Here is a 144,179-nt window from a genome sequence, read left to right as displayed (position 1 = left end):
ATGTGAAAATCTTTATTTATTAAAGACTACGTTACTTAATCATACGTCGAGTCGAAAAACGTTCAAAAGATTCGTTTTTTGTGCACAACATCAGGAAATTTCTCCAGCTACGTTTGCCATGCATTTTGTTTCTATCTTTCTTGGATTATTGCAGCTCTGTTGTATGATACCCAAATCACAAGGTTAGTTTCAGTATAGTTTCTATAGGACTGGCCATACATGTAGCAAGGAACAAGACTGTAACATTACACTTTCTTCTGCATTATAACAACGTGAACAAATTATTTATTCTCTATGGTTCAGAAAATGTGTTCAGACTTGCAATAATTTCCAGGAGAAAAAGAGCTGAAAATGGTTGTAGATCAATGAACATAATGTTCGTCACCTTCTTTGCGTGTGAATACAGTATGAGCAGCTGTTTGGCACGAGATGACAGGAAACCGACCTCAGAGTTTCCCTTTAAAAACTGCTGCTTAGAATTGTCTCCGCGAAAGATACAAACGTTTTAAACAACGACTATTCGGCTTTTTACTTAACGCCACAAAAGCACTAATGTTACCGGCCCCTTTCGTGGATTTCTCTACGCGAAGCAATTCGTAGAAATTTAAAAATACCTTAAGATTATGAACGATAATCGTAGATCTCCTTCACTTAAATTCTACTCGGCAACGCTATTTTATTTCCATCGTATTTAATTCTCCGCTTCTCGCCTAAAGACGATTCCTACTCTGACTGAGTTTTTCATTGGAAGGCGGATTTCTTGATTTGTGCCTATCGATTGCTTGCTTCTTTGCTACAACCATTGCTACACCTTTCATCAAACAAGTGAGTCCTACAGGAAATCGCCATGAGCTCTCATCCATTATTTTGCCAGTCTTTGTCAGAATTGTCATTACTATTCGTTAATTACCGCTATTCAATATCACAGTGCACCTTTAAATTCTTTGGGTCACTTTTGCTTCGTGGTGAATTGCCTCCAGAGAGAGTTAAAGAAACCTTTCAATTATTGTTTAAAAAAAAAAAGGGTGAAACTTATGAAGAAGGATGTTGGTGAAGGATGGCGAGGATTCACATGGAAATTTAAATAACGTTAATGATAATTCGTTATCGTTTTGAAAAAAGAAAAAACAAGACAACACAAAAAAAAAAAGAAGGAAGAAAAGAGTCTACGTCACATTTCAAAATCTCAAGTAGTTTTTCTCTGAGATAACATCCTGTCCTGACCTGTTGTTGATTTTCAAAACGTGGGAATCTCCCAACTGTTTTATCTCAGCAGGAGTATCTTATTTCTACTGTAGACTGAGCCTAACCCGTTCAGATACTTAAAAATGGTTTTATCGAGTAATCGTCATAATTATTCCTCTCCAGAGGTAATATTCATAATGAGTATTAGGATATCTCACTTGAGGAGCATAGAAATGCTTAAAAGAAGTCGAATTCACAAGAGTTTTCACAAGAAAAAAATACTCTAAGCAATTTAGAGCGATGTTTGCAAAACGCCGATCGCAATATGCATAAATTTGTTAAACTTTGCAGAGCACTAGATAATATGCGTCAAAGTAGATCATTAGGTATGCAGGTCAGGGTTCTCATAATACAGATCTCGCCTGCCTTGAACTAGGGCTTTTTCGACCAATTTCTTCCTTACAGAATAGTTCATAGATAAAAATACCATGTCACCCAGAAGAAAGTACACTCGAGGTTTTTCGCATGACTTATCAATGGTGATAGTCCTTATGCTAACAGCTGAAATACTAGGTAAACCATGATTAATAAAAACCGCAACCATCATTCTATTTGATGAAGATGACATATCAGTGGCAGAGATAATTAATAAGCTTCAACTGTATTTTCCGTTAAGTTGAAGTAAATGAATCGTATAAGTGTTGAACGATTCGGCCATGTACAATGTTTTTGTTTGCGTTCTTTTGATGAAACTTTGTGTCAAAACTCAGGGTTGTCGGATCACAAGGTTAATATCGGGGAAAATCATATCAACGTCTTAACAACAGTAATCGTTTTCTTGTTTTTGGCACTTTGACTTAAGGTATAGCTTTGACTTTAATTTGTGTTTGTTTACAGTTTGTTTCTTTACTTATTACGCTAGATGTTTATGTCTGTTTCCTCTGAAATAATTTGCTTCTGTGATGGTGCACAGGCTATGGAAATGATGTTTGCAGCTGTCGGGATCGATCTCATATACTATCGGCAACAATCCATACCTTTTTTATTCCGGTTTGAAAGGAAAGGCGTGGAAAGGAAACATATTAAAATTTTGTCGGTAAAAACGACGACATTCCTACTTTTTGTGCTGTCACAAACATTCCTTACTCGAAATCAGGCCAGCTAGTTTTGAAACTTTTGTGATAACGATTTCTCCTTCTTTAGACCCAATAAAAATGCTGAAATCCTAAAGAGATAGTAAGATCAGTGCTAGAACCGACTATAGGAAACGCTTTTAACTGTTAGAACGCTTTAGCAAATGGGTAACATTTTGAGCAAACTCACAGGTAAAATTTTCAGTTTGCCGAAAAAAAATATTTACCAGTACATCGTTAAGTCTAGAATGGCTGCCAATCAGCTACTCAGTTTACACCATGACGCTGCATATTCTTCGATGTCAACTCCACAAAACTTACCTTTCCCGTAATATTTAATTGATTTTTGATTGTGTGCAGCGCAGGTTCTGTTATTCCAGCGATTAGGTTGCGGCATTTCCAAAATGGCGTGAAAAAGCAATATGCCAAAAAAGCGCATTAGAGTTTTATTTCGCAGTTAAGTATTTCAACGAGTGCGGAAAACATTCATCCGTCTTCAGTGCCGAAATGAACTTTACCTTTGGTTAATACTGTATAAGGGCGTCTCTAAATTTAACCTGCGCAGCGGGAGCAGAGCCCAAAACAATAATGCGAAGAATAAGGATGTTGTGAGAGGTGATTTCTATTGAGATAGACTTCTTATCCTTTTAAATGCATACTTTATCGTTGTTCATCTAAAACGCGTTACTGAAACCCCAGGAACTTCCTTACCCCTGCCCCCACTCCGGCTGACAAATAACGATGCTTGAGATTAATTATTGACAACCCATCAATTTCTGAGGTTTCATAACAATTTCCGAGAATCATGCTAACTTGTTAACTCAGAAGCCAAGAAGTTATCTGCTGAACCTTTATCAATGGAGGATGAAAACCTGAATTAATTTGGCTCTCAAAGAGTCTTTGTGACAGCCGACAAAAATTTTTTGAATCCACGCTGTTATTACTTTTTGCAAAATTTCTTACAGGTACCTCGTAGGTATAATGTAATACCCTTAGTCAACTAGCTCTGAAGGCGCCTGACAACTATGACACTGTCATCGACATCTTATGAGACAACTGCAATAAGTTGATATTATGAAAAGGATGAAAACTAATTACTTCTTTGCCGCATCTTGAAAAAAAATATAACGACAATATGAAAAAAAACATCCACATCGAAGACGAAGATACTTGCTCTCTAGGGTAATAATTAAGCAATAATGTATATTGATGCTTTCAATGAAATAAGACGCTGAGTTAGTGGGGGTAGTACTTGAAAATCATTTTGCAATACTATGTATCTTGGGCCCTGCGCTCTTTAAGAAGAAACTGAGGGTTATGAGGGCAAGAGACGCTACTGCCATCATTATACAAAACCTGGTGTTAATTAGTTATTTCATTGCAGCTGCATCTTATTCGAAAAAAGGTTTATTCAAAATTGCGTTATAGGTGATGTTCTTTCTAAAATTTCCTTTGAGGCAGACAATTTACGAGCACTTGTCGTGGATAAAATTATCAGTTTTATTAAAGCGAGAAACTTATTTGAAAACGTTTGTAAATATCATTCCGCAAATACAGCTAAGGAGGAAGTCGGAGAATTGTAGAAAAATCTTGAGGAAAACTGCCAAAAAAAAAAAACAATCCATCGGTTGAATTAGCAGGGAAAATGAAACCATCATATTTGCTTTCTTGATACGGCCTCTGATGATTGCACTTAATTAAGCACGAACACGACGTAAGGGAAAACTAAAGAAATATAATATATCTATGAATACATCCTGTAAATAGTTTAATAATCGAACTGTTTCATCCAAAATTTGGGTGGAGAAAAGAGAGAGAGAGATAAAAAAAAGTTAAAACGGAAAACAGATAAATAATAAAGAAATAAGAAAAGAAATAAAAAACAATGAAAGTTGTTGACAGTCAGGTTTAATAGCTTTTATTGGCTGATGAGAAATTGGGTATCGATGACAAACAAGACACTACTAGACCTCAATTACTTGTAAAGTTCAGCATAATTTAAATGAGTCATGACTTTCGCTATTGCATAAATAGCGCTCTCTACTGCGAGGATCGTGCATCATACGTATCTAATACCGCAGTTCTAAATATATGAGCCTCATATATTCATTGTATCTGATTTATCATCACGGTTTTATTACAAATCAACTTAACAGCCTGCTCCCAGATGGGTTGTTAGCTCAGTTGGTAGAGCGCTGCACTAGTATCGCAGAGGTCAGTGGTTCGAATCCCGTACAGGCCTGATTTTTTTTTTTAGGTCTGATTTTTGTATTGCATAAATAGCGCTCTCTACTGCGAGGATCGTGCATCATACGTATAGTGCTTTTCTTGTTGTTAGCATATTGACCTTAGCTATGGCTCTGGCTTTAATTTGTGCATGGTTGCTCCTTGGCGTTCGCTTGTTATGCTAGAAGTTTATATCTGTTGCTTTTAAGACAATTTGGTTCTATGATGGTGCTCGGGCTATGGAATTTATGTTTGCAGCTCTCTGTCTGCATCGATCTAACGAACTTCCGGCTATCAATCCATGCCATTTTTAAGCGTGTACGAATGCGAGTGTACCAGTGAGGATCACGATCAATAAATGTAACCTTATTCCAAAGCGGTTGACAGACCAATGCAAGACAGAATAAAGTAGCACGACCGAGATATCCGACTAGCCCGTACCCAGACCTTCGCCGTTTTAGAGCACGCCCACAACACTGGACACCAACCTAGGTTCCTAGAGGTGGATTGAAAAGTTATCGTTATTCATGTTTTTACAGCGAACGGAATAAAGAGTTAACGAGTAGCTTATTGACAGTAGATAAATTATCCTTATGTGAAAATCATTATTTATGGAAGACTACGTTAATCATACGTCGGGTCGAAAAACGCTTAAAAGCTTGGTTTCTCGTGTACAACACCAGGGAATTTCTCCAGCTACGTTTGCCATGTATTTTGTGATTATCTTTCTTCCTTTATTGCAGCTCTGCTGTGTGATACCCAAAATCGCAAGGCTAGTTTCAATATAGTTTCTATTGGACTGGTCAGACATGTAGCAAGGAATTAACAACACTGTAACATTACAGTCCTGACACTTTCTTCTGCATTAGAACAAAGTGAAAAGATTATTTATTCTCTATGGCTTAGAAAATGTATTCAGACTTACAATAATTTCCAGGTGAAAAAGCGCTTAAAATGGTTATTGATCAATAAACATCTGTCTGCACTTTGAAAACTTCAGAGATGGATTCTGTGTTCGTCACCTTCTTTGCGTGTGATAATAGCATAAGCAGCTGTTTGGGACGAGATGACAGGAAATCGACCTCAGAGTTTCCCTTTTAAAACCGCGGCTTAAATTTGTCTCCACGAAAGGTACAAACGTATTAAAAAACGACAATTCGGCTTTTTAATTAAAGCCAGAAAAGCATTAATGTTACTTACCGGTCTCTTTCGTGGATTTCTCTACACGAAGCAGTTCCCAGAGAAAGTTAAAAATATCTCTAGATTATGAACGATAATTGTAGAATTCCTTCAGTTACATTCTACTCTGCAATGTTATTTATTTTCCATCATATTTAAGTCTTCGTTTCCCGGCTAAAGACGATCCTATTCTGATTGACTTTTTGATTGGAAGGCGGGATTTTTAATTTGTGCCTATCGATTGCTTGCTTCTTCGCTACAACCATTGCTACACCTCTCATCAGACAAGTGAGTCTTACAAGAAATTGTTATGAGCTCTCACTCGTTATTTTGCCATTCTTTGTCACAATTTCCATTAATATTCGTAAGTTACTGTTGTTCAATATCACAGAGCACCTTTAAGTTATTTGGGTCACTTTTGTTTCGTGGTGAATTGCCTGCAGAGAGAATTAAAGAAACCTCACAATGATTGTTTAAAAAAAAAAGAAAAAGAAAAAGAAAAACAAGAAACACAAAACAAAACAAAAAGAAAGAAGAAAAGAATCTACGTCACATTTCAAACTCTAAATTAGTTCATCGCTGAGAGAACATCAGCAGTGACCTATTGTTGATTTAATGAAAACAAGGGAATCATCCAACTGTTTCATCTCAGCAGGAGTATCATATATTTCTAATGTAGACTGAACCTAACCCACCAGGCTTATATGAATAAACCGTTCAGATATTAAAAAATAATTTTATCGAGTAATCATCATATCTGCTCTTCTCCAGAGGTAATATTCATAAGGATTATTATGATATCTCAATTGAGGAGCTTACAAATGCTTAAAAGAAATCGAATTCACAAATTATTTCAACAGAAAAAAATACTCCGAGCAATTTAGAACGATGTTTACGAAACGCAGATCGCAATATGCATACATTTATTAAACTTGGTAGAGCACCTGATAATATGCGTCAAAATAAATCATTATTTATGCAGGTCAGGGTTTAATAAGCTTTAATTGTATTAAGTTGAAGTAAATGAATTAAATAAGTGTTGAACGATGCGGTAATGTACACTGTTTTTTATTTGCGTTCTTTTGATGGAACTTTGCTCCATGAAATTCAGGGTTGTCGGATCACAAGGTTAGTATCGGCGAAAATCATATCAACGTCTTAACAACAGTAACGCTTTTACTGTTGTAGCATTTTGACTTAAGCGTTGCCTCTGGCTTTAATTTGTGTTTGTTTGTCATTTGTTTTTTTTACTTACTATGCTAGATGTTTATGTCCGTTGCTTCTGAGATAGTTTGGTTCTATGATGGTGCACAATATTATTCATATGTACTGAAGATTATTACTAAAGCCTAACTCGCCAGGCTTTTGAAAATTAACCATTCAGATATCTAAAAGTGAGTTAATCAAATATGCACATATCTCACGTTATATTTAATATTCTCCAAAGGTAATATTCATGATATTAGTATCATGATATCTCACTTAAAGGGCATAGAAATGCCTACAAGGAATCGAATTCACTAAATTTTCAAAAGAAAAAAACACTCTGTATTTGACAAAACTCTATTGAGCAATTTAGACCAATGTTTACGAAACGCTGATCGCGATGTGCATTCATTTATTGAACTAGGCAGAGCACCAGATAATATGTGTCAAATAGATCATTATGTAAACTATGAAGGTCAGGTTTTCCATTATACATGTCTTGCCTACCTTGAACCAAAGCCGTTTCCGACCAATTTCTCCCGTGTGAAACAGTACATAGATAAAAGTATCATGTCATCCAGAAGAAACTGCAATCGAAGCCCTTTGCATGGTGATAGTCCTTACGCTAACGGCTAAAACACTAATTAAACCATGATTAATACAAACTATCATACCGGAAGAATCACTCACCCGTTAAAAGTGACATATCAGTGAAAGGGATAATTAACTAAGCTTTCTCGGTATTTTCTGTCGAACACAAGTAAATGAATCGAACAAGTGTTCAATGATTTGACCATGTATACTGTTTGTACCTGCGCTCTTTTGATGGAACTTTGCGTCGTAAAACTAAAGGCTGACGGATCACAGGGTTAGTGTTGGCAAGAATCTTAACAGCTACATCTTAACAAAAAAGCGCTTTCCCTGTTATTGGCATATCAACTTAAGCTATGGCTCTGGCTTTATTTTCTGCTTGTTTGGTTTTTGGTTTTTTACTAATCATGCCAGATCTTTAAGTCTGTTGCCTTTGAAATACGTTGGTTTTATGATCGTGTAGAGGCTATGGAATGTTTGCAGCCAACTCTCTGCATTGATCTCACAAATTTCTGTCACTTCCATCCCTGGGTCGACTTCACTACGAATCCATCCAAACTATTTTAAATTCGGTTTGAAAGGAGAGGCTGTCTTTAAAAACGACATCTCTGCTTTTGGTTCTGTTACCAAGATTACCCAATCGATATTCATCCCGTTAGTTTTCATTTTTTAAGGATTTCTCATTATTTAAGTCCAAAGAAAATCCTGAGTGATATTTAGATCAGTGTTAGAAATGACTACAGCAAAGGCTTTTAAGCATTAAACGCTTCATTTTGAGAAAACTCACGGATAAACTCCCTGGTTTTTTATTTGGTCATCAAGACTCCCCAATCGACATTCATCCAATGAGTTTTAATTTTATTTAAGGATTTTTCCTTAGTTAGGTCCAATTAAAATCCTGAAATCTTTGAAAGAAATTAGGATCAGTATTAGAAATAACTATAGCAAACCCTTTTAAGCGTTAAACGCTGCAGCAAATGGGTCGCATTTTGAGAAAACTCACAGATAAACTTCCCAGTTTGCCAGAAAAAAAATATTTACCGTTAGCTCGTTAAGTCTAGAATGGTTGCCCAACAACTGCTTAAAATCATGAAGCTGAATTTTCTTCGATTTCAACTCCAAGGAACTTACCTTTCCATAATATTAAAATAGTATTGGATTTTATGCAGTGTAGGTCCTGTTATCCCACCGAGTGCGTTCCAACATGTCCAAGATGACGTGAAAAAGTAAAATGCTCAAAGAGCGCATCCAGGTTTTTCTCTCGCTGTTAAGGATTTCAATATGGGCGGAAAACATCTAACCTCACGTTTGGTTAGGAGTGAAAAAGGAAATTCATATTTAACCTACGCAGTGAGGACAGAGTCCCTAAGCGATAATAAAGCAGTCAATGATAGACAGCCAAGACAGGTGGACATTGGTTACAGGAAAATAATTGCCTGTAGATAGCGAACCACTATTTTATCATGCCTAAATGAATGGTCTGACAACTGTGTGAAATGATCCCAAACTAAATGACGTATAGCGATTTATGTCGGCCAGGAAACTCATCAGAGGACCCTTAAAGGATAATAAGACAACGCACGAGACATAGCCTTCCAAATTCCAATGAGCTGTTTAATATGTTAGCACCCTAACCCTCTAAAGAGTAAAAATATGCACAGTTCGCATTAGAGAAGGTAGGGGAAATTATTAGAGATATTATTTTTACACTATCTACGAAAAAATTGAAATGTTTACACTGAAAGCAGATGTGTGTAAGAAATTGCGCTTCCTAATAGTCTGAAAAGTCTACTTCGCATAAATGTTGCTTCCCAACTATTGAAATAAAAATTATTTTCCCTATTCCCTGCGCAAAAGAAAGGCATTATTCGGGAAGCAATGGCAGCAGACGCTGGGAAATTTGAGGAAAAATATGCAAAGGGCCAACGTTCGAAGCGGCAGCTTTATGGTGGCCAATTTACATTATCAACTCTGTTGATAAAAACCAAATTATCTTGTAATAGCCCCTACTGATGCAACATCGCAAGGTTAGCATTAATCCATTTATATGCATATGATAAATCATGTTATCGATCCTTAGCATTATAAGGGAAAATATGTGATTCAGAATATGGTCGCACTCAATGAACTGCAAATGTAATGAAGAAATAGATAATTTTGTAAAAGGGCTTCTATTTATATATTCCTTTAAATTCACAATTGGAATGGTGTGTTGTTCACTCGACCAGCAGGAACTGACACTCGGACGCACCAGGCCACGGACATAAGAAGTGGTTTGTTTTCTGTTGACGAGTCTCATTATTTGAATGTGCCTCGGGCTGGAATATTCTCGGTTTACGACGACATTGAGTGTACTTTTAAATGCCTTCAAAATCCTTCTTGTCTTTCTGTGAATCTGGCCCTGGGGATAAGATTATGGTGCGAGCTTCTGTCATCTGATAAATACAGCGTCCCCGAGGAATTCCGAAAGAATAAAAGTTCACATCACTTTTACATTGTGGTAAGGAAAGTGCTTTTCATGTCGTTAGATAGCTACATGCAATGGTCACGATTAAACAATAATTCAGGACAAGTAAAGTAAAAGATATTAGATACGAAAAATTATAGTTTTTTTTAGCCCTTAATTTGATAGTTTTCCTGCTTTTAGACTCAGGACAAGCCTGTGAACCTAGCCGAGTAGAGTTGTTTTTCCAATATAGTGTTCTTTTATTTCTGCATTCATGCCATTCACCTATACTCTCCTTAAATAATTTATTTCTATGTTTCATTATATATACTTCCTCTTGTTATTTCGCTTGTCAACCATGGTTTAGCTGTATAAAGAAACGCGGTCTTTGGAAACGCTAAAAAACCGTCAAAAGTGTCAAAAAATTTATATCGCAAAAAAAGTGAAGTGCCACCTTGAGATAAACTCGGCTTTGTAGGCTGTGAAGAGGTCAATTGTGTCATCTTTAAAATCATTGCTTTCTATTTCCCCTTTTGAAGAATAAATGTGCTGAGAATCCGTGCAAGAACAGCGCCACTTGTCAAAGTGGTTTCACTGACAAAGGATATCACTGTCTGTGCCTAGTTGGATTCAAGGGTGAGAGGTGCGAAACAGGTAATCAAGAAACGCCTTTGTCATTTCATGGTACCCTTCATTCCTCAACTCTATATAGGGTTATAAAGGTAATGACTCCTTGAGAGGTGTTTGTGTCCGTTACACCATCTTTTCTAGCCGGTATTAACATAATTGAGTGTGTTGAAGGGATATGCACGAGTAGTCTTGATGCCTTTTGCAACAATACTATACAAGGGTTTAATAACTGTACAGGTGAACATACATTAATTGGAAATGGGCGAGAATGCAAAGGTTAACATTAACTTTAGGCAAAATGTAGTTTAAATCTGATAATTAGCTTATAGAAGGAAAAGACTAGTTATTTTAATTAGTAGTTTTTGATTGTGAACAAGTCCTTTTTTGATAGATTACTTTTCTTCCTTTCCCGTCAGCTATTGCCAAGGGTTGATTCATACATGAGCGTATAGACCTAGATGTCAGGAAGATTGATGACCTTGCTAATTCTGAATTTGGCACGCCCTGTTCCTTTTTTAATTTTTTTCATAACTCCCATTTTTCCCCTCCCCCACCCTCTCTCTCTTTCTCCCTTTTTAATGTTGCTTTCTATTGTAGTTGGTGGTGTTGGTGTTGTAAAAGTTATAAAAATGGTCACTACCTGGACACCCTGTTTGGGGGAAGATTGGGAACTTTCCGGAAATGTTTTCGTCAAGAGTTACAAATATCTGTTTGACATGTTGAGTAGAGGTTTATGGACCACTTACTAAGGGAAGGGATGTCAACCACCTTTGCCACTCATTGTAGATGTAAATAAAACTGCTTGGCTGCTTAGCTAAACAACAGATGTATATTTGCATGATATACACTGTGTAATGGATACTTTGGCACGAGTCCACAGAACTTGCAATAAACAAACTGATCTTCACACTGTGTTGAAGCTCTAAATTCATTTTCAGATATTGACGAGTGCAGTGAGGCTACACACAATTGTAAGCCCACTCACGAGTGCAAAAATAGCAAGGGATCTTACCAATGCATTTGTAGCCCTGGATATTATGGGGAGGATTGCCATATACCAGCGGGTAAGGTGGTGGAGGATTTTACAGGCATCACATGCTTTTCAGGGGCAACGGAAGGGGATCAGTCGTTACAAACAGGGTTGGATATTTTCCGAAGAAGTAGGGTATTATGGTATTAGCGTGGCCCATTTTTTTTCCAAATTATGCTCAAAGTTATGCTCGTATTTGAAAAATATGTTTTTAAAAAACTGAACACAAACGAAGTCTAAATATTTTAGCAGTGCTACTTTTATAAAGATTTCCCAAAATTTTTGCTCGTTTCTCCAGGGGTGTCAAGAGAATATAATAGAGCCTGATGGGAGGATCAGGTGAATACTATCATGACAAACCAAAATCTTCCAGCCCCGCCCCCGCCCCTGCCCCCTCTCTTATCCCGGCGAAAAATAATGACAAGTCCTTAATTGCTGATGGGAAGTTAGTTCATCATAGGCATCAGAGAAATTTATTTTAAAGAGCAGTATAACATGAAGGAAACAAACAGAGGAATTGCAACACGCTTCCCACACTGATAACAAGGGATTGCCCTACATCCATATGGGACTGAAGCTGCATCTGTCATGCAGTCCATTATTCAAACTACCAAAATGGTTCATTTGCCATGTTTACAGCTCTAAATCATAAAAAAGTAGATTATAATCATCGAAAACTTTTCAATCTGTTTCCATACTTTTCTTCTTGCAGCTTTGAGTTGCAAGGAGGCTTATGAAAAGAACATGTAAGTCAAAGGAAAAGAGAGGAAAATAGACTTAATCGTAAAAGTATGAACATAATAAAAAAGCCGAACATAAATACAAATATGAATGAGAATAATGATATCAAAACATATTGGTGACAAAGCGTTAACCGCGAATGCTCACCCAAAGGTTCGAAAAAAATAAAAATATAAAAATATGGGGACACAAGGGCAGAAAAACAAATTGAGCTTAAATACTTTTTTGCAAGGTAAAGTTTGAAAATGAGATGATTATTCAGAGATGAGATAATCTCAATGATAAGTATTATGTTGCCTTGTCCTTTTTTGGAAAGCGAAAGGGCAGTGTATTCTTATCTAATTGCTATTAGATGGCCTAATTAAAAAAAAAAAATAAGCCATTCACTATACTAACATTTGTATTCAAGTTGATGGCGTAACTTACAGCTGTCTCTGCAGTTATTTAAAGACACAAACAACACACACAAAAAATATATATAAATGAAAACAGGGATATAGCAGTTCCCTTGGACAATCAAATTATATAAATCCCCTCTCGCCAGTGTAGTTAAATATTTCAGGTAAGAAAGGTGCGGAAAAAATTGTTTTATTCTGTTGTCACCTACGTTTTCACGAGCTGTGCAGAATTAATTATTTCATAATCAGATTCAACAGCTTCATCTATTTTGGAAGAACTTTCAATTTCATGACTCTACGTAATTACTCAACGGGTTTTTGAGAAACGGCCTTTCTAGGGTTTAGGTTAGTGTTTTAATCTGTTACTTTTAAACGGTAATGAGCGACGAGTATTTTCAGAGTAATCAATCACTCTTTGCAGGTCAAATAGTCGCTCTTTCATTGCAGAGATTTTGATTTCTTTGTTGGAGGGTGTTGATGAGCTGGACATTATTTAAATCAGCTTCTCGTGGTTTCTCGATGGAGCCAATTTTTTCATGGACCATTGTAATCTGCGACCATATTTTGCCAGTTTCTCTTTTAAAATCAGGTGCCGAGACCTCTTGATCGCCGGGTGATATTTCCCGAACAGAACCTTCGCTCCGTTTAGAATCCGGGCAGGAAATTGGAGGTTCTTCGTCATTAGCAGTGAAGTCGCCCGCCTCGCCATTAGACACATTAGGGACCTTAAGATACTGGACGCGGCTGCCTTAAAGAACGCGGTCACGTCCGAGAGGGCATGAGTCGTGACCGCCACCTTTGGGCGGGAAATACGAGCCTTAAGATTTGAGTGGTGGAAGCGGTCGCCGAAACACGTAACAACAAACACATTCAGTCAGAGAATAACTGCTGGAATCAGGCGGTTTTGCTGCTATAACATCGTTTAAGAAGACCCGAGAGCTTTTAACAGGCTCTTATTTGGCCGACATCATTTCCGAAGAAGAATTCGTGCTCCTCTATGACTGCAGCTTTTCAAAAAACTTAGAATTACCGTATGAAGAGTACGAAAGATTTGACCTCGAAGAAAGATGGCGCAAAATAATATATATAACGCAAAATCATTTTCTAAAGCGGTCCTAAATTGCCACTGATTAATTTTACACGATAAAAATGAAGGTTAAATTGAAAAATAAAGCAATACTGTCTGAGGAAATTACCCAGATTTACCTGCTTTTGGAATTCCTTTCTGAAGACTTGACGCTCACACAAAAACCCTCTATATGCTTGGTAAATCTGAATTATGAAAACAAAAATGAACCAGACAGTTTAGGAAACTATCTCTTTTATAGTAATGTTTGAAAATTTTATGCAGAACTTGTTAATTTAAGGGAAGAATTCGGAAAAATGACTCATCTTTCTGAGAGGCCGCCAAAATAAACTTCGTCACCGCCTCAACTGAGGTGGTGGCCGTCAAGTGGCGTGACATTTATGCAAATTAAAATTGAGACCTTACGAATTTACTTCCGGTTAACGTCGTCCTAGGCTGCGTCTAGGGTATCTTAAGTTCCCTATTGTTAGCTTTAGTAGCCTTTAAAATAGACTGCAGTTGAGTCTTTACATTTTGGTCATCAGATCCCTGGACTTGAAGTGTACTAGTCTTATATAGTTCAGAACCAAAGAGCTCGTCTTAATCTTCTGTGCTCTCTCGTTCCTGGTAATCGAGCACGCAGCCGAGACGATAATCAAATATTTAAAACTGAAAGACTGAAGCTCCTCAAATGATCATGACCACGTAAAAGTAGACTTCTTCGGATTATAGTCAAGTTTCTCTATCAAAAAGGGCTGAAAGTCCGGATTTACCTCCTGCTCTGCAAGAATTTCGGCGGAGAGAGAATTATCCAGACCGCACTCCATCGTTGTCAGTAGTGATTGTTACTTTTAATACCAGTTTCTAATTTTGAACAACTGTTTTTTTTGTTTTGTTATCCTTTTTCGTCAAGTTTTGCAGAGGGTATGTTCATCAAACAAGATTATTTTTTCCTTATCAATCCCCTGTCACTAGTGTAGTTTGATATTACAGGTAAGAAAGTTGCCGAGAAAGATTGTTTTATTTTTTGTCACCCTCGTTTTCAAGAGCTGTGAAGAATTAAATTTTCCATAATCAGAATCAAGAGTTTCGTCTATTTTGGCAGAACTTTAAAATTCATGACTGTGCGTAATTAGTACACGGGATTTCGAGAAACGGCCTTTCTTGGGTTTAGTTTAGTGTTTAAATCTTTTACTTTGAGAGGTAATGAGCGAGGAGTACTTTCAGAGTAATCAATCACTCTTTGCAGGTCAACCATGAGTAATCTGGTGACATTAAACATCGATTCAAAACCAGTGACCGTTCGTTGTCACAAAGAGATCAGTGGATGCGGTGATGGGGGATGGACGCCGGTCATGAAAATCGATGGCAACAAGGTTTCATTTTCTTATTTTTTAATGCCTGTTACTGTCTTACATAACGTCTTGTTGGTTATTACGTACAACAGCCTTTTCATCATATAAATCAATTCCCGATACCATCCAAAGTCAGAAGTAAACAGCATACAGCTTATGGATCAAGTATGTCTGTTCTATTTGATTAGAATATTTGTAAGTTTATTTACTTATTCCTTTATGAATTCATTTATTTATTTATTTGCCCATGCAATTATTCTTTTTCAGAATACCTTTCATTATGACTCACATCATTGGACTGATAAGAACGAATACAACTCTCCCAACGGACAAACTGGGTTTGACAACAAAGAAACTAAGCTACCGACTTACTGGAACACGCCTTTCTCTAAGATATGCCTTGGTATGAAAATTGGCCACCACACCAACTTCATTGCCATCAACAAGCAGGCCGACTCTCTGCACTCACTGATCGCTGATGGGAAATATCGCAACACGTCACTGGGTCGAGACACTTGGAAGGCACTTATTGGTTCAAGGGGCTCCCTGCAGCCCCAATGTAACAGGGAAGGCTTTAATACTGTGTCTGAAAGAAGTGATCATTCTAGAGCAAGAATCGGAATACTTAGTAACAATGAAAATGAGTGCAGAAGTTGTGATTCCAGAATTGGGTTCGGTACTGGAGGATATCCTCAGGAAGACAACACTTGCGGCAACGTTGTCAGACATAACGGAAATCGCGGAAATAGAAACACTAAGGCTATGGGATATGTATTTGTGCAGTAGCAAGAAAAAGGAATTCAAGAGGAGTAAAATGTATATAACCTCAACAGTCGACACTACAGCCCAATGCATAAATGGTTGAAAAGAAAAATCTAACAAACAGGAAGAAATCAATAATAATAATAATAATGATACTACTACTACTACTACTACTACTACTACTACTACTACTACTACTACAACTACTACTACTACTACTAATAATAATAATAATAATAATAATAATAATAATAATAATAATAATTATAAAACATGGAGAGTGACAAAAAGAAAAAAACACCAGCAAAAGAACAAACGAACAAACAAACAAAAAGGGACACTGTGGTTTTGCCTGCTACTGTGAATTAATGGAATGATGGTGTTTTTAGGTTACGGGCTCATGATATCAATTGCAACATGTAAGAGCAGTGAGAACACTATACACTAGAGATAGAAAACAAAAAAAAACAGTAGCAGCTTCAAAGACAAGAATGACATTGAAAATCGGAAATATGGCTAGCTTTACCAAATCGGTGATAAACAGTTATTTTTTATGTTTTCGTTTACGCCATTAAGTTAATCAGGTATTCTGCGTTGCATAACCTGGCATTTTGTCAACAACTGATATGAGTTTGTAACTGAGCCTGTTTGGCACACTTACTTGAAATGAAGTGCATGTATTTTGAACTCCCTCGCTGCACAGTCGCTTTTCTTAAATAAACACTTTTTTGCTATTAAATTAAGTTTCTACGTGCAGAGAAGTTTAAGAGAGGAAAGCGTGAGTTAACTTCTAATCTAATATAACATATATTTCGACATCAGTATGAAATCTGATAATTAGCTTATGATTGTAAACCACTCGTTTTTTGGGAGTTTACTTTTATTCCTTGTTCCGTCAGCTATTGCAAAGGACATTTTCTTTTTTTAAATATTAAAAATTTTCGTTTTAAATTCGCTGTCAATTGTGTAGTTTGATATATCAGGTGTGAACGGTGCCTAAAACGATTTCTATCGCTTGTTTTCACCGAGGTTACGACGAGGTATGCGGAAGTCATAATCAGCTTCGAGTACTTCGTCCATTAATGGAAAAACTTTAAAATTCAAATCTCAGCGCTATTATCACTTATCGTATGAATATCTAAGGTACAAATACATTTATTCTTAGAGGATCGGCTGTGGATAAAGTGGTGATACTGTTACTTATTATGTATAGGATATGCGAATAAATATAAAAATGGCAGGTATCTAAAATTAAGATATTGCTTCTTTGATGGTGGAAAAATGACTCTAACATACTCTGCATCGCCATTGCAGGCAAAGTTTGATCTTCCTTTGTAGCCACTTCAGAGATTGAGACACTGTGTTTTTTTTTTTTTTGTTTTTTTTTTTCATTTCAATTCCAAACATTGCTACACCTCTCATCAAACAAGTGAGGTTAACAGGGAATCGACTTGGGCTCTCACCTGTTTTTCTGCCAGTCTTTGTCAAAATTGCCATTAATATTTCGTAAGTTACCGCTATTCAATATCACGGAGCACCTGTTCAGTTATTTGGGTCATTTTTGCTTCGTGAGACGATCCTATGAACATTGATCTATTGCTGTTTTAATGAAAGCGTGGGAATCTTCCAACGGTTTTATATCAGCAGGAGTATTATTTATTTCTACCATAGACTAAGCTGGAACCACCTAGCAAAAGTAAATGAATCGAATAAATATTGAACGATTCGGGTACCGTTTTTACCTACGTTCTTTGGAACATCAACGGAATGAGAACTCGGAAATGTAAAAAAATAAAGCAAGAAAAACCACCCTAGAAAACAATCTAAACTGTGTTCGTATATGCAAAAAAACTACTTTAAAGGGAAACTGACAATCTCTATTCACTAGGTGTTTAATTTTAAGGGCGTAGGGACGGTCGTAAGACGCGAATGAATATAAATGAGAACAGCTCGAATATATAGCCTAACAATGTTAAGTTCAATCCGCGAATCATTACTTGCAGAGATTTTGCTAAGTACGACCCTAAGCTTCTTTGCAAAGAGCTAAGTTCTGCGAATTTTGAAGAAGTTTATTCATCTATCTGCGTAAATAAGGCGAGGGCCTTATTGCGAGACCTTCTCCAAATATGCTCCCAAATATCGGCCAAGTATCGGTCATGTATCCGTCAAGTGTTGGTCAAGTATCGGTCAAGTATCGACATATGTCGACAGATATGTAGCGGCAAATGTCACTGCAATTTTCGTCAGTTCTCGTCGTTTCTTTAATGCTCAATATCTTTCCTGAAAATGGGGGAAGGGAGTTATTACTGTAGTCACTCTGATGACTTTGTCAGTCGAGGTACACGATGGAGACATCTCAAAAAAATTGCAGAGAGAACGGAAATTGCCTCTAAAAGTAACAATCGCGCTAGCGACGTCGAGAGAGCTTCTGAAGTACACTGCTTGGAATCCCACGATAGTTTTGAGGATCACGAGGAATGCCTCAGTGCAGATTTAGCCCTGTCCCTATCCCTTGTTCTATCTTTTTTATTTGCTTTTAACGCAATGACATTTCTCTTCTTTTCGGCAGTCTAATGTGGGACATTGGCTTGGGTTTTTACTAATGAAATACGAACAGTACCACAGAAGTTAACAGTCAGTTCATGCAACTGTATGCCTTGCTTGGCTTCTTCTTTTTCCCACTTCTTAGATCAGATAACGCATAAAAAGCAACTGATTGCGACGGGCTACGAGACAACCCATGTTAATAGGAATTACGCCACTTGCGCTTTATTAACGAAAGCTTTACTTGTTTTGTGAAATATATGGTTTATCACAACCTTTAGGAAAAATCTAAAACAGCATTAATATGTCTAGGCAAATAGTTGCTAGCTTCACAACAACTCTTATTTCAGTCTAGTAAAGCTTAGCTTTACGCAACTTTACGTTGAACGTAAATCTGCCTCTTCAGCTTTACGATACCTTCACGAGAGCTTTACGTCCGACTACGTAAATCTACCTTTAAGCGACTTAACGAACATTATAAAACTAGCGTAAAGTTACTAAACGAACTTTACGTAGATTTACTCAACTTTCATTTTTCGTTATCTCCTTTTTCATGCTGTGTTTGAATAAGACGACAAACGAGTTCAAATAACATTTCATATTGTACGATAAGTGCCACGTTCATTCCGCAATAATTAAAATTTTCGTTACGTCTCTAAAATTTAAAAAAATAAGATAATTTGGACACACATTTTGGGTTATATGACAAATAGCTTGGCTTAGAATAAGAAACAGCCTACAAAATAACACTAGTACTCAGAATACTGATGCTAAAACAAAACACAAAGAAAGGCTAATTATGTAACATAAATGCAAATAAATGTAATGGCAGGTGTCTAAAATTAAGATGTTGTCTCTTTGATGGTGGAAAAATGATTCTAACATACTCTGCATCGCAATCTCAGGAAAAATTTGCTCTTCCTTTGTACCTAGCAGAGTTTAAGACACCGCCACTTTTTTATTTGAATTCCAAGCACTGCTACCCCTCTCATCAAACAAGGCGAACAGGATATGGTGATGCGCTCTCGCTTGTTATTTTACCAGTCTTTGTCACAATTTCAATTATCACGCGTAAGTTACCGCTATTAGATACCACAGAACACCTATTCAGTTGTTAGGTCATTTTTGCTTAATTCGGGGTGTATTGCCTCTAAAGAGGATTAAAGAAACCTTACAAGGATTGTTCTTTAAAAAATTGGTAAAACTATTGAAGATCGACGTTGGTTAGGAACAGCGGAGACGCACATGGATAAAAGATAATTCGTTACCTACCAACCACAATTAATAATTTTTACTGAATGAAGACGGCATATCAGTGACATGGATAATTCCTAAGCTTGAAGGATATTTTTCGTTAAGCAGAAGTAAATGAATCGATCGGAATAAGTGTTGAACGATTCGGCCATGTTTACCGTTTTTACTTCCGTTCTTTTGATGAAAGGTTGCGTCATGAAACTCAGGGTTAGCATCGATGAAAGTCATATTACGTCTTAACCATAGAGCGCTTTTCATGTTGTCAGCATATTGACTTAAGCTTTGGCTCTGGCTTTATTTTGTGCATGTTTACTCTTTGGCTTTTCACTTATGAGGCTAGAAGTTTATATCTGTTGCTTTTGAGATAATTTGGTTCTATGATGGTGCTTACGCTATGGAATTCATGTTTGCAGCTATTTGTTTGCATCGATCAAATAAACTTCCGGCTACCAATCCATACTATTTTTAAGAGTGTACGAATGCCAGTGTACCAATGAGGATCACGATCAATAAACTTAACCTCGTTCCAAAGCGATTGACAGACCAATGCAAGACATAATAAAGGAGCACGACTGAGACATCCGACTAGCCTGTACCCTGATCTCCGCCGTTTTAAAACACACCCACAATACCGGACACCAACCTAGGTTCCTAGAGGTGGATTGAAAAGTTGTCTTCATTCATGTTTTTACGGCGGACGGAATAAAGAGCTAACGAGTAGCTCCTTGATATTCTCTTGTTTTTAAATAAATGAGATAAGAATTGTCTTCTGAAAAATGTTCCATTAGCTACAATTAATTCAAGTACAAAACAGCCATTTTATCAAAGGGTACGGGAATTTGATTAAATTGTTTATCATAATGACCAAGAATAAAGCATTCTTAGTTTACTTCCTAGGGGTTTACATATCAGACGGCTAAGGTATTTCCATTATCTCTGAGTTTTTAAATAACTCGTCAGAATTGACATGCAGGATAAGGCAGCTTTATTTCATTCAAAAAAAAAAAACATATATAGCTCTTGGATAAACATTGCAGAATAGAAACAACTCGGCCAATCAGAGAGTCAGAAGTGCTGGGTAAATAAGAAAACTTTGACAGTCATGGTTGACAATAAATAAAATTCTTCCGGCTGACGTAGTAAGGATGACATCTGAGTTTCTGTTGCTTTATAAATTATTATTATGTGAAAATCATTATTTATTAAAGACTACGTTACTTAATCATACGTCGAGTCGAAAAACGTTCAAAAGATTCGTTTTTTGTGCACAACATCAAGAAATTTCTCCAGCTACGTTTGCCATGCATTTTGTTTCTATCCTTCTTGGATTATTGCAGCTCTGTTGTATGATACCCAAATCGCAAGGTTAGTTTCAGTATAGTTTCTATAGGACTGGCCATACATGTAGCAAGGAACAAGACTGTAACATTTCACTTTCTTCTGCATTATAACAACGTGAACAAATTATTTATTCTCCATGGTTCAGAAAATGTGTTCAGACTTGCAATAATTTCCAGGAGAAAAAGAGCTGAAAATGGTTGTAGATCAATGAACATCATGTTCGTCACCTTCTTTGCGTGTGAATACAGTATGAGCAGCTGTTTGGCACGAGATGACAGGAAACCGACCTCAGAGTTTCCCTTTAAAAACTGCTGCTTGGACTTGTCTCCGCGAAAGATACAAACGTTTTAAACAACGACTATTCGGCTTTTTACTTAACGCCACAAAAGCACTAATGTTACCGGCCCCTTTCGTGGATTTCTCTACGCGAAGCAATTCGTAGAGATTTAAAAAATACCTTAAGATTATGAACGATAATCGTAGATCTCCTTCACTTAAATTCTACTCAGCAACGCTATTTTATTTCCATCGTATTCAATTCTCCGCTTCTCGCCTAAAGACGATTCTGACTGACTTTTTCATTGGAAGGCGGGGTTTTTGATGTCTGCCTATCGATTGCTTGCTTCTTTGCTACAACCATTGCTACACCTTTCATCAAACAAGTGAGTCCTACAGGAAATCGCCATGAGCTCTGATCCATTATTTTGCCAGTCTTTGTCAGAATTGTCATTGCTATTCGTTAATTACCGCTATTCAATATCACAGTGCACCTTTAAATTCTTTGGGTCACTTTTGCTTCGTGGTGAATTGCCTCCAGAGAGAGTTAAAGAAACCTTTCAATTATTGTTTAAAAAAAAAAAAGGGTGAAACTTATGAAGAAGGATGTTGGTGAGGGATGGCGAGGATTCACATGGAAATTTAAATAACGTTAATGATAATTCGTTATCGTTTTGAAAAAAGAAAAAACAAGACAACACAAAAAAAAAAAGAAGGAAGAAAAGAGTCTACGTCACATTTCAAAATCTCAATTAGTTTTTTACTGAGATAACATCCTGTCCTGACCTGTTGTTGATTTTCAAAGCGTAGGAATCTCCCAACTGTTTTATCTCGGCAGGAGTATCATATTTCTTTGAGCCTAACCCGTTCAGATACTTAAAAATGGTTTTATCGAGTAATCGTCATATTTACTCCTCTCCAGAGGTAATATTCATAATGAGTATTAGGATATCTCACTTGATGAGCATAGAAATGCTTGAAAGAAGTCGAATTCACAAGATTTTTCACAAGAAAAAAATACTCTAAGCAATTTAGAACGATGTTTGCAAAACGCCGATCTGAATATGCATAAATTTGTTAAACTTTGCAGAGCACTAGATAATATGCGTCAAAGTAGATCATTAGGTATGCAGGTCAGGGTTTTCATAATACAGGTCTCGCCTGCCTTGAACTAGGGCTTTTTCGACCAATTTCTTTCTTACAGAATAGTTCATAGATAAAAATACCATGTCACCCAGAAGAAACTACAGTCGAGGTTTTTCGCATGACTTATCAACGATGATAGTCCTTATGCTAACAGCTGAAATACTAGGTAAACCATGATTAATAAAAACCGAAACCATCATTCTATTTGATGAAGATGACATATCAGTGACAGAGATAATTAATAAGCTTCAACTGTATTTTCCGTTAAGTTGAAGGAAATGAATCGTATAAGTGTTGAACGATTCGGCCATGTACAATGTTTTCGTTTGCGTTCTTTTGATGAAACTTTGTGTAATAAAACTCAGGGTTGTCGGATCACAAGGTTAATATCGGCGAAAATCATATCAACGTCTCAACAACAGTAATCGTTTTCTTGTTTTTGGCATTTTGACTTAAGCTATAGCTTTGACTTTAGTTTGTGTTTGTTTACAGTTTGTTTCTTTACTTATTACGCTAGATGTTTTTGTCTGTTTCCTCTGAAATAATTTGCTACTGTGATGGTGCACAGGCTATGGAAATGATGTTTGCAGCTGTCGGGATCGATCTGATATACTACCGGCAACAATCCATACCTTTTTTATTCCGGTTTAAAAGGAAAGGCGTGGAAAGGAAACACATTAAAATTTTGTTGGTAAAAACGACGACATTCCTACTTTTTGTGCTGTCACAAAAATTCCTTACTCGAAATCAGGCCAGCTAGTTTTGAAACTTTTGTAATAACGATTTCTCCTTCTTTAGACCCAATAAAAATGCTGAAATCCTAAAGAGATAGTAAGATCAGTGCTAGAACCAACTATAGGAAACGCTTTTAACTGTTAGAACGCTTTAGCAAATGGGTCACATTTTGAGCAAACTCACAGGTAAAATTTTCAGTTTGCCGAAAAATTATATTTACCAGTACATTGTTACGTCTAGAATGGCTGCCAATCAGCTACTCAGTTTACACCATGACGCTGTATATTCTTCGATTTCAACTCCACAAAACTTAGCTTTCCCGTAATATTTAATTGATTTTTGATTGTGTGCAGCGCAGGTTCTGTTATTCCAGCGATTAGGTTGCGGCATTTCCAAAATGGCGTGAATAAGCAATATGCCAAAAAAGCGCATTAGAGTTTTATTTCGCAGTTAAGTATTTCAACGAGTGCAGAAAACATTTATCCGTCTTCAGTGCCGAAATGAAGTTTACCTTTGGTTAATAGTGTATAAGGGCGTCTCTAAATTTAACCTGCGCAGCGGGAGCAGAGCCTAAAACAATAATGCGAAGAATGAGGATGTTGTGAGAGGTGATTTCTATTGAGATAGACTTCTTATCCTTTAAAATGCATACTTTATCGTTGTTCATCTAAAACGCGTTACTGAAACCCCAGGAACTTCCTTACCCCTGCCCCCACCCCGGCTGGCAAATAACGATGCTTGAGATTAATTATTGACAACCCATCAATTTCTGAGGTTTCATAACAATTTCCGAGAATCATGCTAACTTGTTAACTCAGAAGCCAAGAAGTTATCTGCTGAACCTTTATCAATGGAGGATGAAAACCTGAATTAATTTGGCTCTCAAAGAGTCTTTGTGACAGCCGACAAAAATTTTTTGAATCCACGCTGTTATTACTTTTTGCAAAATTTCTTACAGGTACCTCGTAGGTATAATGTAATACCCTTAGTCAACTAGCTCTGAAGGCGCCTGACAACTATGACACTGTCATCGACATCTTATGAGACAACTGCAATAAGTTGATATTATGAAAAGGATGAAAACTAATTACTTCTTTGCCGCATCTTGAAAAAAAATATAACAACAATATGATAAAAAACATCCACATCGAAGACGAAGATACTTGCTCTCTAGGGTAATAATTAAGCAATAATGTATATTGATGCTCTCAATGAAATAAGACGCTGAGTTAGTGGGGGTAGTACTTGAAAATCATTTTGCAATACTATGTATCTTGGGCCCTGCGCTCTTTAAGAAGAAACTGAGGGTTATGAGGGCAAGAGACGCTACTGCCATCATTATACAAAACCTGGTGTTAATTAGTTATTTCATTGCAGCTGCATCTTATTCGAAAAAAGGTTTATTCAAAATTGCGTTATAGGTGATGTTCTATCTAAAATTTCCTTTGTGGCAGACAATTTATGAGCACTTCTCGAGGATAAAATTATAATTTTTATTAAAGCGAGAAACTTATTTGAAAACGTTTGTAAAGATCATTCCGCAAATACAGCTAAGGAGGAACTCGGAGAATCGAAGAAAAATCTTGAGGAAAACTGCCAAAAAAAAAAAAAAAAATCCATCGGTAGAATTAGCAGGGAAAATGAAACCATCATATTTGCTTTCTTGATACGGCATCTGATGATTGCACCTAGTTAAGCACGAACACGACGTAAGAGAAAGCTAAAGAAATATAATATATCTATGAATACATCCTGTAAATAGTTTAATAATCGAACTGTTTTATCCAAAATTTGGGTGGACAAAAGAGAGATAGAGATAAAAAAAAAAGTTAAAACGGAAAACAGATCAATAATAAAGAAATAAGAAAAGAAATAAAAACAATGAAAGTTGTTGACAATCAGGTTTAATAGCTCTTATTGGCTGATGAGAAATTGGGTATCGATGACAAACAAGACACTACTAGACCTCAATTACTTGTAAAGTTCAGCATAATTTAAATGAGTCATGATTTTCGCTACTGCATAAATGGCGCTCTCTACTGAGAGGATCGTGCATCATACGTATCTAATACCGCAGTTGTAAATATATGAGCTTCATATATTCATTGTATCTGATTTATCATCACGGGTTTATTACAAACCAACTTAACGGCCTGCTCCCAGTTGGCTTGTTAGCTCAATTGGTAGAGCGCTGCACTAGTATCGCAGAGGTCAGTGGTTCGAATCCCGTACAGGGATTTTTTTTTCAGGTCTGATTTTCGCTATTGCATAAATAGCGCTCTCTACTGCGAGGATCGTGCATCATACGTATAGTGCTTTTCTTGTTGTTAGCATATTGACCTTAGCTATGGCTCTAGCTTTAATTTGTGCATGGTTGCTCCTTGGCTTTTCGCTTGTTATGCTAGAAGTTTATATCTGTTGCTTTTGAGACAATTTCGTTCTATGATGGTGGTCGGGATATGGAATTCATGTTTGCAGCTTTCTGTCTGCATCGATCTAACGAACTTTCAGCAATCAGTCCATGCCATTTTTAAGCGTGTACGAATGCGAGTGTACCAGTGAGGATCACGATCAATAAACTTAACCTTATTCCAAAGTGGTTGACAGACCAATGCAAGACAGAATAAAGTAGCACGACCGAGATATCCGACTAGCCCGTATCCAGACCTTCGCCGTTTCAGAGCACGCCCACAACACCGGACACCAACCTAGGTTCCTAGAGGTGGATTGAAAAGTTATCGTTATTCATGTTTTTACTGCGAACGGAATAAAGAGCTAACGAGTAGCTTATTGACAGTAGATAAATTATTTTTATGTGAAAATCATTATTTATTGAAGACTACGTTAATCATACGTCGGGTCGAAAAACGCTTAAAAGCTTGGTTTCTCGTGTACAACACCAGGGAATTTCTCCAGCTACGTTTGCCATGTATTTTGTTATTATCTTTCTTCCTTAATTGCAGCTCTGCTGTGTGATACCCAAATCGCAAGGTTAGTTTCAATATAGTTTCTATTGGACTGGTCATACATGTAGCAAGGAATTAACAACACTGTAACATTACAGTCCTGACACTTTTTTCTGCATTATAACAAAGTGAAAAATTATTTATTCTCTATGGTTTAGAAAATGTATTCACACTTACAATAATTTCCAGGGGAAAAAGCGCTTAAAATGGTTATTGATCAATGAACATCTGTCTGCACTTTAAAAACTTCAGAGATGGATTCTGTGTTCGTCACCTTCTTTGCGTGTGATTACAGCATGAACAGCTGTTTGGGACGAGATGACAGGAAATCGACCTCAGAGTTTCCCCTTTAAAACCGCAGCTTAAATTTGTCTCCACGAATGGTACAAACGTATTAAAGAACGACAATTCGGCTTTTTAATTAAAGCCAGAAAAGCATTTATGTTACTTACCGGTCCCTTTCGTGGATTTCTCTACACGAAGCAGTTCCCAGAGAGAGTTAAAAAATATCTCTAGATTATGAACGATAATTGTAGAATTCCTTCAGTTAAATTCTACTCTGCAATGTTATTTATTTTCCATCATATTTAGTTCTTCGCTTCCCGCCTAAATAGGATCCTACTCTGACTGACTTTTTCATTGGAAGGCGGGATTTTTAATTTCTGCCTATCGATTGCTTGCTTCTTCGCTACAACCATTGCTACACCTCTCAGCAGACAAGTGAGTCTTACAGGAAATTGTTATGAGCTCTCACTCGTTATTTTGCCAGTCTTTGTCACAATTCCCATTAATATTCGTAAGTTACTGTTGTTCAATATCACAGAGCACCTTTAAGTTATTTGGGTCACTTTTGTTTCGTGGTGAATTGCCTGCAGAGAGAGTTAAAGAAACCTCACAATGATTGTTAAAAAAAAAAGAAAAAGAAAAAGAAAAACAAGAGGACAGAAAACAAAACAAAAAGAAAGAAGAAAAGAATCTGCGTCACATTTCAAACTCTAAAGTAGTTCTTCTCTGTGAGAACATCAGCAGTGACCTATTGTTGATTTAATGAAAACGAGGGAATCATCCAACTGTTTCATCTCAGCAGGAGTATCATATATTTCAATTGCAGACTGAACCATACCCGCCAGGCTTATATGAATAAACCGTTCAGATATTAAAAAATAATTTTATCGAGTAATCATCATATCTGCTCTTCTCCAGAGGTAATGTTCATAAGGAATAAGGAGTATTAGGATATCTCAATTGAGGAGCATAGAAATGCTTAAAAGAAATCGAATTCACAAAATATTTCAACAGAAAAAAATTCTCCGAGCAATTTAGAGCGATGTTTACGAAACGCAGATCGCAATATGGATACATTTATTAAACTTGGTAGAGCACGTGATAATATGCGTCAAAATAAATCATTATTTATGCAGGTCAGGGTTTAATAAGCTTTAATTGTATGAAGTTGAAGTAAATGAATTAAATAAGTGTTGAACGATGCGGTCATGTACACTGTTTTTTATTTGTGTTCTTTTGATGGAACGTTGCTCTATGAAATTCAGGGTTGTCGGATCACAAGGTTAGTATCAGCGAAAATCATATCAACGTCTTAACAAAAGTAACGCTTTTCCTGTTGTAGCATTTTGACTTAAGCTTTGCCTCTGGCTTTAATTTGTGTTTGTTTGTCATTTGTTTTGTTTTACTTACTATGCTAGATGTTTATGTCCGTTGCCACTGAGATAGTTTGGTTCTATGATGGTGCGCAGGCTATAAAACCAAAAGTAATAATAATTTTATTGAATCTGTTATAAAAATCAAGGGGCTGTGAGAGATGATTTCCGTGTAGATAGACGGAAGATAAGACGTTAAGATAATCAAGTCTGCTAATTAACACTGGACCATTTCCTTTGTCCGGTTTCGTGATGATTTTGCTCTCATGATTGCGTAAATCAATTAAGGTTTTCCATTCGTCTTGGCTTAGAATGTTCGTATGCTTTGAAAAGTCATAGAGTAAATGTAGCTATAGGATATATTCTTTAATTCAGTTTTGAGTTGATCGTGGTTTTCGTCAGTTAAAGGAAGATCGAGCTTAACTAAATCACGATAAAGCAATTAAAAGGAGTATTTAACATCAAATTTTTCAACAGTGATTGTTGTTAAAAAGTTGGTGAAACTTATGAAGAACGACGTTGGTTGGGGACGGCAAGGATTCACATGGATTGCACTTGAAAAACTATAATAATGTTATCGTTTTACAAAAAAGCGAAAACAAAAAAAAAAAAAAAAACCTAAGATAAAGCAAAACAAAGAGGAAATCAAAAAGAAAAAAAAACAAAAAAACAAAAAAGAAACAAAAGGAAAAAGAAAATATACTGAGTGGCGCGTTTTTCTAAGAACTTGTATTCCGATATCTGCAACAGCTGCAAAAGCCTCTTTTCAAAAGGCAATATAAGCGAAAAAACATTCTAATTCAACATTCAAGCTTTCTTGTTGTTTTCTTTTTTTCTTCTGAGAGAGACTAAGCTGCAACTACCAGGCTTATATCAATAAACCATTCAGATATTCAAAAATTATTTAAGTGAAAACGCATATATTTCACCTTACATCCAATCTCCTACAAAGGTGATATTTATAGTAAGCATCTATAATATCTCACTTGAGGGGCATAGAAATGCTCCAAAGAAATCGAATTTACAAAATTTTTCCGCAGAAAATAATACTCTGAGCAATTTAGAGCAATGTTTACGAAATGCCCATCGCAATATGCACTCACTTATTGAACTTGGCAGAGCACCAGATAGTACGCGTCAAAATAGATCAAAATGTATACTGTTTTCACCTTTGTTCTTTTGATGGAACTTTGCGTCATGAAACTACAGACTGTCGATTCACAGGGTTAGTAGCGACGAAAATCCTTTGAGTTTGTTTTTTTTACTTAATTATGCTAGATGTTTATGTATGTTTTCCATTTAAATATATCGGTTTTAACGAATTGGCTATGGAGTTGATGATTGCAGCTATCTGTAGGGATCGATCTAATATCTTTCCGACTATAATCCATGCCATTTTTAATTCGGTTTGAAATGAAAGGCGCGGAAAGGAAACATTTTGATATATTCATCAGTAAAAACGATGACACTGCTACTTTTTGTGTCGCCACAAACATTTCTTAGTCGATATCAGGCCCACTAGTTTTGAAACTTTTTCAATATCGAATTCTCCTTCTTTACACCGAATTCAAATTATCGAATCCAAAAGAGATAGCAAGATCAGTGTCAGAATCGACTGTAGGAAACGCTTTTAAGTGTTAGAACGCTTTAAGATTTGTATCACATTTTCAGGAAATTCACAGGTAAACTTCTCAGTTTGCCAGTACATAATTACATCGTTAAGTCTGGAATGACTGCCGAACAGCTGCTTTTACACCATGATGCTGCATAATCTTCGATTTCAACCAAACGGCACTTACCTTACCCGTAAGACCTAATTAATTTTGGGTGATGTGCAGTGTAGTTTGTGCTATTCCAACGACTATGTTCCAACATGGCCAAGATGGCGTGAAAAAGCAACATGCTAAAAAAGCGTCTCCAATTTTTTAAAATTAATTTAATTAATTTTGGATTGCGTGCAGCGCAGGTCCTGTTATTCCATCGATTAGGCTGCAATTTGCCAAAATAGTGTGAAAAAGCAACTTGCTCAAAAAGCACATCCGAGTTGTTGTTGTTTTTTTTTTCGCTGTTAAGCATTTCAGCGTCCGCGGTGCGGAAAGCATTAATCCGTCTTCAGTGCCGAAATGAACTTTACGTTTGGTTAAGAGTGAATAAGGACGTTTCCAAATTTAACCTGCGCAGTGAGAACAGAGCCCTAAACGTTACTACGGAAATAGGGAGTTGTAAGGGATGATTTCCATTTAGACAGAATTCTTATCCTTTAATTAAAATACATACTTTATCCTTGTTCATCTAAAACGCATTACTGAAACCATTCATATCTTAAGAGTTCTCTGATGCAGACCAATGCAGTCATTTGGAGTTCGGTCCTAAAGGAGCTTTTGACGGGAGACGTCTTCAAAACCATGTGATCCGCATCGTTCAAGTTATGGTACAGGAGTTCTGTGAAACTATGTGTTGTATGGAACCCAACTGTGTCAGCATCAATTTTGAAAAACAAGCGGGTGGAAACGGAAAATACAAATGTGAATTAAATAATGTCACACACGAAGGTTACGAAAGCGATTGGGTTAAGGAGAAAAACTTCTTCTACCATGCATCTGAGGTAACTACAATTTAGTTAGTGGAGGTCTTAGTGAACGCTTTATAACAATATCTAGTCACCTCCCTTTTTTTCATCTAAATGTTTTCAGGTTTGTATTCCTAAGGACCGGTTACAAGTTTCATCACACCATCAATTTTTTCTTGCAAATCCGTACTGGTATAAGCTGATATCTGGAAAAAAAAAAATAGCATGTGATGCAAATAGCCATAAAGGAACCACCTATTTTCTTTTTCATCGTTTTCATTCGTTCTAGAGTGCTTGTGCTGAAAATCCTTGCATGAACAACGCCAGTTGTCAAAGTGGTTTTACCGATAAAGGATATCGCTGTCTGTGTCCTGCTGGATTCAAGGGTGCGAGGTGCGAAGCAGGTAATGAAGAAACGTCTTTGTTATTTCATGGTTTGTCATTGTAATGAAGGTATGATAACATAAAATTCATAGATAAACATACAAACATGGAAGTCAGGAAGATTGACGAACTTTCCAATTCTGACTTAGGCAAGCCTATTCTTTTTTAATTTTTCTAGTAACTCTCAATTTTGTCCTTTTCTCTTCCGTTTCAATGTAGCTTGGTGCTGGAGTTGGTGGTTTATTTGTACAAAATGGTCATCACCAGGACACCTTGTTTGGGAGGGGGGAGGGTAACGCGTTCATGTAAGGCCCATAAGACCCTCCATACATATCATAGTCCATGATACAAAGTAGTACAATATTCATGTACGATGTACAATATGTCGTAGCTAGCATTGTTCTACCCAGTTAATCCCGTGTATCCTAAGCTAACCACTTTAACCCTCATCTACACTTTATTAATCATGTTCTACCATGCTAATCCCCACCTACCTTAAGGTGGCTGAACACAGTTTTTGATACCTTTGTTTCTTTCACCATTTTCTCTAAAACCCTTGATCTCTCGGTCGCCAAAACTGGCAGCAAGAAAGTTAACAACACAAACTTTGTTTTTTCGATAGCTAAGCTGACGTATTTGCCCTTTCCAGGGCGACATGAATAGATATAAACAGGCAATTAAAATCGGTTTTGTTTTTTTGTAGAAAATCTAGTCATTAGATTTTCTTTGTAATTTGCCTGCAACGAGCTTGTAACGATACTCACGAGTTAACACCATTTTGCAAACAATTTAACAGAGATCTGTAATTATCCCTTGTTAAAGGTTCACTCGATTTTCTACAGTTTCCTTTGTTTAAAATCAATGTTTTTTTCAATACTCCAGTTCCTAAAGTAGTTTCGAGCCAAATTTCGTGAAATTCTAATGAGTGGTTCTCAAGAAATAGGCATATTTCCAAGAAAGCAATTTTCCATTCAATCGCAATTTTTTTACTTACTACGCATGCGTTGCATTTAACTGGATTCTTTCGGTAGCGACGAAAAAGCTGAGAATTGTTGATTTCTTTGCACCGTTAACTTTTTTAACATATCTTTGTAATCAAAGATTAAAGCCCTCAACACAGTGCGCCAACTATAGAGAAAATTAGCACAGATAGTGCGTGTGATATTCGGATATACAGCGATAAAAACCCTCGATGTCCTTTGATTTGAATATTTTAATCAACACACTACTCACATGGCAGCCAACGAGTATCACAACAACAACTTTCCCTAGGCATCACGGGATGCCTACAAACACAACCTTTTCGCACTTCCGGTACAATACACTACATCCCTCCCTGTTTTTCCTTAATTTAGAGCGAAAACCCAAACATAAATAACACAACTCTTACAATGTCTTGCATATAAATGCAGGCCCGGGCCTACTGTTCATAAACAAAGTCCAGTCGGATTCCTAACATAATATCAATGAGCCTACAACAAATAACATTCAATTATCCCTTAGAAAGTTCGTAGTCGTCAAATCGTTTAGGCGGTCTGACATTCCGAGCTGGCCTAGGACAAACTATCTGGTTAAGTGGACTTCGGATAGTGGCAGTGGCCTGCTGAACAGACATCGATGATCCAGTTGGCCCTGGCCTTGGGAGTTCATCCTCCCCTTTTGCTACCTCTGTTTGGTTTGTTCCTTCTTGCTCTCGATGGACGGGGGTAATATCGACTTTCGCCTCCAAGGGTTTCTCTTGATACTTTTTGACAAATGAGACATTTCTTTTAAATTCGGCACCGGCCGTACTTCTAATTGTTACCTCTCCTCCTTTCCTGTCTATTACTTCGCAAGGATTTGGGTCATAGTTTGGAGACAATTTGTTAGTCTTCGAGTTCTTCAGGAGTACTTTATCTCCAACCTCCACTTCACTTGCAACAGCAATTCTCTTTGCATCAACATACTCTTTCTGTGATAACTTCCTTGACCAGTCTCGATCGCGGACTTCCTCATTAGTGATAGGTGCCTCCCTTCGCAAGTCTGGCAACTTTGACCGCATTTCCCTTCCAAACATCAGGTAGAAGGGTGTTTCCCCAGTTGTCATCTGAGGAGTTGACCTATATGCGGTTAGGAACGTCTGTAACTCTTGACGCCAGTCTTTCCCCTCAATGTGAGCTATCTGGACTGACTTCATCAATGTGCGATTCTGACGCTCTACTTCCCCATTGGCCTGCGGCCACAGGGGAGTTGTTGTGCGGTGTTCTCTCCCATTTTCTGCAAGGAAGGCTTCGAATTCTTCAGATACCAGTTGAGGCCCATTGTCAGTCTTGAGTGTATGCGGCACTCCAAACCGGGCAAATATTGGTTTTAGAGCTTCAATGAGTCTTGTGCTAGAAGTTGACCTCAAAATAACCACTTCAAAATATCTACTAAAATAGTCTACCACCACCAGTAAACTTTCCCCTGAAGGTAAGGGACCAAGAATGTCAGCTGCACAATCTTCCCAAGGGCCACTGGGAGGAAGAGCTCGTGCCATAGGTTCTGGGGGAGCATATTCACTTACCACTTGACAACCATGGCAACTCCTGCACAGCTTCTCTGCATCAGCATCCATCTTGGGCCACCATACTTTACTGCGCAGTCTACATTTTGTTTTAACAATACCCTGATGTCCCTCGTGGGCCAACTCCAAAACACGCGGTCGCAATTCTCGGGGAATCACTAGCCTGGAACCCCGTAAAAGCAGCCCACCATATGTACACAATTCATTCTTCACATGCAGGTATGCAGGTACATTACACTGACTCCAATCTCCTGTTTGGACACATTCTTTGATGAGGTTCAGCTCCATATCCTCAGCTGAGGCTTTTTCTAGTTCAGCAGGTGTCAAAGCACAAGGAACACTATTCTCAACCACAGCATGCACAAAGTCATAATCTTCTCCGTCGTTACCTTGGAACCCACAATTTAGCCTAGACAAGGCATCTGCGATGTTGGTCTTGCCTGGTCTGTAAACAACCTTAAAGTGATAGGCCTGTAGGCGAAGGACCCACCTTTCCACACGGGCAGAAGTCTTCGATTTCTGAGAATAGATGTACTCCAGCGGCTTATGATCCGTCTCAAGCTCAAACTCCCTGCCGAAAACATACATATTAAAGCGTTCGCAAGCCCATACCAGGGCTAAGGCCTCTTTCTCTGTTTGGCTGTATCGCCGCTCCACATCAGACAGGCGTCGCGAAGCATACCCAATCACACGCCACTCACTTCCATGTAGCTGGGTTAAAACCGCTCCAAGCCCCACCGGTGACGCATCTGCCACAATTCTTGTTCTGCTGTTTACATCGAAGTAAGCTAGGACATCCGCGTGCGTGATCAGCTCTTTTAACTTCTCGAATGCCAACTGTTGTTCTTTGCCCCATTTGAACTCAGTATTCTTGTGGGTTAACCTCTGAATGGGTTCTGCAATGGATGACAGATCTGGGACAAACTTAGACACAAACTGGGCCAGACCGAGGAAAGATCTGGCTTCACTAACATTCTGTGGAGGACCTGCCTGTCTGATTGCTGCGACTTTCTCTTCACTGGGTTCTATACCGGTCTGTGTTACTTCGTGACCAAAAAATGTCAATCTGGGTAATCTGAATTCACATTTGTCTTTGTTCAGTGTCAGACCTGCTTCCCTCAATCGATCGAGCACAGCCAAGAGCCTCCTATCATGCTGCTCCTCCCCTTGTCCGTGAATTATTAGGTCATCTGCTATATTAGCCACGCCCTCACAGCCTCGCAATACGTCCCGGATGATTTGTTGGTACTTTTCAGGTGCTGAGGTGACACCAAACATGAGTCGGGTATATCTATAGAGACCACGGTGAGTCACGAACGTTGTCACATGTCTACTCTCCTCAGCAAGAAGTATCTGATGAAATCCCCACTTCAGATCTACACGACTGAATACTGTGCTACCATTAAGATCTAGAAGCACCTCCTCTATTGTAGGGATAGGCTGACGTTCCCTCACTATTGCCTGATTGGCACACCTCATGTCTACACAAATCCTGATATCTCCATCTGCCTTGGGTATAACCACAAGTGGTGAGACCCACCCTGTTGGTCCATCAGGAACCTCCTCTATAATTCCACTCTCCAACAATTCATCTAGCTTTCTCTCGACTTTCTCTCGTACACCGAATGGAATCCTGCGGACTGGCTGCGCCACCGGCTTCACCGAATCATCGACATTTAACTTCAACTCGTAATCCCTAAGAAGCCCAACACCGCTGAAAAGTTCTTTGTACTTTTCTTTGATATCAGCTTCTGTATTGACGGCATTAACGGCATGGCTAGGCCCAAGTCGTAGCAAACCAAGTTTCACTGCTGTTTCTCTGCAGAGGAGACTTCTGCCATCTCCATTTATAACTACAAAATCAGCTTTGCAGGTCACACCAGTGTCAATGGACATTATATCTGCTGTAAGTGTTCCAAGTGTTGGCAATGGCTTTGTACTTCCATAAGGAAATAAGGCTTTGGCCTCCTTTCGGGTCTGACACTGGATTTTCTGTGACTTAAGCCACTGCCAAGTTCCTTGGCCTAAAAGGTTGCATGTTGCTCCTGAGTCAACAAGGACATTTGGCAAATGAGTACCTCCAACTACAACAGTTACTATTCCACTCTTTTGGTCAGGCTTATCCTCCACTGAAAACACATAGTTAGGTGTTGAGTCTTGTCCTGATTTAGTGCTACTATCAACATAATTTGTGTTTGTCTTTCTGCCTCTTTCATTCATACCAGATGTATTTCTCCAATCACGCCGACCGTCACCTTGTCTTTGCCCCATATGGGAATCCTTAGCGAGCTTCTTACAACACTTGACCTTGAAATGTCCAATTTCTCCACACTGAAGACACTTTCTACCTCGAGCAGGACATCTCCAATCTCTGGCTAAGTGATCCTCTCGACCACAATTGAAACAGCCCCTCTTCTCGCTACTAGTGCTCCCTTTTAAATTTACCACACTGTTAACCTGCTCTGAACTTATGTCGCCTCCCCTTGCCCCATCGTCAACAACAGTGTTCACTTGTCCTGAACCACTGTTAGCCCCCATTGCTTCCATCTGCAAACTAACTGCTTCCTGTGCCCGAGCTGTAACTAGTAGATCATTCAAAGTAACACTGCCTTCCTTTTCTAAAAATTTCCGACGCAATTTTGCCGAGTAACATTTGTCAATCAATTGATCCCTCATGTACTCATCTTCCCGCTCTCCAAACTCACACGAAGCGGCTCGTAGTCTGAGCCGGCAAACAAATTGATCGACGGTTTCTTCATTACTCTGACTAATTTGCCGAAACAAATGTCTCTCAAACGGTACGTTAGCTTTAGGAATAAAATAGTCATCCAGTACCTTGAAAGTTTCGGCGTAGTTCTTCTCTGCACTATCAGGCACAAGTGTGAAATTAACTTCCTGTACATCGAGTCCAGCTGTGTGAAGTAACAGGCCACATTTCTGCGAGTCATTCGTGATCCCTTTACCAAGCGCGTATAACTGAAACGCTCTTTTCCATTTTCTCCATCGCTACGAAACCGAATGCGGATCTCCTTTAACTTGAAAAGGCTGCAAACTGCCTACTTCCACAGCCACTGGGGTCGACACCCCACTACTTGTGCTCGCCGAACCGCCATCTCCCTCACTCGATTCTCCGCCAGGCATTGCAAAGAAGTATGTCCCCTCCAAACACAAAATGGTAAAAAGAAACTAGCACAAGGACATTCCTCTCCATCCCATCCTCGTCGCCAGATGTGATATTCGGATATACAGCGATAAAAACCCTCGATGTCCTTTGATTTGAATATTTTAATCAACACACTACTCACATGGCAGCCAACGAGTATCACAACAACAACTTTCCCTAGGCATTACGGGATGCCTACAAACACAACCTTTTCGCACTTCCGGTACAATACACTACAGTGCGGGTACGTTTTGAGTAAATAAATGACCGCTCTATTGACGGTATGTTTGTTTTTTGCAATCCATGTGCACGCAAAAACTGTGTTCAGCCATCTTAAGTTAACCATGTTATTCCACGTTCACCCTCATCTACCCTAGGTTAGTAATATTCTATTACAATAACCCTCATTTAACCTTAGTTAGCCTTGTTTTATCACTTTAACCCCCATCTATTATAAGTTACCCATGTTCTACCACACTTACTCCCATCTACCTTACGTTAACCATGTTCTATCACGTTAATCCCAATCTACCCTAAGCTAACCATGTTCTACCAAGTAAACCCTCGTCTACCCTAACTTAACCATGTTCTACCACATTGACCCTCGTCTACCCTAAGTTAGTCTTGTTCTACCACGTTAACCCATATTTAACCTTGATTAACCATGTTCTACCACGGTACATGCTGGTTGACATACTAGAACATGGTTAGCTAAGGGTAGAGAAGGGTTAACGTGGAAAAACATGGTTAACTAATAGTAGATGGGGGTTAACGTGGAAGAAGAAAGTTAGCTCAGAGTAGATAGGGGTTAACGTGGAAGGAGAAGGGTAGCTCAGAGTAGATGAGGGTTAACGTGGTAGAGCATAGCAAGCTTAGAGTCGATGAGGGTTAACATGGTAGACCATGGCTAGCTTAGGTTAAATGGGGGTTAATCCGGTAGAATATGGTTAGCCAAGGTTAGATTGGGTCAACGCTGTGGAACATGGAAACTTAGAGTAGATGAGGGTAAATGTTGTAGATCATGGATAACCAAGGTTAAATGAAGGCTGACGTGGTAGGACATGGGTAACTTATGGTAGATCGGGATAAATGTTGTAGATCATGGTGAATCAAGATTAAGTGGGGGCTGAAATGGTAGGACATGGGTAGCTTAGGGTAGATGGGGGTTAAAGTGGTAGGAAATGGTTAATTAAGTGTAGATGTGGGTTAAAGTGATAGAACATGGCCAGCTTAGGGTCGACGAGGGTTAACGTGGTAGAACATGGCTAGTTCAGGGTCGATGAGGGTTGACGTGGGAACATGGCGACCTTTGGTTAAATGGGGTTAGTAGAACATGGGTAACTTAGGGTGAATGAGGGTCAACGTGGTAGGACATGGTTAATAAGTGTAGATTTGGGTTAACGCAGTAGAGCATGGCTAGCTTAGGGCAGATTGGGGTTAACAGGGTAAAAAGGTATTAGCTATATACCATATTTAACAATTATTCCACGAGGGCGCGTTGGATATGAGATGATAAATAGCCAACGAGGCGCGTAGCGCCGAGTTGGCTATAATCATCTCATATCCAACAAGCGCGAGTGGAATAATTGTTTTATTAAAAACGCCCCCAAGAAATTATTATTTTGTAAGAAAAAACCGGATTTTTTAGCTCCCTTTTGATTTTAAGCGAACGCGTACGCTTACCATATTTGTAGATTATGGTATATTGGCTCATATACCATAGTGGCTAAGCCAATAAAAAGTCTTGAATTGCATTATCCAATGATCCAGTTTTTAATAATGTACATTATACATGAATATTGTACAATGTGTATCCTATATACAACGCTAAAAGATTAGGAAAAAATTATCAAAATGTTTAAACTAAACGTTTTCGACTGTCTGCGAACCCTGATGATGGCAAACAGCCGAAAACGTTTGTTTAAACATTTTAATAATTTTTAATTTTTTCTTAATCTTTTAGCCTTGCATATAGAATATACTTCATTAAGGGAACATTATGGACAGTGTATTTTGTATTATGGGATATAATAGGTATGGAACGTCATATGAACCTAACATGAACGCTTTACTGGGGGTAGGGGGAACTATCCAGAAACGTTTTGTCAAGAATTACAAAAATTCTATCTGAATGAAGGTTTGTGGACCTTCAACTCAGGGCAGGCGTGCCAACTACTTTTGCCACTCCTTGTAGATGTAAATAAATCAAAATTGTCTGGTTTCTGTATCTTTGCATGATATAAGTTGTGGGATGGATACTTCAGCACGAGTAAACCGAGCGCGCAATTATCGAACTGATCTTGACAGAGTGCTGAAGCTCTGAATTTATTTTCCGATATTGACGAGTGCAGTGAGGCTACACACAATTGTAAGCCCACTCACAAGTGCAAAATTAGCAAGGGATCTTACCAATGCATTTGTCGCCCAGGATATTGTGGAGAGGATTGCCATATACCAGCGGGTAAGGTGGTGGAGGAGTTTACAGGCATCACATGCTTTTCACAGCCAACGGAAGGGGATCAGTCCTTACAAACAGGGTTGGATATTTCCCGAAAAAGTAGTGTATTATGGTATTAACGTGGCCCAATTTTTTTCCAAATTATGCTCAAAGCTATGCTCGTTTTTGAAAACTATGATTTTTGAAAACTGAACACAAACGAAGTCTAAATATGTTAGCAGTGCTACTTTTATAAAGATTTCAAAAAATCTTTGCTCGTTTCTCCAATGGTGTCAAGAGAATATAACAGAGCCTAACTAACTAACTAACTAACTCTCACACTTACAATAATTTCCAGGGGAAAAAGCGCTGAAAATGGTTATTGATCAATAAACATCTGTCTGCACTTTGAAAACTTCAGAGATGGATTCTGTGTTCGTCACCTTCTTTGCGTGTGATTATAGCATAAGCAGCTGTTTGGGACGACATGACAGGAAATCGACCTCAGAGTTTCCCTTTTAAAACCGCGTCTTAAATTTGTCTCCACGAAAGGTACAAACGTATTAAAAAAACGACAATTCGGCTTTTTAATTAAAGCCAGAAAAGCATTAATGTTACTTACTGGTCTCTTTCGTGGATTTCTCTACACGAAGCAGTTCCCAGAGAAAGTTAAAAAATATCTCTAGATTATGAACGATAATTGTAGAATTCCTTCAGTTACATTCTACTCTGCAATGTTATTTATTTTCCATCATATTTAAGTCTTCGCTTCCCGGCTGAAGACGATACTATTCTGACTGACTTTTTGATTGGAAGACGGGATTTTTAATTTGTGCCTATCGATTGCTTGCTTCTTCGCTACAATCATTGCTACACCTCTCATCAGACAAGTGAGTCTTACAAGAAATTGTTATGAGCTCTCACTCGTTATTTTGCCATTCTTTGTCACAATTTTCATTAATATTCGTAAGTTACTGTTGTTCAATATCACAGAGCACCTTTAAGTTATTTGGGTCACTTTTGTTTCGTGGTGAATTGCCTGCAGAGAGAATTAAATAAACCTCACAATAATTGTTTAAAAAAAAAAAGAAAAAGAAAAAGAAAAACAAGAAAACACAAAAGAAAACAGAAAGAAAGAAGAAAAGAATCTACGTCACATTTCAAACTCTAAATTAGTTCATCGCTGAGAGAACATCAGCAGTGACCTATTGTTGATTTAATGAAAACAAGGGAATCATCCAACTGTTTCATCTCAGCAGGAGTATCATATATTTCTAATGTAGACTGAACCTAACCCACCAGGCTTAAATGAATAAACCGTTCAGATATTCCAATTAATTTTATCGAGTAATCATCATATCTGCTCTTCTCCAGAGGTAATATTCATAAGGGTTATTAGGATATCTCAATTGAGGAGCATAGAAATGCTTAAAAGAAATCGAATTCACAAAATATTTCAACAGAAAAAAATACTCCGAGCCATTTAGAGCGATGTTTACGAAACGCAGATCGCAATATGCATACATTTATTAAACTTGGTAGAGCACCTGATAATATGCGTCAAAATAAATAATTATTTATGCAGGTTAGGGTTTAATAAGCTTTAATTGTATGAAGTTGAAGTAAATGAATTAAATAAGTGTTGAACGATGCGGTAATGTACACTGTTTTTTATTTGCGTTCTTTTGATGGAACTTTGCTCCATGAAATTCAGGGTTGTCGGATCACAAGGTTAGTATCGGCGAAAATCATATCAACGTCTTAACAACAGTAACGCTTTTCCTGTTGTAGCAGTTTGACTTAAGCGTTGCCTCTGGCTTTAATTTGTGTTTGTTTGTCATTTGTTTTTTTTACTTACTATGCTAGATGTTTATGTCCGTTGCTTCTAAGATAGTTTGGTTCTATGATGGTGCGCAATATTATTCATATGTACTGAAGATTATTACTAAAGCCTAACCCGCCAGGCTTGTGAAAATTAACCATTCAGATATCTAAGAGTGAGTTAATCAAATATGCACATATCTCACGTTATATTTAATATTCTCCAAAGGTAATATTCATTATATTCGTATCATGATATCTCACTTAAGGGGCATAGAAATGCCTACAAGGAATCGAATTCACTAAATTTCAAAAGAAAAAAACACTCTGTATTTGACAAAACTCTATTGAGCAATTTAGACCAATGTTTACGAAACGCTGATCGCGATGTGCATTCATTTATTGAACTAAGCAGAGCACCAGATAATATGTGTCAAATAGGTCATTATATAAACTATGCAGGTCAGGTTTTCCATTATACATGTCTTGCCTACCTTGAACCAAAGCCGTTTCCGACCAATTTCTCCCGTGTGAAACAGTACATAGATAAAAGTATCATGTCATCCAGAAGAGACTGCAATCGAAGCCCTTTGCATGGTGATAGTCCTTACGCTAACGGCTAAAACACTAATTAAACCATGATTAATACAAACTATGATACCGGAAGAATCACTCACCCGTTAAAAATGACATATCAGTGAAAGGGATAATTAACTAAGCTTTCTCGGTATTTTCTGTCGAGCACAAGTAAATGAATCGAACAAGTGTTCAATGATTTGGCCATGTATGCTGTTTGTACCTGCGCTCTTTTGATGGAACTTTGCGTCGTAAAACTAAAGGCTGACGGATCACAGGGTTAGTGTTGGCAAGAATCTTAACAACTACATCTTAACAAAAAAGCGCTTTCCCTGTTATTGGCATATCAACTTAAGCTATGGCTCTGGCTTTATTTTGTGCTTGTTTGGTTTTTGGTTTTTTACTAATTATGCCAGATCTTTAAGTCTGTTGCCTTTGAAATACGTTGGTTTTATGATCGTGCAGAGGCTATGGAATGTTTGCAGCCAACTCTCTGCATTGATCTCACAAATTTCCGTCACTCTGTCCCTGGGTCGACTTCACTACCAATCCATCCAAACTATTTTAAATTCGGTTTGAAAGGAGAGGCTGTTTTTAAAAACGACATCTCTGCTTTTGATTCTGTCACCAAGATTACCCAATCGATATTCATCCCGTTAGTTTTCATTTTTTAAGGATTTCTCATTATTTAGGTCCAAAGAAAATCCTGAGTGATATTTAGATCAGTGTTAGAAATAACTACAGCAAAGGCTTTTAAGCATTAAACGCTTCAGGAAATGGGTCACATTGAATCTTCTTCGATTTCAACTCCAAGGAAGTTACCTTTCCATAAGATTAAAATAGTATTGGATTTTATGCAGTGTAGGTCCTGTTATTCCACCAAGTGCGTTCCAACATGTCCAAGATGACGTGAAAAAGTAAAATGCTCAAAAAGCGCATCCAGGTTTTTCTCTCGCTGTTAAGGATTTCAATATGGGCGGAAAACATCTAACCTCACGTTTGGTTGGGAGTGAAAAAGGAAATTCATATTTAACCTACGCAGTGAGGAAAGAGCCCCTAAGCGATAATAAAGCAGTCAATGATAGACAGCCAAGACAGGTGGACATTGGTTACAGGGAAAATAATTGCCTGTAGATAGCGAACCACTATTTTATCAGGCCTAAATGAATGGTCTGACAACTGTGTGAAATGATCCCAAACTAAATGACGTATAGCGATTTATGTCGGCCAGGAAACTCATCAGAGGACCCTTAAAGGATAATAAGACAACGCACGAGACATAGCCTTCCAAATTCCAATTACATGTTTAATATGTTAGCACCCTAATCCTCTAAATAGTAAAAATATGCACAGTTCGCATTAGAGAAGGTAGGGGAAAATATTAGAGATATTATTTTTACACTATCTAAGAAAAAATTGAAATGTTTACACTGAAAGTAGATGTGTGTAAGAAATTGCGTTTCCTAATAGTCTGAAAAGTCTACTTCGCATAAATGTTGCTTCCCAACTATTGAAATAAAAATTATTTCCCTATTCCTTGCGCAAAAGAAAGGTGTTATTCGGGAAGCAATGGCAGCAGACGCTAGGAAATTTGAGGACAAATATGCAAAGGGCCAACGTTCGAAGCGGCAGCTTTATGGTGGTCAATTTACATTATCAACTCAGTTGATAAAAACCAAATTATCTTGTAATAGCCCCTACTGATGCAACATCGCAAGGTTAGCATTTATCCATTTATATGCATATGATAAATCATGTTATCGATCCTTAGCATTATAAGGGAAAATATGTGATTGAGAATATGGTCGCACTCAATGAACTGCAAATGTAATAAAGAAATAGATAATTTTGTAAAAGGGCTTCTATTTATGTATTCCTTTAAATTCACAATTGATTGGTGTGTTGTTCACTCGACCAGCAGGAACTGACACTCGGACGCACCAGGCCACGGACATAAGAAGTGGTCTGTTTTCTGTTGACGAATCTCATTATTTGAATGTGCCTCGGGTTGGAATATTCTCGGTTTACGACGACATTGAATGTACCTTTAAATGCCTTCAAAATCCTTCTTGTCTTTCTGTGAATCTGGCCCTGGGGATAACATTATGGTGCGAGCTTCTGTCATCTGATAAATACAGCGTCCCCGAGGAATTCCGAAAGAATAAAAGTTCACATCACTTTTACATTGTGGTAAGGAAAGTGCTTTTCATGTTGTTAGATTGGTACATGCAATGGTCATGATTAAACAATATTTCAGGACAAGTAAAGTAAAAGATATTAGATACGAAAAATTATAGTTTTTTTTAGCCCTTAATTTGATACTTTTCCTGCTTTTAGACTCAGGACAAGCCTGTGAACCTAGACGAGTATAGTTGTTTTTCCACTATAGTGTTCTTCTATTTCTGCATTCATGCCATTCACCTATACTCTCCTTAAATAATCTATTTCTACATCTAATTAATTATTTTTCCTATATAATTCCTCTTGTTATTTCGCTTGTCAACCTTGGTTTAGCTGTATAAAGAAACACGGTCTTTGGAAACGCTATAAAACCGTCAAAAGTGTCAAAAAATTTATATCGCAAAAAAAGTGAAGTGCCACCTTGAGATAAACTCGGCTTTGTAGGCTGTGAAGAGGTCAATTGTGTCATATTTAAAATCATTGTTCTCTATTTCCCCTTTTCAAGAATAAATGTGCTGAGAATCCGTGCAAGAACAGCGCCACTTGTCAAAGTGGTTTCACTGACAAAGGATATCACTGTCTGTGTTTAGTTGGATTTAAGGGTGAGAGGTGCGAAACAGGTAATCAAGAAACGCCTTTGTCATTTCATGGTACCCTTCATTCCTCAACTTTATATAGGGTTATAAAGGTAATGACTCCTTGAGAGGTGTTTGTGTCCGTTAAACCATCTTTTCTAGCCGGTATTAACATAATTGAGTGTGTTAAAGGGCTACGCACGAGTAGTCTTGATGCCTTTTGCAACAATACTATAGAAGGGTCTAATAACGGTACAGGTGAACAAAGATTAATTGGAAATGGGCGAGAATGCAAAGGTAAACATTAACTTTGGGAAAAATGTAGTTTAAATCTGACAATTAGCTTATAGAAGGAAAAGACTAGTTATTTTAATTAGTAGTTTTTGATTGTGAACAACTTTTTTTTTTGATAGATTACTTTTCTTCCTTTCCCGTCAGCTATTGCCAAGGGTTGATTCATACATGAACGTATAAACCTAAATGTCAGGAAGATTGATGACCTTGCTAATTCTGAATTTGGCACGCCCTGTTCCTTTTTTTTAATTTTTTTCATAACTCCCATTCATTCCCCTCCCCCACCCTCTCTCTCTTTCTCCCATTTTAATGTTGCTTTTTATCGGAGTTGGTGGTGTTGGTTTTATAAAAGTTATAAAAATGGTCACTACCTGGACACCCTGTTTGGGGGAAGATTGGGAACTTTCCGGAAATGTTTTCGTCAAGAGTTACAAATATCTGTTTGACATGTTGAGTAGAGGTTTATGGACCACTTACTAAGGGGAGGCATGTCAACCACCTTTGCCACTCATTGTAGATGTAAATAAAACTGCTTGGCTGCTTAGCTATACAACAGATGTATCTTTGCATGATATACACTGTGTAATGGATACTTTGGCACGAGTTCACAGAACTTGCAATAAACGAACTGATATTGACACTGTGTTGAAGCTCTAAATTCATTTTCAGACATTGACGAGTGCAGTGAGGCTACACACAATTGTAAGCCCACTCACGAGTGCAAAAATAGTAAGGGATCTTACCAATGCATTTGTCGCCCTGGATATTATGGAGAGGATTGCCATATACCAGCGGGTAAGGTGGTGGAGGATTTTACAGGCATCACATGCTTTTCAGGGGCAACGGAAGGGGATCAGTCGTTACAAACAGGGTTGGATATTTCCCGAAGAAGTAGGGTATTATGGTATTAACGTGGCCCATTTTTTTCCAAAGTATGGTCAAAGTTATGCTCGTATTTGAAAACTATGCTTTTAAAAAACTGAACACAAACGAAGTCTAAATATTTTAGCAATGCTACTTTTATAAAGATTTCCAACAATTTTCGCTCGTTTCTCCAGGGGTGTCAAGAGAATATAACAGAGCCTGATGGGACGATCAGGTGAATGCTATCGTGAAAAACCAAAATCTTCCAGCCCCGCCCCCGCCCCCTCTCTTATCCCAGGCGAAAAATAATGACAAGTCCTTAATTGCTGGTGGGAAGTTAGTTCATTATAGGAATCAGAGAAATTTATTTTAAAGAGCAGTATAACATGAAGGAAACAAACAGAGCAATTTCAACACGCTTCCCACACTGATAACAAGGGATTGCCCTACATCCATATGGGACTGAAGCTGTGTCTGTTATGCAGTCCATTATTCAAACTACCAAAATGGTTCATTTGCTATGTTTACAACTCTAAGTAACAAAAAAGTAGATTATAATCATCGGAAACTTTTCAAACTGTTTCCATACTTTTGTTCTTGCAGCTTTGAGTTGCAAGGAGGCTTATGAAAAGAACATGTAAGTCAAAGGAAAGGAGAGGAAAATAGACTTTATCGTAAAAGTATGAACATAATAAAAAAGCCGAACATAAATAGAAATATGAATGAGAATAATGATACCAAAACATATTGGTGACAAAGCATTAACCGCGAATGGTCACACAAAGGTTCGAAAAACTGAAGCTTTTCCTGTAAAAATATGGGGACACAAAGGCAGAAAAACAAACTGAGCTTAAATACTTTCTTGCGAGGTAAAGTTTGAAAATGAGATGATTATTCAGAGATGAGATCATCTCAATGATAAGTATTATGTTGCCTTGTGTCCTTTTTGGAAAGCGAAACGGCATTGTATTCTTATCTAATTGCTATTAGATGGCCTAATTAAAAAAAAAATAAGCCATTCACTATAGTAACATTTGTATTCAAGTTGATGGCGTAACTTACAGCTGTATCTGCAGTGATTTAAAGACGCAAACAACACACACACAAAATATATGAATGAAAACAGGGAGATAGCAGTTCCCTTGGACAATCAAATTATGAAAAGCATGGTGTTTGGATCGCTCAGCTTTATGTAAATTGCAACGGTTTCTAACAATAATGAATATGAAAGGTAACACCCTTGGCATGACTTGTAAAATGTGGTTAAATAACAACAATTTATTTCAATTCATCACTACATGTGGTATCATACCTTGTAAATTATCTCTACAGAACTAAAGCGAGTGGTGAAATTACCTTGCTCCTTGAATCCAAACCTGTACCTATTTTCTGCCATGTGGGAAACTTTGGATGCGGAGATGGAGGATGGACACCGGTCATGAAAATTAATGGGAGCAAGGTCAGCTTTTCCTCCTCTTTTTCCTTTACGGTATCGATGTAAAAAAACCTGTGATACATTTCACTTCTAGAAGCCAATCAAACTTATTTTGTCCATCTTAGTTAGATCAAAGATGAGGGCTTTATCATTGGATAAGTTTTATCATGGGCAACGTATGAAATACCTTTTCATCTCTTCCCGTTTATGGGGTAATGAACAAGAAAAAAATATTTCCTTAATAGTGCGAACCTCCTACCTTTCGAAAATACTATCGACAACAAGAAATATATAAAGGTGAGAAGTAAGAAATCCCTTATGACAGAAGCGATTAGACAAAGTTGGAAAGCGCGTACAGTAACGGTATTCACAAACATGCTTCTCCATAACTATATAGCTAGCTGCCTTAAGATAGGATATATACAACTATAATTATATTACATTAAAGTATTAACACAGATGTGATGACAATGTGATGACAGCACAGAAGACACTATCAAGGATAACGCTTGCTTCCAACATCGATTTCCAAACTAACTTTGGTCCCATTTTTCAAAGTGAGTCCTGGTGTTCATCCTTTCATATAATGAAACGTTTTTATTAAAGAGCAAATTAAACTCATTTTTACACGAATGGTTGAGCACCAGGCCTTGTTTTTAAATGAAGCTAAGGGTAATTCGGAAATGGACCATTGCCTACTTACAATGCTGTTTAACAAATAATTAGCCTACGTGAGAAAAATGATTGGAAATAATATAAATGCAGGGTCATGTACTTTGATCAGCTCGTATTCCACGAGGAATACAACTGATGAATTATGTCACGAGGCAGTAGTCCTGATTAACTTTTTTTTTTTATTTTTACCTAGAACACTTTTCATTTCAATTCTACATACTGGGAAGATAAAAAGGAGTATCACCTTCAAGGAGGCAAGACTGGGTTTGATTCAGAAGAGACTAAGCTACCGACCTACTGGAACACATCCTTCTCCAAGATCTGTCTTGGTATGAGGATCGCCGGACAACTCAGGTTTATCGTCATAAATAAGAAGGCCGACTCTTTGTACTCACTGATCGCTGACGGGAAATATCGCAACATATCACTGGGGCGTAACATGTGGAAGAACCTTACTGGTCCTTCTGCTTCTTTGCAGCCCTATTGTAACAAGGAGGGATTCAATGCAGATGCCTATGATGATCCCGTGCCTAAGTTAGACTTATCCAAGGCAAGAATTGGTATCATCAGTAATGATCAGAATGATTGTACAAGCTGCGATTCGAGAATCGGATTCGGCACAGGAGGATATCCTCAGGAAGACAACACTTGCGGCAACGTTGTTGGACATAACAAAAATCTGGGAGATAGAAACACTAAGGCTATGGGATATATATTGGTGCAGTAGCAAGAAAAAGGAGTTCAAGAGGAATAAAATGTAAATAACGTCAGCAGTCAACATACAGCCAAATGCATAAATGGTTGAAAAGAAAAAATCTAACAAACAGGAAGAAATCAATAATAATAATAATGATACTACTACTACTACTACTACTACTACTACTAATAATAATAATAATAATAATAATAAAACATTGGAAAGTGACAAAAAGAAAAAACACCAGCAAAAGAACAAACAAACGAACAAACAAACAAAAAGGGACACTGTGGTTTTGCCTGCTACTGTAAATTAATGGCTTGCTTGTGTTTTTAGGTTACGGGCTCATGATATCAATTGCAACATTTAAGAGCAGTGAGAACTCTATACACTAGAGATTGAAAGCAAAAACAAACAGTAGCAGCTTCAAAGACAAGAATGACATTGAAAATCGGAATCATGGCTAGCTTTACCCAATCGGTGATAAACAGTAATTTTTTTATTTTTTCGTTTAAGCCATTAAGGTAATCAGGTATCCTGCGTTGCATAACCTGGCATTTTTCCAACAACTGATCTGAGTTTGTAACTGAGCCGGTTTGGCACACTTTCTTGAACTGAAGTGCATGTATTTTGAACTCCCTCGCTGCACAGTCGCTTTTCCTAAATAAACACTTTTTTGCTATTAAATTAAGTTTCTACGTGCAGAGAAGTTTAAGAGGGGAAAGCGTAAATTAACGTCTAATTTAAGATAACATGTATTTCGACATCAGTATCAAATCTGATAATTAGCTTATGATTGTAAACCACTCGTTTTTTGGGAGTTTACTTTATTCCTTTTTCCGTCAGCTATTGCAAAGGACATTTTCTGTTTTTAAATATTAAAAATTTTCGTTATGAATTCGCTGTCAATTGTGTAGTTTGATATATCATGCAGGTGTGAACGGTGCCTAAAACGGTTTCTATCGCTTGTTGTCACCGAGGTTTCAACGGGGTATGCGGAAGTCATAATCAGATTCGAGTACTTCGTCCATTAATGGAAAAGCTTTAAAATTAAAATCTCAGCACTATTATCGCTTATCGTATGAATATCTAACGTACAAATACATTTATTCTTAGAAGATCGATTGTGGATAAAGTGGTGACACTGTTACTTATTATGTATAGGATATGCAAATAAATATAAAAATGGCAGGTATCTAAAATTAAGATATTGCCTCTTTGATGGTGGAAACATGACTCTAACATACTCTGCATCGCCATTGCAAGCAAAGTTTGATCTTCCTTTGTAGCCACTTTAGAGATTGAGAGATTGTGTTTTTTTTTTTTGTTTTTGTTTTTTTGTTCTTTTATTTGTTTTTCATTTCAATTCCAAACATTGCTACACCTCTCATCAAACAAGTGAGGTTAACAGGGAATCGACTTGGGCTCTCACCTGTTTTTCTGCAGGTCTTTGTAAAAAATTGCCATTAATATTTTGTAAGTTACCGCTATTCAATATCACGGAGCACCTGTTCAGTTATTTGGGTCATTTTTGCTTCGTGAGACGATTCTATGAACATTGACCTATTGCTGTTTTAATGAAAGCGTGGGAATGTTCCAACGGTTTTATATCAGCAGGGGTATTATTTATTTCTACCATAGGCTAAGCTGGAACCACCTAGCAAAAGTAAATGAATCGAATGAGTATTGAACGATTCGGGTACCGTTTTTACCTACGTTCTTTGGATGGAACTATGCGTCATGAAACTCGGGGTTGTCGATTCACAGGGTTAGTAGCGATGAAAAGCTTATCAACGTCTTAACAACAACAGCGTTTTCTCTGATATGGCATGTTGACTTATGCTGTGGCTCTGGCTTTGTGTTTGTTTGCTGTTTGTTTGTTTTGTTTTTTTTGTTACTTATTCTGCTAGATCTTTATGTCTGTTGACTTTGAAATAAATTTGTTCCATGGAATTGGCTTTGGAATAGATGTTTGCAGCTAGCTTTCGGAATTGATCTAATATACTTCCGGCTATAATCCATACTATTTTTAATTTGGTTACAAAGGAAAGACGCAGAAAGGAAGCAATTGAAAACGATGACATTTCTACTTTTTGTGTTGTCACAAAAATTGCATAATAGATACCAGAACCGCTTGTTTTGAAACTTTTTCAGTGGCGATTTCTCCTTATTTAGGCCAAATTAAAATCCTGACTGAATCCTAAAGAGATATTAAGATCGGTGTTCGAAACGACCATAGCAAACCCTTTTAAGCGTCAGACGCTGCAGCAAATGGGTCACATTTTAAGAAAACTCACAGATAAACTTCTCAGTTTACCAGAAAAATATATTTACCGGTACATCGTTACGTCTGGAATGACTGCCGAACAGCTGCTTTTACCCCATGACGCTGCCGATTTTAAGTCCACGGAACCTACCTTACCTGTAAGACTAATTGATTTGGATGGTTTTCAGTGCGGAACCTGTTATTCCTTCGAGTATGTTCCAACATATCCAAGATGGCGTCAAAAAAGCAACATGATTTCAAAATGGCGGAAAACATCTATCCGTCTCCAACGCCAAAGTGAACCTTACGTTTGGTTAGGAGTGAATAAGGACGTTCAAATTTACCTTACGCAGTGAGAACAGAGCCCCGAAGCATGATAGACAGCCAAGACAGGCGGACATTAGGTACAAGGAAAATGATTGCCTCTAGATAGCGAACCTCTATTTTATTATGCCTAAATGGGAAGTTTGATAGCTGTTCTTTAGTTCCAGGCTACATGACGTATAGCGATTTTTGTCGGCCAAGAAACTCGTCAGAGGACACTCAAAGGATAACAAGACAACTGATGAGACATAGTCCTTAAAATTCCACTTACATATTTAATATGTCAACACCCTAGCCCTCTAAACGGTAAAAACATACACAGTTTGTATCAAAGAAAATAGGTGAAATTATTATAATTGTTATTATTACACGACCTAAGTAAAAGCTAAAATGTTTTTCAATATAATAGAGATAAGGTACGACTTACATTGAAAGTAGATATGTTTCCTAATAGTCTGAAAAGTCTAATTAACATAAATATGGCTTCCCAACTATCGAACGAAAAATTATTTTCCCTGTTCTCTGCGCAAAAGAAGGGCATTTATTCAGGAAACCAATGGTACTAGACGCTGAGAAACTATGAGGACAAATATGCAAAAGGCTAACGTTCGAAACGTTAACTTTATGGTGTTCAATTTATATTATCAACTCAGTTGATAAAACCAAATTACCTCGTGATAGTCCCTACTGATGCAACACTACAAGGTTAGCATTTACCATTTATATGCATATACTAAATCAAGTTATGGATCTTCAGCATTGTAAGGGAAAATATATGATTAAAAAATATCGTTATACTCAATGAATTGTGAATGTAAAAAGAAAAACAGATGATTTTGAAAAAAGGCTTCTATCTATGTATTTCTTTAAATTCACCATTGAAAGAGATGTTGTTCACTCGATAAGTAGGAACCGACATTCGGACGCACCTGGACATAAGAAGTGGTCTGTTTTCTGTGGACGAATTCCGTTATTTAAATGTGCCTCGTGTTGGAATATTCTTGGTTTACGACGACATTGAGTGTACCTTAAATTGCTTTCAGAATCCTTCGTGTCTTTCTGTAAACCTGACCCTGGGGATAAGACTATGGTGCGAACTTCTGTCATCTGGTAAATAAAGCGACCCCGAGGAATTCCAAACGAAAAAAAAGTTCTCATCACTTTTACATTGTGGTAGGGAAAGTGCTTTTCAAGTTGTTAGACAGCAACATGTAATGATCATAACTACAGAATAATCCAGGAGAAGTATAGTAAAAGATACACGGTACGAAAAATTACACAATTTTTGTTTGGCCCTTAATTAAACACTTGTCCTGTTTTTATATTTAAGACAAGCCTGTACACCTAGCCGAATGTAGTTGTTTTTCTAATATGTTGTCCTGATATTTATGCATTCGTTCATTTATTCTCTCTTTAAATAATCAATTTCTTTATTCATTTTTCCTGTCCACTTTATCTTGTTATTTCCCTTGTCAACCTTAACTTTACAGACAAATACGGTCTGTACGCAAAAAAAAAAAAAAAAAAAACCTTAAAACTGCCAAAAATCAATATCGAAAAAAAGTGAAGGGGGTGGAGTATATTGGGGGCATTGCATGCATATGCTTTTCAGGAGCGACGGAAGTGGATCAGTCGTCCTCAACAGGGTTAGATTGTGCTAGAAAAAGTAGCGTGGACCGAGTTTTTTCCATAACATTTTCAAAGTATAATTAAAAAAGTATAGTTTCAAAAAAAGAAACGTAGAAGAAGTTTTAGTAGCATAGCAGGGCTACTATTGTAAAGGTTTCAAAAGTTATACTCGTTTTTCCAAGGGGAATCAAAAAAATATAGCAGAGCATAATAGGAGGATCAGGTGTATTATGCTGTCGGTAACAAGCCAAAATCCTCTAAACTATTCAAAGTTCCGTGCTCCAAACGAAACATTTTCATTTGTCCAGTCGTCACAGTTGTGTGGGAAACTGCCTCGTTTGATTAAATCAACATGCATGAAAAAAATGTTCACGCTTCGTGGCTGAACGCAAATGGTAGTACTTGAATACAATTCACGATACCAAAATACATTGGGGACAAAATCTTAATTGTGGATGGTCACATGAAGATTGCAATAAACTGAAGTTTTCCCGGTAAGAACTGGGAACACAATGGGGAAAAACAAAGCGAGCTAGAATGGTTTGTTGGTAAGGTTTGAAAAGGAAATCATTTTTCAGAGATCACATAATTTCAATGTTATGTGTTACTTTTCCTCGTCCGTTTTCGGAGAGCGAAACGGTAATATACTCTTACGTACTTGTTCATGATTAGATAGCCCGGTTAAAAAAAAAAGAAACAGTAGTCATTCACTATCATTATGATAATAGTTGTATTCAAGTTGATGGCGTAGATTACAGCTGTATAGGCAATAATTAAAAAAACCAAAACAACATAAAAAAGATATTAATGAAAAAAGAGAGATAAAACCTCTCTTAGAAAATCCAACTATGAAAAGAATGGTGTTTTGGATTGCTGAATGGGAATACGATAAATGTATGGTTACGTATTTTTATAAGTTCAGTGTGCCTTCCTGCAAAGACCACCAGGGATACAACTGATGAGTAATCTTTCGTGCTGGTAATCCGGAATAGCTTTTTGCATTTTTTTCTTAGACCACTTTTGAGTTCTACTCTATGTGCTTGGAGGATAAAAAGGTGTTTAAACCTAAAGGAGGCAAGACTGGGTTTGATTCAAAAGAGACCAAGTTACCGACCTACTGGAGCAAATCCTTCTCCAAGATTTGTCTTGGTATGGACATCGACCAAAAACTCAGGTTTATCGTCATTAATAAAGATGCCGACTCTCTGTACTCACTGATCGCTGAAAGGAAATATCGCTACACACCACTGGGGCGTGACACGGGGAAGAGCCTTATTGGTCCTCCTGCTTCCCTGTAGCTCAACTGTAACATGGAGGGATTCAATGGAGATGGCCACGATAAACATAGGTCTAAATTAGACTATTGTAAGGGAAGCATTGATATCATACGTAATGACCAAAACCATTCTCAAAGCTGAGACTCTAGAATCGGACTTGGCAAAGGAGGATATCCCCTTGCGGCAATACAGGCAAATATAAGGGAGATCACGGAGATAAAAGCACTAAAGCTATGGGCTATATATTAGTACAGTAGCAAGAAAAAGGAGTACCACAGGGGGAAAATGCAAATAGGACCAGCACTACGGCTAATTACATGGATGGTTGAAGAAACAGACACTAAGAAACAAACAGAGAGACATCAATAGTTACTGTAATGAAAATAGCAATAATGATAATAGTACTAAAATAGCAATAATAATAATAATAATAATAATAATAAAAATAAAACATTGGAAAGAGAGTAAAAAAACTAGCCAACGAACAAACAAACAACAAATAAACAAAAGGTCACTTTGGTGTTTTGCTTTTTAGGGTGATTTGTAGAATGGTGGGGTTTTTATGTTACTGGCTTGTACGAAATCAATTGTATCATGTAAGGGAGGGAAAAAACAGTAGCGGCTTCAAAGACAAGAGTGACACCGAATATCAGAGATATAGCTAGCTTTACAGTATCAGGGATATACTTTTGTTTTTTTAGTTTTTGTTTAAGCCAGTGAAGGCAGTCAGGTATTCTACGTTGCAAAGCCAGACATTTTGTCAACAACTGAGTTCGTAACTGAGCCGGTTTGGGATACTAACTTTAATGCATGTATTTTGATCTCCCTCGCCGCAACGTCGCTTTCTTAAAATAAGAATATTTTTAATTATTCTTACTGTATTATATTTTGTAGAGTGATTTTAAGGGACACTATTCTTATTGTTATTGTAATCATATTCACACGACCCCACAAGCCCCCAGCTTTAAACCTCATCGTGTTTAAATAAAGGATATGATTGATTGATTGATTGATGTGGTTATGTATTAATAATATACATGAAAAAATACGAGGTAGCTTATCATAAGTATGCAGAAGAAAAGCGCGCGCATCACGTACAAAAATGATTTATTCAAACCATACAAGTGACATTGTGCGATCGGTGGAAACAACCACGTAGGATCAAAGCAATATGATAAAATGAAATTTTCACATCTTTATGGCGCAAAAAGTTCAAAGTCCGGCCAAACAGTTCAAGGAATTATTCGGTGAGTTTGGTAATTCTGCGAGTTTCTTTGATTATTGACCAATGAGAATGTCTCGTTTGTCACTTTCTTTGCACTAAATTAACCCTCTTCTACAATGAATTCCCTGAAAACCGCATTTATCTTAGGCAATCAGAACTGAGTAATTTTTTCATGTATATTATTAAATTGGTTATCATAATGACCAAAAAATAAAACCATTCTTAGTTGATTTCTTAGGTGTTTACATATCAGACGCTTAGGGGAACTGCATTCTAAACTGAGGTTTTCCCGGTAAAAACTGGGAAGACTAAGGGGAAAAGCAAAGCGAGCTTGATTGGTTCTTGGTAAGGTTTAAAAAGGAGATCATTTTTCAGAGACCAGATAATTTCAATGTTATGTGTTACTTTTCCTCGTCCGTTTTCTAAGAGCGAAACGGTAATATACTCTTACGTACTTCTTATTAGATGGTCCTGTTAAAAAAAAAGAAAAAACAAAACAAAACAAAACAAAAAAAAAAAAACCAAAAAAAACAAAAACGCGAGTCATTCACTATCATAATGATAACACTTGTATTCAAGTTGATAGCGTAAATTACAGCTCTATAAGCAATGATTATAAAACGAGGAAAACATAAGAAAGATATTAATGAAGAAAGAGAGATGGCAATTCCCTGGGACAATCAAACTATGAAGAGAATGGTGGTTTGGATTGCCTAGCTATGTAAATTGCGACAGTTTCTAACAATAGTGAATATGGAAGGTAACACCCATTACATGACTCATAAATCGAGGTGGTATTTTTAAATGTGGGTAACTAACAAAAAGAGATTTAATTTATCACTACATGTAATATTATACTCTTTAAATTATCTCTACAGAACCAGAGCGAATGGTAAAATTACATTGCTCCTTGACTCTAAACCAGTACCCATTTCCTGCCAAATGGAAAATTTTGAATGCGGAGATGGAGGATGGACGCTAGTCATGAAAATTTATGGCAACAAGGTCAGTTTTTTCCCTCCTCTTCTTTTCAAAGCGAGTCCTGTGCTCATTCTTTTAAATGATAATACGTTTTTATTCACAAGCAAATTAAAGTCATTTTCATACGAATTGCTGAGGACCAGGCCTCGTTTTGAGAAAGAGGCCAAGCCTATTCCCTGCTCATAATATTGTTTTACAAATTATTACTCTCCGTGAGCAACTCGGTGAGCCTTCTGCAAAGACCATGAATAATGTAATTGATGATTAGTCTTTCGAGCTAGTAGTCCTGAATAGCTGTTTGCATTTTTACTTAGACCACTTTAATTTCAACTCTCCATACTGGGAGGATAAAATGGAGTTTCACCTTTAAGGAGGCAAGACTGGGTTTGATTCAGATGAGACCAAGTTATCAACTTACTGGAGCACATCCTTCTCCAAGATCTGTCTTAGCTTGAGGCTCGCCCGAAAGCTCAGGTTTATCGTCATAAATGAGGAGGCAGACTCTCTGTACTTACTGATCGTTGACAGGAAATATCACAAAACATTATTGGGGCGTGACACGTGGAAGAGCCTTATTGGTCCTTCTGCTTTTATGCAGCTCAACTGCAACATTAAGGGATTCAATGCAGATGCCTACACTGTATGATGACCCTAGATTTAAATTAACCTTTTCGTAGGCGTAAATTGGTATCATTGGTGTCCCTCCTACTTCCCGTACTTTTATTTCAAGAGCACTGCGTTGCTATGTGAATTGACAAGTCGGCCCATCGCTATGGGCTGCGTGCTCGTGTGTAAGACAAAAACAAGTTGAGTTTTGAGTAATGTGAGCGGTGTTCTTACGAATAAAGTTATTGTCGTCCGGCAACGGCAATTGGTACAGGGGGATATCCCCACCAAAACAACACTTGCGGCAACACAGTCAGACATGGAGGAGATAACAGAGATAAAAACATTAAGGCTATGGGCTATATATTGGCGCAATAGCAAGAAAAAATAAAGGAATACAGGAGGGGGAAAATGTAAATAGCACCAGCACTACAACGAAATGTATAGATGGTTGGAAAAACAACAACTAGCAAACAAACAAAGAGACATTAATAGCAATAACGATAGTAATAATAATAATAATAATAATAATAATAATGATAACAATAATGATAATAAAACATTGGAATGAGACTAAAAAAAAACTAACCATCGAACAAACAAGCTAAGAAATAAACAAAAAGGGACACTGTGGTTTTGCCTTTTTGCTTTGAAGTAGTAGAATTATGGTGTTGTAGTTTACTACCTATTCAACATCATATAGAGCTGCTTATTTGTAATATGTAGGAGCAGTGAGTACACTGTATAACGGAGATAGGAAAAAACAGTAGCAGCTTCAAAGACAAGATTGACATTAAAAGTCAGACATATAGCTACATGTACCTCACCGAATCAGTGATAAACATTTATTTTTGCTTTTTTTGTTTAAGCCAGTGTCATGAAAGCATTCAAAAGAATTAACTTAGGATTATGTAATACATTTTTTTACTCTCTTAGGATATGTCTAGTGTGTGGTATTTGTATCTATCACGTAATTCGTATTCTTTACTTGTGTAGTTAACCTTTATTATAACATAACCAAAGTAAAGCGTGCGCTCTGATTGGTCAATTTAGCGTCCCCCATTTGCCCATGGTGTACGCTGCTGACGTGAGCAAATGCAAAGACTATTTTTCTAGGCGCGCTTGTTTTTTCAGGTCACGTAAGATTTGTTAAATAAAAGGGAACTCTTCAGCTACAATGCATCAATGTTATGTTATAAAAGAAATGGTAAACACCACAGCGTACACTATTGAGTTATGGATGCACTTGGGAGTTTTGCTAAGCACTCAAGAAGCTATAGTCGCTCTCGGCTATCACCTCGCGCGACTCTTACGCTTCTTTCGTGCTTAGCAACCTCCCGCGTGCATCCATAACTCAATAGTGTACGCTGTGCAGTTTACCATTTGTTACATTCAATAGTTTTCTTCCCTTTTTTCTCGCACCTTGCGTCCGCATATAATGGAGGATTTGGGCACGGTTACGGAGAAGTGAAGTGAAGGTTTATGAGTTACGAGCGAAGAGCGTGGAAAAATTAGAGAGAACGGAGACTCGGCGCAATATTATTTCTGACAAATTCATTCAGAAAAATCGTCCCACTTCACGGTAGAAAACCATTTGTCGAGGAACGGGTGTGCAAAGAATCTACCAGACTGTGAGCTAAAGGAAGAAGAGATAGTAACTGATTCAAAAAGAAGTCTGAGCGAGTCAAGTTACGAGAAGTTTGAATGAGTCAAGTTATGAGAAGTAAAAAGTTAAAAACTGCAAAGTTTCAGAAGACGAAGCAAAGTTGAAACGAAGGAAACGAGCAAAGTTGACGGAAAACTGGTGAGACGGGAACCTGGTTGGAGAAACGGGAGTTTGGTTTGGCAGGGCACCATTTGTTAGTGGAGCGTGGTGAGTTGTGAACAAGACAAGAACACAGACGCGGGCGTAAGGTAAAACCTAACCGAACTGAACTGAAACCCTACCTTTTTATCTTAATAATACTCTTGTAAATATAGTTAGCGCATTCTAGTTTTAAATTATTACGTTCTTGTAAACTCTTGTAAAGTAATTTAGGTAAATAGTTTAGCAATTTAGTTTTATTGTATTATTGTAATTAGGGTAAATAATTTAGTTTATTGTTTTTGTTGCTGTTGTTGTTTTTAATTTTTAATTACCATATTGTCTTACTTAGAGTAATAAATATTTCTACGCCTACGTTTAGTTGTGTTGTGGCGTGTCTTCTCGGGGGTCATCCTCGGTGTAAAAACCTGACGAGGTTTTCTTTGTTTCATGAGGTATTGTTTTGATGGACGCTATTGTTTATAATGTTTTGTTGTCTTTGTTTTACGTCACTCGTGAGCTTCACAGGTTTTTACACCGAGGATGAGCCCTTCTCGGGCTTTTTTATGTTTCTTGTTTTGTGTATGTTGAAGGGTGCCCACCTTTGTGGCGCGGATTCGTCACAGCCAGTGAAGGCAGTCAGGTATTTTACGTTTCATACCCAGACATTTTGTCAAAAGCTGAGTCTGTGACTGAGGCGGTGTGGCATACTAAATTGAACTGAACTGCATGTATTTTGATCTCCATCGCTGCACCGTCGCTTTCTTTAAATAAACATTTACTTATTTGTAATAAATTAACCGAGGTTTGTTCTCTTTTTGTTTTGGTTGTTTTTACCTCAGACTACGCGGAAATCTGCTGAAATATCGAAAAATGTCCATTTCTTGTCTTTAGAGTGACTGATGGAATATTCATGGCGAAATACAGCGTCACGCCATCGTGATAACGAACATGTTTATGACAAACGACCGGTGATAGGATAGTTTTGTGTAGATCAGCGACTCAAACATGTTCCAAATGACATGCAAATGACATGTTCCAAATGACATGCAAGCATAACAGTGTATCTTTAGAGGATTTCGGTTTGCTCAAATTCCCGTGAAAGAAGGTGTAGCAGTCGGAATCTGGATATATGTTTGTAGTTACGTCGAGTAGTCCTCCCTGAAGGCTGACCAATTTTTTCAAGGATGAAAACCAGAGGCGAGATTTCTCTTCGGCATATTGCTGATAAGATAACATTCTTCAAAAGCCGTGCACATTTCATTTGTCTGAAACTTTTGTTGTTGAAATCATTAGATGTAAACATCGCCAATTTATGCAATATCTGAGTTTTGGGCTTCGTTCGCGTATTGTCCCGATGAAAAGTAGAGGTTTTTACATATTTAAAAAGTAGGGTATTATAACCAACTAGGTGGGTATTTTCAGCTCCAGAATCGGTGTACTTTTGGAGAAATTCAGATAAACATTTTCCCTGTTTTACCCTTAAAAAAAAAAAAAAAAACAATTACCGAAACTGTACCGAGATAACGAATCTATTGGTGTGTTCAAATTCACTCTTGGCGAAAATTGAATGCACCTAAGTGAAAGCAAATGATGTCACTATGTATGATAGAAGTACCAATATGTAATGTTGTATTAAGCTCGAGATAGAGAAATAAAGATTTTACACCTGTTTTGCGATGATTTTGTATGAAAATGAGGCCCTTAGCTTCGAAGAAGCAGCCATTGTTACCATGGCAACATGAGTGCTGCAACCTTTGGAAAACGAGTTTTTCCGCGTTTTGAACAATTAGCGGAAAAATATGCTCTTGTCGTTATGACCTATCAAGGGCTTCGGTGAGTCTATTTAAGGAGTGTTTTATGTAGATTAGTCATCTTGGTGTTCTCGCTGGAGGCTCTTACTTCTACTTTCTTTTGCTAATTTGTCTGTCCCTCTTTCTTTTAGTTCATGATGTTAGCGCTACTGAGAAGCAGCTGATTTGTGTCCAGTCGCGTGTGCTGAATCTTTCTAGAGTTTTTTTAAGGGAAATTTTCGCTTCTAGTGGTTTTATTTACTCACGTATAATTTAAATGCGTGCTTATATTTCGCAACTGTTTTGTCAGTTTGGGAGGACATGTAGATTCTCCTTTTCGCCCCTTGTCCCTTCTGGTGTATTGGCCTTTTTTGTGCCAGGAGAGTTTTGGGACCATCTGTGCCTTCGAGTATGAGACCATTTGTGCCCAACTTTCATAGAATTGCGAGATATTTTAGGTGTTAATTGGTTTGTGTTTATTTAACATGTTTTTTACATTTGTGATTACGGGCCAGTCTGTGCCCTCTACCGGACTTGGGACGATCTGTGCCCAGCATTTAGCGAGTTGCGCGTTAATTTTGAAGGGTCGATTAGTTTGTGGTTATTAACACGTTTTAAATTTGTGATTAAGTGACCACCTGTGCCCTTTGCAGGACTGGGACTATCTGTGCCTATGGGTGTGGACTGATTCGTACTATCATGTTTTAGATTTCCTAATTACCTTTACTGCTGTTTATCAGTTCCTGATCTCTATTTATTAAATAATATAGACGGATTCCTTATCTTTTTTGTGTCTCTCTCTCTCTCTTTTTTTTTTTTTTTTCGGTTAGTTTTCTTTTTGTTTTGTTTTCCTTGCAGATGTGTTCCAGTCGGAAATGTGGTCGGAATTCTTCTCTTCAACCCCCGAGCTTCTCTAACCCACTGCGTCTCTGGTGGAGGGCACAGTTCTTGGTTCTAAAGCGGATGGTGCTGTACGTTCCTAACTGGAAGGTTTCAGAAGATGGAAACGTTGGGCTTCTTCCAATTTTGTCTGCCTCTTTCCTGCAAGTCCCTTTTAAGGCGCGATTTATTTGCAGTGCGTGATTCAGGATGCTAATTCTCCTTCTCCAGTTCTTACCGCCGTCTATAGCATTGACGGGGCGCGGCAGATGACTGGCTTGTCTAAAATCTCCCTTCATCCTCTGGTTTTCCTAATGGTCAGCGCGTCTCAGAGGTTTTTGGGAAGGCCCAAAGTTAAAAAAGATCTTGTGACTCCTGAGAAGTTAAAGGCGCTCGTGGAATCCAAGATTACAGATAAGTCTCCTTCTATTTCAGATCTGAGATCGGTTGCCTTATGTCTTATAGGTAACACGGGTTTTTTCCGCTTATCGAGTTAAGCCAAATAAAGGCCTGTAATGTTAAGTTTTTCCCCTCATATGCTTCCATTTTCCTAGAGTCGTCAAAAACTGATCAATTCCGTGACGGGGCGTGGATCGTTATCGCGAGGTCTCACCTACCTACGTATCCTGTTAAGGCCTTGGAAGAATACGTCTCAGCTGTGCAGATCGACCTCTCTGAAAAGTTACCTCTCTTCAAAGCCCTCACTTCTCCTCGGTCGAAAGCGATGGTCCGAAGCGAAGGGATTAGGTATTCAAGAGCTCCCGAGGTTGTAAAGGATGCTTTTCGAGGCTTAGCAGACGTTTCAAAGCTCAGCGTTCATAGCCTTAGAGCTGGTGGAGCCACCTCAACAGCTAATGCCGGAATTCCTGATAGACTATTCAAGCGTCATGGTCGTTGGGTGAGCGAAAACGCCAAAGATGGCCATGTCAAAGGCAATCTTGATTCTCGTCTATTGGTCTCACGATCTTTAGGAATGACTTGAAATGTATGCCTTGTTTTTCTTTAAGGCCGTGTCCAGCAGGTCGGGGGAGTTCTATCCACAGGGCCGGGGTTTTTCCTCAGTCTTCGCTGCAACAAGCGCAGTGAGGTTATTTCATCCTATGGATGCTCGTTGGTTCTTCCCTAGGTTATGTTTTTTCTCACATGCACCTATGTATTATTGCTTTGGCGTGATTCAATAAACGTGCGGCCTCCAGTTAGCACACGATAGCAAATACTGAGTCATGTTTCCTGTTGTTGTTTCGCACGGGTTAGGTGGTGATGAGGAATTTCGACGAGAGGGGCATTTTTGTGCATCCCTCCTGACTGCCTAACTACATGCAAAATTTGAAGGGGGGTTGAAAATTCTCATTTCCCAAGATACTTGATTCTTAAAGACCCTTGTTCTTAACGTTTAATTTCAGACAACATTTCGGCATCAGTATGAAATCTGATAATTAGCTTATATAGCTTATTTTTATTAGGATTTGTGTTTTATATGGGAATCTTCCAACGGGTTTATATCAGCAAGAGCATTATTTATTACTACCATAGACTAAGCTGCAACCCATTAATCTCCTACAAAGGTAATCTCTATAGTGAGTATTCGATATCTCAGTTGAAGAACATAAAAATGCTTAAAAGAAATTGAATTCACCAAATTTTCCTATAGAAAAAAATACTGTGAGCAATTCTGAGCATTGTTTACGAAACGCCGATCGCAATATGCATGCATTTATTAAACTTTGCAGAGCACCAGATAGTATGCGTCAAAATAAATCACTATGTACGCAGGTCAGGTTTTTCAAAATACAAGTCTTGCCTGCCTTGAACCAAAGCCCTCCCCGATCAATTTCTCCCCTATAAAGCAGTACATGGATAAAAATACCATGTCACCCAGAAGAAACTTCAATCAAGGTTTTACGCGTGACTCATTAATGATGATAGTCCGTGTGCTAACAGCTAAAATACTAACTAAACCACGATTAATAAAAACTGTCTTACCGCAGCTACCATTCTACTGGTGGAAGGTGACACAGTGACAAGGATAATTAATATGCTTCAACGGCATTTTCCGTTGAGCAAAAGTAAATGAATCGAATAAGTATTGAACGATTCGGGTACCGTTTTTACCTGCGTTCTTTTGATGGAACGTTGCGTCATGAAACTCAGGGTTGTCGATTCACAGGGTTAGTAGCGCTGAAAATCCTATCAACGTCTTAACAACAGTAGCGTTTTCTCTGTTATGGCATAAGATAATTTGCAGATCATAATGGAGGGCGGATGTGTGATTCTGAGCTCCCGAATTATTGGACTTGTACTCCTCTTGTGTCTTGTTCATACCCCGAGGAAAGATAACGAAGACTACTCTTTTATCAATGAGTACTTTGGTCTACGTTTCTCGCACTCTACGTCGGTTAAAGTGGCAAACTGGGGTTCGAGACTCTGTACAAAATGGCAGGCACACGTGCATGTCACTATTAGAGTGAAACGAGCAAACGTTACTACAGCCTATTAAGCCAATTCAACCTCGACTTTTAGACCTGTTATAAAATTGTTACATGATGTTGAACTTAATCCTGGACCAGCAAACAGCTCTATTAGAAACAAGTCTGAAAAGTCAAATGGCAATGTGAAGATTGCACATCTTAACGTTCGCTCACTTAAATGCCGTGAGCATTTCGTTCCTGTAAAGGAAGCGGTACTGGAAAATAAGTTTGACATATTTACCATATCCGAAACATGGCTCAACAGTTCAGTTACGGATTTGGAAATAGAAATTCCTGGCTATGTTACCTACCGTATCGACCGACAGGCGAAGATTGGCGGTGGAGTATGTGCTTATGTCTCACGAAATTACAGGACGGAGTACTTGAGCGATATATCTCTTATCACGTCCTCTGGCTCTCACCAACTGTGGCTAAAAATCCACGTCAGTAACATGAAGTCTTTCATTGTCTGTAAAACCCATAGACCACCGGACACATCGTTATCTTGTTTCGACTCAGATCTCACAGAGAACTTTATTTATGCCTCGTCGTTCAATGTTCCAATTTATCTATTGAGAGATTTGAACTACAGACTTGAGAGTAGCAACGATCCTGGAGCTAATTCCCTTGTTAATTTCTGCCGTTCCTATAACTTGTCAATATTGATCAACACGAGTTACAGAGACTTCGAAATCAATTGTAGATGTTATCCTTGCATCGGACACGAGACAAGTTGAAACGGCCACGGTTATGGAAAGCTCGATTAGCGACCATGACTTGGTTTATGTCACCTTAAAATTGAAGAAGGTGCGCTCCAAACCCGTCTATATTACAACCAGAAGTTTTAAACACTACAGTCCTGTTGATTTTAGCAACGACGTATCACTGGCACCATGGTCCATAGTTGATGTTTTCCACGATGTCGAGGACAAACTTTATGCACTTGATTCGCTGATTACTGAGATACTCGACAGCCATGCTCCAGTTAAAACCTTTAAAGCACGCTGTAAACCAAATCCATGCGTAACAGACAACATCCACGGATTGATGAAGACCAGGGAGGATTGGCGTGAGAAAGCAAAGAAAGCAAATGATCCGCTATCTTGGACTGCCTACAGATATTTCAGACAAGAAGTAAAGAGGGAAATCAGAATTGCTGAACAGGAGTTTGTTGCCGAACAAATCCAGAGGAATCCAAATAACACCAATAATATCTGGAAAGCAATTCGCCAGTGCATCCCCAGTAAATCTACATCTCAGCCAACATACAGTAAGAGCGACAAAGCTGTTGCAGACGAATTTGATCAGTTTTTCGTATCTGTTGGTCAGAGCATTGTTGACAAAATTACGTCCCTGGCCAATGAATGCAGCCTAACACTTAATCAGAATTATTTTGTACCTAGACAATATGCTCTCTCTGACCAGTTCACACTGAGTACCATTGATTATAAACAAATAGAACGTATAATAGCAGCGATGTCTTCAAACAAGGCCCCAGGGATAGACAAAATCCCGATTCGTGTCAGCAAGGATTGTCTTAATCCAATTGTTCACCCAATAACGTCTATTGTTAATGCATCCTTTCAAAACTGTGTTTTTCCATCAAAATGGAAAACAGCTGTGGTTACACCAATCCCAAAAGAGGGCGACTAGGAACAGGCAAACAATAATAGACCCATCTCACTTATACCAGTCTTATCAAAGGTTTGCGAAAGGGTAGTACATAATCAGCTCACCTCGTATCTACAATCGAATGACACCCTATCAAAGAGCCAAAGTGGTAACAAGAGATGGCATTCGTGCAAAACGTCTGTGATTGAAACAACTGACACAATTCTTAAAGCCATTGACAAACGGAAGTTAAAGGCAGTTGTACTATTAGATATGAGCAAAGCCTTCGATAGCGTCAATCACGACACGTTAATTTTAAAATTGCAAGATGTAGGAATTTTCAGTGACGCTCTCCAATGGTTTCGTAGTTACCTAAGCAACAGGACAGACGTAGTGCGAATCCATTCAACGCTATCTGAGCCTTTGTCTGTGACCAACGGCGTCCCTCAAGGAAGTATCTTAGGCCCACTGCTATTTAGCATATATACGAACGATCTTCCATCAATCCCACAGAAATGCAGCACTCAGAGTTATGCAGATGATACGAAACTAATCACTTCATTCGAACTTAAAGACAACCTGGATGCAATTGCTGATTTGGAAGACGACTTGTTTAAAATAGGAGAATGGTGTTCCAACAACCAATTGTTACTTAACCCTGGCAAAACTAAGCTGATGATATTTGGCAGCAGGCAGATGCGTGCAAAATTGCAATTTCGCTCCCTTTCCTTTATGGGTGAGGACATCGTCCCCGCAGACAGCGCCAAAGACCTTGGTGTGATTTTGGATTCTAATTTAACTTACGATGAAGACATAATTAAGACCGCTTCCTCGTGCATGTCCCGCCTCGGCCAAATAAACCGTGTCAAGCATGTTTTCGACAAACGTACACTTTTGATGATTCTTAATTCCTTAGTTTTCAGCAAGTTATTTTATTGTTTCAATGTTTGGTCAAATACCTCAAAATGTAATGTTAACAACTTACAGGCGGTGCAGAACTTCGCATGCCGGATTGTTAGCGGGTGCGCGTAAATTTGACCACGTTACACCAATTCGCAAGGAACTAAATTGGCTGGCAGTTCAAAGCCAGCTTTACTACCGGAACGCTACGATGGCCTTTAGATGCATGACTGGTCAGGCTCCAGATTACCTCTCATCAAAATTCATAAAGTGAGCCGAGGTTAGTCGGCGTAGCACCAGAAATTCGCAGCTTTTGCAAATTCCATTCTTTAGAACAGCTAGCGGTCAGAGAACATTTTTCTATAGAACTGTAAACTTATGGAACTCTTTGGATAATTCCTCTAAACTGTGCAACTCCGTTAATGTCTTTAAAAAACGTTTAAGGACCAAATTACTGAAAGAGTTGTAATTTTATTTGTATCTTTGTATACTTTTATTTTTCCTTTAGAACATTCAGATTTTAAAACATTTTTAATTGTAAATAGGGTTTTTTTAATTGTAATAGGATTATGTTTATAACATTGTCGCTGAAAAGCCCCCTTGGGGAAAGTCAATAAAGTATGTATGTATGTATGTATGTATGTATGTATGTATGTATGTATGTATGTATGTATGTATGTACAGAGTTAATATTAACTCTGGTTTGTGTAAGATAAGAATTGTCTTCTGAAAAATTTTCCATTAGCTACAATTAATCCAAGTACAAAACAGACGTTTTATCAAAGGACACGAAAATTTGATTAAATTGGTTATCATAATGGCCAAAAACAAAAGCCTTCTTAGTTTATTTCTTATGGGTTTACATATCAGACGCCTAAGGCATTTGCATTACCCCTGAGTTTTTAAATAACTCGTCAGAATTGACATGCAGGATTAGGCAGCTTTATTTTATTAAAAAAAAAAAAAAAAAAGACAAAAAAAAAACATATCTTTAGGGTAAACAATTCAGAATAAAAACAACTCAGCCAATCAGAGAGTCAGAAGTGCTGGGTAAATAGGAAAACTTTGACAGTCATGGTTCACAATTAATAAAACTATTACCGGCCGACGTAGTAAGGATGACATCTGAGTTTCAGTTGCTTCATAAATTATTATTTTGTGAAAATCATTATTTATCAAAGACTACGTTACTTAATCATACGTCGAGTCAAAAAACATTCAAAAGCTCCGTTTTTCGTGCACAACACCAGGAAATTTCTCCAGCGACGTTTGCCATGTATTTTGTTTTTATCGTTCTTCCGTTATTGCAGCTCTGCTGTATGATACCCAAATCGCAAGGTTAGTTTCATTATAGTTTCTATAGGACTGGCCATAAACGTAGCAAGGAATTAACAAGACTGTAACATTACAGTCTTTACACTTTCTTCTGTATTATAGCAACGTGAAAAAATTATTTATTCTCTATGGTTCAGAAAATGTGTTCAGACTTACAATAATTTCCTGGAGAAAAAGAGCTGAAAATGGTTATAGATCAATGGAAATCATCTTCGTCACCCTCTTTGCGTGCGATTACAGTATGAGCAGCTGTTTCGCAAGAGATGACAGGAAATCGACCTCAGAGTTTCCCTTTAAAAACTGCTGCCTAAAATTGTCTCCGTGAAAGATACAAACGTTTTTAAAAACGACTATTCGTTAAACCCCACAAAAGCATTAATGTTACTTACAGGCCCCTTCGTTCTCTACGCGAAGCAGTTCCTAGAGATTCAAAAAATACCTTAAGATTATGAACGATAATCGTAGATCTCCTTCAGTTAAATGCTACTGAGCAACGCTATTTTATTTCCATCGTATTTAATTCTCCACTTCTCACCTGAAGCCGATTCTTACTCTGACTGAGTTTTTGATTGGAAGGCGGGGTTTTTGATTTGTGCCTATCGATTGCTTGCGTCTTTGCTACAACCATTGCTACACCTCTCATCAAACAAGCAAGTCTTATAGGAAATCGCCATAAGCTCTCACCCGTTATTTTGCCAGTCTTTGTTACAATTGTCATTACTATTCGTTAATTACCGCTATTCAATATCACAGTGCACCTTTAAGTTCTTTGGGTCACTTTTGCTTCGTGGTGAATTGCATCCAGAGAGAGTTAAAGAAACTTTCAATTATTGCTTTAAAAAAAAAAATGGGTGAAACTTATGAAGAAGGATATTGGTGAAGGATGGCGAGGATTCACATGGATTGCGCCTGAAAAATGTAAATAACGTTAATGATAATTCGTTACCGTTTTGAAAAAAGAAAAAAACAGGACAACACAAAACAAAAAGAGAGAAGAAAAGAATCTACGTCACATTTCAAAATCTCAAGTAGTTTTTCTCTGAGATAACATCCTGTGCTGACCTGTTGTTGATTTAATGAAAACGTGGGAATCTCCCAACTGTCAGTTTATCTCAGAGGAGTATCATATATTTCTACTGTAGACTGAGCCTAACCCGTTCAGATACTTAAAAATGGTTTTATCGAGTAATCGTCATATTTACTCCTCTCCAGAGGTAATATTCATAATGAGTATTAGGATATCTCACTAGAGGAGCATAGAAATGCTTAGAAGAAAATCGAATTCACAAAATTTTTCACAAGAAAAAAATACTCTAAGCAATTTAGAGTGATGTTTGCAAAACGTCGATCGCAATATGCATACATTTGTTAAACTTTGCAGAGCACTAGATATTATGTGTCAACATAGATCATTAGGTATGCAGGTCAGGGTTTTCATAATACAAGTCTCGCCTGCCTTGAACTAGGGCTTTGTCGACCAATTTCTCCCTTATAAAATATTTCATAGATAAAAATATCATGTCACCTAGGAGAAACTACAGTCGAGGTTTTTCGCATGACTTATCAATGATGATAGTCCTTATGCTAACAGCTGAAATACTAGGGAAACCATGATTAATAAAAACCGCAACCATCATTCTATTGGTTGAAGATGACATATCAGTGACAGAGATATTCAATAAGCTTCAACTGCATTTTCCGTTTAGTTGAAGTAAATGAATCGTATAAGTGTTGAACGATTCGGCCATGTACAATGTTTTTGTTTGCGTTCTTTTGATGAAACTTTGCGTCATGAAACTCAGGGTTGTCGGATCACAAGGTTATTATCGGCGAAAATCATATCAACGTCTTAACAACAGTAATCGTTTTCCTGTTTTTGGCATTTTGAATTAAGTTATGGCTTTGACTTTAATTTGTGTTTGTTTGCAGTTTGTTTCTTTACTTATTACGCTAGATGTTTATGTCTGTTTCCTCTGAAGTAATTTGCTTCTATGATGGTGCACAGGCTATGGAAATGATGTTTGCAGCTGTCGGGATCGATCTAATATACTACCGGCAACAATCCATACCTTTTTTATTCAAGTTTGAAAGGAAAGGCGCGGAAAGGAAACATATTAAAATTTTGTTGGTAAAAACGATGACATTCCTACTTTTTGTGCTGTCACAAAAATTCCTTACTCGAAATCAGGCCAGCTAGTTTTGAAACTTTTGTAATGACGATTTCTCCTTCTTTAGACCCAATAAAAATGCTGAAATTCTGAAGAGATAGTAAGATCAGTGTTAGAACCGACCATAGGAAACGCTTTTAACTGTTAGAACGCTTTAGCAAATGGGTCACATTTTTAGCAAACTCACAGGTAAAATTTTCAGTTTGCCGAAAAAAATATTTACCAGTACATCGTTAAGTCTAGAATGGCTGCCAATCAGCTACTTTTACACCATGACGCTGTATATTCTTCGATTTCAACTCCACAGAACTTACCTTTCCCGTAATATTTAATTTATTCTGGATTGTGTACAACGCAGGTCCTGTTATTCCAGCGATCAGGTTGCGGCATTTCCAAAATGGCGTGAAAAAGTAATATGCCAAAAAAACGCTTTAGAGTTTTATTTCGCTGTTAAGTATTTCAACGAGTGCGGAAATCATGTATCCGTCTTCAGTGCCGAAATGAACTTTACCTTTCGTTAATAGTGTATAAGGGCGTCTCTAAATTTAACCTGTGCAGTGGGAGCAGAGCCCAAAACAATAATACGAAAAATAAGGATGTTGTGAGAGGTGATTTCCATATAGATAGACCTCTTACCCTTTAAAATGCATACTTTATCGTTGTTCATCGAAAACGCATTACTAAAACCCTTCATATCTTAAGAGTTCTCTCATGCAGACCAATGCCGTCATTTGGAGTTCGGTCCTGAAGGAGCTTTTGACGGGAAACGTCTTCAAAACCATGTGATTCGCATCGCTAAAGTTATGGTACAGGAGTTCTGCGAAACTATGTGTTATATGGAACCCAACTGTGTCAGCATCAATCTTGAGAAACATGCGGATGGAAATGGAAATTACAAATGTGAATTGAATAATGTCACACACGAAGGATACGAAGGCGATTGGGTTAAGGAGAAAAACTTCTTCTACCATGCATCTAAGGTAACTGCAATTTAGCCAGTGGAGTTCTCAAAGAACACTTTATAACAATATCTAGTCACACCCAATTTATTCAACTAAATGTTTTCAGGTTTGTTCTCTTAACAGCCGGCTACAAGTCTCATTACGCCTATTGATTGATATCTGTAAAAAAAAAAAAAGCCTGTGATGCAATCAGCCAGAAAAAAGCCGCCTATTTTCTCTTTTATGGTCTTGATTTGTTCTAGAGTGCTTGTGTTAAAAATTCTTGCAAGAACAACGCCTTTTGTCAAAGTGGTTTTACCGATCAAGGATATCGCTGTCTGTGTCCTACTGGATTCATGGGTACGAGGTGCGAAACAGGTAATCAAGAAACGTCTTTATTATTTATGGTTCGTCGATGTAATAAGGGTATTATAACATAAAATTCATACATGAAAATATAAAACTAGATGTTAGGAAGAAAAAAATCTTGCTTGTGTTAAAAATCCTTGCAAGAACAGCGCCATTTGTCAAAGTGGTTTACCGATAAAGGATATCGCTGTTTGTGTCCTGCTGGATTCAAGGGTGCGAGGTGCGAAACAGGTATTTAAGAAACGTCTTTGTTACATATATTTCGTGGATCGTCATCGTAATGAAGGTATGATTACTTTAAATTTATACATGAACACACAAACCTATAGTTAGGAAGATTGACGAAACTGCTTTAGGCAAGCCTATTCCTTTTGAATTTTTTCCTGTAACTCTAATTTGTGTCCCTCTCTCTCTCTCCTATTTCAATGTTGCTTGGTGCTGGAGTTGGTGATGTTGTTGTTAACAAAATGGTCACCGGCCGAACACTTTGAATAGAGGTTTGTGGACCACCAACTCAAGGGAGGCATGAAAACTACTTTTGCCACTCCTTGCACATGTGAATAAATCAAAATTGTCTGGTTGCTCAAATAGACGTATCTTTGTATGATACAAGTTATGATGGATACTCCGGCACGAGTCAACAAAACGCTCAAAATTAATTATTGAACTGAACTTGACACGGTGCTGAGGCTGAGAATTCGTTTCCAGATATTGACGAGTGTGTTCAGGCTACAAACAATTGCAAACCCACTCAAGAGTGCAAAAATAGCAAGGGATCTTACCAATGCATTTGTCGCCCTGGATATTATGGAGAGGATTGCAATACATCGGGTAATTCGAAAGAAAAATATTAAGGGACCAGTCTTCACTTGTCACGGGTGAGGGCGAGGAGGGGGGGAGGTTGAAGGGCTTTGCCCTGCTTTTCAGGGGAGGAAGGGCATCACTCGTCACCAACCAAATGGGTTAGATTTTGCTCGAAAAAAGAGGTTATTTATTCCAAATTATGCTCAAAATTATGCTCGTTTTTGAAAACTATGCTTTTCAAAACTGAAACACAAACGAAGCCTAATTATATAAGCAGTGCTACTTTTTCTAAAGATTCAAAAAGTTTTTGCTCGTTTCTCAAGGGGGGTCCAGAAAATACAGCAGAGCCTTATCGGAGGATCAAGTAAATTCTATCGTGACAAACCAAAATCCTCCAAACCCCCCTGCCACCTCCCTTCTCCCAGAGGAAAAATAAGGACAATTCCCTAATTGCTGATGGGAAGTAATTTCATTAAAACCATCCGAAAAATTCATTTTAAAGGGCAGTTTAACATGAAGGAAATGAAGGAGGCTTTCAAAAACCTCCAAACAGAGGAATATTAACACGCCTCCCACACTGATATCAAGGGATTGCCCGACAACCATATGGAACTGAAACTGTGTCTGTTATGAAATCCATAATTCAAACCACCAAAATGGTTCATTTTGCCATGTTTACGACTCAAAGTCATACAAAGTAGATTATAATCATCGTAAACTTTTGACACCGTTTCAATACATTTTTTTTGCAGTTTTGAGTTGCAAGGAGGCTTATGAAAAGAACATGTAAGTCAAAGAAAAAGAGGCAAAAGTAGGCTTTATTGTAAAAGTATAAGCACAATAATAAAAAGCTGAACATATATATATATAGACATATGAATAAAAATAATGTTATAACATAGCGCGTATGCTTGCCCCAACTGAGTCCTATCGAGCCGCTCTGAACTATTTCTTTATTTACGCACGCCCGTACGTAAATAAGATGACTTGATCTTTTTTTCTTTTACCTGGCTGCAGGGTTGCCGTCCTGTTAAGCTGCAGTGCAGATTTCCTTCTCTGTAAAATATGGAAGAAACTAGTGAAGAACTGCCCAATTTTTCTATCGGCATTGACCTTTTAGGCCCTGATCCAACAAGCAGCAAAAATACTGAAAGCCGAAAAGCACTCGCAAGTTGCACGTTTCGCAAATTTGTCGGATTGCTGAGTTTTAAAACATATTATAGTGACACTTGACCTCATTTAGCTTTGATTTTCTTCATTTTTCCCGTCAATTTGAGCTTTTCATTCACAGTTATTGATTATCTGGATCAAATGCGCTCGCTCAAACCAAAGTATTAAATGTGGCGTTTTTTTGGCCAGCCAATAGGGATGTTTGTTTACTTTTTTTGTGCGCTGTGTAAGAGTTTTGCACTTTATCACAATGAAACAGCTTCTTCTCACAGATCCTTGCTGTTGCTTTGTTATAAAAGAAATTGTTCATGTTTTTAGCTGTGCGCCGTATATCGAGTTATAGATACCTGCGGGAAGTTTGTATAGCACGAAAAATGCGTAAGAGTAGCTAGAGGCGCAGCCCGCTAAGCATGAACAAATTGTTAAATACCAAATACATTGTGACAAAGCCTTAGTCGCGGATGTTCACCTATAGGTCCCAATAAACTGAAGCTTTCCCTGTAAAACACTGGGAACACTAAGGGGAAAAGCAAAGAGAGCTTGAATAGTTCCTTGGTAAAGTTTGAAAAAGAGATCATTATGCAGTGATCAGATAATTTCAATGTTGTGTTATTTTGCCTTGTGCGTCTTAGGCACCTGTTATTAGATGGCAAGGTGAAGAGAAAAAAAAAATAATAGCCATTCACCATGGTAAAATTTGTATTCAGGTTGGTGGCGTAAGTTACAGCTGTATATGCAATGATTGAAAAAACGTAAATGACACAAAAATAGATAATAATGAAAACAAAGAGATAGCGCGTCCCTTGGACAGTCAAATTATAAAAGCATAGTGCTTTGGATTGCTCAGCTATGTAAATTGCAACGGTTTCTTATACCCTTTACTTGACTTATAAATCGATGTGGCATTTTAATGGTTAGCGTCAAAATTTTGCATTAACTGAGGTATTATACTCTATAAATTATATTTACAGAACTAAAGCGAATGGTGAAATTACGTTGCTTCTTGAATCTAAACCAGTACCCATTTTCTGCCACATGGGAAATTTTGGATGCGGAGATGGAGGATGGACGCCAATCCTGAAAATGAATGGAAACAAGGTCAGTTTCTCCCATCTTCTTCCTTTACGGTCTCAATAGAAAACAATCTGTGATGAATCTCACTTTTGGAAGCCAACCAAACTTGTTTTTCCCATCTTAGATAGATCAAAGATGCGGGATCTCTTATGAATTAAAATTAGTTTAAAATATTTTGACCTTTCGAAAATGTTGTCGATCAAAAGAAAAATAGAAGGGTGATAAGTAAAAAATCCCTGACGAAGGAAGCGATTGGACAATATTGGAAAGTGTGTACAATGGTAGTATTCACAAATGTACTCCTTCCAAACTATACGCCCTATTACATTCAACTATATATATCACATTACATCATCAACACACAGTATATGAGGACAGCGCGGAAGACCCTACCAGAGATAACTCTTGCTTCCAATGGCGATTTCCGAATTAGTTTTGGCTTCTTTTTAAAAGCGAGTCCTGGTGTTCATTCTTTCACATGATAATACGCATTTATTCACGAGAATATTACGCTCATTTTTATACGAATAGTTGAGCACCAGGCCTGGTTTTTTAAAATGAGGCCAGGGGTAACTCGGTAATGGCCTATTGCTTACTCACAATATTGTTTTACAACTTATTACCCTTCGCAAGAAACTGATTGGAAATACAATAAATGCAAGGTCACGCAATTTGATCAGTTCGTATTCCACGAGGAATACAACTGATAAATTATGTATCGAGGCAGTAGTCCTGAATAACTTTTTTCACTTTTTACCCAGAACACTTTTCATTTCAATTCTACATACTGGGAGAATAAAAAGGAGTTTTACCTTCAAGGAGGCAAGACTGGGTTTGATTCAAAAGAGACCAAGCTACCGACCTACTGGAGCACATCCTTCTCCAAGATCTGTCTTGGTATGAGGATCGCCCAGGAACTCAGGTTTATCGTCATCAATAAGAGGGCCGACTCTTTGTACTCACTGATCGCCGACGGGAAATACCGCCACACATCACTGGGGCGTGACATGTGGAAGAGCCTTGTTGGTCCTTCTGCTTCTTTGCAGCCCAATTGTAACAAGGAGGGATTCAATGCAGATGCCTATGATGATCCTAGGTTTAACAAAGACTTATCCAAGGCAAGAATTGGCATCATCGGTAATGAAAATAATGATTGTAAAACTTGCGATTCTAGAATCGGACTCGGCACAGGAGGATATCCTCAGGAAGACAACACTTGCGGCAACGTTGTCAGACATAACGGAAATCGCGGAAATAGAAACACTAAGGCTATGGGATATATATTGGTGCAGTAATAAGAAAAAGGAATTCATGAGGAGTAAAATGTAAATAACGTCAACAGTCAACACTACAGCCCAATGCATAAATGGTTGAAAAGAAAAAATCTAACAAACAGGAAGAAATCAATAATAATAATAATAATAATAATAATAATAATACTAATACTAATACTAATAATAATAATAATAATAATACTACTAATAATAAAACATTGGAGAGTGACAAAAAGAAAAAAACACCAGCAACGGAACAAACAAACGAACAAACAAACAAAAAGGGACACTGTGGTTTTGCCTGCTACTGTGAATTAATGGAATGATGGTGTTTTTAGGTTACGGGCTCATGATATCAATTGCAAGATGTAAGAGCAGTGAGGACACTATAGACTAGAGATAGAAAACAAAAAAAAAAAACAGTAGCAGCTTCAAAGACAAGAATGACATTGAAAATCGGAAATATGGCTAGCTTTACCAAATCGGTGATAAACAGTTATTTTTTATTTTTTCGTTTAAGCCATTAAGTTAATCAGGTATTCTGCGTTGCATAACTTGGCATTTTGTCAACAACTGATCTGAGTTTGTAACTGAGCCGGTCTGGGACACTGACTTAAACTGAAGTGCATGTATTTTGAACTCCCTCGCTGCACAGTCGCTTTTCTTAAATAAACACTTTTTTCCTATTAAATTAAGTTTCTACGTGCAGAGAAGTTTAAGAGAGGAAAGCGTAAGTTAACTTCTAATTTAAGATAACATATATTTCGACATCAGTATGAAATCTGATAATTAGCTTATGATTGTAAACCACTCGTTTTTTGGGAGTTTACTTTTATCCCTTTTTTCGTTAGCTATTGCAAAGGACATTTTCTTTTTTTAAATATTAAAAATTTTTATTATAAATTCGCTGTCAATAGTGTAGTTTGATATATCAGGTGTGAACGGTACCTAAAACGATTTCTATCGCTTGTTGTCATCGAGGTTTGGACGAGGTATGCGGAAGTCATAATCAGATTCGAGTACATCGTCCATTAATGGAAAAACTTTAAAATTAAAATTTCAGCGCTATTATCACTTATCGTATGAATATCTAACGTACAAATACATTTATTCTTAGAAGATCGGCTGTGGATAAAGTGGTGATACTGTTACTTATTATGTATAGGATATGCGAATAAATATAAAAATGGCAGGTATCTAAAATTAAGATATTGCCTCTTTGATGGTGGAAAAATGACTCTAACATGCTCTGCATCGCCATGGCAGGCAAAGTTTGATCTTCCTTTGTAGCCACTTCAGAGATTGAGACACTGTGTTTTTTTTTTTTGTTTTTTTTTGTTTTGTTTTTTTTTTTTTTTTCATTTCAATTCCAACCATTGCTACACCTCTCATCAAACAAGTGAGGTTAACAGGAAATCGACTTGGGCTCTCACCTGTTTTTCTGCCAGACTTTGTCAAAATTGCCATTAATATTTTGTAAGTTACCGCTATTCAATATCACGGTGCACCTGTTCAGTTATTTGGGTCATTTTTGCTTCGTGAGACGATCCTATGAACATTGATCTATTGCTGTTTTAATGAAAGCGTGGGAATCTTCCAACGGTTTTATATCAGTAGGAGTATTATTTATTTCTACCATAGACTAAGCTGGAACCACCTAGCAAAAGTAAATGAATCGAATAAGTATTGAACGATTCGGGTACCGTTTTTACCTACGTTCTTTGGAACATCAACGGAATGAGAACTCGGAAATGTAAAAAATAAAGCAAGAAAAACCACCCTAGAAAACAATCTAAACTATGTTCGTATATGCAAAAAAAACTACTTTATAGGGAAACTGACGATCCCTATTCACTAGATAATTAATTCTAAGGGCGTAGCGACGGTCGTAAGACGCGAATGAATATAAATGAGAAGAGCTCAAATATATAGCCTAACAATGTTAAGTTCAATCCGCGAATCATTACTTGCAGAGATTTTGCTAAGTACGACCCTAAGCTTTTTTTCAAAGAGCTAAATTCTGTGAAATTTGAAGAAGTTTATTCATCTATCTGCGTAAATAAGGCGAGGGCCTTTTTGCGAGATCTTCTCCAAATATGCTCCCAAATATCGGCCAAGTATCGGTCAAGTATCGACATATGTCGACCGATATGTAGCGGCAAATGTTATTGTAATTTTGGTCAGTTCTCGTCATTTCCTTGCTCAATATCTTTCCTAAAAATGGGGGAAGGGAGTTATTACTGTAGTCACTCTGATGACTTTGTTAGTCGAGGTACACGAGCGAGAAATCTCCAAAAAGTTGCAGAGAGAACGAAAATTGCTCTGAAACTGACAATCGCGCTAGCGATGTCGAGAGAGCTTCTGAAGTACACTGCTTGGAATCCCACGATAGTTTTGAGGATCACTAGGAATGCCTCAGTGCAGATTTAGCACTGTTCCTATCCCTTGTTCTATCTTTTTTATTTGCTTTTAACGCAATGACATTTCTCTTCTTTTCGTCAGTCTAATGTGGGACATTGGCTTGGGGTTTTACTAATGAAATACGAACAGTACCGCAGAAGTTAACAGTCAGTTCATACAACTGTATGCCTTGCTTGGCTTCTTCTTTTTCCCACTTCTTAGATCAGATAACGCATAAAAAGCAATTAATTGCGACGGGCTACGAGACACCCCATGTTAATAGGAACTACGCCACTTGCGCTTTATTAACGAAAGCTTTACGTGTTTTGCGAAATATATGGCTTATCACAACCTTTAGGAAAAATCTAAAACAGCATTAATATGTCTAGGCAAATAGTTGCTAGCTTCACAGCAACTCTTATTTCAGTCTAGTAAAGCTTAGCTTTACGCAAACTTTACGCTCAACGTAAATCTGCCTCTTTAGCTTTACGATACCTTCACGAGAGCTTTACGTCCGATTATGTAAATCTACCTTTAAGCGACTTAACGAACATTATAAAACTAGCGTAAAGTTACTAAACGAACTTTACGCAGATTTACACAACTTTCATTTTTCGTTATCTCCTTTTTCATGCTGTGTTTGAATAAGACGACAAACGAGTTCAAATAACATTTCATATCGTACGATAAGTGCCACGTTCATTCCGGAATAATTAAAATTTTCGTTACGTCTCTAAATTAAAAAAAATTATAAGATAATTTCGACACACCTTTTGGGTTATATAACAAATAGGTTGGCTTAGAATCAGAAACAGCCTACAAAATAACACTACTACTCAGAATACTGATGCTAAAACAAAACACAAAGAAAGGCTAATTATGTAACATAAATGCAAATAAATGTAATGGCAGGTGTCTAAAATTAAGATGTTGTCTCTTTGATGGTGGAAAAATGATTCTAACATACTCTGCATCGCAATCTCATGAAAAATTTGCTCTTCCTTTGTACCTAGCAGAGTTTAAGACGCCGCCACTTTTTTATTTGAATCCCAAGCACTGCTACCCCTCTCATCGAACAAGGCGAAGAGGATATCGTGATGCGTTCTCGCTTGTTATTTTACCAGTCTTTGTCACAATTTCAATTATCATTCGTAAGTTACCGCTATTAGATACCACGGAACACCTATTCAGTTGTTCGGTTATTTTTGCTTAATTCGGGGTGAATTGCCTCTAAAGAGGATTAAAGAAATCTTACAAGGATTGTTCTTAAAAAAAATTGGTAAAACTTTTGAAGATCGACCTTGGTTAGAAACAGCGAGGACGCACATGGATAAAAGATAATTCGTTACCTACCAACCACAATTAATAATTTTACTGATTGAAGACGGCATATCAGTGACATGGATAATTCCTAAGCTTGAAGGGTATTTTTCGTTAAGCAGAAGTAAATGAATCGACCGGAAGAAATGTTGAACGATTCGGCCATGTTTACCGTTTTTACTTCCGTTCTTTTGATGAAAGGTTGCGTTATGAAACTCAGGGTTAGCATCGATGAAAGTCATATTACGTCTTAACCATAAAGCGCTTTTCCTGTTGTTAGCATATTGACTTAAGCTTGGCTCTGGCTTTATTTTGTGCATGTTTACTCTTTGGCTTTTCACTTATGAGGCTAGAAGTTTATATCTGTTGCTTTTGAGATAATTTGGTTCTATGATGGTGCTTACGCTATGGAATTCATGTTTGCAGCTATTTGTTTGCATCGATCTAATAAACTTCCGGCTACCAATCCATACCATTTTTAAGAGTGTACGAATGCGAGTGTACCAATGAGGATCACGATCAATAAACTTAACCTCGCTCCAAAGCGATTGACAGACCAATGCAAGACATAATAAAGGAGCACGACTGAGACATCGACTAGCCTGTACCCTGATCTCCGCCGTTTTAAAACACACCCACAATACCGGACACCAACCTAGGTTCCTAGAGGTGGATTGAAAAGTTGTCTTCATTCATGTTTTTACAGCGAACGGAATAAAGAGCTAACGAGTAGCTCCTTGATATTCTCTTGTTTTTAAATAAATTATGAGAGAAGAATTTTCTTCTGAAAAATGTTTCATTAGCTACAATTAATTCAAGTACAAAACAGCCATTTCATCAAAGGGTACGGGAATTTGATTAAATTGTTTATCATAATGACCAAGAATAAAGCATTCTTAGTTTACTTCCTAGGGGTTTACATATCAGACGCCTAAGGTATTTCCATTATCTCTGAGTTTTTAAATAACTCGTCAGAATTGACATGCGGGATAAGGTAGCTTTATTTCATTAAAAAAAAAAACATATATAGCTCTTGAATAAACATTGCAGAATAAAAACAACTCAGCCAATCAGAGAGTCAGAAGTGCTGGGTAAATAAGAAAACTTTGACAGTCATGGTTCACAATAGATAAAATTATTCCGGCTGATGTAGTAAGGATGACATCTGAGTTTCTGTTGCTTCATAAATTATTATTATGTGAAAATCATTATTTATTAAAGACTACGTTACTTAATCATACGTCGAGTCGAAAAACGTTCAAAAGATTCGTTTTTGGTGCACAACATCAGGAAATTTCTCCAGCTACGTTTGCCATGCATTTTGTTTCTATCTTTCTTGGATTATTGCAGCTCTGTTGTATGATACCCAAATCGCAAGGTTAGTTTCAGTATAGTTTCTATAGGACTGGCCATACATGTAGCAAGGAACAAGACTGTAACATTACACTTTCTTCTGCATTATAACAACGTGAACAAATTATTTATTCTCTATGGTTCAGAAAATGTGTTCACACTTGCAATGATTTCCAGGAGAAAAAGAGCTGAAAATGGTTGTAGATAATGAACATCATGTTCGTCACCTTCTTTGCGTGTGAATACAATATGAGCAGCTGTTTGGCACGAGATGACAGGAAACCGACCTCAGAGTTTCCCTTTAAAAACTGCTGCTTAGAATTGTCTCCGCGAAAGGTTCAAACGTTTTAAAAAACGACTATTCGGCTTTTTACTTAACGCCACAAAAGCATTAATGTTACCGGCCCCTTTCGTGGATTTCTCTACACGAAGCAATTCGTAGAGATTTAAAAAATAACATAAGATTATGAACGATAATCGTAGATCTCCTTCAGTTAAATTCTGCTCAGCAACGCTATTTTATTTCCATCGTATTTAATTCTCCGCTTCTCGCCTAAAGACGATTCCTACTCTGACTGAGTTTTTCATTGGAAGACGGATTTTTTGATTTGTGCCTATCGATTGCTTGCTTCTTTGCTACAACCATTTCTACACCTTTCATCAAACAAGTGAGTCCTGCAGGAAATCACCATGAGCTCTCGTCCATTATTTTGCCAGTCTTTGTCAGAATTGTCATTACTATTCGTTAATTACCGCTATTCAATATCACAGTGCACCTTTAAGTTCTTTGGGTCACTTTTGCTTCGTGGTGAATTGCCTCCAGAGAGAGTTAAAGAAACCTTTCAATTATTGTTTAAAAAAAAAATGGGTGAAACTTATGAAGAAGGATGTTGGTGAAGGATGGCGAGGATTCACATGGATTGCGCCTGAAAAATTTAAATAACGTTTATGATAATTCGTTACCGTTTTGAAAAAAGAAAAAAACGAGACAACACAAAAAAAAAAAGAAAAAGAAAGAAGAAAAGAATTTACGTCACATTTCAAAATCTCAAGTAGTTTTTCTCTAAGATAACATCCTGTCCTGACCTGTTGTTGATTTTTAAAACGTGAGAATCTCCCAACTGTTTTATCTCTGCAGGAGTATCATATTTCTACTGTAGACTGAGCCTAACTCGTTCAGATACTTAAAAATGGCTTTATCGAGTAATCGTCATATTTACTCCTCTCCAGAGGTAATATTCATAATGAGTATTAGGATATCTCAGTTGAGGAGCATAGAAATGCTTAAAAGAAGTCGAATTCACATGATTTTTCACAAGAACAAAATACTCTAAGCAATTAAGAGCGATGTTTGCAAAACGCCCATCGGAATATGCATAAATTTGTTAAACTTTGCAGAGCACCAGATAATATGCGTCAAAGTTGATCATTAGGTATATGCAGGTCAGGGTTCTCATAATACAGATCTCGCCTGCCTTGAACTAGGGCTTTTTCGACCAATTTCTTCCTTACAGAATAGTCCATAGATAAAAATACCATGTCATCCAGAAGAAACTACAGTCGAGGTTTTTTCGCATGACTTATCAATGATGATAGTCCTTATGCTAACAGCTGAAATACTAGGTAAACCATGATTATTGAAAACCGCAACCATCATTCTATTTGTTGAAGATGACATATCAGTGACAGAGATAATTAATAAGCTTCAACTGTATTTTCCGTTAAGTTGAAGTAAATGAATCGTATAAGTGTTGAACGATTCGGCCATGTACAATGTTTTGGTTTGCGTTCTTTTGATGAAACTTTGTGTCATAAAACTCAGGGTTGTCGGATCACAAGGTTTATATCGGCGAAAATCATATAAACGTCTTAACAACAGTAATCGTTTTCCTGTTTTTGGCATTTTGATTTAAGCTATAGCTTTGACTTTAATTTGTGTTTGCTTACAGTTTGTTTCTTTACTTATTACGCTAGATGTTTATGTCTGTTTTCTCTGAAATAACTTGCTTCTGTGATGGTGCACAGCCTATGGAAATGATGTTTGCAGCTGTCGGAATCGATCTAATATACTACCGGCAACAATCCACACCTTTTTTACTCCGTTTTAAAAGGAAAGGCGTGGAAAGGAAACATTTTAAAATTTTGTTGGTAAAAACGACGACATTCCTACTTTTTGTGCTGTCACGAAAATTCCTTATTCGAAATCAGGCCAGCTAGTTTTGAAACTTTTGTAATAACGATTTCTCCTTCTTTTGACCGAATAAAAATGCTGAAATCCTAAAGAGATAGTAAGATCAGTGTTAGAACCGACAATAGGAAACGCTTTTAACTGTTAGAACGCTTTAGCAAATGGGTCCCATTTTGAGCAAAGTCACAGGTAAAATTTTCAGTTTGCCAAAAAAAATAATATTTACCAGTACATCGTTAAGTCTAGAATGGCTGCCAATTAGCTACTCAGTTTACACCATGACGCTGTATATTCTTCGATTTCAACTCCACAGAACTTACCTTTCCCGTAATATTTAACTGATTTTGGATTGTGTGCAGCGCAGGTCCTGTTATTCCAGCGATTAGGTTGCGGCATTTCCAAAACGGCGTGAAAAAGCAATATGCCAAAAAAGCGCATTAGAGATTTATTTCGCAGTTAGGTATATCAACGAGTGCGGAAAACATCTATCCGTCTTCAGTTCCGAAGTGAACTTTACCTTTGGTTAATAATGTATAAGGGCGTCTCTAAATTTAACCTGCGCAGTGGGAGCAGAGCCCAAAACAATAATGCGAAAAATAAGGATGTTGTGAGAGGTGATTTCCATTGAGATAGACTTCTTATCCTTTGAAATGCATACTTTATCGTTGTTCATCTAAAAAGCGTTACTGAAACCCCAGGAACTTCCTTACCCCTGCCCCCACCCCGGCTGGCAAATAACGATGCTTGAGATTAATTATTGACAACCCATCAATTTCTGAGGTTTCATAACAATTTCCGAGAATCATGCTAACTTGTTAACTCAGAAGCCAAGAAGTTATCTGCTGAACCTTTATCAAAGGATGAAAACCTGAATTAATTTGGCTCTCAAAGAGTCTTTGAGACAGCTGACAAAAATTTGTTGAATCCACGCTGCTATTACTTTTTGCAAATTTCTTACAGGTACCTCGTCGGTATATCGTAATACCCTTAGTCAACTAGCTCTGAAGGCGCCTGACAACTATGACACTGTCATCGATATCTTATGAGACAACTGCAATAAGTTGATATTATGAAAAGGATGAAAACAAATTACTTCTTTGCCGCATCTTGAAAAAAATGTAACAACAATATGAAAAAACATCCACATCGAAGACAAAGATACTTGCTCTCTAGGGTAATAATTAAGCAATAATGTATATTGATGCTTTCAATGAAATAAGATGCTGAGTTAGTGGGGGTAGTACTTCAAAATCATTTTGCAATACTATATATCTTGGGCCCTGCGCTCTTTAAGAAGAAGCAGAGGGTTATGGGGGCAAGAGACGCTACTGCCATCATTATGCAAAACCTGGCGTTCGTTAGGTATTTCATTGCAGCTGCTTCTTATTGGAAAAAAGGTTTATTCAAAATTGCTTTATAGGTGATGTTCTTCTCAAATTTCCTTTGTGGCAGACAATTTACGAGCACTTCTCGTGGATAAAATTATCATTTTTATTAAAGCGAGAAACTTATTTGAAAACGTTTGTAAAGATCATTCCGCAAATACAGCTAAGGAGGAAGTCGGAGAATCGTAGAAAAATCTTGAGGAAAACTGCCAAAAAAAAAAACCAATCTATCGGTAGAATTAGCAGGGAAAATGAAACCATCATATTTACTTTCTTGATACGGCATCCAATGATTGCACTTAATTAAGCACGAACACGACGTAAGGGAAGACTAAAGAAATATAATATATCCATGAATACATCCCGTAAATAGTTTAATAATGGAACTGTTTTATCCAAAATTTGGGTGGAGAAAAGAGAGAGAGAGAGAGAGAGAGAGAGAGAGAGAGAGAGAGAGAGAGAGAGAGAGAGAGAGATAAAAAAGTTAAAACGGAAAACAGATAAATAATAAAGAAATAAGAAAAGAAATAAAAAACAATGAAAGTTGTTGACAATCAGGTTTAATAGCTTTTATTGGCTGATGAGAAATTGGGTATCGATGACAAACAAGACACTACTAGACCTCAATTACTTGTAAAGTTTAGCATAATTTAAATGAGTCATGATTTTCGCTATTGCATAAATAGCGCTCTCTACTGCGAGGATCGTGCATCATACGTATCTAATACCGCAGTTCTGAATATATGAGCTTCATATATTCATTATTGTATCTGATTTATCATCACGGGTTTATTACGAATCAACTTAACAGCCTGCTCCCAGTTGGCTTGTTAGCTCAATTGGTAGAGCGCTGCACTAGTATCGCAGAGGTCAGTGGTTCGAATCCCGTACAGGCCTGATTTTTTTTTTCAGGTCTGATTTTCGCTATTGCATAAATAGCGCTCTCTACTGCGAGGATCGTGCATCATACGTATAGTGCTTTTCTTGTTGTTAGCATATTGACCTTAGCTATGGCTCTGGCTTTAATTTGTGCATGGTTGCTCCTTGGCGTTCGCTTGTTATGCTAGAAGTTTATATCTGTTGCTTTTGAGACAATTTGGTTCTATGATGGTGCTCGGGCTATGGAATTTGTGTTTGCAGCTCTCTGTCTGCATCGATCTAACGAACTTCCAGCTATCAATCCATGCCATTTTTAAGCGTGTACGAATGCGAGTGTACCAGTGAGGATCACGATCAATAAACTTAACCTCATTCCAAAGCGGTTGACAGACCAATGCAAGACAGAATAAAGTAGCACGACCGAGATATCCGACTAGCCCGTACCCAGACCTTCGCCGTTTCAGAGCACGCCCACAACACTGGACACCAACCTAGGTTCCTAGAGGTGGATTGAAAAGTTATCGTTATTCATGTTTTTACAGCGAACAGAATAAAGAGTTAACGAGTAGCTTATTGACGGTAGATAAATTATCCTTATGTGAAAATCATTATTTATGGAAGACTACGTTAATCATAAGTCGGGTCGAAAAACGCTTAAAAGGTTGGATTCTCGTGTACAACACCAGGGAATTTCTCCAGCTACGTTTGCCATGTATTTTGTTATTATCTTTCTTCCTTTATTGCAGCTCTGTTGTGTGATACCCAAAATCGCAAGGTTAGTTTCAATATAGTTTCTATTGGACTGGTCATACATGTAGCAAGGAATTAACAACGCTGTAACATTACAGTCCTGACACTTTCTTCTGCATTATAACAAAGTGAAAAAATTATTTATTCTCTATGGCTTAGAAAATATATTCAGACTTACAATAATTTCCAGGGGAAAAAGCGCTCAAAATGGTTATTGATCAATAAACATCTGTCTGCACTTTGAAAACTTTAGAGATGGATTCTGTGTTCGTCACCTTCTTTGCGTGTGATTATAGCATAAGCAGCTGTTTGGGACGAGATGACAGGAAATCGACATCAGAGTTTCCCTTTTAAAACCGCAGCTTAAATTTGTCTCCACGAAAGGTACAAACGTATTAAAAAACGACAATTCGGCTTTTTAATTTAAAGCCAGAAAAGCATTAATGTTACTTACCGGTCTCTTTCGTGGATTTCTCTTCACGAAGCAGTTCCCAGAGAAAGTTAAAAAATATCTCTAGATTATGAACGATAATTGTAGAATTCCTTCAGTTACATTCTACTCTGCAGTTTTATTTATTTTCCATCATATTTAAGTCTTCGCTTCCCGGCTAAAGACGATCCTATTCTGACTGACTTTTTGATTGGAAGGCGGGATTTTTAATTTGTGCCTATCGATTGCTTGCTTCTTCGCTACAACCATTGCTACACCTCTCATCAGACAAGTGAGTCTTACAAGATATTTTTATGAGCTGTCACTCGTTATTTTGCCATTCTTTGTCACAATTTCCATTAATATTCGTAAGTTACTGTTGTTCAATATCACAGAGCACCTTTAAGTTATTTGGGTCACTTTTGTTTCGTGGTGAATTGCCTGCAGAGAGAATTAAAGAAACCTCACAATGATTGTTTACAAAAAAAAGAAAAAGAAAAAGACAAACAAGAGAATACAAAAAAAAAAAAAAAAAGAATGAAGAAAAGAATCTACGTCACATTTCAAACTCTAAATTAGTTCATCGCTGAGAGAACATCAGCAGTGACCTATTGTTGATTTAATGAAAACAAGGGAATCATCCAAATGTTTCATCTCAGCAGGAGTATCATATATTTCTAATGTAGACTGAACCTAACCCACCAGGCTTATATGAATAAACTGTTCAGATGTTAAAAAATAATTTTATCGAGTAATCATTATATCCACTCTTCTCCAGAGGTAATATTCATAAGGATTATTAGGATATCTCAATTGAGGAGCATAGAAATGCTTAAAAGAAATCGAATTCACAAAATATTTCAACAGAAAAAAAAATACTCCGAGCAATTTAGAGCGATGTTTACGAAACGCAGATCGCAAAATGCATACATTTATTAAACTTGGTAGAGCACCTGATGATATGCGTCAAAATAAATCATTATTTATGCAGGTCAGGGTTTAATAAGCTTTAATTGTATTAAGTTGAAGTGAATGAATTAAATAAGTGTTGAACGATGCGGTCATGTACACTGTTTTTTATTTGCGTTCTTTTGATGGAACTTTGCTCCATGAAATTCAGGGCTGTCGGATCACAAGGTTAGTATCGGCGAAAATCATATCTACGTCTTAACAACAGTAACGCTATTCCTGTTGTAGCATTTTGACTTAAGCGTTGCCTCTGGCTTTAATTTGTGTTTGTTTGTCATTTGTTTTTTTTTACTTACTATGCTAGATGTTTATGTCCGTTGCTTCTGAGATATTTTGGTTCTATGATGGTGCGCAATATTATTCATATGTACTGAAGATTATTACTAAAGCCTAACCCGCCAGGCTTGTGAAAATTAACCATTCAGATATCTAAAAGTGAGTTAATCAAATATGCACATATCTCACGTTATATTTAATATTCTCCAAAGGTAATATTCATTATATTAGTATCATGATATCTCACTTAAGGGGCATAGAAATGCCTACAAGGAATCGAATTCACTAAATTTTCAAAAGAAAAAAACATTCTGTATTTGACAAAACTCTGTTGAGCAATTTAGACCAATGTTTACGAAACGCTGATCGCGATGTGCATTCATTTATTGAACTAGGCAGAGCACCAGATAATATGTGTCAAATAGATCATTATGTAAACTATCCAGGTCAGGTTTTCTATTATATATGTCTTGCCTACCTTGAACCAAAGCCGTTTCCGACCAATTTCTCCCGTGTGAAACAGTACATAGATAAAAGTATCATGTCATCCAGAAGAAACTGCAATCGAAGCCTTTTGCATGGTGATAGTCCTTACGCTAACGGCTAAAACTCTAATTAAACCATGATTAATACAAACTATCATACCGGAAGAATCACTCACCCGTTAAAAATGACATATCAGTGAAAGGGATAATTAACTAAGCTTTCTCGGTATTTTCTGTCGAGCACAAGTAAATGAATCGAACAAGTGTTCAATGATTTGGCCATGTATACTGTTTGTACCTGCGCTCTTTTGATGGAACTTTGCGTCGTAAAATTAAAGGCTGACGGATCACAGGGTTAGTGTTGGCAAGAATCTTAACAACTACATCTTAACAAAAAAGCGCTTTCCCTGTTATTGGCATATCAACTTAAGCTATGGCTCTGGCTTTATTTTGTGCTTGTTTGGTTTTTGGTCTTTTACTAATCATGCCAGATCTTTAAGTTTGTTGCCTTTGAAATAAGTTGGTTTCATGATCGTGCAGAGGCTATGGAATGTTTGCAGCCAACTCTCTGCATTGATCTCACAAATTTCCGTCACTTCCATACCTGGGCCGACTTCACTACCAATCCATCCAAACTATTTTAAATTCGGTTTGAAAGGAGAGGCTGTTTTTAAAAACGACATCTCTGCTGTTTGTTCTGTTACCAAGATTACCCAATCGATATTCATCCCGTTAGTTTTCATTTTTTAAGGATTTCTCATTTTTTTAGGTCCAAAGAAAATCCTGAGTGATATTTAGATCAGTGTTAGAAATGACTACAGCAAAGGCTTTTAAGCATTAAACGCTTCAGGAAATGGGTCACATTTTGAGAAAACTCACGGATAAACTCCCTGGTTTGTTGTTTGGTCATCAAGACTCCCCAATCGATATTCATCCCATGAATTTTAACTTTTTTTTAAGGATTTTTCCTTAGTTAGGTCCAATTAAAATCCTGAAATCTTTCAAAGAAATTAGGATCAGTATTAGAAATAACTATAGCAAACCCTTTTAAGCGTTAAACGCTGCAGCAAATGGGTCGCATTTTGAGAAAACTCACAGATAAACTTCCCAGTTTGCCAGAAAAAAATATTTATCGTTAGCTCGTCAAGTCTAGAATGGTTGCCCAACAACTGCTTAAAATCATGAAACTGAATTTTCTTCGATTTCAACTCCAAGGAACTTAACTTTCCATAAGATTAAAATAGTATTGGATTTTATGCAGTGTAGGTCCTGTTATTCCACCGAGTGCGTTCCAACATGTCCAAGATGACGTGAAAAAGTAAAATGCTCAAAAAGCGCATCCAGGTTTTTCTCTCGCTGTTAAGGATTTCAATATGGGCTGAAAACATCTAACCTCACGTTTGGTTAGGAGTGAAAAAGTAAATTCATATTTAACCTACGCAGTGAGAACAGAGCCCCTAAGCGATAATAAAGCAGTCAATGATAGACAGCCAAGACAGGTGGACATTGGTTACATGGAAAATAATTGCCTGTAGATAGCGAACCACTATTTTATCAGGCCTAAATGAATGGTCTGACAACTGTGTGAAATGATCCCAAACTAAGTGACGTATAGCGATTTACGTCGGCCAGGAAACTCATCAGAGGACCCTTAAAGGATAATAAGACAACGCACGAGACATAGCCTTCCAAATTCCAATTACATGTTTAATATGTTAGCACCCTAACCCTCTAAAGAGTAAAAATATGCACAGTTCGCATTAGAGAAGGTAGGGGAAATTATTAGAGATATTATTTTTACACTATCTAAGAAAAAATTGAAATGTTTACACTGAAAGCAGATGTGTGTAAGAAATTGCGTTTTCTAATAGTCTGAAAAGTCTACTTCGCATAAATGTTGCTTCCCAACTGTTGAAATAAAAATTATTTCCCTATTCCCTGCGCAAAAGAAAGGTATTATTCGGGAAGCAATGGCAGCAGACGTTAGGAAATTTGAGGACAAATATGCAAAGGGCCAACGTTCGAAGCGGCAGCTTTATGGTGGTCAATTTACATTATCAACTCAGTTGATAAAAACCAAATTATCTTGTAATAGCCCCTACTGATGCAACATCGCAAGGTTAGCATTTATCCATTTATATACATATGATAAATCATGTTATCGATCCTTAGCATTATAAGGGAAAATATGTGATTGAGAATATGGTCGCACTCAATGAACTGAAAATGTAATGAAGAAATAGATAATTTTGTAAAAGGGCATCTATTTATATATTCCTTTAAATTCACAATTGAATGGTGTGTTGTTCACTCGACCAGCAGGAACTGACACTAGGACGCACCAGGCCACGGACATAAGAAGTGGTCTGTTTTCTGTTGACGAATCTCATTATTTGAATGTGCCTCGGGTTGGAATATTCTCGGTTTACGACGACATTGAGTGTACCTTTAAATGCCTTCAAAATCCTTCTTGTCTTTCTGTGAATCTGGCCCTGGGGATAAGATTATGGTGCGAGCTTCTGTCATCTGATAAATACAGCGTCCCCGAGGAATTCCGAAAGAATAAAAGTTCACATCACTTTTACATTGTGGTAAGGAAAGTGCTTTTTATGTTGTTAGATAGCTACATGCAATGGTCATGATTAAACAATAATTCAGGACAAGTAAAGTAAAAGATATTAGATACAAAAAGTTATAGTTTTTTTAGCCCTTAATTTGATCCTTTTCTTGCTTTTAGACTCAGGACAAGCCTGTGAACCTAGCCGAGTATAGTTGTTTTTCCAATATAGTGTTCTTTTATTTCTGCATTCATGCCATTCACCTATACTCTCCTTAAATAATCTATTTCTATATCTAATTAATTATTTTTCCTATATAATTCCTCTTGTTATTTCGCTTGTCAACCTTGGTTTAGCTGTATAAAGAAACACAGTCTTTGGAAATGCTAAAAAACCGTCAAAAGTGTCAAAAAATTTATATCGCAAAAAAGTGAAGTGCCACCTTGAGATAAACTCGGCTTTGTAGGCTGTGAAGAGGTCAATTGTGTCATATTTAAAATCATTGCTCTCTATTTCCCCTTTTCAAGATTAAATGTGCTGAAAATCCGTGCAAGAACAGCGCCACTTGTCAAAGTGGTTTCACTGACAAAGGTTATCACTGTCTGTGTCTAGTTGGATTCAAGGGTGAGAGGTGCGAAACAGGTAATCAAGAAACGCCTTTGCCATTTCATGGTACCCTTCATTCCTCAACTTTATATAGGGTTATAAAGGTAATGACTCCTTGAGAGGTGTTTGTGTCCGTTACACCATCTTTTCTAGCCGGTATTAACATAATTGAGTGTGTTGAAGGGCTACGCGCGAGTAGTCTTGATGCCTTTTTGCAACAATACTATAGAAGGGTTTAATAACTGTACAGGTGAACATAGATTAATTGGAAATGGGCGAGAATGCAAAGGTAAACATTAACTTTGGGCAAAATGGACTTTAAATCTGATAATTAGCTTATAGAAGCAAAAGACTAGTTATTTTAATTAGTAGTTTTTGATTGTGAACAACTCCTTTTTTGATAGATTACTTTTCTTCATTTCCCGTCAGCTATTGCCAAGGGTTGATTCATACATGAACGTATAAACCTAGATGTCAGGAAGATTGATGACCTTGCTAATTCTGAATTTGGCACGCCCTGTTCCTTTTTTAATTTGTTTCATAACTCCCATTCTTTCCCCTCCCCACCCTCTCTCTCTTTCTCCCATTTCAATTTTGCTTTCTATTGGAGTTAGTGGTGTTGGTGTTATAAAAGTTATAAAAATGGTCACTACCTAGACACCCTGTTTGGGGGGAGATTGAGAACTTTCCGGAAATTTTTTCGTCAAGAGTTACAAATATCTGTTTGACATGTTGAATAGAGGTTTATGGACCACTTACTAAGGGGAGGCGTGTCAACCACCTTTGCCACTCATTGTAGATGTAAATAAAACTGCTTGGCTGCTTAGCTAAACAACAGATGTATCTTTGCATGATATACACTGTGTAATGGATACTTTGGCACGAGTCCACAGAACTTGCAATAAACGAACTGATCTCGACACTGTGTTGAAGCTCTAAATTCATTTTCAGATATTGACGAGTGCAGTGAGGCTACACACAATTGTAAGCCTACTCAGGAGTGCAAAAATAGTCAGGGATCTTACCAATGCATTTGTCGCCCTGGAAATTATGGGGAGGATTGCCATATACCAGCGGGTAAGGTGGTGGAGGATTTTACAGGCATCACATGCTTTTCAGGGGCAACGGAAGGGAATCAGTCGTTACAAACAGGGTTGGATATTTCCCGAAGAAGTAGGGTATTATGGTATTAACGTGGCCCATTTTTTTCCAAAGTATGCTCAAAGTTATGCTCGTATTTGAAAACTATGTTTTTAAAAAACTGAACACAAACGAAGTCTAAATATTTTAGCAGTGCTACTTTTATTAAGATTTCCAAAAAGTTTTGCTCGTTTCTCCAGGGGTGTCAAGAGAATATAACACAGCCTGATGGGAGGATCAGGTGAATGCTATCGTGACAAACCAAAATCTTCCAGCCCCGCCCCTGCCCCCGCCCCCGCCCCCGCCCCCTCTCTTATCCTAGGCGAAAAATAATGACAAGTCCTTAATTGCTGATGGGAAGTTAGTTCATTATAGGCATCAGAGAAATTTATTTTAAAGAGCAGTATAACGTGAAGGAAACAAACAGAGGAATTTCAACACGCTTCCCACACTGATAACAAGGGATAGCCCTACATCCATATGGGACTGAAGTTGTGTCTGTTATGCAATCCATTATTCAAACTACCAAAATGGTTCATTTGCCATGTTTACAACTCTAAATCATAAAAAAGTAGATTATAATCATCGGAAACTTTTCAAACTGTTTCCATACTTTTGTTCTTGCAGCTTTGAGTTGCAGGGAGGCTTATGAAAAGAACATGTAAGTCAAAGCAAAGGAGAGGAAAATAGTCTTTATCGTAAAAGTATGAACATAATGAAAAAGCCGAACATAAATGGAAATATGAATGAGAATAATGATACCAAAACATATTGGTGACAAAGCATTAACCGCGAATGGTCACCCAAAGGTTAAAAAAACTGAAGCTTTCCCTGTAAAAATATGGGGACACAAAGGCAGAAAAACAAATTGAGCTTAAATACTTTCTTGCAAGGTAAAGTTTGAAAATGAGATGATTATTCAGAGATGAGATCATCTCAATGATAAGTATTATGTTGCCTTGTCTCCTTTTTTGGAAAGCGAAACGGCAGTGTATTCTTATCTAATTGCTATTAGATGGCCTAATTAAAAAAAAAAATAAGCCATTCACTATAGTAACATTTGTATTCAAGTTGATGGCGTAACTTACAGCTGTATCTGCAGTTATTTAAAGACGCAAACAACGCACACACACAAAAAATATATAAATGAAAACAGGGAGATGGCAGTTCCCTTGGACAATCAAATTATGAAAAGCATGGTGTTTGGATCGCTCAGCCTTATGTAAATTGCAACGGTTTCTAACAATAATGAATATGAAAGGTAACACCCTTGACATGACTTGTAAAATGTGGTTAAATAACAACAAATTATTTCAATTCATCACTACATGTGGTATCATATCTTGTAAATTATCTCTACAGAACTAAAGCGAGTGGTGAAATTACGTTGCTCCTTGAATCCAAACCAGTACCTATTTTCTGCCATGTGGGAAACTTTGGATGCGGAGGTGGAGGATGGACACCGGTCATGAAAATTAATGGGAGCAAGGTCAGCTTTTCCTCCTCTTTTTCCTTTACGGTATAGATGTAAAAAAAACCTGTGATACATTTCACTTCTAGAAGCCAATCAAACTTATTTTGTCCATCTTAGTTAGATCAAAGATTAGGGCTTTATCATTGGATAAGTTTTATCATGGGCAACGTATGAAATACCTTTTCATCTCTTCCCGTTTATGGGGTAATGAACAAGAAAAAAATATTTCCTTAATAGTGCGAACCTCCTACCTTTCGAAATAACTATCGACAACACGAAATATATAAAGGTGAGAAGTAAGAAATCCCTTATGACAGAAGCGATTAGACAAAGTTGGAAAGCGCGTACAGTAACGGTATTCACAAACATGCTTCTCCATAACTATATAGCTAGCTGCCTTAAGCTAGGATATATACAACTATATATTACATTTAAGTATTAACACAGATGTGATGACAATGTGATGACAGCACGGAAGACACTATGAAGGATAACGCTTGCTTCCAACAGCGATTTCCAATCTAACTTTGGTCCCTTTTTTCAAAGTGAATCCTGGTGTTCATCCTTTCATATAGTGAAACGTTTTTATTAAAGAGCAAATTAAACTCATTTTTACACGAATGGTTGAGCACCAGGCCTTGCTTTTAAATGAAGCTAAGGGTAATTCGGAAAGGGCCCATTGCCTACTTACAATGCTGTTTAACAAATAATTAGCCTACGTGAGAAAACTGACTGGAAATAATATAAATGCAAGGTCATGTACTTTGATCAGCTCGTATTCCACGAGGAATACAACTGATGAATTATGTCACGAGGCAGTAGTCTTGATTAATTTTTTTTTTTTATTTTTACCTAGAACACTTTTCATTTCAATTCTACATACTGGGAAGATAAAAAAGAGTATCACCTTCAAGGAGGCAAGAGTGGGTTTGATTCAGAAGAGACTAAGCTACCGACCTACTGGAGCACATCCTTCTCCAAGATCTGTCTTGGTATGAGGATCGCCGGACAACTCAGGTTTATCGTCATCAATAAGAAGGCCGACTCTTTGTACTCACTGATCGCTGACGGGAAATATCGCAACACATCACTGGGGCGTAACATGTGGAAGAACCTTACTGGTCCTTCTGCTTCTTTGCAGCTCAATTGTAACAAGGAGGGATTCAATGCAGATGCCTATGATGATCCCAAGCATAAGGTAGACTTATCCAAGGCAAGAATTGGTATCATAAGTAATGAACAGAATGATTGTCACAGCTGCGATTCGAGAATCGGATTCGGCACAGGAGGATATCCTCAGGAAGACAACACTTGTGGCAACGTTGTCAGACATGAAGGAGATCGCGGAAATAGAAACACTACGGCTATGGGATATATATTGGTGCAGTAGCAAGAAAAAGGAGTTCAAGAGGAGTAAAATGTAAATGACGTCAACAGTCAACACTACAGCCAAATGCATAAATGGTTGAAAAGAAAAAATCTAACAAACAGGAAGAAATCAATAATAATAATAATGATAATAATGATAATAATATTAATAATAATAATAATGATAATAAAACATTGGAAAGTGACAAAAAGAAAAAAACACCAGCAAACTAACAAACAAACGAACAAACAAACAAAAAGGGACACTGTGGTTTTGCCTGCTACTGTGAATTAATGGAATGATGGTGTTTTTAGGTCACGGGCTCATGATATCAATTGCAACATGTAAGAGCAGTGAGAACACTATACACTAGAGATAGAAAACAAAAAAAAACAGTAGCAGCTTCAAAGACAAGAATGACATTGAAAATCGGAAATATGGCTAGCTTTACCAAATCGGTGATAAACAGTTATTTTTTATTTTTTCGTTTAAGCCATTAAGGTAATCAGGTATTCTGCGTTGCATAACCTGGCATTTTTTCAACAACTGATCTGAGTTTGTAACTGAGCCGGTTTGGCACACTGTCTTCAACTAAAGTGCATGTATTTTGAACTCCCTTGCTGCACAGTCCCTTTTCTTAAATAAACACTTTTTTGCTATTAAATTAAGTTTCTACGTGGAGAGAAGTTTAAGAGAGGAAAGCGTAAGTTAACGTCTAATTTAAGATAACATGTATTTCGACATCAGTATGAAATCTGATAATTAGCTTATGATTGTAAACCACTGGTTTTTTGGGAGTTTACTTTATTCCTTTTTCCGTCAGCTATTGCAAAGGACATTTTCTGTTTTTGAATATTGACAATTTTCGTTATGAATTCGCTGTCAATTGTGTAGTTTAATATATCATGCAGGTGTGAACGGTGCCTAAAACGATTTCTATCCCTTGTTGTCACCGAGGTTTTAACGGGGTATGCGGAAGTCATAATCAGATTCGAGTACTTCGTCCATTAATGGAAAAGCTTTAAAATTAAAATCTCAACACTATTATCGCTTATCGTATGAATATCTAACGTACAATTACATTTATTCTTAGAAGATCGACTGTGGATAAAGTGGTGACACTGTTACTTATTATGTATAGGATATGCAAATAAATATAAAAATGGCAGGTCTCTAAAATTAAGATATTGCCTCTTTGATGGTGGAAAAATGACTCTAACATACTTTGCATAGCCATTGCAAGCAAAGTTTGATCTTCCTTTGTAGCCACTTCAGAGATTGAGAGATTGTGTTTTTTTTTTGTTTTTGTTTTTTTGTTTTTTTGTTGGTTTTTCATTTCAATTCCAAACATTGCTACACCTCTCATCAAACAAGTGAGGTTAACAGGGAATCGACTTGGGCTCTCACCTGTTTTTCTGCAGGTCTTTGTTAAAATTGCCGTTAATATTTCGTAAGTTACCGCTATTCAATATCACGGTGCACCTGTTCAGTTATTTGGGTCATTTTTGCTTCGTGAGACGATTCTATGAACATTGACCTATTGCTGTTTTAATGAAAGCGTGGGAATGTTCCAACGGTTTTATATCAGCAGGAGTATTATCTATTTCTACCACAGACTAAGCTGGAACCACCTAGCAAAAGTAAATGAATCGAATGAGTATTGAACGATTCGGGTACCGTTTTTACCTACGTTCTTTGGATGGAACTTTGCGTTATGAAACTCGGGGTTGTCGATTCACAGGGTTAGTAGCGACGAAAAGCTTATCAATGCCTTAACAACAACAGCGTTTTCTCTGATATGGCATGTTGACTTATGCTGTGGCTCTGGCTTTGCGTTTGTTTGCTGTTTGTTTGTTTTGTTTTTTTTTTTTTGTTACTTATTCTGCTAGATCTTTATGTCTGTTGACTTTGAAATAAATTTGTTCCGTTGAATTGGCTATAGAATAGATGTTTGCAGCTAGCTTTCGGAATTGATCTAATATACTTCCGGCTATAATCCATACTATTTTTAATTTGGTTACAAAGGAAAGACGCAGAAAGGAAGCAATTGAAAAGGATGACATTTCTACTTTTTGTGTTGTCACAAAAATTGCATAATAGATACCAGAACCGCTTGTTTTGAAACTTTTTCAGTGGCGATTTCTCCTTATTTAGGCCAAATTAAAATCCTGACTGAATCCTAACGAGATATTAAGATCGGTGTTCGAAACGACCATAGCAAACCCTTTTAAGCGTCAGACGCTGCAACAAATGGGTCACATTTTAAGAAAACTCACAGATAAACTTCTCAGTTTACCAGAAAAATATATTTACCGGTACATCGTTACGTCTGGAATGACTGCCGAACAGCTACTTTTACCCCATGACGCTGCCGATTTTAAGTCCACGGAACCTACCTTACCTGTAAGATTAATTGATTTGGATGGTTTTCAGTGCGGAACCTGTTATTCCTTCGAGTATGTTCCAACATATCCAAGATGGCGTGAAAAAAGCAACATGATTTCAAAATGGCGGAAAACATCTATCCGTCTCCAACGCCAAAGTGAAGCTTACGTTTGGTTAGGAGTGAATAAGAACGTTCAAATTTACCTTACGCAGTGAGAACAGAGCCCCGAAGCATGATAGACAGCCAAGACAGGCGGACATTAGGTACAAGGATAACGATTGCCTCTAGATAGCGAACCTCTATTTTATTATGCCTAAATGGGAAGTTTGATAGCTGTTCAAATAGTTCCAGGCTACATGACGTATAGCGATTTTTGTCGGCCAAGAAACTCGTCAGAGGACACTCAAAGGATAACAAGACAACTCATGAGACTTAGTCCTTAAAATTCCACTTACATATTTAATATATCAACACCCTAGCCCTCTAAACAGTAAAAACATACACAGTTTGTATCAAAGAAAATAGGTGAAATTATTATAATTGTTATTATTACTCGACCTAAGAAAAAGTTAAAATGTTTTTCAATAAAATAGAGATAAGGTACGACTTACATTGAAAGTAGATATGTGTAATACATTATGTTTCCCAATAGTCTGAAAAGTCTAATTACATGTAACATAAATATGGCTTCCCAACTATCGAACGAAAAATTATTATCCCTGTTCTCTGCGCAAAAGAAAGGCATTTATTCGGGAAGCCAGTGGTACTAGACGCTGAGAAACTATGAGGAAAAATATGCAAAAGGCTAACGTTCGAAACGTTAACTTTATGGTGGTCAATTTATATTATCAACTCAGTTGATAAAACCAAATTACCTTGTGATGGTCCCTACTGATGCAACACCACAAGGTTAGCATTTACCATTTATATGCATATAATAAATCAAGTTATGGATCTTCAGCATTGTAAGGGAAAATATATGTATTTCTTTAAATTCACCATTGAAAGAGATGTTGTTCACTCGGTCAGTAGGAACCGACATTCAGACGCACTTGGACATAAGAAATGGTCTGTTTTCTGTGGACGAATTCCGTTATTTAAATGTGCCTCGTGTTGGAATATTCTTGGTTTACGACGACATTGAGTGTACCTTAAAATGCTTTCAGAATCCTTCGTGTCTTTCTGTAAACCTGACCCTGGGGATAAGACTATGGTGCGAACTTCTGTCATCTTATAAATAAAGCGACCCCGAGGAATTCCAAACGAAAAAAAGTTCTCATCACTTTTACATTGTGGTAGGGAAAGTGCTTTTCAAGTTGTTAGACAGCAACATGTAATGATCATAACTACAAAATAATCCAGGAGAAGTATAGTAAAAGATACACGGTACGAAAAATTACACAATTTTTGTTTGGCCCTTAATTAAACACTTGTCCTGTTTTTATATTTAGGACAAGCCTGTACACCTAGCCGAATGTAGTTGTTTTTCTAATATGTTGTCCTTATATTTATGCATTCGTTCATTTATTCTCTCTTTAAATAATCTATTTCTTTATTCATTTTTCCTGTCTACTTCATCTTGTTATTTCCCTTGTCAACCTTAACTTTACAGACAAATACGGTCTGTACGCAAAAAAAAAAAAAAAAAAAAAAAAAAACCTCAAAACTGCCAAAAATCAATATCGAAAAAAAGTGAAGGGGGTGGAGTATATTGGGTGCATTGCATGCATATGCTTTTCAGGAGCAACGGAAGTGGATCAGTCGTCCTCAACAGGGTTAGATTTTGCTAGAAAAAGTAGCGTGGGCCGAGTTTTTTCCATAACATTTTCAAAGTGTAATTAAAAAAGTATAGTTTCAAAAAAAAAACGTAGAAGAAGTTTTAGTAGCATAGCAGTGCTACTTTTGTAAAGGTTTCAAAAGTTATATCGTTTTTCCAAGGGGGATCAAAAAAATATAGCAGAGCATAATAGGAGGATCAGGTGTATTATGCTGTCGGTAACAAACCAAAATCCTCTCAACTATTCATAGTTCCATGCTCCAAAGGAAACATTTTCATTTATCCAGTCGTCACAGTTGTGTGGGAAACTGCCTCGTTTGAAAAATCAACATGCATGAAAAAAATGTTCACGCTTCGTGGTTGAACGCAAATGGTAGTACTCGAATACAATTCACGATACCAAAATATATTGGGGACAAAATCTTAATTGTGGAAGGTCACCTGAAGATTGGAATAAACTGAAGTTTTCCCTATAAGAACTGGGAACACTATGGGGAAAAACAAAGCGAGTTTCAATGGTTTGTTGGTAAGGTTTGAAAAGGAAATCATTTTTCAGAGATCACATAATTTCAATGTTATGTGTTACTTTTCCTCGTCCGTTTTCGGAGAGCGAAACGGTAATATACTCTTACGTACTTGTTCATGATTAGATAGCCCGGTTAAAAAAAAAAAAAAAAAAAAAAAAACAGTAGTCATTCACTATCATTATGATAATACTTGTATTCACGTTAATGGCGTAAATTACAGCTGTATAGGCAATAATTAAAAAAACCAAAACAACATAAAAAAGATATTAATGAAAAAAGAGAGATAAAACCTCTCTTAGAAAATCCAACTATGAAAAGAACGGTGTTTTGGATTGCTGAATGGGAATACGATAAATGTATGGTTACGTATTTTTATAAGTTCAGTGTGCCTTCCTGCAAAGACCACTAGGGATACAACTGATGAGTAATCTTTCGTGCTGGTAATCCAGAATAGCTTTTTGCATTTATTTTTAGACCACTTTTGAGTTCTACTCTATGTACTTGGAGGAAAAAAGGTGTTTAAACCTAAAGGGGGCAAGACTGGGTTGATTCAAAAGAGACCAAGTTACCGACCTACTGGAGCAAATCCTTCTCCAAGATTTGTCTTGGTATGAACATCGACCAAAAACTCAGGTTTATCGTCATTAATAAAGATGCCGACTCTCTGTACTCACTGATCGCTGACCGGAAATATCGCTACACACCACTGGGGCGTGACACGTGGAAGAGCCTTATTGGTCCTCCTGCTTCCCTGTAGCTCAACTGTAACATGGAGGGATTCAATGGAGATGGCCACGATAATCATAGGTCTAATTAAGACTATTGTAAGGGAAGAATTGATATCATAGGTAATGACCAGTACCATTGTCAAAGCTGAGACTCTAAAATCGGATTTGGCAAAGGAGGATATCCCCTTGCGGCAATACAGGCAAATATGAGGGAGATCACGGAGATAAGAGCACTAAAACTATGGGCTATATATTAGTGCAGTAGCAAGAAAAAGGAGTACCACAGGGGGGAAAATGCAAATAGGACCAGCACTACGGCTAAATACATGGATGGTTGAAGAAACAGACACTAAGAAACAAACAGAGAGACTTCAATAGTTACTGTAATGAAAATAGCGATAATGATAATAGTACTAAAATAGCAATAATAATAATAATAATAATAATAATAATAGTAAAGATAAAACATTGGAGAGAGAGTAAAAAAACTAGCCAACGAACAAACAAACAACAAATAAACAAAAGGTCACTTTGGTGTTTTGCTTTTTACTGTGATTTGTAGAATGGTGAGGTTTGTAGGTTACTGGCTTGTACAAACTCAATTGTATCATGTAAGGGAGGGAAAACACTATACACTGGAGTAGGAAAAAACAGTAGCGGCTTCAAAGACAAGAATGACACCGAAAATCAGATATATAGCTAGCTTCACAGTATCAGGGATATACTTTTGTTTTGTTCGTTTCTGTTTAAGCCAGTGAAGGCAATCAGGTATTCTACGTTGCAAAGCCAGACATTTTGTCTACGACTGAGTTCGTAACTGAGCCGGTTTGGCATGCTAACTTGAACTCTAATGCATGTATTTTGATCTCCCTCGCCACAACGTCGCTTTCTTAAAATAAGCATATTTTTCTGAAACTAAATTAAGTTTCCACGAGCAAGGAAGTTTAAACCAGGAAAGCGTAAGTTAACGTCTAATTCAAGATAATATTGCGACATCAGTATCAGTTGTTTTTATTAGTATTTTGATTGTAAGCACCTCGTGCTTTTAGGCGTTTACTTTTATTCATTTTTTCCTTCAGCTATTGACAAGGGTGTTTTTTTTTTCTACAGAAGTATTATTACTTTTTCGTTATAAACTCGCTATTAAATGTGTAGTTTGATATATCAGAAATCATAATGACATTCGAGTACCTCGTCCAATATTGGCAAAACTTTAAAATTTACATATCTACGCAATTATTACCTTGAGTACAATATAACGACTTCTCGTGAGTCAAAGTTCAGTGGTTCAGACTTTCATTTATCGTGTCAAGATCTAAAGAATAAATACATTCGTGAATGCAATTATTCTCAACGGATCGACTGTGGGTAAAGTGGTGACGTTGTTACTAACTATGCAAAGATATGCGAATAAACAGAAAAATGACATGTGTCTAAAATTAGGATATTGCCCCTTTGATGGTGAGAGAATGATTTTATCACACTGTTCTTCTTTTGTACCCACTGCAGAGATTAAGATACCTTTTTTTTAATAAATAAATCAAAAAAGTCGAAATAACAAAAATTCCTAGTTTCTCGGAAGGGGGATCAAAATTTAGCTCCCAAAATCCCCCGGCCATTTTTAGTCGCTCTTAACTAAAGTGTTTTTGTCCTTAAACTTGAAGCACTATCCCGTGTTGGTTTTGACGTGTTTCGCTAGAGTTGCAGAGAAGGAGAATTTGTGTTCATGTTGAATTACTTTAGCTGCTGGATTGAGTGTGTTTGGAGCGTTGATATCGTTATCCAGCAGTTGCTAAGGTTGGACAAGTTTTATCGTGGAAAAAATTGTAAATGTTGATGTTGGCAGCAATTTGATTTTTTAAATTTTGCACCATTATGGCTTCCATGAAAGCTAGGTGTTTTGGATTGCTCAATTATGTAAATTGCAACGGTTTTTTTCTATAATGAACTGTAAATATAACACCCCTTACGTGACCTTTAATTAGATGTGGTAATTTAAGGGTTAGCATCAAAATGTGAATGAATAACAATAGTTTATGATCTCTTCAGAACTAAAGCGAGTGGTGAAATGATGTTGCTCCTTGAATCCAAAATAATTCCCATTTTCTGCCACATGGGAAATTTTGGATGTGGAGATGGAAGATGGATGCTGCTCATGAAAATTAATGGAAGCAAAGTCCGTTTTTCCCTCTTCTTCCTTTACGGTATCAATGTGAAAGAATCTGTGATAATTCTTACTTCTAGAAGCCAATCAAACTTATTATGCCCATCTTAGACAGATCAAAGACACCATATCAAAGACTTTTTCATCTCTTCCCGTTTATGGAACCTTTTACCTTTCGACAATGGTGTGGACCAAGAGAAATAGAGGAGCGGAAGCGATTGAAAAATTTTGGAAAGCATGCAAAGTAGCAGTATTCACAGACAATCTCCTTCATAACTATGTACCTAACTACCCTAAGATAGGACACAGCTATAAACACATTATATTATCAACACACAGTATAAGATGACAGCGCTTTGTACCCTACCTGAGGTAACAACTGCTTCCAATAGCCCATTTTTTAATTACCTTTAGCCTCTTTTTCAAAGCGAGTCCTGGTGTTTATCCTTTCGTACACTATTTAACAATTATTCTACTAGCGCGCGTTGGATATGGGATGATAGATAGCCAACTCGGCGCTACGCGCCTCGTTGGCTATAATCATCTCATATCCAACAACTGCGGGTGGAATAATTGTTTTATTAAAAAAAGTGCCCCCAAGATGTTAGACAAATCTTCTCGACTTTATTTTGTTAGAAGAAACCGGATGTTACAATGTACAGATATTAGGTTATGGTATATTGGCTCATATACCATAATGGCTAAGCCAATAAAAAGTCTTGAATTGCATTATCCAATGATCCAGTTTTCACTCAGTAATATTACCCAGTACCTTCAGAATGCGGCTAGGATGGACTATATATGTCCATTTTACTTGATTTGCCTATTTTAAAGCTCATTTAACTATTCATTTATGTATTCATTTATTTATTATTTCAGACCACCTTCCACTTTGACTCATCTTCTTGGACTGACAAGAGTGAATATAACCCTTCTGGCGGACAGACTACGTTTGACAAGCAGAAGACTAAGTTATCGACTTACTGGGACACGCCCTTCTCTAAGATCTGCCTCTGTATGAAATTTGACAAACAGCTCAGGTTTATTGTCATCAGCAAGCAAGCCGACTCTCTGTGTTCACTGAAATTTATGTTGACCTTATCTCTCAGATACAAACCTTTCCCAAAATAGCATATATCAGCACCTGTAACGAAGCACTGTTCATATGATAATTTTACAAACCTAGATTCAGCCAGATGTACTAGTGTTTTAACTATAAATTCTGAGCTGCAATAACCTTTATTCTAACAGAAATTAACAACATGTTTGCATCGCTTGTTAGATGTACAAATTTCTTGATGGAAAACGGTTCAATTAATATATTACCACAGGAAATTTTCCAAAAGTTTCTTGATTTTTAAAATTTCTAAATTTTCTTTCTTAAAAAAGAGATAATACTTTCTTAGTTTGAAATATATGATGAAATAAGAATTGCCTTTTGAAAAATTTTCCATTAGCTTTGATTAATCCAAGTACAAAACAGACGGTTTTTCAAAAGACACGAGAACTCGATTAGTATAGGTAATCCCATGATTTCGGGCGCAATTTGGAATAAATAGGCACGAGTAATTATTTTCAAAGACTAACAAAATTGCATGAGCTCGTAGGGCGAATGCAATTTGTGGTCTTTGAAAAAATTTACGAGTGCTTATTTATTCCAAATTGCACGAGAAAAATCATTTACTGCATCGGGGACACTGTCGAAAACACTGTCACTTCTTTAAACAGAGCTTTATCGGAATTGAACAGTTGGTGCTTAGAGAACTCTTTAACCCCTCACTCGGCAAAGTATGAAGCTATGCTGTTGATGAGGAAACCGCACATCGGGCCACTAAATTCGGTTACAATTGGGGAGGATCGGATCGAGTGGGTGAAACACTCTCGTCTTTTGGGTGTTACTATCGACGAGAGACTTTCATGGACCCACCACCTTACTAATGTAAAAAAGAATTTTGTAAACAAACTTTGCTTATTGAAAAGGGGTCCGTTCTTGAACGGAAATGCCCCGTTGGACTTATACTTCAAGATAATACCACCATCAGTTTTAGACGGACGAGTCGTCTGGGGCGGCTGCCCTAATGCAGAGCTTCTACATTCGCTAGAAGTACCTCACCGCAGGGCGGCCAGAATTATATACAACTTGCCCCGAGATATGCCTACTGAGGAAGTTTACCGACATTCGAACTGAAATACTTTAACCCTCTTTTTCTAAACTTCGATTAATTAAACTAATCCACAGCGTGTTTACATGTGAAGCACCCACGGCTCTGTCATACTTAACAAACAAATCATGCACCACATAAAATTTTCGAAGGAGTAATAATATAATTGTCCCGCGTTTTAATAATTCTGCGAGTTTGTTTGATTATTGACCAATGAGAATGTCTCGTTTGTTACTTTCTTTGCACTAAATTAACCCTCTTCTGCACTGAATTCCCTGAAAACCGCATTTATCTTAAGCAATCAGAACTGAGTAAGTTTTTCATGTATATTATAATATTGGTTATCATAATGACCAAAAATAAAAGCATTCTTAGTTGACTTCTTAGTGTTTACATATCAGACGCTTAGGGGAACTGCATTCTTTCTGCGTTTTTAAATAACTTGTCATAATTGACAAGTAGGATAATACAACTTTTTTTTTATAAAAAAAACATGTCTTCAGGGTAAATATTGCAGAATAAAAACAACTCAGCCAAGCAGAGAGTCAGAAGTCCTGGGAAAAAAGGACAAGTTTAACAGTCATGTTTCACAATAAGTAGGACTACTACCGGTTGACCTGGTAGGATGAAATTTGAGTTTCTGTTGCTACATAAATTATTCTTATGTGAAAATCATGGAAGACTACGTTAATCATACGTCGGGTCGAAAAACGCTTAAAAGCTTCGTTTCTCTCGTACAACACCAGGGAAATTCTCCAGGTACGTTTGCCATGTATTTTGTTATCTTTTTTTCCTTTATTGCAGCTCTGCTGTATGATACCCAAATCGCAAGGTTAGTTACAATATAGATTCTACTGGACTGGTCATACATGTAGCAAGGAATTAACAACACTGTAACATTACAGTCCTGACCCTTTCTTCTGCATTATAACAAAGAGAAAAAAATATTTCTTCTCTATGGTTTAGAAATTGTCTTCAGACTTACAATAATTTCCAGGGAAAAAAGCTCTGAAAATGGTTATTGATCAATGAACATCTGTCTGCACTTTGAAATATTCAAAGATGGATTCTGTGGTTGTCACCTTCTTTGCGTGTGATTACAGTATGCAGTATGAGCAGCTGTTTGGCACGAGATGACAGGAAATCGACCTCCGAGTTTTCTTTTTAAAACCGCAGCTTAAATTTGTCTCCACGAAAGGCACAAACGTTTTAAAAAACGACAATTCGGCTTTTCAATCAACGCCAGAAAAGCATTAATATTACAGGGACTGGGGTCTAATGGCGGACGAACGCGTCTCCATTAGGCTCTCGATATTTTTTTGTTTACTGGCCGCTACACCCTGCTTTAAGTCATCTGCTACACTCGAAGAGCATACTAAAAACCTAGCCAAAGTAACTACACTCGCTAGCGAACACCGGACACTTAAAGTGCAGCGTACACACAGGATTAAAACACCTTTGGCTAAATTCACCAAACATGGCCCAGTGGTGTTACGACTACCCGAACCTTCAAGTACCATTCGCTTTCCTAGCGCAGAAGTCATCTTACAAAGCGGAGATGTTCATCCACAGCCCGGACCAACGTTAGACCACCATCATAACGACGTATCGGAAAATACACGCCGTGTGATATATTCATCTTCTCAATTGATTCATTACGGCAAAAACATCAGCAATCCACCGATCGACCAAGATTTGAAATTCCATCTACAAAATCTCGGGATTTGGAGCTCCTGCAATTATGTTAGAAATTCTAGAACTCTTAATATCAAGACAATTACTCATTCTAGACGCAATTCAAGAATAACAACCTCCCAAAGGTTAACTTCGGCAGGATCGAATATTAATAACTGTGATGTTATTTCTCCTGGCAAACATGCTAATATACAGAGAGTACTTCCGGTGAGGATTGCCGAACGTGTTCAAGCTTTTAAAAGACGTAAAGCCCCATCAGTACGTTTTATCAAGCTAACACCTTTGGCGGCCCCTGCCCTAAACAACACGCACAGCAACATCAGCAGTGGCGACAACAACAACAACTCGATAGCTGGTAAGAAAGCGATGCTACCAAGCCTTTGCCTATTGAACGCTCGTTACCTCTTTCCCAAGCTGGACGAATTAACAGCATCACTGGCAACGAAACGAGTCGACTTAGTCGCTATCACAGAGTCGTGGCTGCGTAGTGATATCGATGACAGCCTCTTGTCAATGAGTGCTTTCAATCTTTTCCGTAAAGATCGTGTAGCTGGCCGAGGTGGCGGAATCTGTGTTTATTTGAACAATGTGATACCTTGTAAGCGGCGCTGGGACTTAGAAAACCCAAGTTTTGAATGCCTATGGCTTACTTTGCGTCCCAGACGCCTGCCAAGACCTCTATTTGGCGTAGCTATTTGTGCTGTTTATCATCCTCCAGGTCGACCTGCCGATAGTCACGAAGAGCTGAATGACTATTTAATTAATACTACTGACCGTCTGCGTAACGAACACCCTGATTATGGTTTGGTCCTTCTTGGCGATTTCAACGATTTTGATTGCAGTAACTTGATTACTCATCACAGCTTAAAGCAAGTCGTCCAACAACCTACCAGAGACTCTGCTATACTAGATCTCATACTAACGAACATGCATAATTTGTCTAGCAGTCCAACTACTCGTGCCCCGCTAGGCTCAAGTGATCATAACATCGTACTCTGGCATCCTAGCCAAGTGCACAGGCGATCCCCTGGGGTTAAATCCACTAAGCGCCTGGTGCGCCACTACCCTCGATCTGGAATCGACGCCTTTGGAAGATGGGCTACTACACATGAATGGTCCATCGACCTTGGACCCAGCCCGTCTGTTGACGATCTAGCATCCTCGTTTACTATCCAACTAACAGACGCCATTAATCGGATCCTCCCCGCAAAGACCATCAAGCTGCATCGAACAGATAAGCCATGGATAACTCCTGAACTCAAGATCATGATTAAAGACCGACAGAAAGCATTTCACAGCGGCAACATCCCAACCTGGCGCTCTTTGAAATACAAAGTCCAGCAAGAAATAGCGAAGAGGAAAAAGTCCTTTTATAAGAACAAAGAACAACACCTAAAGAAAGACAACTGCCGCAAGTGGAGGAACTTTATCAACCAAATGTCTGGCAGATCTGAAAAGCCATCCCTTATTTCACTGGAGCGTGACGGGAAAATCATGAGCCAACAAGAACTCGCCAACAGTTTAAATTGATTTTACGTTTCAGTTAATGCGGACATACCGCCACTTGACAGTAATCTACTACCAGCTTTCCTCCCTGCTGAGGCAGAAGCCCCATTTGTGCAACCCCACGAGGTCTGCAAGAAGTTACTTGCCATAAAAGCCTCCGAGGCCCATGGTCCAGACAACGTACCCTGTCGCTCTGTCAAAGAGTTTGCTTACGAACTAGCTGAACCTATCACCACCATCTTTAACACATCACTCCGATCTGGCATTGTACCAGCAGCCTGGAAAGAATCTAATATAATACCCATCCCAAAAGTACATCCACCTATGGATGAAGGCGACACCAGACCTATTTCGTTGACTCCCTGTCTGTCCAAAGTCCTTGAGGACTTCGTAGTTACATGGCTAATTGACGATGTCAAGGATAAAATCGACCCAAATCAGTTTGGGTGCCTGAAGGGAACTTCAACAACGTATGTTTACTGGACATGATTCACACCTGGCTTACGTACCTCGACTCACCCGGGCGACACCTCCGCCTTTGCTTTCTAAATTTCTCTAAGGCTTGCGATCGTATCGGGCACCTAGTACTGATAGAGAAGCCTCTGGGCTTGGGAGTTCGCATATTTCTAATACTGTGGATAATAAGCTTCCTGACTAACCGTCGACAACGCGTTAAGTTACCTGGCTCCATCTCTGACTGGCTTCCAACAACAGCCGGCGTCCCCCAGGGAACAAAACTCGGTCCAATGTTGTTCCTGGTGATGAGAAATAACTTGAACATCTCTGATCCTGAATCCTGCACTTGGAAGTTTGTAGATGATTTATCGTTGTCTGAGGGGCTCGTAAGGAACAGCACCTCAACCATCCAAACAAGTCTCGATACTGTCGGCTCTTGGAGCTCCAGTAACTGGATGAAACTCAACGCTAAAAAGTGTAAGAAATGCAGATATGCTTTCTCAAGGATCCCCCAGAACTCCTTCATTTGAAGATCGGCGATCAACAATTAGAACTTGTAACTTCACACAAAGTACTTGGCCTGGTGATTCAGAATAACTTAAAATGGAACAATCACATTGAAGCTACTGTCACCAAGGCTTCTAAACGCCTACGCATACTCAGAGTACTCCGTCGAGGGGGTGTGGAGATGAATGATTTAACCACTATCTATATCTCACTGATACGATCTGTTCTTGAATAGTACTGTGTAGTATGGCACCACGCCCTCCCATCCTGCCTTTCACAAGAGCTAGAACGAATACAGAAGCGTGCTCTTAAAATCATAGCACCTACTTTATCTTACCCAGAAGCTCTGCAATTCCTTAATTTAAGAACATTAGTTGAAAGACGTAGTGAACGTTGTGTTAAAACTCTTGAAGATATCTCAAGAGGAGGGCCACTTTTTAAACATCTCCCGAAAGAAAGAAAGCAAGTGCATCAGTATTAATTGAGGAATGCTAGCAATTTTTCAGTGACTAAATGCAGGACCGAAAGACTGCGCCGCAGCTTTTTCCTAAGGACTATTTTAGCCTTCAACAAATAAGAGTTTCTTTTTATATATATTTGCATACCCACATAGTTAAATGTTAATTCTTTATTATTTAATTAATTATCTTGTATTTCTAAACCCATTGTAGCCCAGTCCCTATCCACGCATGTAATTTTATATATTTGTTAAATAATTGTAACCACATTGTAAATCACATTTTCTGTGAAAATGTGAGAAATAAACTTATCTACCTACCTACCACTTACCGGTCCCTTTCGTGGATTTCTCTACACGAAGCAGTTCCCAGAGAAAGTTAAATAATATCTCTAGATTATAAACGATAATTGTTGATTTCCTTCAGTTAAATTTTACTCTCCAATGTTATTTATTTTCCATCATATTCAAGAGGAAATGTCGCCAAAAATCGAACATTTTCAAAATATGGTGGCAACAGCCGAAAAATCGATTCGTCTCATATTCTCAAGTTAGGTAGGCCTTATGATGGTGAAACAAAGCAATGCATACTTCGTTTGACTGAATATCGATTTATTTTCGAGAAAATCGATAAAAACTGAATTTCGCCCAAATGCCGCTTTTTAAGCTCAAAATTTCAGACGAATCTCGGAGCGTCGCGCGACGAATTGAAAACGCTTGGACCGATAAAAAATGCCAAATCTTGGAAAACAACATAAATACATAATTTGATAGCAATTTGAGCAATTCTTGATCATTTATTTACACAACTTAATCGAATTCATCCGACCTTCCTCATGCTATTTAACTATGTGCTATACAAAATAATCGACTGAAAATCTGGATTTTGGAAGGCGAAGTGTGGTTCTTTTCGATCTCCAAAGGATTTTTTGGGGAAAGTATTCAGTGCGATTTAATCAAATTTTAAAGTTGGATAAAATGAGCTGATTTGACGATGCCGTCAGTCATTCCAAAATCTGCCCATTCACATGCAAACTCGATTGTTTCGCATTTTACATCCAATCTACAGCTTATTTAATTTAATATCATCTTACCGTCCATATTGCTGTACCACAAAAGGGGATTGCAGTCCTGAAATTGTTGCATTGCTCCCATAATAGCGATATAGCTTGGCAGGATAGTCAACACCTCCTGATAATGAGCCTCTCTTTCCATTTCGTTGAAAAGGAGGCTGTAATTACTTCAAGTATGAGATCTTTGTTTAAATATAAGTCTTTAACCAAATGTTGGCGAAATGTTGCTAGTTCAGAAACATGTTTCTCGTGTGCGGAATAAGGCTAATTAATTCAAAATTATGGTCCACAGAAATCGACGACTCCGCAAAAGTACAACTTTGGACTGTGAAGCACGTGGTTATAGGAACTAAGGTCGAGTGTTACATAAAGGAAACAGGAGCAAAGAATTATTTAGCTCCGATCCTTATTGATTTCATATTTTTATTTTGTAAATTATTGCTTAGGTTGATAAAGCTCATTTTAGGACAAAAAGAACGAAAGATAAACCTAGCTCGGTGATTAAAACCTCCGCTTGCTACAATACTACGAATTAATATGATTGTAATATGATTGTTCAAAAAAGAAAAGAAAAGAAAAAGAAAACCAAGAGAACACAAACAAAACAAAAAGAAAGAAGAAAAGAATCTACGTCACATTTCAACTGTTTCGTCTCAGCAGGAGTATCATATATTTCTAATGTGGACTGAACCTAACCCGCCAGGCTTATATGAATGAACCGTTCAGATATTCAAAAATAATTTTATCATGTAATCATCATATTTGCTCATCTCCAGAGGCAATATTCATAATGAGTATTAGGATATCTCAATTGAGGAGCAAAGAAATTCCTTTAGGCATTTTAAAAAAGAAGTCGAATTTTCAACAAGCAATTGAATACACAAAATTTTTCAAAAGAAAAAATACTCCGAGCAATTTTGAGCGATGTTTACGAAACGCCGATCGCAATATACATACATTTATTAAACTTGGTAAAGCACCAGATAATATGCGCTAAAATAGATCATTGTGTATGCAGGCCAGGGTTTAATAAGCTTTAATTGTATGAAGTTGAAGTAAATGAATCGAATAAATAAGTGTTGAACAATTCGGCCATGTATTCTGTTTTTATTTGCTTTATGAAATTAAGGGTTGTCGGATCACGTGCACAAGGTTAGTATCGGCTAAAATCATATCAACGTCTTAACAACAGTAACACTTTTCCTATTGTAGCCTTTTGACTTAAGCTATGCCTCTGGCTTTAATTTTTGTTTGTTTTCCATTTATTTTTTTACTTACTATGCTAGATGTTTATGTCCGTTGCCTCTGAAATAGTTTGGGTCTATAATGGTGCGCAGGTTATGGAATTGATGTTTGCAGCTATCTCAGTGTCGGATGGATCTAAAATACCTCCGGCTAGAATCCATACCTGCGTAATTCGATTTGAAAGGAAAGGAACGGAAAGGAAACATTTTAAAATTTTGTCAGTAAAAACCATGAAATTCCTACTTTTTTCTTTTTTGTGCAGTCACAAAGATTCCCACTAGTTTTGAAACTTTTTCAATAACGAGTTTTCCATCTTTAGACCCAATTCAAATTTTCAAATCCTAAAGAGGTAGTAAGATCAGTGTTAGAACAGACCCTTGCAAACACCTTTAAATGTTAGAACGCTTTACCAAATGGAACTTCTCAGTTTGCCGGAAAAAAAAATATATTTACTGGTACATCGTTAAGTCTGGAATGGCTGCCAAACAGCAGCTTTTACACCAGGATGCTTCACATTCTTCAATTTCAACTCCACGGAACTTACCTTAGCCGTAAGATTTAGTTAGTTTTGGATGGTGACCAGTGCGGTTTCTGCTATTCCGTTAATTATGTTCCAAAATGTCCAAGATGGCGTGAAAAAGAATCTGAGGTAACTGCAATTTTGTTAGTGGAACAATATCTCGTCACCTCCTTTTTTTTTCAACTAAATTTTTCAGGTCTGTACTCTTAACGCCTAGCTACCAGTTCCATTACATCATCACTTTTTTTCTTGCAAATCCGTACTAGTATTGGTTGATATCTAAAAAAATCAGCTAGTGCTGCAAACAGCCGAAAAAGAAACCGTCTTTTCTCTCTTTTATGGTTTTAATTCGTTCTAGAGTGCTTGTGTTGAAAATCCTTGCAAGAACAACGCCATTTGTCAACGTGGTTTTACCGATAAAGGATATCGCTGTCTGTGTCCTCCTGGATTCATGGGTGCGAGGTGCGAAACAGGTAATCAGGAAACGTCTTTGTTATTCATGGTTCGTCATTGTAATGAAGGTATGATAACAAAATTTATACATGAACATATAAACCTAGACGTCAGCAGGATTGACGAACTTGTCCCTCTCTCTCCCATTTGAGTGTTGCTTGGTGCTTGAATTGGTGGTGTTGTTTTTAACAAAATGGTACGACATGAGTCAACAGAACTAGAAATTATCGCATCGATCTTAAACATTGCTAAAGCTCTGAATTTATTTTCAGATATTGACGACTGCACCAAGGCTAGACACAACTGCAAGCCCTAAGGAGCAGTTTAACATGAAGTGAATGAGGGAGGCTTTTGAAATTTCCATCCAGAGGAATTTTTCACCACGCTTGATGTTCTGAATCAAGGGGTTGCCCAACAATCATATGGAACTGAAACTCTCTGTTATACAATCCATTATTGAAAGAACCAAAGTGGTGCATTTTGTCATGCTTACAACTCTAAGTCCTCCGACGAAGGGCTAACGCTCGAAACTTCAGCTTTTATAATCGTAACGGTGACCAATTTACCATTTCAACTTTGTCGATGTATTCAAACTATCAAGTAGATTATAGTCACAGAGACCCTTGTAACACCGTTTCAATGGTTTTGTTCTTGCAGTTTCGAGTTGCAAAGAGGCTTATGAAAAGAACATGTAAGTCAAAGGAAAGGTGAGAAAAATAGGCTTTATTGGAAAAGTATGAGCAAAATGGAAAAAAAAGCTGAACATAAATAGGTACATGAATAAGATTAACGATAAAAAAGATATATGGGACAAAATCTAATTGTGGATGGTCACCTAAAGGTTGGAATAAACTGAAGATTTCCTGAGAACACTGAGGGGAAAAACAAAGCGAGCTTGAAGGATTTCTTGGTAAGGTTTCAAAAGGATATCATTTTTCTGAGATCAGATAATTTCAATGTTATGTGTTACTTTTCAATTGTCCGTTTCCGGAGAGACGGTTATATAATCTTACGTACTTGTTACAAGATGGCCCGGTTCAAAAAAAAAAAAAAACAAACAAAAAAAAAAAAAAACATGCTAGTCATTTACTATCATAACGATAACACTTTTACTTAAGTTGATGGCGTAAATTACAACTGTGCAAGCAACGATTAAAGAACGAGAACAACACAAAAAAAGATATTAATGAAAAAAGAGAGATGGCACTTCCCCTGGACAATCAAACTATGAAAAGAATGGTGTTTTGGATTACTTAGCTATGTATATTGCAACGGTTTCTAACAATAATGAATATGGAGGTAACACCCATCACATGACTTATCAGTCCATGTGGTGTTTAAATAGTTAACGTCAAAATGTGGGTAATTAACAATGAGATTTAATTTATCACTACATGTAATATTATACTCTGTAAATTATCTCTACAGAACCAGAGCGAATGGTGAAATTACATTGCTCCTTGACTCTAAACCAGTACCCATTTTCTGCCACTGGAAAATTTTAAATCCGGAGATGGAGGATGGACGCCAGTCATGAAAATTAATGGAAACAAGGTCAGTTTTTCCCTTCCTCCTCCTTTCAAAGCGAGTCCTGGTGCTCATTATTTTAATCATCGGATAATATGTTTCTATAAACAAGCAAATTAAAGTCATTTTGATAGGAATTGTTGAGGACCAGGCCTCGTTTTTAGAAAGGGGCCAAGGGTGGTTCGGAAATGGCCTATTACCTTCTTATAATATTGTTTTACAACTTATTACTCTCCATGAGAAAACTGGTTAGGAATACGACAGATGCATGGTTACGTAATTTGATAGCCTCAGTGCGCCTTCCTGCAAAGACCAATAGGTATAAAAATGATGAGTAATCTTTCGGGCTGATAGACCTGAATAATTTTTTGCATTTTCTCTCTTAGAAAACTTTTGAGTTCGACTCTACCTACTGGGAGGACAAAAAGGTGTTTCAACCCGAAGGAGGCAAGACTGGGATTGATTCAAAAGAAACCAAGCTACCGACCTACTGGAGCACGCCCTTCTCCAAGATTTGTCTCGGTATGAGGATCGACCGAAAACTCAGGTTTGTAATCATCAATAAGACGGCCGACTCTCTGTACTCAATGATCGCTGACCGGAAATATCGTAACACCTCACTGGGACGAGACACGTGGAAGAGCCTTGTTGGTCCTTCTGCTTCTTTGCAGCTCAACTGTAACAAGGAGGGATTCAATGCAGATTACTGTGATGATTCCAAGTTTAACAAAGACTTTTCCAAGGCAAGGGTTGGTACCATAGGTAATGAACAGAGTGATTTTCAAAGCTGTGATTCTAGAATCGGATTCGGTACAGGAGGACATCCAAAGGAAGACAACACTTGCGGCAATGCAGTCAAACATAAGGGAGATCACGGAAATAAAAACACTAAGGCTATGGGCTATATATTGGTACAGTAACAAGAAAAAAGGAGTACCAGAAGGGAGGAAATGTAAATGGCAGCAGTACTACGGCCAAATGTAAGGATGGTTGAAAAAACAGCAACTAACAAACAGGCAAAGAGATATCAATAGTAATGAAAATAGTAAAATGATAATAGTACTAATAATAACAATGACAATAATAACAATAAACATTGGAAAGAGAAAAAAAAATTAGCAAACGAACAAACAAACGACAAGCAAAAAGGGTCACTTTGGGGTTTTGCCTTTTAATGTGATTTAGTAGAATGGTGGGGTTCATACGTTACGGGCTCATGCGAAATCACTTCTATGATGTAAGAGCAGTGAGAACACTATACAATGGAGGTAGGAAAAAACAGTAGCGGCTACAAAGACATGAATGACATTGAAAATCAGAAATATAGCTAGCTTTACCGAACAATTTATTTTTTCTTCTTTGTTTAAGCAAGGGAAGGCAGTCAGGTATTATATTTTTGGCCAACAGCTGAGTTTGTGACCGAGCCGGTTTGGCGTACTAACTTGAACTGAAGTGCATGTATTTTGATCTCCCTCGCTGCACCGTCGCTTTCTTAAATTAAAATTTTTCTTGATAAAAAGAAAATAATTCAAATACTGGAAAATCATTGACGAACGATCAACGTTTCGGCCCTATGACACGGCCTTTATCAGGAAACTAAAATTTTTCTTCTGTTACTAAATTTAGCTTCCACGTGCAAGGAAGTTTAAGCGAGGAAAGCGTAAGTTAACGTTTAACTCAAGATACGATTTCCACATCAGTATTAGCTATCAGTTAGTATTTTGATTATAAACACCTCGTCTTTTGGGCGTTTACTTTTATTCATTTTCCATAAGCTATTGCCAAGGGTATTTTTTTTTTCTGGAGAAGAATTACTATTTCTTCGTTATAAATTCGCTGTCAATTGTGTAGGTTGATATATCAGAAATAATTATTTATCAGATTCGAGTAGTTCGTCCTTTATTGGCAAAACTGTAAAATTCACATATCTGTGCAGTTATCACTTTGAGTACAATAAAACGACTTCTCGCGAGTCTAAGTTCAGTGGCTCAGGCATTAATTTATTGTATCACGATGTAAGGCACAAATACGTTCGTGAATGCAATCATTCTCAACAGATCGACTATGGGTAAAGTGGTGACGTTTTTACTAATTATGCAAAGATATGCGAATAAACATAAAAATGGCAGAAGTCCAAAATTAAGATATTGCCTCTTTGATGATGGAAAAATTATTCGTACACACTCTGCATCGCCATGGCAAACAAAGTTTTTTCTTCCTTTTCACCCAATGCAGAGATTAAGACCCTGCTTTTTTTTTCCATTTAAATTCTTAGTATTTTCAACCCTCTCATCAAACAAGTGAGGCTAACAGGAAGTCGGCATGAGCTCTCACTTGTTATTTTTCCAGTCTTTGTCATAATACGTATTTTGTGGATCCGAACTAGGGGAGGTTGACTGAAGTGAAGTGAAGTGAAAACCTTTATTAATTTATAAGGCTCAGGGTAGCCCCTTCAGACGCAAAAAGCTGTCTGTTATCAATGGGAGCCCTGAGCAACAACATTAAATCATTACACTAAAACAGGTAATAATATAAATAGAGAACTATTTACAAGTAAAAGATTAAAAGATGTATAACACGAAATATCATTAAGATAATTTTTTAAAAAGAGTGCAACCATAATAATAGAAGGATCTTTTTGCAATCTCAGTTCTCACAGCAGGCGGATGTAAGAGGTTGCTTTGTCTAGTAGCACGCGCATGGATTGTATTATTACGTTTAAAATATTGTTTAAAATACTGGGGACATGGACCTTGCAGGCATTTCTTAACGAGTTTAAAGACAGATTTACGTCGGCGCTCCTCCAACGTGGGCCATTTCAGAACGTCCATTGCCTGCTTGCTGCGTACAGTTCTAGCCACTATCCTAGCAGCCCGGTTTTGGAGGGCTTCAAGGTCTTGTTTGCGACCTTCCCCGCAACAGCCCCACACACATACACAGTATTCTAAAATTGGCCTAATTAGACTACAATACACTACATTTGCACTCTCTCTAGTAAGGCTTCTACGAAGCCTGCCGAGCATTCCTATGCGTTTTCCCGCCTTCGAAATTAGTTGCTTTATTTGCTAATTCCAGCTAAGGCGGTCATCAAAAACTATACCTAGATAAGTGAAATGAAAAACCCGCTTAATTACATTGTTATTTAAAGTAATAGAAAAGGAGTTAACAGCAGATAATCTAGGGGCGGTTCCGAAAAGCATAGCTTCAGTTTTTGTTACATTAACAAACAGACTATTAAAAGAAAGCCAGTCATCAATTTTAGACAGTTCAGCATTCAGCTTGTCTTGAATGATAGAGGCTTGAGAGGATGAACAGTACAGAACAGTGTCATCGGCGTACATCAGAATATTGCAATCGGACACTACTTCCTGTAAATCATTAATGTGCAGAATAAACAATAGTGGCCCGAGAATAGAACCCTGAGGCACTCCAGTAGAGACGGCTTCTGAAGTAGAAGTCACCCCTTGAAACTCTACAACTTGGGTGCAGTTCTACAGGTAATCCGTAAACCAGCCATGCTCTTTATCCAAAATCCCCAAATTGGAAAGCTTGTCCAGAAGTACCGCATGATTCACAGTGTCAAAAGCTTTGCGAAGGTCAATAAACACAGCACCAGTTAAATGACCTTGATCCATGTTCCTTCGAATATTATCAGAAAAACTAAGAGCAGCGAATTCTGTCGAGTGATACTTCCGAAACCCGCACTGATAAGGGCTCAAAATCTTGTTTTGCTGGAGATATTTGTAGAGTTGGATATGTACAGCCCGTTCTAAAACCTTAGATAAAACAGGTAAAATGGAAATCGGGCGATAATTGTCCATCTCATCAGCCTTTCCTTTCTTAAAAAGTGGAATGACCCGTGCGGATTTCCAATCACTAGGAACTTGGGCAGTACGCAACGAGGTGTTGATAATAAACGCCACAGGCTTAGCTACAATGTCCGCAGAATCTTTTAACAGGCGAGCCGGTATGCGGTCCAAACCCACGGCCTTCCCAGATTTCAGGCTACGTAGTTGAGACATAACAAACTCCCCAGAGATCTCAAGAAAATTAAACGGCGGATACTGACAGGCAGGAGTAACGGAATAACGTTGTTTATGACCACAAGTTTTCCGTAAGGTGGCCATCAATTTGCTTGCTGCAGATGCGAAAAACTTGTTAAATGCGTTGGCAATGCAATGTTTGTCAGAAGAGATAGCGCCGTCTACTTTGATGTTTGGAGAAGTAGCTTTCTTTTCACCCGGTAGGATTTTCTTCATCGTCTTCCAAAACAAACTGTAATCGCCACCACTTTCCTCGATGAGCCGTTTATTGTAAGACGCTTTCGCTGACCTTATTTCATTTGTTACACGATTGCGAAAATGGCGGTAGTTAGCCCAATCTTCTGAGGCATTACTCTTGATAGCTTTTTTGTGAACATAATTACGCTGGTGCATAGTCACCTTTATGCTCTTGTTTAGCCAGGGACAATTGTCAATGCCGCGCACGCGGCGCTGCGTCAGTGGTGCATGACGATCAGCAATCGTGACAAATTTTCGCTTAAAGTCATGCCAGAGATCATTAACAATGGCAGGTCCATCGGGACCAGGAGCAGAGTTCCAGGTAACACCCTTCAGATCTTTGCGAAAAGCGTCAACATTGAAATGCGCATAATTTCGGAAGGTCTTGACTTGGGAAGGTGCTCTTTTCCAGTTTAATTTACGCACACAATAAACCAGTTCATGGTCACTTAAATGGGTGGAAACTACCCCCGACTCACACACATTTTTCGGGCAACTGACAGCGACTAAATCAATAAGTGACTTAGAGTTTTTAGTAATCCTTGTGGGCTGGTCGATTAGCTGCTTGATATTTAAACTCCTGAATAGCGATTTAAGTTGTTTACAATCAGAGTCATTTGGGTGACTAGACATAAAACAACAATTGAAGTCACCAAAAAGGAGTATCTCTTTGCCCTCAGCTGAAGCAGTATCTAAGATACCATTCAGCTTTAACATAAAGTCCTTATCGTAATACCGCGAGGTACGATCGGGTCTGTAAAAATTTCCAACAAGAAAGCTGCGTGATTTAGGAACAGCAATTTCCAGCCACATTCCTTCTACGGTGTCCAATTCAAGATCATCCCTTCGCGTAGCCACTAACTCGTCATGAACAAAAACCGCAACGCCGCCATGATTTCCCTTTCTGTCCTTCCGAAAAAGTTTATAACCCGGTATTTCATATTCACTGTCACTCCTGTCGGCCTTGATCCAGGTCTCAGACAGAGTAATTATTTGTATGCCTGACTGGAGTTCTTGTAACAGTAGGCGAAGCTGATCAATTTTATCGCCAAGGCTTTGTATGTTTTGGTGAATAAACTCGAGTCCACGGAGTTTAACAACGTCATCCAGACCATTAACAGGCCCAGGGTTAAGACTAACATCACCAGACAGTAGAACCAAATAACCTGCACACAAAGAAAGCTTGACGAGTTTAAGTCCGGCTCTTGCCTTCCAAAATGGCGGAGTTGATGGATTTGTGCTGTAGTGACGACTGGAACAGTGGTTTCGAGATGAAACGTTGAGCCTGTCACCATTAAACGCAACCAGGAGAGCCGCAGCAGGATTAGATACACGACAAACGCGTAACGAAAAGATGATAGTTGAGAGCAGAAACAGAATACATAAATAACGAGAGAGCGCAAACGACCAGCGTCCGACCGCCATTTTGTGCTTACAACCAATCATGAATCTGAATCCTATCCTGGAGTTACTTTGACAGAGAACCTGAAGTGCTCCCAGCATGTTTCGTCCATCTCTGGAAAGGCGAGCAAAGTTCTTGGTTTAGTTAAAAGAAACTTTTGGAACTGCCCACGACCAGTGAAGGTAACTGCTTCTACAACTCTTGTTCGCCCAAAATTGGAGTATGGTTGTGACGTCTGAGATCCCTATTTTAAAAAGGGCATTTCATTTCTCGAACGTGTGCAAAGGAAAGCAGCACGGTTTTTTTTTAAACAACTATCAACCTACAGTCAGTGTAACCGAGATGTTAAGCGACCTAGGATGGTCCAGCCTCGAAACAAGGAGAACAATAGCCAGATTAAGTCTAATGTATAAAATATGCCATGGCAACGTCCACATTGACAAAAATAGTTATTTGTGCCCCTCTAAAATTTGCGGAGCCAGAACTCGTTCTAGTCATAATTACAAATTTTTTAATATGAAAGCCACAGATAATGTATATTTGTATTCCTTTTTTCGACGCACCCTCGCATGGAACAAATGCATTCCTTTTTTCCACGCACCCACGCATGGAACAAACTTCCGAAAGATATTGTCGAAACCATCTCTTTAGAAACTTTTAAAACTAAGATTTCCAATATTTTAACGAGAAACTTTAAACTGTTAGACATTATTTCTATTGTTGTTATTTACAGTTTCTGTATTTTTAACGTTGGTGTAGTGTCTAACGAATTTACCGACGTATTTTAATATAGATGTAGATAATTTCCATTATCATTCGTAGATTACCGCTATTCAATATCACGAACACCTGGACACGTTCAGTTATTTAGTTATTTTTGCTTCGTTATGAGATGCCTCTGAAGAGAATTAAAAATGGGTGAAACTTATGAAGAACGTTGGTTAAGGACGGTGAGGATTGACATGGATTGTACCTGAAAAAACTAAATAAGATTACCTAAAAAAAGAAAAACTAAAAAAAAAAGAAAAAAAGGAGACAAATCAGAACAAAAGAAAAAGGCAAATTAAAATAAAGGGAAAAACAAAGATACCTAGTGATGCACTTTTTCATGGAACCTGTACTCAATATCATCAACAGCTGTAAAAACCTCTTTTCAGGAGGCAATGAAAGCAGAAAGTAATCTAATTCAACATTCAAACTTTCTCGTTGTTCTTCTGAGAGAGACCATCTTATAAACATTGACCTATTATTGTCTTAATGAAAACGGAATCTTCAAACTGTTTTATCTTAGCAGCAGTATCATTTATTTCTACCATAGACCCACCAGGCTTATGTAAATATACCATTTAGATATTCAAAAATGATTTATTCGAACATGCATACATCTCACGTTATATTTAATCTTCTACAGAGGCAATATTCATAGTGAGTATATTGATATCTCACTTGAGGGGCATAGAAATACTTAAAAGAAATCGAACTCAAAATTTTCAAAAAGAAAAAAATACTTTCAGAAACTCAGAGCGATGTTTATGAAACGCCGATCGCAATGTGCATTCATTTTACTGAACTTGGCAGAGTACCCAATAATATCTGTCAAAATAGATCATTATGTAAGCAGGTTTGGTTTTTCATAATACAAGTCTTGCCTGCCTTGAACCAAAGTCGTTTCCGACCAACAGTACATAGGTAAAAATTTCATATCATCCAGGAGTGTTGAACGATTCGGCCATGCATCCTGTGTTTCCCTCCGTTCTTTTGGTGGAGCTTTGCGTCATGAAACTCAGGATTGTCGATTCACAGGGTTAGTAGCGGCCAAAATCATATCAACGTCTTAACAATAGTAGCGTTTTTCCTTTTGATGGGATATTGACTTAAGCTTGTTGGGATATTGACCTTGGCTTTACTTTGTGTTTGTTTGCTGTTTATTTCTTTAACTTATTATGCTAGATGTTTATGTCTGTTTTCATTTAAATATATTGGCTCTTGGGAATTGAATTGATGATTGCAGCAGTCTGTAGGGATCGATCTAATAAACTTCCGGCCCTAATCCATACCATTTTTAATTCGGTTTGAAAGGAAAGGCGCGGAAATGAAACATTTAAATCTTTTATTAGTAAAAACCATGACATTCCTGTTTTTTGTGATGTCCCAAAAATTCCTTAATTGATCTCAGGCCAGCTAGTTTTAAAACTTTTTCGATGACAATTAAAATGCTGAAATCCTAAAGAGAGTAATATCAGTGTTACATGTACAACTGACAATAGAAAACGCTTTTAAGTGTTAGAACGCTTTAGCAATTGGGTCACATTCTCTGCAAACTCACAGGTAAACTTCTCAGTTTGCCAAAAAGAAATATTTAACGGTACATCGTTAAGTCTGGTGTGCCTTTCGAACATCTATTTTACACCATGACGCTGCAAATTCCTCGATTTGAACTCTACGCAACTTTAAACCCTATGGAACTTACCTATTGCCCTAAAATTTAATCAATTTTGGATTTTGTGCAGAGCAGGTCCTGATATTCCATCGATTAGTCTGCAACATGTCCAAGATGGCGTGAAAAAGCAACATGCTCAAAAAGCGCCTCCCAGTTTTTTGTTTTTGTTTTTTTTGTTTTGTTTTTTTTTTTCACAATCAAGTATTTCAACGTGTGCTGAAAGCATTTATCCGTCTTTGGTGCCGAAATGAACTTTACGTTTGCTCAAGAGTGAATAAGGACGTTTCCAAATTTAACCTGCGCAGTGAGAACAGAGCCCTAAACGTTATTATGAAAAATAAGGGGCTGTGAGAAATTGATTCCATTAAGATAGAATTCTTATCCTTTCAAATACATACTTTATCGTTGCTCATCTAAAACGCATTACTGAAACCTTTCATATCTTAGGAGTTCTCTGATGCAGACCAATGCCGTCATTTGGAGTTCGGTCCTGAAGGAAGTTTTGACAGGAAACGTCTCAAAAACCATGTGATCCGCATCGTTCGAGTTATGGTACAGGAGTTCTGCAAAAATATGTATGAAATGGAACCCAACTGTGTCAGCATCAATCTTGAGAAACAAGTATGTGAATTGAATAATGTCACACACCAAAGATACGAAGACGATTGGGTTGAGGAGAAAACTTCTTCTACCCTGCATCTGAGAATTCCTTTTCCCGCGCGGTAAACCAAAAATTTCCCGTGGGGGAGTAGGCTAGTCAAGTGACATCACGACTTCCTTTTACCCGATTGGTTTGTTTGTCGGCGGTGGCTCTTCGCGCGAGAAGACAAGATTATTTAATTAGTATTCTAGTTTCGGATGAGTTGTAAGCCTAACTATCAAGGACTCCTGAATCAAGGACTCCTATATCAAGGACTCCTATATCAAGGACTCCTGAAAAATCGCTCGAGATTAGCGCAGCGTAAACTTTCATGCTTACTTAATAAAATGTCAATGGCGGATGTTTTGGATGTTGGGCCAAAAAAAAAGAAAAGGAAAACGCTGAATGGTGTCTTCAAGGCTGAGCGGTTGGCGGCAGTAAAGAACGCATAGGTAAGGATATCGAACGATTGCCATGACAAATCTTTATAAAGCTGGGAAAAAGCCGTCAAAATATCCACAAAAATTGAGTATAAATGGATTTTTATTGTAGTCGGAGATGCCTGTTTATCTGATCAAGTGGCGAGGTTGAGGGTCCAGACATAACACGTGCGAGTTAGAATCCCACATTTTGGATCACGGTCTTTCACGGCAAGTCCTGCTTTAGACGCCAAAAGTGTTAAACATGTTCCCTTTCAGATAACTCTGCTCGTATTTTTTAAAGAAAAAGCAAAATTTTAATGAAATTCTGCCGATTCCTGGTAGACCACCTGGCGCTACCGTTAATTACTTCATGCTCAAGCATTTAAAGAAAGTAAATGTTTTTATTCGGAGGAGATTTTCGCATGTAAAATGGGGTTGACAGGCCTACACGACTGCCCAGCGTGTTTGGAGTAGGCTATTCAAAGTTTGGCCCTAACGAGTATGTCTTAGGGCGACCGTCCTCTTTTATAAGATACGAGAAGCGGATTTTTGTATATTTCGTTCAGTAGTAGTTGTGTTTCTATTAAATGCCAGTGTCTCATGAGAAATTGCTTTAGGTTTGGCATTGATGGTTGGTATTGTGTAACAAAAAGTAAGATTCGTTGGTTCGTCTTTTGTTTCTATTAAAGAGCTAATTTCCTGTTTTTTAATTCACTTCTGAGAGGGTTGTGCTAATGAGGTCCTCTGGGTAGCCTCTCTTTAGCAAATGCGCTTCATTTGTAATTTTGGTATATAATATAGATATCGCTACCCTTAGGGCATAAGTTGTGTTTTTCGTATAGGCTAAAATGCAATATTTTGAGCAGATACTGCAATGTTTTTGCAGGGTGAGAGTTTCCTGCATTGCTTTAGTCTTGTTCTTTATTGATTACTCTGTTTTGGGGGCAAAAACACAACCTATGCCCCAAGGGAAAGGATCGTGGATACGTACACACAATTGGCCAAAAGTAAGAGCCAATAGAAACAAGGGATTTTCGATGTTTTTAGCGAGTACGAAATGGCTGTGAAACACCTCATGTGTGACTGATACCTAGAACGAATCTCTACCAGTCTATTTAGTTAATCGGCAACTGACGAGATCCACAAGATTAGGATCGAAACCGCGGTCTTGCCTGACCATCTACAGAAAATGTCCAAAGACATTATAACGGCAGATGGGCTATTAAACGCCCCGGGCCAAAGCAATGCCATTCAGAGAATGAAGAAAACATGGAAGTCTCATACGACACCGACACTGAAGAGGATCTACTCGGTAAGTCTGACGATAACGAAGAAATCCCTCTGTACCAAATGCCTAGCAGAACATACCTAGAATTCCTACAATATAGGAATCCCTACAATATAGGAAAATCGTGAAGTTAGCCCTCGCAAATGGAGTTCCAAAGCTTAGCTATGAAGCTAGCAAAAGAGCCCTGGCTTTGATTCAATCTCGACGACAAGTGCAAATTCTATGAACGTTAACAGCGAGGTAATAGTACTGATCTACCTTGTATGCCTCCTCTATTAACACTTCTCTTCCCTTGTTGGGTAACGCTTTTAGGGCTTCTTCCCTGTTCAGCTGCGAAAAAAAAATTTCATTCACGTTCATGAAATTATATATATGATATAGTGCCTCTTGTTGTCCATAACTTAAAGCCATGGCTTGATTGCGGCCTTTTCCTTTACTTTCCTTGGTATAATAAGCAAGACGCTTCACTCACATTGCTTCGTCTTCTCGGATAAGACGTAAAGCCGTAGGTTCCGTCTCCTGCAGGGTTTGGGGTAGGAGACATAAATTTCCCATGCACGAGATTACTGTGTAGTGGATGTCCTCCCCGGGGTGGGATGGGTGGGATGATGAAATCGCTACATGGACTGAAGCGGCTGCCAGAGGCGCCTGATAAAAATGCTGACGTCCCATCTTAACTTTACGATACTGTTAAGTGTGACTGAATATATCCACAAAGAAGTCTGAGCTATATAAAAGTAAATGTAATGTAATGAGACGATATCTACCCTCGCATACCCTAAAAACTTTATATAATTCTCTTTTCCTACCATACATTAATTATTGTAATTTGATTTGGGGGTCTACATTTGCCTCCTACCTCGAACCTCTTTATATACTACAAAAAAAAGCCATTCGTATTATTACAATCTCTCCTCCACTAACACATACTAAACCTCTTTTTTCTAAGCTCAATATTCTTTTGCTCCACTTACTCTACAAATTCCATGTATCCTGTTTTGTTTTCTCATATTTCAATGGCCTTGTGCCTGCCACTCTTTCTTCGCTTTTACAATTCGATCATGAGTTTCATGATTATTAAAATCACTCTTGCTTTAACTTACACAAATTCTCGCTTAGGTATCAGTTTGCTATTTGTTCCCAAGCCCCAACTATTTGGAATGATATCCCTCTGACTTTCTGTAACAGCCTTACCATTAGTATCTTCAAAAAGAAGCTTAAATTGTATTTCTTGAACCTGAATTAAATTTTTAGCTACCGAAATTTAATATTCTACTGAAACTCTGATATACCCGGACTATTGTTTACTACTTAGATTAATCTACTGCTCTTTGTAAATTTGTGAACATTTATACTGAGCTTCTAATATACCCCGATTATTGTTTATTACCTAGATTTGATTAGATTAGATTAGATTAGAATACCTTAGATTAGTCTATTGTTTTTTGAAAAATTAGTCTTTGTCTCTGACCATAAGCCATTTAAGCCTCTGATTTTGGCCAATCTTAGGAGTTCACTTGTATGACACAAACAACAATAATAAAGAATGAAAGAATAAAGAATAAATGTAATAATACTAACATTCGAGTAAGTTTCACTTCGCTCATTTTTGTTCATGTCATCGTATTCTTCTTCTTATTATTATTATTATTATTATTATTATTATTATTATTATTATTATTATTATTTTTTTTTTTTTTTTTTTTTTTACTTTGGCATTGCATGCATGATAAATCATGACAATATCAAAACGTTGATCGAGGGATTTTAGTAATCTTTAGCCATAAATGGTTCCCTGACTGTAAATTGGAAGAAAGGTATGATTATAAATATCTTTTTCAATCATCAACGGGAAAGTGATGTTGATCAAAAGCATTATCTCCAGTGAGATAAGAGTGAGGAAAGAGAATGGACTCGATATAATTACCGGCGCGCGCGCAGGTTTGCAGATATTTGACTTAAAGTTCGAGGAGGACATAAGTCATGAAAATTTATTAGCTTACCCTGTATATCTTTTCATCCCGGCGCTTAATTTTTATCTCAGTGAATTCCTTCAATGCAAATGATCTACCAACGATCAGACCCTTAAAGAAAATAATATAGAAAAAAGCTGTAACGTACGTAGCGATGTCCTACATATGGTTTTCTCTTAATAACCCAAAAGTTAAAGTAAAATAAATAACTCGATGACAAATGAAAATTGTAATATTAATTTTAAAAGAGATAAATTTGTCGATGACCTATTTTTATGAAGGCAATACTCATAGACAGAACGTGATCCACTTACGATCATAGGGACACCAAATTTAATAAACTGGGCCGCCATATTAAGCGGCTAGGTAGCCAGGCATTCGTGAATGCTCCCAGGCTTAGTAGCCGCTCTTGAAATCAAGATGGCGGCTGTTCTCAGGAGATGTGTGTTCTGCCTAAACTTTGCTCATAGTTAGTCCCCTCTACTAACTATGCTTTGCTCAAGGAAGAGTGGCTATTTAACGAGTTTTTCAGGTTTAAACAAAGGTAAAATAGTTAAGTTCTCAGCGTCATGAACATTAACTTTTGTCAACAGGAACCGAACGATCGTACACATTTCCAAAGTTCTCACAACTTCTTCGAATCTCCGTCACTTTTTAAGACGTTATTGACACTTGTGAATTTGTTCAGCTCTATGTATACATTTTACTATGAATTTTTCAGAGCAAATGAAGGACTCATCTCAAGATCCATGTATCGAAAAGACTTCTCATCACACAACCGCAGAATTATCATAGATCGATATGCTAGACTGTGTTACTGACATGATCGAAGATTTAGGATGGACCACGTTCGAAACAAGAAGAAGGCAGTCTCGGTTAATACTTATAAGCTAACTCGCGGTCTTATTGATATAGATAATCGAGAATATTTAGTACCGCACCCCGAGAGTCGCACGAGGGAAGCCATCAATTTAAATTTCGCGTGCCATATGTAAGTAAAGACGTTTTTAAATTTTCCCTCTTTCCAAGAACTATTATAACAGACTGGAACTGCCCCCCTGAGACCATTGTTTCGTCAACTTCCTTAGAAAGTTTTAAACATGGATTATCAGCCTTCTTAAATGATAGTTGTTCATACATGTAGCTTATATAGTTTTCGTAATTTAACTTTTATTTTCAACATCAACATAGTTGTATTTTATTCATTTACTTATTTACTTTATTTATTTATTTGCTTTATTTTTACGGTTGGTGTGATATCTTGATGATTTTACCGAACTCATAACATGTAAACGTAAATGTAAACCTGTGCTTATTATCCTTCAATATATTATCATCGAAGACTCCCTTGTACATTGTAGGGAGGTTTTGGTTGTAATGATTGTAATCTTAGCATCCACATTGGTAATGATACAAGATCTCAATTGAACCTGAAAGATTGCTCATCTCAGTAACTGAGTGGAAAATTTCCCCTTAGAAATAAAAGTACACTTTCGAATGGAGATACCAAAATTGTTGCATTTTTACAGAGTCGCTGCTGATGAGGGGATTCATTTCAGCTCTGACGATACAAGACCAAAAGCGTCCTTATTCAAGCAAAAATAGAGGTACGATGTTCTTATTTCAAAAAAGGTACATTTGATCTAACCAGGGATCCCTATCTCCAGAAATCTGAAAATGTGTAGGTTTTGATGAAGTCTCCAACTAACTTCCCTTCTCAGTCTAAAGAAGTCTTGTCTACATGTGTTGCTGCATGTACGGACAATTAAAAAAAATTCCATATCCACTTGCTAGGGCATATTTTAGATCGCAGGATTATTTCTTTGGTTTGAAAATGTATTAACAAAGATTTAGTAATACATAGACGGGTAAAAATGAACGATATAAAATCCCGACATTTCGGCGACTTCATGATGCCATTATCAAGGGTACAAATGAAAATAAAATTAATAAATGCGAGTTCAAGAGTTACAACTAATTTGCATAGGGGAGGTAGCTACACAAATACTTTAGCACGGGTAGAATCCGTTTTACAAACAAACCAACGGAGTGGCCATGGGGTCCCCACTCTGGCCTTTACTAGCTAACGTGTTTATGTCATCGTTGGAAGAAAGGCTAGTGCTCGAAGGTAAACTGCCTGATTATTATCGCAGATATGTTGATGACACTCTCACTATAATGCCCAACATTACTACAGCTACGGATTTCCTACACACCCTGAACCTCGCCCATCCCTCTGTCAGCTTTACAATGGAAATCGAAAAAGATGGCATGCTCCCCTTTCTTGGCACCCAGCTCCTAAACCGTGCACCCCAAATTGAGACGAAAGTTTATGTCAAGCCTACTAATACTGGTTTACTTGTCCACTACCAGAGTTCCGTTGACAACAGGTACAAACGGAACTTATTAACAACTATGCTCAATCGTGCATACCGTTTGTCCTCTTCATGGCTTTATTTTTCTGAGGAGTGTGAACGCTTGAAGAATTTATTCTCATGTTTGGACTACCCTCGCCACCTTATCAACTCCGCCATTAACACCTTTATTAACTCGAGAATTGCTGACCAGCAGCCATTGCAGGCATTGGGAAGATTGGCGAAAAATGATGTAACCCGAGTAGTCATACCCTTCAAGGACCAAGACTCCGCTAACATTGTTAAGACACAGTTGAAAGACCTTAGCATTAAGCTCCAAACCACAATCCAGCCCGTATTTGCCAGTCGGAAAATTGGCCAAGACCTTCAAGAATGTGAAACCAAACCACAGCTGGTTAATCAACAGTGCATAGTGTACCAATTTAAATGTAACCTGTGCGATACAGGGAGCTATGTTGGTTACACACGTGGGCATTTATATGCCCGCATGGATAGCCATAAGAGCTCGTCATCTTCAGTACGCAAGCACTATGACAATGACCATGCAGGTGCTGTCCCTGAGGACCTTCTTAGCTGTTTCAAAGTTCTCAAGAAGTGCACGAACAAATTCGATTGTCTTGTCAAGGAGATGCTTTACATCAAACAATTAACACCGAGTTTGAACGTGCAAACGGATTCTATCCGTGCTAAAGTATTTGTGTAGCTACCTCTCCTATACAAATTAGTTGTAACTCTTGAACTTGCATTTGTTAATTTTATTTTCATTAATTTTGTACCCTTGATAATGGTTTGAAAATGATGTAATTTAAAACAACATCTCCTTTTAGTGTTTCATGTCATGTACTTCTATGAGGTCTTGAGTCAACTGATTCATGATAATATACTGAATGCACTATACATGCACATAATTAGTAATCTAACACTGATATCTATTTCAAAATAATTTCAGAATATGACATATTGTGGAATGCTGTAACTGGTGGCAGAGGAACAGGGAGAGGGAATAAGAAAACTGTCGTCAAATGAATTGATCCAAAACTACTTAAATATGGTAAGCCCAAATATGTCTAAGATACCTCTTCTGATGGTAATTGTACCTTGATTTAGACAGGGATAATGTTGAAGTATGCATAGGGAGGGGGAGGGAGTGGAGTTTTGCTTCTGCTCCAGGCTGGGTGCTGAAATAATATGTAGAAATAAAATGTTGTTTTAAATTCTGGTTTCTTGTGACTCCCTTCTCCTTCTTGCATCCATCATTTAGTAAAAAGGAAACTCATTAGTCAGGCCAGGTCTCTTCAGTTGATGCATGCAAAGTACCCTGGCTCATAGAAGCCCTGTATTTGAAGTGCCTGACATGAAATTGCAGCTAGCTGCCTAATTTCTTCGTGACAATGCCAATTACACCTCCTTAAAAGTTTGCTGGAATACATTATCAGGTCTGATTTTCACTATTTCATAAATAGCGCTCTCTACTGCGAGGATCGGGCATCATATGGAATACATTATATTAAAATCAAATTCAAGTTCTTTAGTTTTAAAAATTGCTGAAAAATATATATAGGTATATCTCAGATCAAAAGGTTAAGATTTGTCAGTTTTCAATGTTTATACCAGGCAAAGTTCTTCACTCTCACATAGGTTTCCTCACACACTACTGTCTTGTGTAAGAAACCTTTTTCCCCCATGTGTACCTCCCCTACATAGCAGAATTTTGTCCTTAAATTTCCTCTAATGTTAGAGGATCGATTAACCAGTTAGAATCCTTCTTTTGTGCATATATTGGGGGTACAAGAAGACATCTTTCAAAGTTGATGAACTGAGGTAAATGGAGTTCAGAAAGCTTATGTTTGGACTGTCTTATACCAGAGCAAAGTTATAATCACTACATGCAGATCTCTATGACATTTACACAGAGTTCGCACAGGTCATGGAAAACCTGGAAAGTCATGCAATTTCAAATTTTCATTTTCCAGGCCTGGAAAGTCATGAAATTTAGGTTTGGGTCATGGAAAGTCATGGAAAATCAATATGCTCTCTATGAGTGAAAGGCAATAAGACCCAAAGTTTGAAAAGTGAACTGACAAGTCCAAAAATCAAATTTAATTTCATTACAAATAAACAGAAGCATGCATTGTGAGAACATTTGTAAACAGGTCATGGAATCTTTCAAAAGGTCATGGAAAAAGTCATGGAAAGTCATGGAATTTTAACAGGTCAAAAGTGTACTCGTGAAACGCGTTACACTGGTCAGTACTTTTCATCTCCTAAAAAATATCACAGGAATGTACAATGTATAGTGTATTAATCATATTGAATGTTCAACTGTTAGACAAGGCTGGCCTCAAGTGGAAAGGATACAATGTTCCTATGAATGAGGGGGCAGAAATAGACAGAGATGATAAAAGTACAGCAGAGGCTGTACAAACAAAGAAGACATTTGCAAGAGGTTGGACTGGAAAGAGCTGGCCAGGGAGAAGTTGTGGACACCCTTTTACTCCTGATGGAAGTGAGTTTGTGAATGAGATTCCTTGAAATAAAAGTATTTCAAATATTGCTGGCCACAGTTTTAGAGCTTTTAGCATGAGCCCTTTGATTCCTAAGGATGAGTAGCAATCTACAGCTGCAATTTCTCCTTACAATGTCAGGGCTCAAAATTAATGCTTGCAAACTCGCAAAATGCGAGTGATTTGATGATGTGCAAACTTGTCAGAAAAATATCCACTAGTTAGCAAACATCTGCAAGCCAGAATCATCCATGTCTCCCAAAGATTTGGAGACAGCCATTCAAATGTGAGAATAAATGTACAGAGGGCATCTGAGGAAAATAAAACAGCAGACACTGAACTTTTTGATAGACACTGCCCAGCAGTATTTACAACAAGGCTCGGTGTCCCCACCCTATGCATTCCCATCGTGTTATCATTCCTTGTGGTTTTGGAGCTATAATTTTCATTGCACTTTGCAACAACAGCTTACTATTTTTTTCTCTAGTTTAACAGAGAAGCCAGAAATGAATCACTGTTTTCTTCATTTTCAATTTGTTTTCAGGGGAATTGAAAGATTTCTTTTCTGTATGCATTGAGGTGCTGTATGTTTGTTTTCAGATACATGACTTGTAAACAGCAAATGATATATCACCATTATGATAATAAACCTCTTTAGAAAAAAAAAAAACTTTGAGCTCATTTCCTGGAATTATTTCAGGAATAAGAGCATGCAAATAAGGGAAAAGAAATCATTATCAAGCTTAATTTTATGTTGTGGATCTTGAAAAGAAATGGACTTAGGGGGGCAATTAGAAATAAAATAAATCCTGCCCCCATGCTCTCAATCTTATAGAAAATCATAGTGAAAACTGAAGTGTGTTGGACTGGACAGGTCGTTGCTTTAGCTGGTCTGGAAAAATCACAGGATGACTTTAAACTGATTTGTTTCCATGCTTCAATAATTGAGGCAGGGCAGTCAATGCTGGAAATGTCTTCACACCAGTATGGGATGGTATTGGAAAGAGATGACCAACTAAATGTTAATGTGAACATAAATTTCCTTTGTTCCGAGGAATTTTTTCTTTTTTTCCTTCAGTTGTAAAATGTATCACACAAAAGAAGTAGTGATATACAAAGTGATGGAGGTACAAACTGTGCTGGCAAGGTCAAATCTAACAAAGAATTGAAAAGACAGAAAAGAAATACTTATCAGAAACATACTTTAAATTGATTTTTAGTTGCGGCGAGTGTCTAACACAAAGGCTGGTGGAAGAAGGAAAACACTGCGTGCCTTGGTGGTAGCTGGGAATCGAAATGGGCTAGAAGGTACATCATGTATTTTATGTATATTGTGGAATAAAAAATGAATATCAAAGTGATCTTCAGTAATGAACACTACTTGAACAGAAGTGAAAATGAGGCCTGAAAAAAAATCCTGATTTTCATATATTCACTGTTATTTATTTATCACTTCACAGGTTTATTATGAGCCATCATGGTGACCAGCTCCCAGTTGGCTTGTTATCATAGTTTCAAGAGCAGTGTACCTGTATCGAAGAGATCATGGGTTCAAGTTCCGTACAGGCCTGAATCTTTTTCAGGCTTTATTTTCACTACAGCTCGAGCGGTGTACATTACTGCAAAGATCGCCTTGATTTACAATTCTTAATCAACAGTTTACATATATAATTTTCATAGATTCACAGTCATTTCTATGTATTAGTAAAGTGTGAAATTTGTGTTATTTGATTTGTAGGTTTTGGCGTTGGGAGAGGGCAAACTGCCCTGAGTGCAATATTTGAGGTATGTAAGGAAAGTATTTTTTCGTTTGATTATCTGCACTTCATTCAGATTTCAAATTACCTCGATTTAATACCATTAAATATGGAAAGCACCCTGTTAGATACTATGGCCCTCTCCTCTGGTCGAAACTTACGAAAGAGTTACGCAGTGAAGATAGTCTGCATGGATTTAAGACTAAAAGCAGGAGAACGGACCTGACTGTCATAACTGATGATGGCTGCAAAAAATGTAGACTTTGCAACAGTTCATTTTGAGACTATGATAGTGATAAATAATTTTAATTTATAAATAGGTTAGGTAAATAATTCTATTTGTAAATAGGTTTTAGATTTCTTACTTTTGTTAAGCATTATTACCCTGTGTGTTCCCAATTAGTGCTATGCGCTATATTTTCTCGCGACACATAAATAAAGTTCACTACTACTATTACTACCGGTGCCATACTTTAAATGCTCACTGGTAAACCCACCCTCTCAAGAAAAATTTTGTTGTACTCCCCTCCTCCCCCCCCCCCCCTCCGCACCTTTCTCCAATTCAAAAATTCCAATTTTTATGAGGTAAAAGCACAGCGCTGAGTAATAAATGTTTTGATATGATATTTTGAGTGTTATACAGTACAGGTGTAGGCATATCAATAATTTTTTTGTGTGGCTAGAAAACCTTTCACTACAAAATATGCCGGTAGCTGAAAGCCTGATTTAGTTCCCGTTTCAAACAGAGTAGATTTTTACAACCAAGGGGTTATGCAATGCGCACGGGTTAGGGCTTGGAAAGGTTACGGTTCAGAGAAGAAATGATTTATCGAACTACTATCTTCCAATGAGTTCCGAGTAAAGTGCCCTTCGCACCTCCCCCTCTCTCTCACTTCAATAAGCATCCCTTTCTCCCCCCGTCTGTAATCTCGCCACCTTTGGCCTGTTTTCTGTGTTTTTATACTTTTAACTTCGTAATCGAGTTAATAGAAAAAAACAATTAAGTAAAATTAAAAAAAAAGAAGGATTGACCAGTTTTCATGGAGCTGAGTGACCGAGCACCTTTTATCCTGATTACGACGGATGTTAAAAATAACAGCAACAGTAAGGAACGGGAACTGATTTAAAGAGATTTAATTTGCGGTGCCAATCTTAGATTCATTGTTGAGTTCTGCGGAGACCGACATGGTATTAACTTGTACCCCACGTGTTGTTTAATCAGGCAAGAAACAGAGCCGTAAACTATCTATACCATATTGAACGCTGCGACAACCACACAAGTAAGTTTTCACTTCCAAGGAACTCCCAGACAGTTCTGACGTACATGTATCTTTAATTGGCCACCTTTTTGAACAGATTTTGCACAGCAAATTGAGGGCTGTAGGAACTTCAAGAAATAAAAGATACTAATTACGTTTCAGTCAAAATTTTGCAAATGGAGCCCTCAGTGTGCAAACTAGCGCTCGTGCCGAAGTGCTTATAAGGAGGGCCTGCTTGCTGCCTAAAGCGGATACGATGTTATACTCCCAGGCACATTAAAAAACAGCAACAACTATAACAGAAACAAAAAATCGATAAATAATAATACATACTGATTGTAGTTAAATGTAATTTAACGTTTTCTGGTCTCTTTCTTCTTTATAGTTTTCCATGACATGGAAACGAAGTATCACTGCACGAAGATCAATTTTTTCAGGAAGCCGCGAGGTAATGTACTATAACTTGAACACCTGAATCTTTTTTCTCGTAAAGATCTTGCTGCTCTTTTCTCTCCCTAACCGCCTCCCCGTTAGCTCAATTGGTTAGAGCGCCGGACTGTTGTGTGGGTTGTCGAGAGTTCGAGCCCCGGCTGGACCAATACTCAGGTCTTAAAATAACTGAGGAGAATGTGCTACCTTTCTATAATATCATGAAATGGATAGACATTCTAGTCTTCTCGGATAAGGACGAATAAACCGTAGGTCCCGTCTCCAGCACCTATTAGTTGGTTAATTAGGTTAGGCAGGGGACGTTAAAGAACCCAGTCACGAGATTACTGTGATGTGGTCTGGCCTGTTTACTGGGAATTGGGGGGAGATGGCATCTTCAACTTCCTTTGATTCGTTGTAAACTGCTACATGCAGTCTGGCAAAGTCCGCCGCACTGTGTTGTAAGAATGGCCTTGAAAAGCCCCAAGGGGAGTGGTCATCTAACCCATCCATCCATCCATCCATCCATCCATCCATCCATCCATCCATCCGTCCGTCTGTCCGTCCGTCCGTCCGTCCATCCATCCATCCATCTATCCGTCCGTCCGTCTGTCCGTCCGTCCATCCGTCCATCCATCCATACATCCGTCCATCCATCCATCCATCCATCCATCCATCCATCCATCCATCCATCCATCCATCCATCCATCCATCCATCCATCCATCTATCCATCCCTCTGCTGTGTAGTTTTGAAAGATATGAGCTAGAAGAACATAGAACTGTGATAAATACACTGTCTATGTATGCCTTGTTGATTCCCTTTTTAGTTGAATTTCTGTTTTGACGTACGTAGTGATATGAAGGAGTCCAAGGAATAAGGATTTGAAGGGGCGAAGATGCCGTTATATGAGTGATGGGGAAGGGGGGGGGGGGGGGATTAACTACTTCAAAGGGATAAAACACTACTGCCTGGAAAGTCTTCCAAAGTGCGCCAAATGGTTATATACCGCCTCATAAATAATAAGTCCATTTTTTTTATTTGCCCTTTTATTTATTTTGTTTATGAAATTACTGAAATATACATCTATTACTAATGTCAACTGTGGCTCATTTCTGTCGTCGATAAGCATTCGCACGTAAGGAAGGGAAGTATTTATTCTACATATTGTATTGAAGAAAACATGTGGACGTTAAACTTTTCATTCACCCGTGAATGTTAGATAATTTTGCTTCCTCTTACTTTTATGTTCAACGTGTATGTCTTCCCCAGGCTTCGGACTTCGCTGCCATCGAGCCATAAAAGAGATCGCAATGCTCGTTGGAATTGAAGACATGCGCTGTAAAGTGTACGGTACTACGAACGCTCTCAGCCTCGTTCGCGCGGTGTTCCAGGGACTGCTTAGTCAGGTAAATGTTTTTCGGCGTGAAAGCCGTCAAGAATGAAAAGTAACTTAGAAGCACCATCTAGTCGGAAATTTCAGCTTTTGGATAGCAATCGCTTGCTCAGTTGCAATTTCCCTTGTACATTCGTGGTGTTGGAACCTCATGTTGAACACAAGAACAAGATGATCGTAAATTAGTCATCTCATTGACTAAACACAACACTGACGAAGGGCTAACGCGCGAAACGTCATCTTTGGAACTCATTACGTTGGCCAATTTACATTATTAACTCAGTTGATAAAACCGAATTATCCCCTTACACTCCCCCACCGACGCAGCACCGTAGTTTCTTTAGAAACTTACCCTCTTTAAATACAACACAGGATGCGATTGGCTGTTGGTAAAGATCTATAGCCTGTGCTAGGTTCTGAGAGAGTGCGAAGAAAACGTCGAGGGTTGGGCAAGAAGAAAAATAACTATTGAAATAAAGCACATCTATAAATCAACCAAAACATCGACAAGGCGCTTGCCTGCGGTTCGTTTAACTTTCATTAAAGATTATTTTTTATTATTATTATCATTGTTGTTGTTTTTTTCTTATAACTTTATTTTGACGTCATCTCTAATCTTTACGTGAACGTACTCAAGACAAGACGGAATCTTTACGGTATCATTGCAGGAAACGCATCAGCAACTTGCAGACCGCACGGGCCTTAATGTGGTGGAGTTCAGACCTGAGTGTGGAAATAGACCCATGATTGTGGCCTCACCAAGTGACGAAGCCAGAAACAAGGTTCTCAAAAAGAAATCAGAAAAAGCCGAGTACAACTTCAACGAGGTCTTCGATCCTTACAGAGGACTCCATCGACCTAAGAAAGTGGAAGACTTGTTTTAGTCTACTGCATTTGGAATTGTTCAGAAGTAATAGTGCCTTTTCTTGTTGTACGGGGAATCCTTCGTTTTTAAAATTTAATTGACGAGAATTTCAAAAGTAAAGAGTGCCGTGTTCGCTTTGATTGTGACAATGAGAGAGAGAAGTTCTTCTCGACAACTTTTTGTGACATAGAAACGGTATTGAGGGTGTTGGTTTAGGGGTGTGGGAGAGACCTGAAACAAGTTCCGGGGTGTCAGTGTCTTTTCAAGAGGCCTTACTTTGACTCCCGTTTTCCAGTTAAGCCTCTTGATTTGACTTTGACTTAGTTTGACTCCAGTCCGCCTCCTTTCCGAGCACCGACTAATCTGTCATCGTGTCGTAACAGTTTTCCCTGCCTCTCTCTTAATCAAATGACTATAGCAGATGAGGTTAGTTTCCTTCTAATAAAATATCTGAAATTTCTGAAACATATCCTTGTCTATGTGACCATGGCTATATCGCGTCTTTTTTAAGAACGTTCTTGAATGTTTATCGAATGAAACAATTTCTATACTTCTTTAGTTTTTCAAAGTCTCTCTGTGCGAATCTTTAAAATTTCAAATCTCATGCCCAACCTGATCGACACAGTGGGTGGCCAATTTTCTAGAACCAGGCAGTTCGGAAAGCCGCAAAACTCTAGAAAAAATATATATATCTTTCAAATCGGCACACTTAATCCCCAAGATATCAGTGAACGCTTGTCATTCAACTAATTTATTTTCCCTATTTATTATGTTCCCACCAATAGCGTAGTTCCATTTTCTGTCATAAACAAACACAACCCACAACTCCTCCGTTCGCTCTGACGAAATGTCAGCTTAAGAAATTCTTTACGGTGGCCACTCTACATTATCAACTGCGTTGATAATGCTAATTATCTCGTCATGCTACTCCGACGTAGCGCAACAGTTTTTTATGAAACTCTCCACCCTTTGCTCATTTATCAATACATGACGTAGGTTGTTCCACTGGTAATTCCGCACTTTCTGTCGTCCACATGTATTTGGTCTCAACCTCAATGACTCCATTTCTCTTAAAGGTGTTTTTTTCCTTCCTTTGTTTTTTTTTGTTTTTTTTTTTTGTTTTTTTTTTCTTTTTATAGCTGACGATATGTTTGGCCTTTTCTTTTTTAGTTAACTTTTAAAACTCATCATAAAACTTGGAAAAATAGAAGCTGCAAAAGAAAAAATTCAGTAAGTTATTTCTCACCGTTAATTACCGGAAATATCTATTCAAAGGCCTAGTCATGCCTCCATGCCACAATAACTTTCCATCAACCTCCTTGTGGCGGTAACTAAAATATCCTGTTGAACTAATGAATGTCGATTTTCGCGTCTCAGAACGTGGATCAGTTAGGTTTGATTAGTTTGTCAGTATGCTTGTATACGCATGCGTCCAGCCTCTTATAAACGCGAACAATTGTTGGACAGGTGAGCAAAGCGTCGATACGCAGGATACATCACTTTTCTAAACCTAACGTACCTTCTGGACCTTCTGAAAAGGTGTTCCTTGAGACGTCTTCTTTCTGCCATGGTCTACACTACTCATGGTTGGATTTTAACACTTTTGCTCTATCTATGGTTGCCTTTGATAATTTGTGCGAAAGGTGAGCTATAATTTGAATTCTTTTAGTTTCTATCAGTTTCATCTCGACCGTCGAACATGCAATACAGAAATAGCGAGGATCTTTCCGAAGTGTAAAAAAAGCAGAAAAAAGAAATTAGCACACGTATTTGCAAATCATTTCGTATCTAGAAAAGTGTGATCTTTGCCTCAGGAGTAAAACAGAATATGGATGCTACAGAAGAGATGTTTGCTTCGCTTTACTGCGGCTGCTTGTCAAAACATCAAGCATTGTAACTATTAAATATCTTGAGTTATCTTTGCTCAACTACGTTTTTGGACAATCCAAAAAGAAATTTGTGGAGTAAAACTTTGGCAATTACTAAATTTAGAAAATTCGCTTTAAGTTTTAGGAAATCAAATTTCCATTTCGTAGCAACTGACTTCAATAAAACATAACAAATGAAGAATGCATAACGCGTTAAGTATAGGTATAGATTACAGCGGGAGAACTAAAGCGTTAAATCCTCAGTTTGCCAATTAAATAAAAATTCTTTATTTTGCAAAAGAATTAAGAGAGAAAAAAATTGAATTATTTCTTAATATAGAGAGTTTTAGAGGGGGCTTAAAAGTCAAATAAAACTTCTTCCTCTATGTATCTTTCACTATGACTATTTACAGTATCAGTTTCAGAGCGTTTGGTGAATTCAGTGTCTCAGTTAGCGATTTTTTATTATTTATAAAAACTTGAGGAATGCAAACAGCTGTTAAGCGTTTTTGCGCAAACGCAACAGCATCAAACAATTACATTACTAGTTGAACAAAAATTTTCAGAAACTCAGAGAATTGCATAGAAAAGCGGGAATGTCAGTCATAAATGTGTTGTTTCTCACTCTCTGTTATTTCCCCTTTTTTATCTTTCTTGATTTGATTGATACCACGACGCAAAAGTAATTTACCTGGAAAGTGTTTCGATAAACACTACATACATCAAAAAAATTAATAAATAAATAATGAAATGAAATGAAAAGTAATTAATCAAAAGTAAGAAACAATACAAAACAAACCAAAACAAAATGAAAAATGAAAGTAGAAATTGATGAATTAATGATGAACTATTTTATTGTTTTAAAAAGAATACATATTGCAAGACCCCAGGACTACATTACTAAACGTTACGGATTTAATGCCATCACTTCAATTTCTACAAATTAACCACATTGTAAACTTGATCAAAAGGAAATGAGAAAGGAAAAAGATACAAACAAAGAGAATTCATGAAATTAAAATTTGTATTGTATTAAGAAAATACACAAGAAAACAGATCTTTTTGGTTAAGTATACGAAAAACAAAATCATCATGATTGACAAGTTTAATCTTTAAAAGAAAATGATTATAAGCCTGTGGCCTTACAGTGTAACCAGGGATGTTAACAGAGCTTTTTTTTCTTTTAAATCATTACCTGACTACAGGATTATGTAAACCACATGAAGGACAAACCCTCCGAACTCTTCCTCCAATGGTTCCACAGAAAGTCTTCCACATAGAAAAGTTCCATTATCTACATGCGCCTTCTATTGGAACACTCGCAGTACATGATGTGTTCGACTGCACTTTTGGATGCCTCCACAATCCTCTCTGTTCTTCTGTGAATCTGGCCACCTATGAAAGAGCAGACGGTACATTTTGGTGTGAGTTCTTGTCTTCCGATGGATACAGAAATCCAAAGGGATACAGGAGAAACCAGAGTTCGCACCACTTTAATCTAGACGTGAGTATGTGTAATCAAATAGCGACGAGTGAAATTAGGAAATAATTTCAAGTGCGTTTTGTCAAAATTCTGATAACTTTGATAATGTGTAATCAAATAGCGACGAGTGAAATTAGGAAATAATTTCACGCGCGCTTTGTCAAAATTCTGATGATTTCCTGAGCCTTTAGGCGAGGGAAATTATCAGAATTTGGACAAAACGCAATTGAAATCATTTCCTAATTTCACGAGAAAACCATTTGATTACCTTTTAAGATCGTGGGTGACAAATTACGTTCACAACCGTAATTGTTTTTACTGGTTTATTCTATCGAAAACCGAGAACATGAAGTAGAATATAGTTTTCGTTTAAAGCATACATTACTGTTAAAGTTCGTAATTTTCTGAGTTTCTTCACAAAAAATACCTTTCGAATTCTTCGTGCCTGTTAATAATTTTCGGCCTCTTCTTTTAATTTCATAACTTCTTCAAGGGTCTCCGTCTTAAACCTCGACCCAATCTTGGCTCTGATCGAGATACAAGAGATGTTGCCATAGCAATTTTGTAATTTCACATGTGAAATTAAAATTAACGCTGATATTTCGCACCAAAAGTAAGGAGTAATTTGTCACTTATGATGTTATACATATTCCTTCGTGGATATATTCTTTCTACTTGCATATTTCTCTCATTTTTATCATCATAGATATTATTAATTTGATTTAGTAGAATGAGTTCGGTGATGGAAGAATTTTTGTCAAAGAAGAATTCTACTACCCCACACCGGCACAGCTTCACGAATTCATCTTTTCTTTAAGCTCTAGAAATCTTGTCTTATTCGTTACCTTGCACATCGATCATTTCTGTTTATATCGTTTCAGTCACCTTGTTCATCATATCCTTGCTACAATGGAGGCGCGTGTGAGGCAAACTACAGAGACAATACATTTGAATGCATCTGTGAGAGCGGTTTCACTGGAGAGTATTGCGAAAAAGGGAACACTGTTAAGTATAGTGGTAATAAATGGGTGATGATAACACATGCACTAGCTCACTTTAAAACTTTAAAGGCCCATTTTCCATCCGAGATCCTTTGCAGTCGTTTGTTTTTGTTTTGGAATCGCGCTATTGTTAAATGGCGAACTCTGATAGTCATTCGCAAACACTATGGGCCTTTAAGTGAAAAAAAACTTTCCACATGAGCAACTGAGGAATTTATCTTCATCTAAATGTGATTTTGACGATCTGTTTTTTTTTTAGCCAGTTTTTATCTGCTAACTCATACAATATTTGTTTCCTTACAGCATTGAAGTCATGTAAAGATATTTATGACGTTCACAAGTAAGTCGTGTGAATTTTCATAATCACCACAGAAACAGTGAGGAATGAGACAAAAAAAACAACGCCCACATCACTATCATTGCTTGAATCTTCTTAGTCTTTATCATTATTGGTGTCAACATCACTATGATCCCTACCATCACTAGCATCTCCGTTAACATCATCAATACTATTATTTTCATCATTATTACTATAATTATCATTGCCAATATTTATTATTAATATTTGTGATAGCATAACAATTATTATTAAGTTTAAAACTCTGTCCGTTACAGGCTTAACGTGAGTAAGTTGGTCCCTCTGATCATCAGCGAGAAAACAGTCTCCATTCTCTGTCAGATGGGGGATTTTGGATGTGGAGATGGAGGTTGGACGCCTGTGATGAAGATTGACGGCAGCAAGGTTTGAGTTTTTTATTCTCCCAATGCAATTGCCAAATCATTGTACCCAGTTTGTCGAAGTGCGTCCATCTGAACATTAATAACGAGATAACCGCTATGAAAATTTAGTCAGTCGATTTCGATTGGAATAAATGATCGGCCGTGCTCTTTTGAGACAAGCACAGACTTAAATGTTGCGTAAATCTGCGTAAAGTTTTGTACGAAGCTTTACGTTAACTTTACGTAAACTTTACGAAGCTTTACGTTAACTTTACGTACTACTTAAGGGTAAGTAAAGGACCTTAACGCGAAAGGAGCGTAAAGCCAGCGTAAACCTTGCGTATAGTTTGTGAGTCGACTTTACGGTTATTTACACCTAGTGTAAATGAAACGTAAAGTTGTTTATTGTTTAGCCCAAATGAATCGAGCAAATAAAATGGCATAATTCTTTGAGATGCAGGAGTTTTAAAAGTTAATCACAAATGATTATTTGTGCTAGCACAATGATGAAACATCACCAAAACAGTCTAAGCCTAGTTTGAGTTAAAAGCTTGCAACAATTTTCATTTTGAAAAGATTAATATGGTATGAACTGGGACTTTGTTATTGGTAAACATAACATCCAGATTGTATTCTAGTTAGGCGAGGCTGAGCAAATAAATCAATTTGCTTATTTCTCAGATTATGTTTTGTCGCTGGTTGTACAACCTTTTTATCGTTGCCTTTTTTGAAGTTAGAAGCCGAGTTAAGAGTAAATTATTATTTATAACTAAACTGTATAGAAAACATGAACGAATAAGTTCTTATTCCTTTTTGACAGGACACCTTTCACTTTCGCAAATCTTATTGGACTGATAAAACCGAATACAATCCTTCTGCAGGGGAAACTGGGTTTGACCAACAACAAACGAAGCTGCCCACTTACTTGAACACATCCTTCTCCAAGATCTGTCTTGGTATCATGTTCGTCCAACAACTCCGGTTCATTGTCATCAACAAGAAAGCCGACTCTTTATATTCACTAATCGCTGATGGGGAACATCACAGCACAGCACTGGGCATTGACACGTGGAAGAAGTTACTTGGTCATCATGCTTCTTTACAGCTTAAATGTAACAAGGAAGGGTTTAACTCAAGATGTGGTGATAAAATCGCATTCGCCAGGATTGGCATTGTGACAAATAACGAAGCCAACTGTAATTCAAATAAATAAAGGCTGATAGTTTCGAAAGAAACTGTTTGGGGCTGCGTCGGTGGGAGTAACGAAATAATTTGGATATATCGACAAAGTTGAAATGGTAAATTGGCCCCCGTAACGATTACAAAAGCTGACGTTTCGAGCTTTAGCCCTTCGTCGTTAGCCCTTCGCTCCGACGAAGGGCTAACTCTCGAAACGTCAGCTTTTGTAATCGTTACGGTGGCCAATTTACCATTTCAACTTTAATGATATATCCAAACTAACTGTAATTCGTGTGATTCCAGGTTCGGGTTTGGTACAGAAGGAGTTGTTGATAACGATAACACCTGTGGAAACGCAGCTGTACACCAAACAGATAATGGAGACAAACACATCAAAGCCATGGGTTACATATTGGTTCAGTGAATGAAGTTTGGTCGACTAATCAGATTTGCCTTACAACGATTTTGCGGTTATATAAGGACATCTTAAATCTACTTTCGCTTGAACCCCATTCACACCAGCCAAACATGTTTAGTTAAACTTGTTCAACTGAAGGAAAATAAGAGACAGCGAACCGTTGGAAACTAAATTTTTTGGGGGATTAAGAAGCCACTAACTTGTATTTTCAGTGTTCTAAATTTGGAGTCAACTGACAGACATTAGAACATAGCTAGCAGAGTCGCGCAATTAAATTCATTATACGTGAGCGTGCTCAAAATCCCGATAGTGCACGCTGATAGCGTCAGCAAATCCGACTTCGCCAGAACTTTTTTTTTCGCGCGAGCGGCCATTGTTAGCGCGGGGAAAAATAATATATTTCGCGACGATAATGGATACAAACAGAAACTCGGCCTACTAGTTTGAAAACGAAGACAATGTTTCCACCTTTTCCCTTGGGCTAGAGCTCTTAAATGAGGCAGAAAGAGAGAAAAACAAAGGAAAAGGAGACTCGGAAACTGCGCCGTAACGATTCGCTTCAACTGATATTGTTGTCCGTTTTTCGCGTCGGATTTGATGCACAATTCCACCGGCTATGTTCTAAAACAATTGGCTCATGCTTTCAGCTGTGCACTATCGAGTTGTGGAGCACGTGGGAAGTTTGGAGAGCACTCAAGAAGCTAGAGTTTCCCCCGGCTATCGCCTCGGGCAAC

At 37.6% G+C, this 144,179-nt stretch overlaps 8 protein-coding genes and 2 pseudogenes across 10 annotated transcripts; 9 read left to right on the top strand and 1 right to left on the bottom strand.

The window, feature by feature from the left end:
• The first annotated feature begins 11,570 nt into the window (after positions 1-11,570).
• On the top strand, positions 11,571-17,203 carry LOC148728792 (putative skeletal organic matrix protein 5). The gene is made up of 4 exons (XM_088724575.1): positions 11,571-11,660; positions 12,339-12,372; positions 15,081-15,207; positions 15,454-17,203. Coding segments are annotated over exons 2-4 (648 nt in total). The 5' UTR covers positions 11,571-11,660; positions 12,339-12,370; the 3' UTR covers positions 15,973-17,203.
• Positions 17,204-29,932: 12,729 nt separating this feature from the next.
• Positions 29,933-48,982, top strand: LOC148728791 (putative skeletal organic matrix protein 5). Its single transcript, XM_088724574.1, has 5 exons — positions 29,933-30,473; positions 30,727-30,841; positions 45,881-45,914; positions 46,610-46,736; positions 47,581-48,982. The coding sequence occupies exons 1-5, from the start codon at positions 30,297-30,299 to the stop codon at positions 48,112-48,114; spliced, it is 987 nt and encodes a 328-aa protein (XP_088580700.1). The 5' UTR covers positions 29,933-30,296; the 3' UTR covers positions 48,115-48,982.
• An 11,882-nt stretch (positions 48,983-60,864) lies between these two features.
• LOC148728790 (uncharacterized) lies at positions 60,865-61,850 on the top strand (annotated as a pseudogene).
• A 2,236-nt stretch (positions 61,851-64,086) lies between these two features.
• LOC148728789 (uncharacterized) lies at positions 64,087-64,989 on the top strand. Its single transcript, XM_088725034.1, has one exon. The coding sequence runs from the start codon at positions 64,087-64,089 to the stop codon at positions 64,987-64,989; it is 903 nt and encodes a 300-aa protein (XP_088581160.1).
• A 231-nt stretch (positions 64,990-65,220) lies between these two features.
• LOC148728788 (uncharacterized) lies at positions 65,221-76,779 on the top strand. Its single transcript, XM_088725033.1, has 7 exons — positions 65,221-65,833; positions 70,053-70,330; positions 70,555-70,669; positions 71,369-71,491; positions 72,217-72,250; positions 73,606-73,732; positions 74,470-76,779. Exons 1-7 carry the CDS (start codon positions 65,221-65,223, stop codon positions 75,001-75,003), a joined length of 1,824 nt encoding a protein of 607 aa, XP_088581159.1. The 3' UTR covers positions 75,004-76,779.
• Positions 76,780-89,387: 12,608 nt separating this feature from the next.
• Positions 89,388-96,230, top strand: LOC148728787 (uncharacterized). The gene is made up of 7 exons (XM_088725032.1): positions 89,388-89,436; positions 89,737-90,008; positions 90,503-90,617; positions 91,533-91,658; positions 92,349-92,382; positions 93,084-93,210; positions 94,052-96,230. Exons 1-7 carry the CDS (start codon positions 89,388-89,390, stop codon positions 94,583-94,585), a joined length of 1,257 nt encoding a protein of 418 aa, XP_088581158.1. The 3' UTR covers positions 94,586-96,230.
• A 16,692-nt stretch (positions 96,231-112,922) lies between these two features.
• Positions 112,923-126,564, bottom strand: LOC148728786 (uncharacterized). Of its 2 annotated transcripts, XM_088763571.1 has the most exons (5): positions 126,507-126,564; positions 126,223-126,303; positions 124,478-124,549; positions 114,235-114,423; positions 112,923-114,050 (listed from the first exon to the last, which is right to left on the bottom strand). In XM_088763571.1, the coding sequence occupies exons 1-4, from the start codon at positions 126,543-126,545 to the stop codon at positions 114,235-114,237; spliced, it is 381 nt and encodes a 126-aa protein (XP_088619697.1). In that variant the 5' UTR covers positions 126,546-126,564; the 3' UTR covers positions 112,923-114,050. The 2 variants fall into 2 exon arrangements, with proteins under 2 accessions (XP_088619697.1, XP_088619698.1); XM_088763572.1 differs by lacking the exons at positions 112,923-114,050; positions 114,235-114,423 and adding an exon at positions 121,523-122,432.
• Positions 126,565-126,600: 36 nt separating this feature from the next.
• Positions 126,601-137,245, top strand: LOC148728784 (small ribosomal subunit protein uS5m-like; annotated as a pseudogene). The gene is made up of 11 exons (XR_016002588.1): positions 126,601-126,736; positions 127,722-127,799; positions 129,517-129,618; positions 130,897-131,073; positions 131,616-131,650; positions 132,292-132,379; positions 132,810-132,856; positions 134,051-134,108; positions 134,473-134,535; positions 135,788-135,924; positions 136,580-137,245. The product of XR_016002588.1 is annotated as a small ribosomal subunit protein uS5m-like (transcript).
• Positions 126,684-129,482, top strand: LOC148728785 (uncharacterized). Its single transcript, XM_088763565.1, has 3 exons — positions 126,684-126,736; positions 127,722-127,799; positions 128,346-129,482. The coding sequence occupies exon 3, from the start codon at positions 128,371-128,373 to the stop codon at positions 129,268-129,270; it is 900 nt and encodes a 299-aa protein (XP_088619691.1). The 5' UTR covers positions 126,684-126,736; positions 127,722-127,799; positions 128,346-128,370; the 3' UTR covers positions 129,271-129,482.
• A 3,791-nt stretch (positions 137,246-141,036) lies between the features above and the next one.
• On the top strand, positions 141,037-143,181 carry LOC148728783 (putative skeletal organic matrix protein 5). The gene is made up of 4 exons (XM_088725031.1): positions 141,037-141,136; positions 141,339-141,468; positions 141,744-141,870; positions 142,669-143,181. The coding sequence occupies exons 1-4, from the start codon at positions 141,037-141,039 to the stop codon at positions 143,059-143,061; spliced, it is 750 nt and encodes a 249-aa protein (XP_088581157.1). The 3' UTR covers positions 143,062-143,181.
• The last annotated feature ends 998 nt before the right edge of the window (positions 143,182-144,179 follow it).

This window comes from Stylophora pistillata, chromosome 6, assembly GCF_964205215.1.
Source record: "Stylophora pistillata chromosome 6, jaStyPist1.2, whole genome shotgun sequence".
NCBI classification, from domain to species: domain Eukaryota; kingdom Metazoa; phylum Cnidaria; class Anthozoa; order Scleractinia; family Pocilloporidae; genus Stylophora; species Stylophora pistillata.
The sequence above is the reverse complement of the archived record's forward strand: the minus strand, read 5'-3'. Positions and strand labels throughout refer to the sequence as shown.

What these genes read in the sequence shown, in the direction of transcription:
- LOC148728791 (XM_088724574.1), top strand. Translation starts at nt 30,297, where the DNA reads ATGGTACAGGAGTTCTGTGAAACTATGTGTTGTATGGAACCCAACTGT. An exon ending in GGGTGCGAGGTGCGAAGCAG is followed by an intron (nt 30,842 to 45,880) that starts GTAATGAAGAAA and finishes TTGTTCTTGCAG; the next exon opens with CTTTGAGTTGCAAGGAGGCT. An exon ending in GAGGCTTATGAAAAGAACAT is followed by an intron (nt 45,915 to 46,609) that starts GTAAGTCAAAGG and finishes TTATCTCTACAG; the next exon opens with AACTAAAGCGAGTGGTGAAA.
- LOC148728785 (XM_088763565.1), top strand. Translation starts at nt 128,371, where the DNA reads ATGCCCAACATTACTACAGCTACGGATTTCCTACACACCCTGAACCTC.
- LOC148728788 (XM_088725033.1), top strand. Translation starts at nt 65,221, where the DNA reads ATGAGCAAAGCCTTCGATAGCGTCAATCACGACACGTTAATTTTAAAA. An exon ending in CAAGCATGTTTTCGACAAAC is followed by an intron (nt 65,834 to 70,052) that starts GTACACTTTTGA and finishes TCATATCTTAAG; the next exon opens with AGTTCTCTCATGCAGACCAA. An exon ending in TCTTCTACCATGCATCTAAG is followed by an intron (nt 70,331 to 70,554) that starts GTAACTGCAATT and finishes GATTTGTTCTAG; the next exon opens with AGTGCTTGTGTTAAAAATTC.
- LOC148728786 (XM_088763571.1), bottom strand. Translation starts at nt 126,545, where the DNA reads ATGGCGGCCCAGTTTATTAAATTTGGTGTCCCTATGATC. An exon ending in AATTTGGTGTCCCTATGATC is followed by an intron (nt 126,304 to 126,506) that starts GTAAGTGGATCA and finishes ATTTTCTTTAAG; the next exon opens with GGTCTGATCGTTGGTAGATC. An exon ending in TAATAGAGGAGGCATACAAG is followed by an intron (nt 114,424 to 124,477) that starts GTAGATCAGTAC and finishes TCCTTGTTACAG; the next exon opens with TTGAGCTGCAAAGAAGCAGA.
- LOC148728787 (XM_088725032.1), top strand. Translation starts at nt 89,388, where the DNA reads ATGGCAGCAGACGTTAGGAAATTTGAGGACAAATATGCAAAGGGCCAA. An exon ending in CACATCACTTTTACATTGTG is followed by an intron (nt 90,009 to 90,502) that starts GTAAGGAAAGTG and finishes CCCCTTTTCAAG; the next exon opens with ATTAAATGTGCTGAAAATCC. An exon ending in TGAAAATTAATGGGAGCAAG is followed by an intron (nt 93,211 to 94,051) that starts GTCAGCTTTTCC and finishes ATTTTTACCTAG; the next exon opens with AACACTTTTCATTTCAATTC.
- LOC148728789 (XM_088725034.1), top strand. Translation starts at nt 64,087, where the DNA reads ATGGAAAGCTCGATTAGCGACCATGACTTGGTTTATGTCACCTTAAAA.
- LOC148728783 (XM_088725031.1), top strand. Translation starts at nt 141,037, where the DNA reads ATGGAGGCGCGTGTGAGGCAAACTACAGAGACAATACATTTGAATGCA. An exon ending in GAAAAAGGGAACACTGTTAA is followed by an intron (nt 141,137 to 141,338) that starts GTATAGTGGTAA and finishes TGAGCAACTGAG; the next exon opens with GAATTTATCTTCATCTAAAT. An exon ending in GATATTTATGACGTTCACAA is followed by an intron (nt 141,469 to 141,743) that starts GTAAGTCGTGTG and finishes TGTCCGTTACAG; the next exon opens with GCTTAACGTGAGTAAGTTGG.
- LOC148728792 (XM_088724575.1), top strand. An exon ending in TGAAAATCGATGGCAACAAG is followed by an intron (nt 15,208 to 15,453) that starts GTTTCATTTTCT and finishes ATTCTTTTTCAG; the next exon opens with AATACCTTTCATTATGACTC.